The sequence below is a fragment of the Ctenopharyngodon idella genome, chromosome 19 (assembly GCF_019924925.1).
Source record: "Ctenopharyngodon idella isolate HZGC_01 chromosome 19, HZGC01, whole genome shotgun sequence".
Taxonomy (NCBI): domain Eukaryota; kingdom Metazoa; phylum Chordata; class Actinopteri; order Cypriniformes; family Xenocyprididae; genus Ctenopharyngodon; species Ctenopharyngodon idella.
The window spans coordinates 17,762,904-17,907,082 of record NC_067238.1 but is presented as its reverse complement, the minus strand read 5'-3'; the positions used below and the strand labels follow the sequence as shown (position 1 = coordinate 17,907,082).

Here is a 144,179-nt window from a genome sequence, read left to right as displayed (position 1 = left end):
TAGCAAATCGAGGGAACGTAATAGTAAATCGCGCGCATGATTTAACAAATCGAAGGAACGTAATAGTAAATCGCGTGAATGATTTAGCAAATCAAGGCAACGTAATAAATCACACGCACGATTTAGCCAGTCGAGGGAACAAAATAGTCGCTGGAACGAAATAGTAAATTGTGCGCACGATTTAGCAAATCGCTGGAACGAAATAGTAAATTGTGCGCACGATTTAGCAAATCGATAGAATGAAATAGTAAATTGTGTGCGCAATTTAGCAAATCGATGGAACGATTTGCTAATTTGAGGGAACGAAATAGTAAATCGTGCGCACGATTAACTTTTTTTTCCCTGCATGTCATGTGCGGGGCTCCATACATATGGAAATACATACATGGAAAACCCTTTCTCGATTTGGCAAACTCTAATCTGATTGTCTGGCTTCTGTTCACCAGCCCACGTTAACAAGGTACTGGTTTGAACGCTTTTGAGGAAGAACTAATCCTTTTTTTTTTTGGATATTCAAAACTCAAGGCACAAAACTCAAACTTTGAGGCAAGTAAACTACATATCCATGAGCAGAACCGTATAATCACCTCTCGAGTTATGAGTATGGACAAATATTGAGCAGGCCAACTATTTACTTTTGGATGGGAAAAATTCTGATAATTTATTACATATTTATTCTGTGTGCCTTTTTTTATACAACAATTCATGGAGAGTGTTGGACCATATTTTTATGTTTAATTTATTTAAATTAAATTAATTTTTATTATTTAATGTCGGTGATATCACACTGGCATGAAATATGTAATAATAGTCTGGCATGAAATAATACATTTATTTATTAATAATAAATAATTGTATTATTAATAAATATAAATTAAAAATTATAAATATAAAATGTATTTTATGATACTGATATAATAACAGACCAGCATAAAAAAAAATACATTTATTAATTAATAATATATAATAAATATATAATAAATAAATATACATTAATAATAATAATATTTATTCATGCCAGTGATAATAATAACAGATGGCAAAACTATTTATTAACTATTTTATGTCTGTGATTTAATATGCTTCAAATAAACTGACCCTTAAACGGTTCATAAAAACAAAATGTACTGTGGTTCGTCACTTTGCATGTCAATTAGATGGTTCCCAATTAAGTGGGCAGTCTTGGTCCAAATAAGCTGCAAACTGAACCAGACTTTATGTTGTAATCAAACGCCCTGAATACACAAGACTAATCTTGAGCAGGACATAAAGCCTGGTCTATAGCTTTGCTGTCATGTTAGCAGTGTGCTAATCGCACGGCAGGGGCTCGATCGCTAAAACCAAGATCTTTAGTAGCGACTTAGTCCTCCTTGACCCCTGCAGAGCCTTTGATTCAGTCATCGTGCTTCAAGATGTCCGAAATCTCCAGCGTCCCTGTCGTTTTCAGCATCCTTGACGTAACAGCACTGCCTCCTCTGTGAGTTTTGCTATTTATGCAGCTTAATTATGATTCGGCTGCGCAGCGTGTCGGCACTGAGCCGGGTTTGAAGAGCAGTAATGAGTCGAATCAGGGCTTTTTTCTATCGGAGGTGTGCTTTGAATGTCGTCGTCTTCAATCAGCGGCATGTGTCTGGGCCTGTTCAGAGATGTCAAGACGAAGGATGTTTCATCTATTTTTACGGTTTGTTTTGTGTTCTCCTCATTGGGGAGGATCTTTGGCCTTCTGTCCCGCACGTCTCCGGATCTGGAGGTTTTAATAACAAACACAACGTCAGTTGAAAGGCATTCAAGATGCGTTTTAATGTGACAGTGTTTTTAGCGCGTCCAAATTTTACTCGCTGCGACGGTTAAACATTTCTGGTCGGTTCCTTTGTGTCAACTTGATTTAGCGATTGTCGGCTCAACTGTCTGTTGTTTGTCTTTAAAAGTCATCCTGCAGGGGTTCTTGTAAAGGTAACGCTGAAATTAGCATATGAAAGTCCTCGTCATTCAGATTTATACAAATATTTTCTTGTGCCTTTATTCCTCATCATCAAGTTGCTTTGGGACACAAAAAAGCTAAGCAGTGTACAATCCTGTTGATGTTATTTTACTTTCAAACACTTATTTAAACTATATATTTTTTACTTGTGTAATTGCTCCAAATGTTTTGAGTATCCCCACCCCACTTTACAATAAGGTTTAATTTATTAACATTAGCTAATGCATCATAATTTGGAAATATCCAGAATCAAAGCAGTTATCAAACACTAAAATATACAAAAATTTTATATACATACAATGTATACACATACATATACATTCATTCGTACCTTTTTAGTGCTCGCAAAGTACTTATTCAAAATAAGTACCTATTCAAGAGAGTACGCGATTTCGGATGCAGCCATAGACTCTCTCTTTGGTGTTACACTCTGTTGGCACTAGTGTAAAGCCACAAGGTTGAATTGTTTTGACCTTTGACCTTTAGAAATACAATCTGTGTTTCAGTACAAGTGTGTGTATGTGTGTGTGTTTGTCTATAGGTGAATTTCGATTAGTCCTTTCCACTGAGCGCCGGTGTAATTTCCTCTGATGTAACCTGCTGACGTATGCAGAAGAAATCAGGCCTCAAACCCCAGAGGGCCGCGGTGACCCACACACCTTTGCACACGTAAACACGTGCTGCGCAAGCACAAAACTACTCACATTTCACACACGCTGCAACTGCACAAAACTAATAATCAAACAAGAAAACTCACTCATGAGATCTCAGCGGTTTCTCCTCAAAGAGCAATCCTGAAGAGAATCCATCTCAGATGTTTCTCCTGAGAATATATACCCGTAATCTCAAATGTGTCTCCACTAGAGTTTCAGAAGAGATCTCAAACTGGCTCAAAAGGTGCAAGAAGTCTGCCAAAACAAGATTATTGTATCATTTTTGATGATTCTTATTTTAGTACATCAAGTTAAACTAAATGAAAATGAGAAATGTTGCTTTGGCAAATAGCTTAAAGGTTTGGTTGATTATGATTTCAACTTTAGTTAGTGTGTAATGTTGCTGTTTGAGCATAAACAACATCTGCAAAGTTACAACACTTAAAGTTCAATGCAAAGAGAGATATTTTCTTTTAAAGAATTCTCTTTTTAAGGACTACAACAAACGGCTGGTAGGGACTACAACAAGCTTCTTCCTGGGTTGGTGACATCACAAACCCTAAAATTTACATAAACCCGCCCCCGAGAACACACAACAAAGAGGGTGAGGCCATGTTGGGCTGCTTTAGAGAAGAGGAAGAGTTGTTGTAGTAGAGTGTTGTTGACATGCCGTCATTTTATGCTGGACTGCTTCACAAACGAGGGTCAATTCAACAAAAAAAAGATTAACATGACGGCACATGCTAGTCGATGAGTTGAATCAACTCCACAGCAACTACATAAATTTATCCACTAACCATTCAGAAATGTCTAAAAGTTGTAACTTCTTCCTGAGTCTCTCCATCAGTGTCGACTCCGGTTTGAACAATGTAAGGCTGAACACCGTTACTGACAATCCTCATTTTGGCTGCGTGAGATTCTCCAGCTTTGTTGTTGAACAACCGAAGCGCGAGCCGTTAAAGCTCCGCCCTCTTCTGGAAAGGGGGCTGGGAGCAGCAGCTCATTTGCATTTAAAGGGACACACACAAAAACGGCATGTTTTTGCTCACACCCAAATAGGGGCAAATTTGACAAGCTATAATAAATCATCTGTGGGGTATTTTGAGATGAAACTTCACAGACACATTCTGGGGACACCAGAGACTGATATTACATCTTGCGAAAGGGGCATTATAGGTCTCCTTTAAGTTTAAGTTTTCAGCTTTAATTAAACTTTTAATAGTTTTTGTTAACAATAACCACACTGGTAACCAGGTTCAAAATTATAACAGATCTAGGAGGATATAATGTGACGTAAACATGCAGGAAAAGAGCGTTTCGAAGGCGTTTGGCTGTTGTTGACGGCCCAGGGTTCAACTGTTGACAGCAGAGAGCAACTGAAGCCACACTCAGACATTTTCTACCTAGAGTGCTTACATCTCATCTGATCTAACAGAGAGTTTATTCATATCAGCACTGACTGGATGGGCTGCATGACATTTGGATATTTAAGGGGAGTCATCTTATCATTCCCGGGATCGAGAAAACGAGCAACACGCAGCGGCAAACGCTAAAGCACATAAAAGACGTGCAGCCCAAAGTGTCGCCGTTGTGTTTCTGAAAGCTTCAGCTGACTTAAAAAGCAAACGCTCATGCTTTTCCTGAATAAGCAGGTGGTAAAATTTATATATATATATATATATATATAGGCTGCATACCTAAAAAGCAAATGCTCATGTTTTTCTCTGAATAAGCTGATGGTAAAATGAGAGCAAGTGAAGAAATAAACAAGGGATTCATTAAAAGGTTTGCGAAAGGATAGTATGTGATGAATGTGGCACTTTTTGAGAGCCGCTGCCTCTGTAATGATCCTCTAAGGTCTGCGGCGGTCACGCTGTTTGCCCCCTGAAAAACACACAGCCGATCCTGACCTCTCAAACTCAATTTCTACCCACACATGACTTATCCCAGTCCAGAGATTTATAATAACGCACAATGGGATCCATTTCTCTGCTGCCGGGTGTCACAATGTTATTTACATTATAGTTAATGAACAGAGATCAGCTCATAAATAAATGTATAAATTCAAGCAGGCAAAGAGGATAGAGTCAGTTCTGGATGGAAACGCCGGTAATGGGAAACGGCTACACTTATAATACAAACACACAAAGGAAATGTACGCACTGAAAACATTAAAGTATGCTGCTGGGTGTTTGAGGGGCAGTGGATGTCAGTCACTTGTGGAATTGAGGTCGTTTCTGTCAGCAATAAGGTTAATAAGAGTTACTGTCAGGATCGGAAACAACCGCACGTATTCATCAGGGTCAGAGGAGCAGGAGAGACAGAGAGATGAAGCAAAACTTCACAGAGAAACAACATCCATTCATCACAATACCTGGAGAAAGCATCTGTCGCACGACCCGGATGTACATGAGCCACACGCTGCCAGCTTTAGCTGGTCGAGCCGCAGGAAAATGATGTCATGTCGACGTTCTTGGCAGCACATCACTGACTATCCTGAGGTGTGACGTCAGAGACAGCAGAAAGAGAACATTTCATTTCACACTTTTAGGGCCCTATTTTAATGATCTAAGCACATGGTCTGTAGTGCATGGCTCAGGCACTTAGCGTGTGTCCAAATCCACTTTTGCTAGTTTGAAGGGACAGTTCACCCAAAAATGAAAATTCGGTCATCATTTACTCACCCTCTGGTTGTTCCAAACCTGTATACATTCCTTTGTTCTGTTGAACACAAAAGGAAGATATTTTGAAGAATGTGGGACAGTTCTGGGGCACCATTGACTTTTTCCTACTATGGAAGTTAATGGTGCCCCAAAGTGGCCTGGTTACAAACTGGATACAAAATGTCTTCCTTTATGTTCAGCAGAACAAAGAAATTTATACAGGTTTGAAACAACTTGAGGGTGAGCGTCCGGTGAGTATCAAACTAAGTTCTCTTTCACGTCTTATTGTGCTTAAACTGTCAAATACACACAAGGTTATGTCAGAAACACACGAAGTTCACATAAACACAGTCGGTTATGCCTGTGAACGTAAACAGCAGGGAAAGAAATTGCGTGCATATTAGATCTGTGTATTAAAGTGACAGTACTACTGCTGTATCTGCTGTTAATATGAACCAAATAACAAAAACCAACTGCTCTTGACTGAATAACTTTAGTAGCTTTAATAAGAATACACTGTAAACCCGAATAAGTTGGGCTAACTCAAAAAATTTGAGGTAATCAGTTACATCAAATTTTTTGAGTTATGATGTTCCCAATTTTAAGTAAGTAAAACTATCAAGTTTTACGTTTGTAGTACTCATGCATGATAATTGGTCCTAACTTGAAGTACTGAGTTAGCTAACTCATACACTTTGATAGCAATTAACATAAAATATTTAGTTAATTAGCTTTTTTATTTTGAGGTCTTCCAAATCAAATGAGTTATTTACTTCACTGTAAACTCTATTAAGAAAATTTAAAAAAAAATGCCAACTTGCTAATTTGCTAACATGTTAACAAATAGCATGATATAACACTTACTGAACAAGTACAGCAACTTAAAACATTGCTCCCACACCAAGCCGCATGCGCCACTTGTCACCATGATGGTATCTCTCTAAAAACCCACATTAACAGAAACTCTTCTAAATTAGCATAACAAAACATTAATCACTACTAAATCTCCCTCATCCATTAATTTTGCACAAAAAAAACATTATATAACACTTAATTTTAGCATTTACTCTCCCTTTCGAGTGCCATGGGCAAAGCATGCTGGGAAATAGAAATCCCAGCCCAGTTTCAGGTAAACTTAAGTTAGTCTAAATTAAAAGAAATGAGTTCATACAGCTCAAAACAATAAAGCAGTTCAATTTACTTAAAATGTATCAGTTCTGTGAACTCAAAAGAAAAAGAAAGTTCTAAATACTCATAACAGTTAATTTAACTGAACTAATTTGTTACATTTAAGTTTGTCCTACTCAAAACAATTAAGTATTTTGAGCATTAGGGTTTACAGTGTATATTTCTTACTTGAATGCTGCTGTTAAATGCTCTGGTGAGGAGATAAACATGGCTGACTGTGTACAGCTCACTGAGGGCGGGGTCTATGCCAATAGGGCGGAGTCCGTCAGCAGTCGTGGGCGGGGCCTAAGCATGTCACGTCACCAAGCGGCAACCTTCCGTTCTCTCTCTTGAATCCAACACGGAAGTGACTTAAACTGCAATTCATCAACTGGCCGCTAGAGACAGGCTCGAAAAGGGCGTCAATCCCATAGTCCCCTATGTTAAAATGCTTTAAAGCATGTTAAAACTTTACAGCAGAAGAATTTATGTTTACAGCCTGGTACAAAAAGTGGTTTTGGTCTATAAAGCTAATTTTGCCCTTCATGACAACCGTGAGAGGGGGTGAATTTTTTTATAACTCATCCGTTTAAATTATATTAAGCCTTAAAATTCTGCATAATTAAGGGCGTGGCCTCTTGAGTGACAGGTGGATTACTGCTGCTGTCACTATCTCAGCTAATTCCACCCACGTCCCGCCTCTTTGCGCATTTTCGGTTATCTGGGAGTGAGGCGCTGCCATTGTGGTGATGGCCGGCTCCGCCCACTTTGGGCTTTAAAAATGCTCTTCAGAAACCTACGGGTGATGTCACGTACACCATGTCCATTGTTTTATACAGTCTATGGACGTCACAAAAGCTACAATCTGCAAACGGCTTTTTCTGAGACACTGCTTACGATTTTTGGGTATAGAAAAAGTGGAGTAGGTGGATTTTTACCATTATAGGGTGGTTGCGTACACACACTGCTTACACATTTATGTTCAAACACCATGTAAAAGTGAATATTGCATAAGAGTTCCCCTTTAAAATCAATCACCACTACCTGAATTCTTCCATAATGAATCATGAAGAGAAGTAACGTGATGTGACGTGTCCAGCACTGCAACAAAATGAAGAAAAAGAGTTTACCTTCATGCAAATATGGTATGCAGTGCTTAAAATCATTAGCGAATATCTGTTCAGTTTGGCTCTATTCACACTAGACAGATTATATATTGTAAATCCAGCTAAATTTTGTGGTTTTCACTCCTGTAGAAACCAAACTCTGTGCTCAAAACAGGTTTAAACACTCAAAATAGGAGTGACAACTGTATTTATCTGCAGTGTGAACATGGCTAACCTCTGCACTTGATTAGTTTTATTCTTGATGTACAAAGCGCCGAGAGCTCATGAAATGTCCTGCAGGATATTCACGCAGAAAGGGCTGTTCATTCCTCTTCACAGCGAGTGTAACTGGCCGTGATCTTATTAGGGAGTAAGTCTGTCTGGGCGGCCCTTGGGCCAAAACGAACCGACAGAAACAAGATAATTACTTCCACTTAAAATGTTTAGCGTCGCATCCAGGCAGTCTGAGCAATCTTCAAGAAGCTGATCTCCAGTGAGTCTGAGGATTTACAGACAGCAGTCGACGCCGCTGTTTACTGTTTCAGGTGTTGTTTTGTCTGGGTCTGTTACTTCTCGTTGATGTTCTGCTTTGAGACGCAGATGAGATGCGAATGAATCATGCTTGTGATCTCACTGCAGTGTGGCATTTATATTTTCCTCTTCTCTGTCTCTGTGTTTGAGGCTACATCTGCCACTGCGATCCTGTAAGAAGAGGTTAAAGAATTAGGAAACATGGCAGCTCAATAACTTCATGCAACTTCTTGCTTCATAAGCCAATGTGAAGCATCTGAGACTCTCTGTTGTTGGCTGGAGTAACTAAAAATAGCAACACTACTAACTTAAGGCTCACATATATACTGTATATATAGCTATATAATCTGATATTCAAATTAAACAATTATATAGAAAATTAATTAAGTATATAAAAATACTTAAATTTTAAACACTAAATCATAATTAACTAAAAAAACAAAACAAATTTTTTACATATTACATAAAGTTTGATGCCAGTTGAGAATGAATTAGTGAATTACTAAGATTTTTTCAAAGAATTGCATTCAGAATATATTTATTTAATATTAGAATTTAATAAATATAATATTACTATAGCTATATTAGCTATTATTTTTATATATTATGTCTAAGTGTCAAAAACAATAGTATAATAAATTAATTAAATAATTAATAAATAAATAAAATTTAAACAGCAAATCATAATAAAATATAAACAATACATTTAATATATAAAGTCTTGATGCCAATTAAGAATGAATTAGTAAATTACTAAGATTTTTCAAAGAATTGCATTATATTTGTTTCATATTAGAGTATAATAAATATAATATCAGACTATAATTGTACAATCTGATCAGTTAAATTAAATAATAATATGTTAAATTAATATAATTAATTTAAATATATTTAATTATAAATAAATAATAATAATTACAAAAATAAAACAATATATTTTAGATAAATTATAAAGTTTTACAATAATAAAGTTTGAAACCAATTGAGTTACTAAGATCTTCAAACAATTACATAATGAAATAGATTTTTTGAATATAACAAAATATAATATCAGAATATAATTACATAATATAACAGTTAAATTACAAAATATATTAAATTATAATTGAATGTAATATACATATTATATATACATACATATATGTATATATAATTTAATAAAACATTTAACTATCCCTTATTGTACTCAAGTAGAAAGTATTTAATACTATTAATAATAATAAAAATAAAATATTTTTTAATAATAATTTTGTAATGTAATAAAAAAATAAAACAACACTTAGCCTTTAAATGGCTTCAATGTATTTGAGTTTTTGTTAGTATCTTGCAGAGCAGTACACTATATTTAGAAGATGCAGTTTCAATTATTTAAATTATGTATTTGTATTATGAGTCCCGTGGAAACTTCCCAGGCTTCCCCAGCGCAACACCTTGTACCTGTCCTGAAATCCTCCTCCTCCTCCTCCTCCTCCTCCTCCTCCTCCTCAGGTGATCCAGCGGTCACTAGGACAAAAGTAACGGATAACCTGTGTCTGAATCCTGTAAGACAAAAAGAAAACTCCTATCTGCAGGTTCACCGGATTAGAGTCAATGCTAATGAAAGCACGCTGATGAACAATCTCTCCACCGAATGCCAGGATATATTCATTACATTCCATGAATTGAGCCCACACACACACACACACACACACACACGCAGACGAACAAACAGTGTCTCATGAAGGTGTGAGACGGACACCTGCGGTCCAGCGTAAACAATCGATATGTACAGGACCACAGCTTCATCTTCCCTGCTTTCCTTAGGCTTCCTCTGCTGAGATTAAAGTCAACATGAACTGCTGTTTGTGAATCATTTTACATAATAACTGGATATTAAGCAAGAAATAGTATGACAGGCCTTCATTTTATCCATTGAAACTGATTGGATTGTGAAAAGTGGGTGTTTGATACCAAAATGAAGCCAGAGCAGTTGAGATTTTGCCCAATTACTGTTCGCATTGATTAACATTACATTTTGATTAAGGGTTCTCTGGAATAATGTGCATCAAACAAGCATTAGAAACTTTAATATGGTTTGGTTCACACTACATATATTTTATGCAAATGAGCAGTTATGCAATGCTTAAATCAACTTTTAAACATTGCAGTGCTGATAATATAATTTGCAATGACATTGTTCATACTAAATATAAAAATGACTGTAAAATGTAAATATTTTCACTAATGTACTTACAGGCATTAAACAGGCATGAGATCATTAGATGAAAAAAATCCATTAAATATGACTATATACCAATAATAATAATAATAATCCTCATAATCAGCAAAATATTTTTATTTTATTAAATTATAACAAATTAAACAAATCAAATATTGCTATGTATTATAATAATATTATAATACTGTAATTATAAACAAGTAACAAGTATTTAATAATATTAATAATTATATTAATAATAATAATAATAAAACCCTCATCTTCATTATCATCATCAAAATATCTTTATTTTATTATTTAATTTAAAAAACACAATTATATTACCATCTATTATTTTACTGTAAAATAAAAACAAGTATTTAATAATAATATCACTAATAATAATTACCCTCATCAAAAATTATTATCCAAAATATATTTTATTGTATAAAATAATATTTAATACTTTAACAATAAACAAGTAACAAGAATTTAATAATATTAATACTAACAATATTATAAAATAGAATCCCATTGTTAATATATTTTTTATTTTATTATTTAAATAAAAAATAAACATCAATTGTATTACTGTCTATTATTGTATTGTAAAATAAAAAAGTATTTAATAATAATATCACTAATAATAATAACCCTCATCAAAAATTATTATCAAAAAATATGTGTTGTTTAAATTATAAAAATAATACTGTAATAATAAACAAGTAACAAGTATTTATTAATACTAATAATATTATTAATAATAAAATCCCCATTACTATTATTGTACTGTAAAATAAAAGCATTTAATAATATTATTGTTATTAATAACAACATCACTAATAATAATAATAATAATAATAATCCTCATCATCAAATATTTTTATTATCAAAAAATATTTTATTTAAATTATAAACATTAAATAAATCAATAAATATTACTTAAATTTATTATTGTACTGTAAAATAAAAACAAGTATTTGATAATAATAATAATAGTCCTTATTCAAAATGTTATTATATGTATTATATAAATATATAATTATTATATAATTAATACAAATTAAATCAATAAATATATTAGTATTTATCATACCGTAAAACAAAAAAAAAACAAGTATTATTATTATTATTATTACTAATTTTATTATTAAAAATGGTTTGTTAAGCCCACTAATAAAGTGCATCCAGCAGTATAAATGCCCATGATGGTCTCACTGACACCTCTGCATGAGTGAATGGTGCTTCACGTCTCTCTCTCTCTGACCCATTGTCCAGATGTTTGTGAGTGTCCGTCCTGAGCGCTCCGTCTCTCTCCATATGACACACAGAGCGACACAACACACTCAACCTCTGCTCTCGCACCAGATGCCAACACATGTCAGGTTTTACCATTTGGCCTTCGGCCGCATCCACTGCTACCTCCACCTGTTTGTGACCCCACCGCAGATTCGTCTGGAATAGCGATACATCTCTACAAAGAGAGCAGATCGTGGCGTAGCACAACAGAGACACTCGAGCGCTGGGAGGAATAATGATAAAAACTGATTATAAGTCTATTACGGCCACTCTGCAGGGCTGCAAGCCGAGCAGGGGAAGAGGAATCCCATTATCTAAGATGTCTGGATAATGGATTTTGCGTGAGGGGCTTTTTCTGGCACTGGGTATTGAGTGTTAGGAATATTATCTTCATGAAGCCTATAATGATACCTGTGGGCTGGGCGATATGGGAGGAAGAAACTCATCACCGAGACGCCATCTACTCTCTCCTCGTCTTCTGCACCGCTCAGCGTCTTCTCAGATCTCTGTCTCTCCTCACCTGCTGTTATAAAAAGAGCCAGCGTTATTGTCAACATTACTTCGGTGTTGCTTAGCCAACAGTTTTAGTTCTTGCAAATGAATGTGATTGCAAATTACAAACAGACACGGGTACAAAACAGGTGAGAGTGTGACACGAGGGGCTCAGGTGTCTTCTGAGACGGTTTGGTCTCAAACACATAAGCTTTAAATGTTCATTCGGCAGCATCTGAACCAAACTTGTACCTCATAAAAAACTGATTTGAATTGAGCACGTGCCACACGGAAAGTGCTATATTGTATTAAGCATAAAAGCACACTGAAACACAGAGGAAATTAAGTATACTTATACTTGACATTTCTCTTGTTGGACATCTTGGATGCATTTGCAACAATGCACTGTTGGATTCTGCATGAAAAATTCATGCAATGCTGCATGAGAATTTGGACAAAAGTAGGTCATCCTTAAAGTTGTTAACTTTTACATTACATTACATTTATGCATTTTGCACACGCTTTTAACTGAAGTGACTTACAGTGCATTAAAAATACAATTCTCTTGTTGAAATCAAACTAATGATAATGACGTTGCTTTCATAACTCATTTTCAATGATTTAACAATCAAGCAGTTGAGATGTGCTATATAATATATATTTTGCATGCGGATCAAGTTGGATATACTTATAAATTACAAGTATATTAGGGCATGCATTGATAGGTGCACTTTTTACAATCAACAAAACGAGGTATTACATAGTATGCAGTATAGTCATGCTGCCAATTTCACACCACAAGTGATGATTTAAAGGGGACCTGTTATGCAAAATTCACTTTTGAACATAAATGTGTGTTGGCAGTATGTGTAAACAACCACCATATAATGGTAAAAATCCACCTACTCCTTTTTTAATCCCCATAAATCATAATCAGTGTCTCTGAACAAGCCGTTTACAGTTTCTATGCAATGTGATGTCACACTGCACAGGCCCCGCCCATGACTTCTGACAGACTCTGGCCTATTAGCTTAGCTCCTCCCCTCAGTGAGCTGTACACAGTCCGCCATGTTTATCTCCTCGCCAGAGAATTTAACAGCAGCATTCAAGTAAGAAATGTATTCTTATTAAATCTACTAAAGTTATTCAGTCAAGAGCAGTGAGTAATTTTATGTTTTTTGATTCATATTAACAGCATATACAGCTGTAGGTACTGTATATTACGCTGCTGTCACTTTAAAGAGGACCTATAATGCCCCTTTCACAAAATGTAATATAAGTCTCTGGTGTCCCCAGAATGTGTCTGTGAAGTTTCAGCTCAAAATACCCCACAGATCATTTATTATAGCTTGTCAAATTTGCCCTTACTTGGGTGTGAGCAAAAACACGCCGTTTTTGTGTGTGTCCCTTTAAATGCAAATGAGCTGCTGCTCCCGGCCCCCTTTCCAGAAGAGGGCGGAGCTTTAACAGCTCACGCTTCGTTTGCTCAACAACAACAAAGCTGGAGAATCTCACGCAGCCAAAATGAGGATTGTCAGTAACGGTGTTCAGCCTTACATTGTTCAAACCGGAGTCGACACTGATGGAGAGACTCAGGAAGAAGTTACAACTTTTAGAATGAAACTGGGCGTTTCTGAATGGTTAGTGGATAAATTTATGTAGTTGCTGTGGAGTTGATTCAACTCATCGACTAGCATGTGCCGTCATCTTTTTTCGTTGAATTGACAACAACACTCTACTACAACAACTCTTCCTCTTCTCTAAAGCAGCCCAAGATGGCCTCACCCCCTATGTTGTGTGTTCTCGGGGGCGGGGTTTATGTAAATTTTAGGGTTAGTGATGTCACCAACCCGGGAAGAAGCTTGTTGTAGTCCCTACCAGCCGTTTGTTTTGGTCTTTAAACAGAGAATTCTTTAAAAGAAAATATCTCTCCTTGCATTGAACTTTGAGCGTCGTAACTTTGCAGATGTTGTTTATGCTCAAACAGCAACATTACACACTAACTAAAAGTTTAAGTAAAATCATAATCAACCACCCCTTTAAATACCCAGATCTAATATACATATGCGATTTCTTTCCCTGCTGTTTGCGTTCACAGAAATAACTGACTGCGCTTATGTGAACTTTGTGTGTTTTTGACAGTTTAAGTGCAATAAGACGTGAAAGAGAACTTAGTTTGATACTCACATGACGCACCATCTGACAGCCAGCTTTCTGTGCGCGTGCTTCAGATGTGTGCGCTCAGAAAACCACATGTCAGAAGTTTAAACTGATATGGCTTTAAAATGCATGCAAAAAATAAACTTTCATGATGATGAAGAACTGCAATGTCACGTGTGCGTGACCGTGAAAGAGAGGCTCCACCCTCTTCTGGAAAGGGGGCGGGGAGCAGTAGCTCATTTGCATTTAAAGACACATGCACGAAAAACGGCATGTTTTTCCTTCCACTCAAAAATGGGCATTTACAACATGGTATAATAAATGATCTGTGGGGTATTTTGAGCTGAAACTTCACAGACACATTCTGGGACACCAGAGACTTATATTACATCTTGTAAAAAGGGGCATATTAGGTCCCCTTTAAAGTGTCTCTGAGAAGTGTTGGCTGCGCTCACATCTCCTTGTGTCACTCTCAGAGTAACTAACACCGCAACTTGACTGCGCAAGTCATTACCTGCAGTCTTTGGTCTCTGGCCAATACATTAAATCTAAATTACACGTCTGCAGACCGAAGGATTCCCGTGGAGAACTGCCAGTAAACAAACAAAGAGCCCTCGTGCGTCTCGCTGTTTACTCTGTTGCTGGCGTTTACACACACGGCTAAAAACACACAGTTTGACCCGTAATTGACAAGCGCTTCAATCAGCGCAGTGCTGAACCTGAGGCTGCTCCAGCTGTAGTATGAGTCGTGTGTGCTTTGTTTTAATGTCTCCCTCTGTCACGGAGGCCACAGACATTGTCTTCTCGCTCTCACTGAACACATTGTAAAGCGCACTACATGCATGCCGTTCTGTGTCACTGGGTCCGTACAGTGGTTTATGGCTTGCGCTCATACATAAATGCATGCAGTAAGAAATGGGACACGTTTAAAACATTTGCCTGTGGTCTCGCGCTCCTTACAGGGGACCCGAACGCCCTGACGGGACACAAGCTGCGTGAGCATCATTGCTTTCATTACAGGCAGTTTGCATCATGCTCGAAGGCCACGTGGCATCTCGTAATGCCCTGCGTTGGCGTCTCAATTCAGTCAAATGATTTTTAAGGTGTGGAATGCTGGCCGGGATGCTTGTAGAGAGCGAACGTGATATTCAAAAGCACACTGTAGGGGTTTTATTGAAATCTAAGTGTCAGATCCACAGCCCTGGGTAACCTCATCCGTTTAGAAAGTTCAGCTGAGAGGAAAAAACAGATTGAATCTTTAGATCTTGCTCCAAAACCTAGTGACTGTGCTACATAGACGGTACTTTATTTTACATTGTATGCATTTGGCAGACACTTTTATTAAAAGCGACTTACATTCAAGGCATGCATTTTTTATCAGTTCATGCATTCCCTAGGAATCAAGCCCATGACTTTGGAGTTACTAACATCATGCATCTTTTTGCTTTAAGATATTACCCAACACTAAGCTTTATGCTGCCTTCCAAGAAGCCAAATTTGAAGGCATCATCACATGAATCTTTTGCATATAAGGCAATCCAAGAATGCAATAAAACAAACATTTCATTCACACTGCAAAAATCCTAAACCCAAGTATTTTTGTTACCCAAGTAACTTTCCAGTTAAAATATCTAAAAATTCTTTAAACTAGTGCCATTTACTGAAGCAGTTTATTGCATAAGATATATTGACATTCAGAACTGAACCGAGAAAGCCTTCTAAATTTTAATTAAGGTAGCAAGCTTGGATTTGAATGCAAGGAAGCAAAATTAAAATTGAAAGAAATTCATGTAACTATTATTTTTAACTAAAGAAAGCAAAATTTATTGGCTTTGCAAAGCCTTGTTTGAAAGTTAAAAAGGACTTAATGTAATTTTCGCCACTAGAGGTCGCTTATTCAAAACAAAGGCGTAGCTTGATGACGCCTTGATTTCGCGGAATCATGGGAGATGTTGTCTTCACGTCTACAGCCGGTGGAAAATAATCATGGATCATGGATGATCTAATGTATTAAAGATTTATTAACATTACTGTAGTATGAAGCAGGGTGTGGAGCGGAACGAGGCCGCTGGAGCGATTGCTAATGAGAGACGAACGCAAAACACGGTTCGAGAGCAGCAAGCTTTTATTATGCCGCAGACAAGCACTTTTGCATCTTCTGGTCAAGTGTATGTAGGGAAACGCAGCGCTGTTTATCATATTAGATACATTTGTGTGTTGAAAGTTGTTATAATGCTACTCTCTGCGTTCACTCGGCGGCTGCTATGAGACGCTTGTTGCACACTGCAGTAAGCTAGATCGATATTAGCCATGGTAAAACATGGTACTTGCGGTAAACCAAGAAAACGAGATTTAAACAACAACAAGACTGTCGATGAATGTATCCAAACAGTTGCTTACCTGTCTAATAAAACACATAATATGTTAAAGCGTCTTAGGTGTTTCCATGGTTTCTACAAAATAAAATCGAGGGTAACGCAGGTGTGATGTTAAAATTGTTTATTTCTCAATGCAAGTACACAAGTCAACAAAATATATAACACTGTTCTGTGGTTTTTGGATATTTTAATCCAAAAATCTTACATATTGTGCCTTTTAAAGCTTAAAAGGACTTAAAGTTTCAAGGACTAGAGGCACAATTTATTAAAACACATTGTAGAATTATAGGCTGTGTTGTTGAACACATTTATCTTGTCTTGGAAAAAGCTTCTTTTAAAAAAATAAGAAGTGATTTCATGGTGACTTTAAAATGATTAACAAATAAAAGTTCAACTGATTGATTTTAACCACATATTTTGGTGTAGAATTTACTTTAAAAACACTTTATTGGAATATCAGATATTATAATTTGTGTGTAGCTGACATGATGTCTATGTAGATCATTACAAATCATTTACTTATTTTGGAATATTGATTCAGACAGCAAGGCAGCTCACAAAATGGTCTAATTTTCCAGTTTAAATGTATAAAAAAATAAAACTCCTTTAAACCAGAAACATTTACTTGAAGCAATTACGATATGACATTCAGAACTGAACTGAGAAAGTCTTTTAAATTTCACTTCAGTTCCTGAATTTTAACTGAGGTAGAAAACTTGAATTTGAATGCAAGGAAGCAGAATTAAAAATTACTTAATAATGTGACTATAAATTTGAACTAGAAAAACAAAATTTAGCTCACTAGGTTTTTAAACAGAGCTGCTGAGTGAATAAGAGGCAGAAATGCATGCTGGGAGGAGAGCTGGCCGTTGAATGGCGTGCTCAGAAAGCTCATTACAGATCTGGAGGAGCTCAGGGGCCTAATTAACAGCAGCTCATTTCCTACCTGTGCAGAAAAACACTCGGCTGTCGTTTTTCATTATTAATTCTCTATCAGCAGTTGACCGTCAGTCAGGAAAGAATCACAGATCTCCAGGCTTCATCAGTTAACCGGGTCACGGGCATGAATATTAATCCTCACCTTTGTCATCTGGGTACTCGATGTGACCCCCTTCAGACAGGGCAAGTTTCTCCAGAGGCTCCGCAAAGCTCTCGTCGCAAATGACCTTTAACCCCCGTACGCTTTCGTGGGTCCCCGAGCGAACTGCCGCAAAACCTTGCGAGATGGCTGGCTCACGTAACGCATCCATCCGGGCCGGTTTCACTCAGATCGCTTTTGAATCACTTCATGCATTCTCTAGGAATCAAACACATGACCTTGGAGTGGCTAATGTTGCACTTATTTGCTTTTTTAAGACATTATCAGCATTTACCCAATAACCAGCATTGTGCTGCCTTGTAAGAAGCCAAATTTTAAGGCAACATCACACAAATATTTTGCATATAAGGCAATCCCAGAATGCACCGCGATAAACATTGCATTCATACTGCAAAAACTAGTATTTTTGTCTAGTTTTCTAGTTAAAATATCTAAAAACCCTTCAAACCAGATCAATTTACTTGAGAAGCAGTTACTGCACAAGATATTTTGACATTCAGAATTGAATTGAGAAAGAAATTTCTAAATTTTAATTGAGGTAGCAAACTCGAATTTGAATGTGAGGAAGCAGAATTAATTAATTGAAATTCAACTATACATTTTAAGCAGAAAAACAAAATATTTTACATGAAAAACTTTTTAAAAAGCCTTTACAAAGCCTTGTTTGAAAGTTAAAAGAAAGCTTAAAAGGCCTTAAAGTTTGAAGATTTATAGGTTTCAAACTTTTAAAATGATTTTTCATAGATTTTATCCAATACAAGTGCATGTCTTGTTTGTAAGTATAAACAAGTGAAAAATCTGCAGGGGCAGTAAGACAAAATACATACATAAAAAAAAAAAAAAAACAATTAAAGGGGTGGTTGATTATGATTTCACTTTTTTAACTTCTGCTGTTTGATCATAAACAACATCTGCAAAGTTCAATGCAAAAAGTGATATTTTCTTTTACAGAAATCATTTTTTAAGGACTACAACAAATGGCTGGTAGTGAGTACAACAAGCTTCTTCCTGGGTTGGTGACATTATTAAACCTAAAATTTACATAAACCCCGCCCCGAGAACACGCAACAAAGGGGAGCTCATTTGCATTTAAAGGGACACACACAAAAATGGCGTGGGGCAAATTTGACAAGCTATAATAAATGATCTGTGGGGTATTTTGAGCTGAAACTTCACAGACACATTCTGGGGACACCAGAGACTTATATTACATCTTGTGAAAGGGGCATTATAGGTCCCCTTTAATGAAAATACATTGCAGTATCATATCAGTTTAATGCATAAGATATTAATAAAAAAAATATATGTTTCTGCATTACAAAGCCTTGTCTGAAAGTTAAAAAAAATGCTAAAACTAATTGAAATGTACAGAAATTAAATGCATCTATAAATTTTAGCTGGAAAAGCAAAATTTGTTGGCTTTACAAGTCCTTGTTTGAATGTTAAAAAATGAAGTATGAAGGTTTATAGGCTTAAAAATTTCACAATGATGTTTTATAAATTGTGCCTTAATAATATGCAAAGCGATGCTTTCATGAACACAGCCTGGTTTTGAATAAAAAAACCATGTAGCCAGATTCACAGGCTCATTAGTTCTTCACCATCTCACGTCCTTTTAAAGTTCCCCTGCAAACACAAAAATGCAAACCAAAGTTTTGTTTCCAACTCAAAACACTAGCAGGATTTCCACTCACATCAGGGGTTTCACTTCCGAGAGTTTTCCTGGTGAAAGACAGGAGAAGCCTCGCTGTCGGCCTGCTTAAACCTGCCGGTATGCATTAAACATGGAATTGGCAGAGGGAACGGTGAGATACTTCATTGCATGGGTCTTTCATTACCTGAGCTGTGAGAAATCTAATGGCCAGGCCCTCCATCTCGACGGGCGCCCATCTATTCACCGCCCCGCTGCTCCGGATGAATGCAACCGTTCTCTCTTCCATTCTCAGCTGCATTCGCTCGGTTTCCTTCTCTCCTGGCCTTTGGCGGGTCCATTGAGCTCCCAGTTGCCCTTTAGTGAAGTTCTCACTGTCTTTGTCTCCTGCACATCTATCGCTGCTCTTGCTGTGACCCTGCTATACAGTGAAGACACACACATGCTCCTGGACGCCGACTCTGGACTGCAGCCGCTGCCGTAATGAACATGACTAAAAGCCTAGTCTGCTTAAAAAAAACAAAATAACCACCTCACAGTAAATGCAGTCGCAGACACTATGAAATCGTTTCAGACTTGTTTGATAATTATGAAAATAAAGGTTCCAAAAGGGGGCGTTCACAGTGATGTCATAGTAGAAGCATTTTTGGTTCCCCAAAGAACCTTTCAGTGAATGTTCTAAAAAAGAACCATTTTTTTTTCTATATGTGAAGGATGTTTTAAGAATCTAAAGAACCTTTTTCAACTATAAAGAAACTTGAAAGGTTCCATGGATGTTAAAGGTTCTTCATGGAACCGTTATTTTTAAGAGAGTATCAAATGCAACTGAAATCAGCATGCGCTTGGCCTAACATACAGGTGTTTGGGGTGCATTTTGAGTTGACATCAAAATGATATCTAACTGATATTTCGCAAAGGTTTTATTTGTGATTGTGCACTTTTGATGAGCAGAAAAAGAAAATAATCCATAGTGTTAATAAAATATACATGTGACTTGCTTGTGGACTGTCTGCACACCTGCAAATAACACATTATTTATATCCACACAAATTAAATCACACCTTGGGTTTTTGTGATAATTATGCACTGTACGCTACCGCTCAAAAGTTTAGGGCTGGTAAGATTTTTTCTTTTTTTTAAAGCAGATTCTTAAGGCTCGTTCATACCAAGGATGATAACTATAACAATAATGATAAAGATATCATTGGAATCATATTCAGAATGATTTTTTTTTTTCCAGGTGGTGATTGATAAAAACATCTACAGCCAATCAGAATCCATCCTGCTTTAACGAGCTCGAGCATTTAAAGCGACCGACGACAAAACTGCAGCGTGCTTTTAATAAACAGAACAGTATCTTCCACTGTGGACGCTAATATAGTTATCGTTATAGGCTAGTTATCTTTATAGTTATCGTTCTTGGTGTGAACGGGCCTTTATGCTCACTGAAGAAGCATTTATTTGATCAAAAATACAGTGAAAAATCTTAAATATTATTAGAGTTTAAAATAGCTGTTTTCTATGTGAATATATAGTCAAATGTCATTTTATTCCTAATCAAAGCTGAATTTTCAGCATCATTACTCCAGTCTTCAGTGTCACATGATCCTTCAGAAATCATTCTAATATGATGATTTGCTGCTCAAGAAACATTTATGATTATTATCAATGTTGAAAACAGTTTCATATTTTTGTGGAAACTGTGATACATTTTATTTTTCAGGATTCTTTGATGAATAGAAAGTTCAAAAGAACAGCATTTATTTGAAATAGAATCATTTGTAACATTATAAATGTCTTTACTGTCACTTTGATCAATTTAAAGCATCCTTGATGAATAAAAGTTTTAAAGATCTTGACATATAAAGTTACATTTGAATTTATCCCTCACATTGTCGCTGAACTGTGTAACAAGTTTTAAACAGTTGAAGCTTTTCTTCAGAAGTAGATGTCCACACAGATCACAATCTGTTCCAATCGAACCGCATGCGCTCAGGTGCCAACTAGACCTTGTTTAAACTTGGCCGGAGAGCTAAATCACAATCCTGTCAAGTCTGTTTCTCACACTAAAAGCTGCTGGATCATCTGCCAACAATGTTCAAAGAAGCCAGCAGCCTACTGGACCTCAAACATACAACACTGTACGTCTTTAAAAATGAAGACAAAAGATCTGATCCAAAACCTTGTGAGCTGCCTCGCTACCTCGCTGTCAACCAGCTACACAACACAAATTATTAAAAACAGTTGTTGAAAATCATTCAAAAGTTTGAGTTCAGTAAGATTTTTTAAAGAAATTAATACTTTTATTCAGCAAGGATGCATTAAATGAATCAAAAGTGACTGTAAAGACATTTATAATGTTACAAAAGATTAAATAAATGCTGTTTTTTTTTATATTCATCAAAGAATCCTGAAAAAATAAAATGTATCATGGTATCCTCAGAAATATGAAACTGTTTTCAACATTGATAATAATCAGAAATGTTTCTTGAGCAGCAAATCATCATATCAGAATGATTTCTGAAGGATCATGTGACTGAAGACTGGAGTAATGATGCTGAAAATTCAGCTTTGATCACAGGAATAAATTACACTTTACTATATATTCACATAGAAAACAGTTATTTTAAATTGCAATAATATTTTACAATTTTACTGTTTTTACTGTATTTTTGATCAAATAAATGCAGCCTTGGTGAGCAGAAGAGACTTCTTTCAAAGTCCAAATGCATAAGGTGAGCATTTCTAGTCAAATCAATTCAACTAGACGTAATCTGTATTTATGATACTTCAGATTTAGTTTTCAATAAGCAGTCAATTCCCTTCAAAACATCTTAATACGTTCTTTGTCTAAAAAAAACACAAACCTGACAAATTGCACTTTGGTTTAAATTAAATTCCCATTAACGAAGCTGGTTTGGCAAATTTTGCCTCCGATACACCTAACTTCGAAAATACAAGAGTTCATGAGCCACTCAAAACCACTCAGAGAACGTCTGAATCACATTAAAAACACATTAAAGTTGCTGGGATGAAGACTTACTTCTCACAAACACATTATTTCCTCCTTTTTTGGCAGTGGTGATTTTGGGCTGAGGGCACCGTCTGGTAGCAGCCGCTCATCAACACCCAAGGCACAAATAGAGGCAGCCAGCTGTGGAAGCTCTCACATCACTTCCTGGAGTCGGGCTCAGATCGACTCTTCCCCGCCTGTCTGTAAACGCAAGACTGTCATCTGCATGCACTGCTCTTTTTAGAAGGCTGTGAGAGTACGAACTGACTTTTTATCAAAGTACAGAGCTGAAGCTCAAGAGGTTAAAGTGTGAATATAATGCTACTAATAAACCTTAGTCACATTAGACACCATATGTATTTTAGTGTGAACAAAACAAGGCATGTTTTATGGAATTTTTATTGGACTATACTCCAATTTTTATTGATGTCATATTAAATAGAAATCAATCCTCAGCCGTACAACATTCTGGGAGGATCTGTCCCGCAATTAAGCCTCAAAAAGAAGCAAAAAGACTGTAGGATTTTTTAAAAGCAAGTTCGATTTACATGCACTATAAAAATGATTTTTCAAAGTTGCAAATAAAACATTATTTATGGAAGCTTGTTTCTGCCATCAAATAAAAATAAAAAATGTAACTTTTTGTCTCACAATTCTGACTTTTTTCCTCAGAATTGCGAGATATAAAGTCAGAATTGTGAGATAAAAAGTCAGAATTGTGAGACTGTCCAATTGTGAGGGGAAAAAGATTGACATTTTTTCTCAGAATTGCGAGTTTATATATCACAATTCTGACTTTATAACTCACATCCTATGAGGTCAGAATTGTGAGATATAAAGTCAGAATTGCGTGATATAAAGTCAGAATTGCGAGATATAAAGTCAGAATTGCGAGATAAAAAGTCAGAATTGCGAGATATAAAGTCAGAATTGCGAGATATAAAGTCAGAATTGCGAGATATAAAGTCAGAATTGCGAGATATAAAGTCAGAATTGTGAGTTATAAAGTCAGAATTGTGAGACTGTCCAATTGTGAGGGGAAAAAGATTGACATTTTTCCTCAGAATTGCGAGTTTATATATCACAATTCTGACTTTATAACTCACATCCTATGAGGTCAGATTTGTGAGACAAAAAGTCGCAATTACTTTATTTTTTTATTTAGTGGCGGAAACAAGAATTGTGATATAAAGTCAGAATTGTGAGATATAAAGTCAGAATTGCGAGTTATAAAGTCAGAATTGCGAGATATAAAGTCAGAATTGCGAGATATAAAGTCAGAATTGTGAGATAAAAAGTCAGAATTGCGAGATAAAAAGTCAGAATTGTGAGATATAAAGTCAGAATTGCGAGATAAAAAGTCAGAATTGTGAGATAAAAAGTCAGAATTGCGAGATAAAAAGTCAGAATTGTGAGACTGTCCAATTGTGAGGGGAAAAAAGATTGACATTTTTCCTCAGAATTGCGAGTTTATATATCACAATTCTGACTTTATAACTCGCATGCTATGAGGTCAGATTTGTGAGACAAAAAGTCGCAATTACTTTATTTTTTTATTTAGTGGCGGAAACAAGCTTCCATAATTATTGGAGTACGTTTTACAAAAAATACTATTTCAGCACTTCAAAATTGTTTAATTCAATGCATTACTTGCCATTTCTTTGTAATGATTTGTGAAATTTCTAGCAATTTCTGAGTGAAAACTGTTTCAAGGTAAATCCTGCACCAATTGCAAATGAATAAAGGTGTGTATTTTGACCTGGTGGAAAACAGGTACATATTGAACATATTGTGTTTTGCTTTGGAACTTTCTGTTAAAATCAGTATGGGATGGTACGTTGACAACACTGTCCTCATCTGCACTTGATCATAATTTATCTAATTACAAAATCCTGGGTCTTTAAGACCTCTGATGTTTGGTTAACTATGCTAAGTCTAAGTATGCTGTTTCCTGGCTGTGTCTCAGTCCACTCCCTACTTCAGTAAGCACACTTATAAACATTTTAGTGCACTGAAACATTTGCCTAAAAATGCACCATAAAAGCAGTGAGCACCAGCTGTGTACTATAATAATCTCTGACACCAGAAGGATAAAGCTCATGGAGCTACATAACCATGTTTTACTCATTTTTGGTCCATACACATGAATTAAATGGACGTCTCTGGCCGTTTTGTTGCGTTTCACTGCTTCTCAGAGAGCTTCACCATAAACGGCATGATGTCACAGGCACAGAATGATGTCACAGGCACAGAATGATGTCACAGGCACAGAATGATGTCACAGGCACGGCGGCACTTGACCTCGAAAGTAGAAAAATCAGGAACATTTCTATCAAATTTGATTTCAGTTTTACTTTCAGGAATTTTAGTACTTCAACTTAGCGAAATTAGAAATTTTAATTTGAAAGTTTTCGTAATTTTATTGTGTTTTAGTAATTTTATTAAGTTTTTTTTTTTTTTAATATGTCTAGATTACTGGAATATTTACTGGAGTATTATTGGAGTTATCAATTTTATTAAAGATTATTGTAGTATTAATTGGATCATTATTGAAGTATTATTGTAGTTTTCATTTTTATTAAAGATCATTGGAGAATTAACTGGAGCATTACTGAAGTATTATTGTAGTTTTAATTTTTATTAAAGATTATTGGAGTATTATTGTAGTTTTAATTTTTATTAAAGATTATTGGAGAATTAATTGGAGCATTATTGGGGTATTATTGGATTTAGATTTTTATTAACAAAGATTATTGGAGTATTAATTGGAGCATTATTGGAGTATTATTGTAGTTTTCATTTTTATTAAAGATAATTGGAGTATAAATTGGAGTAATATTGGAGTTTTAATTTTTATAAAAGATTATTGGAGTATTACTGGAATTTTAGTTTGTATTAAAGATTATTAGAGTATTAATTGGAGCATTATTGAAGTATTATTGTAGTTTTTATTTTTAATGAAGATTATTGGAGTATTATTGGATTTTAATTTGTATTACCAAAGATTACTGGAGCAAGTTTTACAAGAAATTTTCAGATTTTGTACTTCAAACATTCATGTTTAATTCAATATATTACTTGCCATTTCTTTGTGATTATTTTGGTTTCTAAAGTAAATTCTACACCACTTTTTTTTTCAGTGTAGTGAGTGGAATGAGACACATCCACTGTGGTTGATTTCAGAGGACATCTAACACCTGAACCTGAAAGCATGTGTGTCAGGTTAGTAAGCGCTCTCGCTCTGGAATAAACTAGTTGTAAAGTGCTGCGTTCACCAGCGAGTCTCTGTGGTCTTTCAGCCTTCACCCGTTTTCTCTAATGAGCTTCACTCACTACTGACGGCGTTCAGCAGCAAAAAACCTTTTAATAATTTGTGCTCTTGCTGCTGTTCTGAATGCCCTAGCAGAGCACTTTCTCTGACATTCTGCTGATGGAACGACATCCAGAAATGCTTATGATTACAAAAACCTCGTTTGACTCCTCCCACTTCCCCAATATTAGCTCGGCTAAAATCTATAAATAAGGAAAAAGGAAGGGGGTTCGGAAATAAATAAGCCACAGCTTCATTTTCTCTGGGTGTTTTGCACCACTTAACACATATCTGCAAATGCAGTACACTCAATTTGGCACACGAGAATGAGGCGCTTTGTGTCAGAAGAGCTGGGAGAGAAAGTCAGGTGCCCAGTCCATGGCCGTCTGGGCCACAGCCAGCGCCGCCGCCCCTAACGTGGCGGACAGACCCCACACTGCCATTTTGATGAGTTGGTTAGTGTTCACTGGCTGGGCGCTCATGGGAAGGGCTGGCTGGGTTTCATGGTGCTCCTGAAGCTGTTGGCGAAGGACGGAGTCTGGACGCTGCCTCAGTGTGGACGACTGGAAGTCCGTAAAGGTGCTGATGGCGATTCTGAGAAGAGAAACAGACAGAGGGTTGTTTTAGTATCATTACTATACTATCTTAATATTTATTCATATTTTGCACTACCACTTTAGTTAAAGCTTTAGTCATTTTGTTGTGTGTTTAAGTCAGTGTTATTTTAGTATCATTGATATACTATTTATTTTTAGAATTGCGAGAATTGATATACTATATATTTTTATATTTTCTGTTTTCATTAGTTATTTTTAGTCTTTTTTATTATTATTTGTTAAATATTTATTAACTTTATTTCAGTTTTAGTTTGTCATTTTTATTTCAATTCATGAAAATTACAAATTTTAGTAGCTTTAAAAAAGCTTTAGTAATTTTGTGTTTTGTTGCATTTTTATTAGTTTTTTTTTAATATTTCTATTTTTTACTTCAGTTTCAGCTTGTCATTTTAATACTTTAATACTTAACAACTTTAAAATGAAAATTGTTTTAGTCATTTTTATTAAGTTTTTTTAAAATGTCAATTTCTAGTACTTCAAATTCAACTAAAATTTTTAATTTTGCCTTCGCAAATAAGGTTTTTTATATTTTATTTTTGTTCATGTTTACTTTATATCAATTAATAAATGCTTATTTTAGTATTTTTCATTCATGTTTTAGTTCACAATAACATTGGTTTAAAGTAATCAGTAATCGTAACTAGCAATTAGCAATACTGCAAACACAACAATACTATAAAACATTAATGCTGTATGATTTAGTCTGAATGTTTTCATCAAGTATAACGTCTAGTGTTAATTAACCATATCTTTAACACTGTATCCTAACCAGGAGCGACTCGAGTTAAATGTCACACAACTTTTTGTCTTCACTAAAAGAGAAATGCTGCATAAAGACACAAAATTCACATCTAATTAAACAGATTTGATGTTTAAAATCAAGATGAAAAGGCATTCACAACTTCAAATGAACAGAAAAGAAAACAAACACTGTTTTCCTTCAGAATAAAAAAAAATCATGCATAATAAAACCTGGAAAATTATGTCGAGCCAAACTGTGGACCAATGAGAATTAACAACAGAAATAGAAACCAAGTGACCGACAAAATGGAAATATTAATCGCCTGGTTAGAGAACAACAGCAAGAAAAGAATAACTGGGTGAATCAGAAGAACAGAAGAAAGAGGGAATTCGAATGAGGCCTCTAGTCTTGATCGGAGACACGGATAGATCCTCATTTCTGGAGTTTTCCCAAGTCCTGCGGAGCCCATGCTGAGGGCTACACGAGGCAGACTTTCTCTCGACAGTTTAGAGGGAAAACATCATTAAAAAATCATAAAATATTCAATTCCATTTCATTACGGTCTCTATGGAAGAATAGTAAACATGGAATGCAAATGCCTTTCACTCAAGATAATAAAACCAGCAGAAATACATTCAACATTTAATGAAAAAGTGCAAGAAATACCATCGAGGCACTGACGGGCTCAACGTCTTTAAGTCTTCATTCGTTTTTATGCTTTTTTTCCCCCTCTCCTGCCTCTGATTCTCGGTTTTCCCCAGTTCTCATTAGTATCTACAGCTAATGCGCCAGCGCTGAAAATAGCTGACAGGTAACAGCAGAGCAATTAACTTTTAAACTTTCCCTTTACCAGCGGAAGGCCCGGGAGAGGCAGCGGTTTGCGCTGACGAAACCCCAGTATAATGTGGTGACACAGACCCGGCAGAGCGCTGTCACTCAAACCGCCCTTAACCTCTTGTGAAAGGATTTTGGGAAGGATCTTTATGCAGCTCTTTTCCATTCAGCAACAGTTCATCAAAACCACATCGGTCAGGTTACTAAAAGCACCGAAGAACTCGTGCACCGTATCCCAGGTCTTCTGAAATCAAATATTAGCTTTGCATTAAGTGCAAAGCAGAGTTATTATTGTTAAATAAAACTAAAGGTCATTGCACTATAAAAAAAATAGTCCAAAACACAAGATCTTTTATTCAAATCAAGCTGCCAAAATGTCTCATTTCAGATTTTGTCTCAGTATGACATCATGGTGTGAAGAAAGACCGCCTCTGAAGAAGATCGACGCCTACATCATTGCCTCTTTAGCCCCGCCCACAACTTCGCACATGCCATGTAGTAGTAAATATGGTAACACTTTACACTCTAAAAAAAAACGCTGGGTTGTTTTTTCTACCCAAACGCTGGGTTTTGTTGAGTTATTTTTTCCATAGTTGGGTAGTTTTTGTGTAACCCAGCCGTTGGGTTAGAGGCTGGTCAATCTCACTGACAGCTGAAATGATACACTCCTCCCCACCCGCCCTTCGACGCAACAACCCAGCGCTGGGTTAGTTTACTACAGCAACCCAGCTGTTGGGTTACACAGAGCACAGGCTTTTTGCATCATAGTCAGGAGAGCAAATCTCAACGCCGCCAAATTGGTGCTTAACTACGGTTAAAATCAAGGTTTGTAAACATTTTATTTCATCTATAATGTCTTTACAGTGCTGTAAATCATTCTATTTAATGCAATGCAAAATACAGAGATGAAATGTCAGTCAGCATCGGTCGTCTCGCATGAGGGAAATGTCTTTTTCCTTGAATAAACTGATTTTGAAAATGCTTCATCTATGTAACAAGATAAAAACCTTTCGTCTTCCTATCCTAAACCTATCGATTTCTTGATTTTAATCGATTCTCATTTTTACGAACAGATATTGACTCTTAAATTCCAAGAATCGATTAGTCTAGTCTGTTTTCAGTTGATGAATGAACAGAACATTGTAGCGCTCTTCCCATCTAATAAATGGCAATAAGCTTTGTTACTTTTGATATGAAACAAAGTCTCAGATTTCAAATTCTGTCCATTTTATTACGAAATTCAAAAAATAACCGTTTTGCCACTGTTTGATGTGGCGTGACAGATGGCTGTAGCCTCAGATCAAGAGAGGCGGCAACGCGAAAGTGCGCGTGAACTGATCATCTCCTTTGCTTTAACACCAGTTACAGCGTGAAATAAACATGAATGAACACCCAAAGGTATGTTCAAAGATACAGTACAACTTACTGAAATCCGTATCCTGTCTCATGAAATAGCTCAATTATTTCAAACACGAAATAATCGATAATGAATTGAATTTAATCGAAATCGAATTGCAAGCTTGTGAATCGAAATCGAATTTTGAAATTTGTGTCAATACCCAGCCCTAATAATTACTAGAGACAACAATAATAATCAAAAGGTGAACATTTATTAATAAGCAATTTAATAAATATTTATTGTTTAATTATTATTCATTAAACTTATTATTAAATTTTCATTTATTAAACATATTAATAATTGTTAATTTCCAACATACTTTAGGCTCATTTTAAGCAAGCAATACAGTAATTTTTAAACAATAGTTGGGTTAAATAAAACTACCCAGCATGTTGGGCAAACATTTAACCAAACCTCTTGGTTAAAACAACCCATTCGCTGGGTTTGTCCATTTTCAACCCAACTTGGGTTGTTTTTAACCCAGCATTTTTTAGTGTAAAATAACACTAGTGCAAAGACCTAAAGTGACTACTATGTACAATATTTACTGAAATCTTATTTGCAAAAATGGTGCCTGGTTGCACTGCACAAGGTTTTGACGTCATCGGTGCCAAAATCAACTGATTCTCATGAATATGGGAACGAAGAATAACTTTCTTTGATTGTTTTCTCACACAAAGCTTCAGAAGTCTTGCGTATGGACCATTTTTTGGTGTTTTTGTCCTTTTTGGAGCTTGTCAGACGTGAAACTATGAACTGGGCAGGAACTGGGTGAAAATTCTACAAAGATTCTATTCAAACTACATACAGGGTTCGAAGGGCACGAGGGTGAGCAAATAATGACAGAATTCTCATTTTTTGGGTGAACTGTCCCTTTAACTCTTAACACAATCAGCTCTGCAGGGAATCTCTCTTCCCGCATCTTCAGAGATGAGTTCTCGTCTTTGGTTTCCTCTAACTGCTCTCTTCAAGGTGGCACGTCTGACGGTCTTTGATCGCTTTTTCTTCCCTCCCTCTTGTCTCTAAAACAGTTTCTAATTTTACCGTTTCCTCTCTCAGAAGCAGCAGATTGTGTGACCTCTGTCACATCATTCTTCTGTTTTTCCCTTCACTCTCTTCCTCTGCTCAATCTGTTCTTGCTGTGGTGAAGGAGATACAGCAGATGATGGATGTGTTTACACTGGAAGAACATTTCCACGGCTGCACTCAGTCAAACCATCACAACTCCACAGTCTTCACGGAAATCCTATCCTCATCTTCCTCCCCTTTGAGGGCCTCGTTCACTAAATCACATGCACACAAATTAGTGCATAGATGTTTTTATATACAGTATATTAGAGACTTCTTCTGTCAAAAACACAAAAAAAAAAATCTTACCGACCCCAAACCTTTGAACCTTTGTCATTTATTATTGTAAATAATAAAATTGCGGCCTCTGCAGGTGTCCAAAACTAAGCGCTAAATATGCACTGACTCTAAAACTGCTTCTCCTGCAAGTGTAACATGCCTGTTCACCATTGCAGCCTTGGGAGCCTGTTATTGGCTTTTAGAGCATATACTTAAACCCTTCTCTCTCTCGCTGTCATAACGTTATGGGTTAACACAGTTCAGTGGGATGCTCTAATTCAATGCGTCCTTCCATCTAACACACATGATGGCCCTATTATTAGACACTTGCTGCTGAGATGGTATGCCCAATTACCCATCAGTCTGCACTCGGCTTGTGTGAGAGAGTGTGTGTGTGTCCTGCAGGCCTTTGTGAATCAGCCCTGTTGTCCTGATGACCCGTAAGTGCTGGCTCTTTGCCACTTCACCGTGAGCTGCTCGTTCAAGTGTGTTGTGATGCACCAAAGGCCTTTGCTTACTGGACGCTCTTAAAACACATGAAAGTTACAGGTGGAGGTTAAATATTCCTGTATGATGAAGATATGAATACCAACAATTTCAAAGAGTCTTTATGCATTCACTCACAGCGATTCTTTCTTCCTCAGAACAGCTCGTAGTCTGGGAATGGCTGATATTGCCACTTTTGGACACAATATGCATTAAAACAATGATCACATGTTTTTCTAAACCATCGCTGCACATCTTGCTTATTTAACATACCTGATTCGACTGATTAGCTCATTAACTCATCAAGCACGCCATGACCTGGATAAGAAGTGTCAAATAAGCCAAAATGTGCAGTGTTATGGGGTTCTGCAGAAAAATAATATATATTTCTATAAAATAAAAAAAAATAGCAAAAAAGCCCCCAAAAATCATATGCAATAAAACAGACATGATTCACTGCGAAAGGTTTATATACGTGCTCAAGGGTTCAGACCGGTTCTTGGTGGATGTGTAAACTGACGCTGCATCCGAAATCGAATACTTCCCCACTATATAGTATGCAAAAAAAAGTACACCAAAAGAGTAGTATGTCCAAATATATAGTATTCAAAAAACAGTAGGCGAAAAACACCTGGATGATCTACTACTTCCGGTGAGATTCTGAAGTGTGCATTCAATGGACACTTAACTATCCCATAAGGATGCGGGAAATGATTTATGAATGGCAGTGAAGCGACACAACTGATGATGGTAGGTCACATGACAAGAAGGTAGATGTAGTAAGTTTGATTTTTATTCATATGACCCATTTACATAATATATAGGACATACCATTTTAACTGTCGCAAAGTAAACTCAAATGAGTGTTATTTAACATGTTAGTCATTTTGCTGAAATCTTTTAATTTAGTGTGGCAGATTTTGCACAAACCGTGGTTCTTTATCAGGGTATGGATAGTTGATGTATAACGTCGACTATTCAGATGAATTTTTTTACATGAATGTGAGTTTGCAGTCAAATATGGAAGTATTTCAGTTAAATACGTAATCGAAAAGCCTGTGTGGTCTAGGTGACATCATGTGGAAAGGAAAGTCGCTTCAGAAGCGAAGCAAGTTGAGTTGATGAAAGATTCCCATTACACAATATACAATTTTTTTTCTTTAAAGTTACATGCAAGATTGAATCGTTTAAAATAAGACTTAGAACACGAGTTAAAGGGTTAGTTCACCCAAAAATGAAAATTCTGTCATTAATTACTCACCCTCCTGTCGTTACACACCCGTAAGACCTTCGTTCATCTTCAGAACACAAATTAAGATATTTTTGATAAAATCCGAGAGGTTTATGACTCATCCAATGGCCGCTTTTCTACTGAAATTACCCGGAACAATTTGTCCCAGTAACTTTTTTCCCCCAGACCTGTTGCTGTCTGCGTTTCCATCGTGATCTAAAGTACCATGAAGATTAAGTCTGGTAACGTAGGACTGCGCGCGACTTTCCAGTTCCCGCTGGATTTTGTCACGTGCATATAAGCTTAATAAAGCCTAAACCTCGTCGTCAGTCCATGGGTCGTATTTTTTAAATTCCACTGTTATTTCGAATAGCAAACAACTCTTATTGCACGCATCACAACAGACTTAAAAATGGTGGTTGAAATAAAATGCTGCGTGGAGTCAACCAATCAGCATGTTCAGCGCCCAAGTCCAACCTCCGAAAGTTCTGTAACTTTGAAAAAGTACTACCTCGTGAGCAGGGACTTTCTGAGGGGGAAATTTTTACCCAGAACTTCATTTAGAACCTAGTTCCTGCAGTCGAAACACACCAAGTACCACCCCAAAGTCCCTAGTTCCTGGAGAAAGTTCCTGCGGTGGAAACGCGGCTATAGACAGCAATATAATCAACACTATCAAGGTCCAGAAAGGTACTAAAGACATTGTTAAAACAGTCGACGTGACTGCAGTGGTTCAACCCTAATGTTATGAAGCGACGAGAATACTTTTTGTGCACAAAAACAATATATTTATTCAAATCTCTTCCCTGTCATTATCCTTACGCAAGTGATGCAGTAAGCACAGTGAAGGCTTCCGTATTTACGTCTGAATGCCGGCTCAGTATTGGCCGAAGCTGATCACGTGAGCAGCACGATGCACGCGTGTGATGCTTGATGCAGGAGCCGGCCAATAATGAGTCAGCGTTCTGACATAGAACCTGGAAGAGCTGAACGTAAACAACGTATGAGAATGACACAGAAGAGATTGTTGAATAAAGTCGTCATTTTTGTTTTCTTTTTGCGCACAAAAAGTATTCTCGTCACTTCATAACATTAAGGTTGAACCACTGCAGTCACGCTGACTTGAAAGTGGTGATTATATTGCTGTCTATGGACGAGTCATATATCTCTCGGATTTCATCAAAAATATCTTAATTTGTGTTCTGAAGATGAACGAAGGTCTTACGGGTGTGGAACGACATGAGGGTGAGTAATTAATGACAATTTTAATTTTGGGTGAACTAACCCTTTAAAAAGGTAATTTTTGATAACAAGTTGACTTGAACCTGCACACATACCCACCCACCAATCAAAAAACTACAAAAACAAAGTCACATTATGAGATATAGTCAAAATTGTGAGATCACAGTAATAAAAAATAGACGCAATTGAGATGTAAAGTCAGAGTTTTGAGATGTAAAGTTGCAATTCTGAAAAAGACAATTAGGAGATAAAAAGTCAGATCTGTGGAAAAAAAAAAAACTGGAAGATATAAAACCAGAATTGTGAGATATAAAGTCACAACTCTGAAAGATAGACACAAATGGAGATATATAAAGTTGCAATTATTAAAAATAGACACAATTGTGAGATACAAGGTCAAAACTACAGGAAACAACCTGCACACAAACACCCTCAAAACAAAAACTCTCAGAATCCATCACGCTATAACAGGCAGACACACAAACACATTACGGATGCTTGTAAATTCTCCTCTAGTTTTTTCTTTCCTGAACATGCGCGATCTAATCAAACCCGCAACAGGCAGTGCTAACTAACACCGAGAGATGAGATCAGAGCATCAGTCCCGGTGATAATATAATTTTACTGCGTTTATGAAGTGGGATGCGAGCAGAGGGCAGGGTGTTAGCCTGAGGGTGTGTGCAGGGGGTATTAATGAAGAACATTTGGGGGTCAAAGCCATTAGGGAGGACGTGCCACTCCTCATTACAGCACTCCACAGGGTCAAACAGAACAATAGAGATCAAGGTCACAGGTCACGGCCTCCAGAGAGGCTGCTCATTTCACTGACACACACACGTATGTTCTTTGCTTTTCAGTGAGGCCACAGATGCTGGTGGGGGAGGGGTTATGCAAATCAGGGTAGAGCCTTAATAACCCAGAGAGGCGGAGCTTACTTATTGCAGGACTGATTTGCATAAGACAGGCAGACAGGAAAAAATACATCTTTTTTGCCATTCTTCTTGCATTTTCAGTCTTTCTCATGTTAGTGTTAATATCTCTCTCTCTCACTGCCCCTCTCTATCTCTCTTTCTCATTTCTGTCACTTCCTTTTTCTCACTTCTGTCTCTCTCTCTGTTAATCTTCATAGGCGACAGCAGACGCGGGGAGATCTTAAACAAGACAGATCTCTCCTCTGATGGCTTTTTCAGCACTGAGGGACTTGAATTCAGTTCCCGCTGAATGCCGGAGGAATCGTTTCCTGCTGCCGTAAGAGATAAATCATTAAAGTAGCTTCACCTGCATCTGCAAATGCAATCTGCAGACTGACAGCGAGTGTTTAGACACACAGGGCCGAGACGCAGACAGCTCCGGCGGAGCGTCCTTCACGTCACAACAGGGGCGCAACAGTCTCACCGTGTGCAGAGGGGAAATGATAGCATTCTCAATAGCTCCACCTGATGGATACAGGTGGAAACCAACACCCTTCAGGGCCAAAGATGACAGTTTAAACATATATATGTGTGTGTGTGTACGTGTGTGTGTACGTCAAGTCACCTTTATTTATATAGTGCTTTTTACAATGCAGATTGTGTCAAAGCAGCTTTACAGTGATAAATGGTATATAATTTTGGCTGCACAGCAGCTCTTAAACAAAATGCTGTCAATGTAGGCAGATGCAAAGCACTGTTGAATATCAAATGTCAAATGTCAAGTGTCCCCAACTAAGCAAGCCAAAGTACGTGTGTGTGTACGTGTGTGTGTTTGTTTGTCTGCACACTGAATTCTACAGTATAACAGCACTAGAACTGGTGTTATTTGTATACTAGGTAGAACTGAAGTATTTGGGGATAAAAAAAAAATCTGATAAAAATTGAATTGTGATTTAAAATGTGATAAAAAAAAAATACTGTGCTCATTTGTAAGGCTGCAGAATTCGGCAAAAACAAAATCATAGTGTGATTATATGACTACACAATAATAATAATAATAATAATAGTAATAAAATAATAATATTCTTAAATAAAACATTACAATATAAAAATACACTATATTTACACTATATATACACACTATATAAATATATTTTTATTTTACTGTTTAACTGTAAAAAAGACAATACTAATAGTCCAGAAATTAATAAAAAACAAATTTTTTAGTAATTAATTTTTTAATTATTACAAAATTGAGTATTTAATAAAAATAATACTTTTATTCTACTGTATAACTGTAAAAAAAAAAAAAAAAAAAAAAACATTAAAATACTAATACTCCAGAAACGAAAACTAAAAAATTCAGTATTTAATGAAAATATATTTTTATTTTACTGTTTAACTGTAAAAGACAATAATAATAGTCCAGAAATTAATAAAAAAATAAAAACAATTTAGTAATTAATTTATTAATTACTAAAAATTGAATATTTAATAATACTCCAGAAATGCTAAAAGTTGAGTATTTAATGAAAAATATATTTTATTTTACTGTATAACTGTAAAAAAAGACAATATTAACAGCCCAGAAATTAATAAAAAAAATAATAATATTTTTAGTAATTAATTTTTTAATCCCTAAAAAAACTTTACTGTACAACTGTAAAAGTACAATACTAATATTTTTAGAAATTAATAGTTTTATTTCTTTATTTTCAAACATTAAACCATTTTAGCAGAAAAATGCAGCCAGGGAGATTTAAAGCTCCTCTGTTGTCAACAGGTTTATAAACCTTTCTTATTTCAAATCTGAAAACACCAGATCTTCAGCTGATCACACGTAAAAGGACACAGTGCAGCGTTTCACTCTGAAACACGCAGCGCTTATTAAATTACAGCATTTGTGATATGATAATCACACTAATCCATGTTGAGATTTTCATTAATCATTCTGCCCTAACACTAGTATTAAATTAAGTATAAAAGTATTTAAATTATAATTATTTGTTGATAGTTCCCCATAGTTAACTGAAGAGGTAAAAAAGCCTTTGTAAAAGTGTGTGTGTAAATGTAAGTGTGTGTTTGAGCGTCTCACATGTTGCGTGACTGCAGCGCTGCAGACTGGGTCAGCAGAGAGGGCGGGCAGCTGATGAAGAGGCTCTGAGCTCGACCAATCAGCTCCTCGTATGGCAGATCCTGAGGCATCTGAGACAGCAGGTGATGAACGCTGGCCATATCACACTCACTGCTCTTCACTTCCTTCTGTCTGTACAACACAATCTGACGAGAGAGAGAGAGAGACAGTGGTGAGCGGAGCGTTACAGTCTCAGTGTCAGACGTACCGCCCACAGTTCCTTCACTGACGCGTGCTGCACGCAAAAATATGACAATTCAATCCGATCGACCGGTTTTTACACAACCAAGTCATGTTTACGATGTTAAAACAACACTTCTGAGGAAGAGAAAGTCACTCAAGTAGTCAAAGTTTGTGAGGTTCATAACTTAAAAAATATGAAAAATATAAAATATAAAAATGTATAATAAAAAAAAATAAACTAGTATCATGTAAACATGTACCCATAAGCAGAAATAATCAGGTCTGATTAAGTTAGAACAGGAATAAAACGTTGAAAACCATAAAGCACTGAAGGAATTACCCAAAACTGTGTGTCGCACCCAAATTCTGCCGTATATATTTGGTTCTTACGGTTTTCAAATCGTTTTTTTTTTCTTACTTTAAGCATAAAAGTCAGTAGATTTTGTTTGATTTATACTTAAGTATGGTTTTTTTTTTAAAATTATTCAAAATAAAAAAAATAAATAAAATAAATAATAATAATAATAGTAGTAATAATAATAATAATAATAATAATAATATAAATTATATATAATTAATACAAAAATTGATGATGAATTAAGTTTAAGAATACATTTTTTTTTAATTAATTAAAAGATATATTCTCTGAAAACCAGTCAGTCACATTTTGTTTCACATAAATATATTATGTTTTAAGGCAGTTTAGATAATGCAAAAATGTAAACATTTTAATATAAATTATATATAATTAATAAAAAATTTATGAATATTTTTTTTAAACTTAATTCAAGATATATTCCCTGAAAATAAGTGTTAATATATTCTACAAATTTGTTTCACATAAATATATTATGTTTTAAGGCTGTTTAGATACTTTAAAAATATTTAAAAAAAATTAATATAAATTATATATAATTAATAAAAAAAATTGTTGAATAAAAAAATAATAATTTTTTAACCTAATTCAAGATATATTCTCTGAAAACAAGTCTTAATATATTCAAAAATTTTGTTTCAAATAAATATTATGTTTTAAGACTGTTTAGATACTTTAAAAATGTAAAAAGTTTAATGTAAATTACATAAAATTAAAAAAAAAATGATGAATGAATTAAAAAAAAAACTTAATTCTTAAACTTAACTCAAGATATATAAAAACAAATAAAAACATAAAACAAATACTGTCTTCTTTGCTTTCAAGTAAATTTATCTTGTTTTAAGGATGTTCATATATGTTTATTTAAATTGTGACTAATTGTAAGTGATTAATAATATATCAAAAAATATATACTAATTGTACATGATTTTTGCAGTGTAAACATCACAGATAATAACTGTTGGTCATGTAACATGTTGCTCAGACGGTCTTTTCCAGTCTAAATGGGTGATTATTGGTCAGAATAAGATGCAATGTGGACCAGAGTTTATGTCAGAAAACTGGGTGTGCTGGCTATCAAATAAAACTATTAAATCAAACCGTTTCCTTCACTTATGAGCAAACAGCAATGAAATAAACCTCAGCTCACAGATGTTCACTACAGCCTCCTCACGCCCGATCAGATGCACTCCAGCATCCATCCGAGCAGAGGTCAAGTAAGAGCGCTGCCGTTTCTGCCGTTCAGAGCCGAGCCGGGTCAAATCCAGCGGTGCGCGAGCGCATTGAACCTCAGCACATCCACTACCTAAGATGCAGGATGAACTACATTTCCTGCCGGCTTTCTTATCCTGACTTCAAACGGCCCCCGGCCCCCTTTGCTTTCCCCGTTGTCTCTAGCAGGGGAGCGGCTCGTGGAGACAGAAGAAAGAGGCGCGTTTAAAGGATTCTAGCACAAACACGCAGCCTTCCACGCAAACCTCTGGTGAATTCATTAGAGTTGTTTAATTAACTGATCCCGCTACAACAAAGTGCCCTCGATTCTCACATTAGATGAGGAAGGAGTGGAAAAATAAAGAAAATTCTTTGCCTCTCTTTGGAAAGACGTTTGTTGTTGTTGTGCTGATGAATTAGCTATCGCCTAAATACGTGAATTAACAAATACGCAGGCAGAACATGGTAAACAACATCCCCTTTTTGGATTACAAAAGCTTGTGTAGTCTGAGGGGTAACAGCACATCACTGCCTGTGTTTTCAAACTAATCATGGCAAGAGTAGAAACTATTGTTCTTAGCAAAAGAGCGCTATTCTTGGGGATAGAGACTGCTTTTTAATGTTGGACATCAGCCTTTTCCAGAAAATTACCCATAATCATATTCAAATTCATCATTTTATAAATGATCGGTTTAGAAATCATGTGTAAACAGAACTTTTTAAAAAAATAATAATAATAATAATAATCTTCAATGATCATTTTCAGTAATTGAAATAAAGCTGAAATAAAATAAAATATAAATATTAGATGATAAACTTAAATGACAATTAGAAATGTTGCCTTAGCTAACTGTAATAAGTTTAAGTACTACAATTACTAAAACTGATTATATATAGGAGAGAGAGAGAGACAGAGAGAGATAAATAGTTAATTAATAAAGAATAAATATTATGTATTATTATTAATACTAAAAAACTTACATTAACTGAAATAAATAAGTTGAAGTACTACAATTACTAAAACTGAAACAAAAATGAATGAAAGCTATATAAAAATTATAAATTAATTAATAATAAATATTATTATATTAATATTCATTATCATCATTATTAATATTATTACTTAATACTAAAAACTTAAATGAAAATTACCTAAAATAAATTGAAGTTGAAGTAGTAAAATTACTAAAACTGAAATAAAAATCAACGAAAGCTATCTAAAAATTACAAATTAATTAATAATAAATATTATATTATTATTATAATTATTAATATTATTATTATTGAATACTAAAAACTTAAATGATAAATAAATTGAGGCTGAAGTAGTAAAATTACTCAACCTGAAATAAAAATAAATGAAAGCTAAATAAAAATATTAAACAAATAAATAAATAAATTAATTAATTAATTATTATATTAATATTTATTATTATCATTTAATATTTAAAAACTGAAATTAAATTAACTAAAATAAGTTTGTTGAAGTACTAAAATTACTAAAACTAACCTTAATAGAAATATTAAAAATAAAAATAATAAATATTATTATATTAATATTTAATTTTAAATAACACACAATAAATAATAATAGTTAGATGAAAAACTTAAATGAAAATTAGAAATGTTGCCTTGTCAACTAACTGTATAAATTGAAGTGAAGAGAAGTACTAAAATCAGGAAAAATCAAATAAAAATAACCAGTATGAGCACATACAAGGTCTGAATGCCCTGACGCAAGATGTCTGCTTTGGGCCGATCACAAAGTCGTCACTGAGACGGCACAATTACTCTGCGATGTTTACAGTGATGTTTTTTTGTGTCCCACTGCACTGCTTTTTAACTGTTTTTCTATGTAAACATGAACTAGACGGGCGTCTTTAACTGTTGAGTCACGTCTCGTCACTTTTTCAGCGCCGTGGTCCTCCCCTTGAACCTGTCACTCGGAAGTCAAAAATGCTGTCAAATTGGATAGATGAAACTAAAAAGCTTCTGATGCTGATGTGTGAATGGTATCTTACCAGTAAAAATTGTGTATTTACCCTAAAAGTCAAACTGACAATTTTACGGTCATTTGTGACCGTAAAAGTGTGAAAACAGCTTTTTCAGCATCTTGTGGCATGAGCATTGCATTTTCAGGATGCCCAGTCAAGTTAAAAATAGTTTTATAAGACACTTTAGTCCTTCTCTCTCTCACGAACACTGAAAAGGTCAGAACGCAGCACTGCCTCGATGTCCTTGAAAGGCGGGAGATGGACTGACTAAAGTACAGACTGCGGAGAGAGACTTCTCCTTACCACAGCGGCGAAGTAGATGGCCATGAGTGGGTGAGAAGCCAGGAAGAAATCATAGAGCCGCAGAACATGCCGGAAATCTGACAGGACGTAGCCGTACCATGTGATCAGCCAGCTCAGGGCGAAGATAGTGCCCACCTCTGACCTGCAACACGAAGACAGTCAATTATCAGCATATTATCAACACCATATGCATTACATTATCGGGTCAAACTGAACAATTACACATATTATTAAGTACAAATGAACCAATTATCTTTCGCATAATATTTTCCATGCTGAAACAGCAAGTAAGCAATGAAATGATGTGGTGTTAGAATGTTAAGACTATGCTTAGCAACAGACAACCAATCATGTGCCTCATATTCGCGTGCTTTGGACAATCACGGAAACACAGCGTGTTGTATAAACAGTTGTTTCAGCATTTGGGGAAAAAAAAAAAAAAAAGTCAAATGGTGTCCGAAATGTGACATTTTATAAGAATAAAGAGCCTTTATGCAAACAGGTCACGTGCTGTGTTCATCCAATCCAACTGATACCGCAAATATGCAAATAAGGAAGTTAACTAGAGCTCTATAATTTTCACGGAAAACATGCATGGAATCGCATAAACACACAGAAACTCAAAAGGTCTTCACTGCAACCTGTCAAAATAAACGTTCGGTTTAACTTGAATAAATTGTGACAGAAATATATTACTATTGTACAGTAGAATGTAGCTACATCTCCATGTAATAATACTAACAATAATAAATTATTATTAAAACTTTATTTTTTAAGGAATAAATCACAATTTTTCTTCCATGTTTTAATTTGCATTAAAAGCTCAGTTGTGCAGCTCTTTGTTTGACAAAAAAAGTTTGTTTAATTTCATATGATTAAAACATAAATTAAACTAATGTTCTAAAAAAAAGTATTACATTTTGTTGTTTTCATGAATTCAATTAATTAGACATGCTTTTTGTTTATTAAAATGTAATTATTTAACCATTTTAACCATTAAAATGCAATCCAGAAAACTTAAAACAGAAAAAAAAAGAGAATTTCGTAAAAATAAAACTGAATTTGAGAAAAAAAAAAAAAAAAAATGTATTTCATAGGGTCCTAAAAATGTAATTTATACTTTTACTACTTTTACTTTTACTAATACTTTTTATAAATTGTTGTTAAATTGTATACGTTTCATGATTTCAATTAATTAGACATGATTTTTTATTATTAATTTATTTTAACCATTAAAATGGTGCCCAAAAATATTAAAACAGAAAAAAAAAAAAAAAAAAAAAAAAAAAAACGGAATTTGGAAAAAAAATAAAACGAAATTTGGGGGGAAAAAAAACGGATTTCATAAAGGCCCTAAAAATGTAATTTTTGCTATACTTTTTATAAATTGTTGTTAAATTGTACAAGTTTCATGATTTCAATTAATTAGACATGCTTTTTAATTACTAAAATTTAATTTAAATGTTAAAATGGAGTCCAAAAAAAAAAAAAAAAAAAAGGAAAAAAATGGAATTTGGAAAAAAAAATAAGACGGAATTTGGGAAAAAATAAAATGGATTTCATAGGTCCCTAAAAATTTCATTTTTGTTCAACTTTTTATAAATTGTTAAATTGTACAAGTTTCATGATTTCAATTAATTAGACGTGCTTTTTAATTACTAAAATTTAATTTAACCATTAAAATGGAGTCCAAAAAATTTCAACGGAAAAAAAAAAACAAAAAAAAAAAAACTGAATTTGTGGACAAATAAAACAGATTTCATAAGGCCCTAGTTAACCCAGGGTTTAGGAATGTACAGTGTGATTCTATCAAGCAACTTGAATAATCTGCACAGATATTTGAAGGAAATTCATCAATAGGGCTGAGTATTGACAGATCTCATGATTCGATTTGAGTCTGATTCACAAGCTTTTGATTGGATTGGATTCCAATCTGTTATTGATTCTATCCATTTGGATATATATTTGGTATAGTACGTCAATAACCACCTAATACCGCGGTCTATGACCACCAGAAAAACTTGCATTCAGCATGTACAGCAGGACCGTACACTTGTGTGCGTCATGTACAGTACGTACCTGGCATAAGTAAACACACTCAATGGCAACATGACCTTTTGAAAGAGTCTTTGAAAGAGCCTCTAATCTGTGAAATCGACATTCAAACATGACAGGACACAGCAGAGCTCCCACCAATCCTTCCGAAACTCCTCGAAAAACCCGCCGAAGCATTTAGAATGTGCAAAACACAAGAACGCATGTTTGACACATTCATTAATCACAGTCACTGATACTCCATGTGAGCAATTTAACGGCGCTGTAGGCCTTTTCTCCATCTTGTAAACGTGCGGCAAGGTCACGAGTACATGCTAGACGAGAATAAAACCAATAACAAAGAAACTGTAACGATTCGCAATGGGTGAAGCTCTTTTTGTGAACAGTAAGACAGCAGCAAGAGCTCAGTAAATGCTTCTCTGTACGGACAAAACTGATGCACGAACAGGAACAGAAAAGCTTCATTTCTTTTTTTAGGGCTTTTTAAAAGTTCTGAAGTTTTATTAACTTGTTTGGAAAGATTCATAAAAGCAAAAGCAACAGCACCTGAGTGAGCAACACCATTAAACCTGTGGACCAGCGCTGCGGCGAGACGCGCCCATGCAATATTTATGAAGAACCTCTTATTCTCTACATTTTAGATGAGTCGCCATTAAAAATAACCTGCTTTTTCAAACGAGAGACGGAAAAGCCTCACGCAACACAGAGCTACAGGTTTATGTGAACACTCGCGCACACACACACGTCATAAATGAATCACATATCAACGATTCTGTTGGCTTGTCAAACCAAATGGTTCTCACATAAACAAGATGGTCGTGCAGCAAGAAAGCACGTAACCTTAGGCATCAGGTTGCAAAGGACAAATACACAACACATGGCTGTCAAAAGCTAAAGCGCAAGATGATATTGAGAGCGTGTGGGGAATACGCAACACTTTTATCTGTCTGACACAGAGCTCGATGATGGAGATGTCAGTGTGTGAGAGTCTCAGTCTCAGTCCAGTGTTTAGTGTTTAGATTCCTACTGCTGAACGTGCATGCATTTTTATGCAAACTTAAATATTTTTAATTTCTGTGAGGTTTAACTACTTCTGCTGATGCAAATATGCATGTTATCTAGCTAGAAGACATTATATAAGGATTTATCAATATTGCAAGAATGATTTAACAGTCTTAGAAGCAGAAGCTACTGTAAAACAGGCTGAATTTAGTAAACAACCCAGTCATGTTTTGCACTGTACGACTTCATCTCCGGATATTTTAAAGTGAACCCCTGGTGTTAAGACTTGTATGGCTTAACATAACACAAATGATGTGTCTTACTGAAATATGTAGTAGAAAAGCCATGAAAGATTTACGTTATTTAAAAAATCCATGACATATTTGGACCGATTTAGACAATGGGCGGCACCATTTTGTTTAGGTGCACAGTGCGTTCAATGTCGATGACGTCAAATGGTTGCACTGGTGAGCTACTTGCATTACCCTGCTGCTATTTTTACCGCAACACAACTCGGAATATAATATACGATGCCACATTGTGCAGCTTTTGGTTGTAATTTTCAGTCGATGAGCCACAAGAGAAGCGATGTCTTCATTGCTTTACTAGCGATAAGAGGAGAAAAGAATGGGAAGTGTGAAGAACGTGGACAAATAAAACTTCCTAAAGATCTGCGTCTTTGTTCTCTTCACTTCAGGCCTGATGGCTTTGAGGCTTTTAGTAGACCACAGCTGAAAGAGCTTACATTTGCCGATGGATATAAGTGTGTGCTTTAACCAAATGCCGTGCCTGACGAAGGTAAGCCTATAACACATCTCGATTGAGACAGACTGCCTCAAAGCTTGTGTGTGCCGTGATGCACGAGATATCTGTGATCGCATAAAACAGTAGCATCTTCTCAGCATGTTTAACTGTGTGTAACGCATTCAGGTGATCAGACCATTTTAACACGTCAATCATAGAACAGTAGTTCAAAATTAGGGCTGCACGATTATGACAAAAATCATAATTGTCAATTATTCCCTTGCGATTATTAATTACGATTATCACAATTTACATTGAAATATATATTGAATAGCTTTATACCATTGTTTGAAGCAACTGCATGCCATATTTTTGTATAAAAATAAAAAGACACAATTATTTTATTTTATTTTAACTATCTATTGGTTTGGTTTCTTCTCTAAATAATAATAATAATAATAAAAAGTCAACATATGCATGGTATAATAATAGGGGCTTTTGCCACCAGTGTGGGTCCCTGAGAACTAATGTTCCCCTAGGGCCTGAAGTGACGTAAACTGCGCTTGTTGTTGTGGCTTTTATTTTGACGGCGCAGAGAAAAGTTCAGACAGATCCTGAGCACACAGTGCTCACATTCTCCGTCTTCATTAGTTTACGATCTGTTTAACAGTCCTGTCTAATATGTTATTAGATAGAACTGTTATACAAAGAAAGTACACAGTATATGAAAAAGTTTTAGCTTTTGCCACGTGGTTGATGCTCAATGTCGCTAGCTTAGCACAAATACATAATCATGTTTCGCTTGCTCTGCTTACAGTCACGCTGGAATTTTCTCCTTAGCGTACGGTTGAGAGGTCCAGCTATCACTGTTTTCCATGTTTGTAAATGTAAATATATAGGCTGTGTAGGCAGCTTTTTAAAAATGTCGGGTGCTGGTGTTTCGCGTGCGTTCGACATAGCGTACACCTACATCACTGGTAGCTCCGTTTATGCTGGGTTAGACCTTTTACATTCTGAAGTAGTCGTGATTCGCCTCTCACAACGTGACATGCTCATAACACACCTGTTAAACACGCAGAATAATGTAAGTGGATATTTTTCCTTGTTATCGCACCTTTGAACGATTACAAAATCGTGGCATTCGTAATCGTAACCACGATTAGAAATTTGATTAATTGTGCAGCCCTAGTTCGAATAGCCACAGAGACATTGCGCGTCTTCGATGTTTTCATCCTCACTAATTCTGCGCTCTGGCTCAAATCGAAAAGGCTGATCGGGTTTTAAAGGGAACCCCGTGAATATTAAGACATGTATGCGTTACTAGATTCGCGTTGCACCAAAACATACAGATAAAAAGCCTCAAAGCCATCAGGCCTGAAGTGAAGAGAACAAAGACGCAGATCTTTAGGAAGTTTTATTCGTCCACATTCTGCACAACTTCCCATTCTTTTCTCCTCTTATCGCTAGTAAAGCAGTAGACTTACATCGCTTCTCTCGTGGCTCATCGACTGAAAATTACAACCAAAAGCTGCACAATGTGGCATCGTATATTATATTCCGAGTTATGTTTCGGTAAAAACAGCAGCAGGGTAATGCAAGTAGCTCACCAGTGCAACCATTTGACGTCATCGCCACCCATTGTCCAAATCGGTCCAAATATGTCATGGATTTTTTAAATAACGTAAATCTTTCATGGGTTTTCTACTACATATTTCAGTAAGAGACATCATTTACGTTATATTAAGCCATACAAGTCTTAACACCAGGGGTTCCCATTAATGCAAATTATGAACATAATTTTTTTACTACAAATTATTTATATATATATATATATATATATATATATATATATATATACATACTTATATACTTATATGTACACTTATATACTTATATATACACTTATATATTATATACTTACATACGTGTATACTACATATACACTTTTACTTATAAAAATGTAGATAAAAATAAAAAAAATTGAGAATTAAAATGACCAGGAAAGTAAAAATCTGGCCCAAAACCAGAACAAATCTTGACTGTTGAGCCCTGTGACAGTGACTTTGATGAAGGGTCAAACACAAAACAGTCTCCCGAGAGAATATTTCATAAAGCGTGTGTTTGTGTCCTTGCAGGAAAATCAGTTTTGTAACTGACAGAAATGAAGCGAACCATACATCACTGTGCATCTGTACACACTTCCCCTTCTCTCACCTGATTCAACGTACAAAGCTACTGGCAACAAACATACAGACATTCAAGATCCATGTCACAGACTTCAGCAGCTTTTATAGTCTCAGACAGTGTATAATAGTCGGAGATAAACCTGTTAGCAGGCGTCACTCTCTCATGACTCTGTCTAGACATTTAAAGACACCCTCTGCTGCCCTCTTCAGGACAGAGAACCGCATTCAAAACAGAATATTCCCTTTGACAGGATCCAAACAAGCTATCAGTTGTGATGTTGATTTATTACCACGAAAAATTACTTTGACTTGTCCCTCAGTTTATACACACTTTCATTTAATCATTCATTCATTCATTCATTCATTCACAAGCTTTTCAGAAGGTAAGCAAAAAACGTAAAGCTCCTATTTTGCTTACATTAATTCTTCCATACAAAATGTGTGTTATTTAAACTGTAAAGTTGTGCAAATTGCCCTGGTGGGACTTTTTTGATTGGAGGGTGAACTTCTGGTTATGAGAGTTATGATATAATTTCTGAGGGATAAGACATTTTTTGTGGTAATCAACAGAATGAGTTTTACTTGTATTTAACCCGGCACATTCCTTTAAGATAACTTAGGGTTTGCTAAAGCTTTACATCACATCTACTTCAAACCTACCGATAGATAAGTTCATCTAGTAGGATGGCCTTGAGCGGCTTACCGCTTTTATAAAGTTTAATACAAGACATCAATGTTCAATTATAATTAGTCAAACTGAAGACTGTTTACAGCTGACTGAAGAAGTGGTTACTAGCAATGGCTTCAAACGTGCCTCAACTAATCTGAATTTAGAGCCAGAACTATCTTAGTGCTTAACCTGTGTAAAAACGGTTGTAGTGCAGAATGTGCACAATCAATCACAGATAATCATTAGTCAACATAACACAATCAAGCCTACCTTATCATGAAGTCGTGTAACTCTTGGTCCACTCGCTCCAGAATGGGCATCAGGTAGTTCAGGATGTGTTTTGTGTTGTCCATGGTGGGGTCCATGAAATCCCTGCAGTTCCCAACAGAAAAAACAAAACAAAAACAAAACAAAAAAGTCTGAGGATACTTATCACTATCAGAGTAAAATGAAAAGCATTATTCCTGGAGCTCAAAGAGTAGAAAATAGTGCTACATTGTTAAAAATTTAATTTTGATTCAATTTCAGTTCAATAACAGTGTCGATGCTGCAAAACTTATCAATTATGAAACAAATTCGATTCAGCTATTAAGCAGCTCTACAGAAGACGACAGTGTCATCTGAAATGTGGGTCACTTTAGATAAAAGTTACTGCCAAATGCATGAAATTAAATGTACAATTTTATGTTGCAGAAACGATCATACACTATCAGTCAAGTTTTTGATTTACAATCCAAAAATATCCATTTGTGGAAAATGGTCATACTAAAAAGGATAGAGCTGCACGATTCTGGATAAACTGAGAATCATGATTTTTTTGTTTGAAATATAGATTCTCCCACAATTCTGAATAGACAACTAAACAAAATAACATGCAATTTACTAGAGGTTCTGACAAAATGTTAATTGCTGCAGTCTATTTAAAAAATATATTTAATTAATCTAAATATTTAATTAATTTGATTATAATTTTTTTTTTTTAATTGGTTTGATTGAATGATTCAATGACTCACTCAACAAGACTTGTTTCATTACTGGATGAATCAGCATTTTTGAACGAATCTCTTGAATAAATGATTCAATGACAAATGCATTTTTATAACAGCCGCTTGTCTAATGATGTGACGATGTAATTGATATGTCAAGTTACTTTAAAAAGATGATTTACTCTATTTTGATCCTTACCATAGACATCAGTGTTTATATCCTAACTATAAACTCTTATCCCAGTACTTCTGTGATAATATGAGTTACAATAAGAGAAATAATGATTCTGTGTGGCTGAAGTTTGTGAAGCTGTTTCATACCTATATATGACAACAGCTCTCTCTGGCTCAGAAGACAGATCTGAATGTTCGCTGTGATTGTACTTGTCAAAGGTTTAATAGACAGCTTTAGGAATAAGATCACGTGGATGTTTGAATCAAGATTGCGATCTTGTAACGATTAATGGTGCAGCTCTATGTCAGGTTAATTCACCTGAGATGATGATTGGACAGTTTCTCCATTATCGCGATGGTCATCCTCTCCCCCACAACCAGCAGGAAGGTCACCACCATGTCATGATAACCCTGGTAATAGTGCAGTTGAGGATTTCTCCTCAGAACATCCAGAATGATGTCTATCAGCTGCTCCTGGAGAACCTCTCGCTCGTCCACACGCATGCCTGAGAACCATTACATCAACAACAAAACGTATCAGTCATGAAAAGCAGGACAGATGTGAAAATGTGAATTATTCCATAATCACAGGATCAAACACACCCTAAAGACATGATGATGATGATGTGTAAAAGTCTCCCTTATTCTTGTGACTTAAAACCTTGTACAAATATCACATGTATTTGTGTTCAGATAGATAACACACAATCAATGCACTGTTCCAAACGCACAGCGAGGGAATAACACTGATTATATAAGCAATCATTTATATCAAGAAAAATACTGAGATATTCTCAAAAAAATGTGAGACCACATTGAAAATTTGGGATTATCTAAATCTAATTTAAACCTGGAAATACAGAACATTTTAATAAAATAAAAAAAACTATAAATATCTTGTTTCTTATCCTGTTCTAGTCTGTACTTTTCTATAAAAACATTTGAAACTTTGTATTGTTAGCACTTTTCATTTGTCGCCTTAATCTCTGATGTATTTCTCATTTTTAAGTAATTTTTGATAAAAGCACCTGCTAAATGAATGTAAATGTATGCAGTAAATATTAAATCTTTAATCTCTAATCAGTCAATTAAACAAATTGTTATACTGATAATATAATCTGCAATGGGAAATCTTTGTGTTACTCATTTAAAAAAAATAAAATAATGGAAGCATCTATTGACTTAAAATTGTTTGGCTTAATTTTTACAATGAAAAATAAAATTTTTTGTCAAATCTAATTTTTCTTCTTTGGCTTACAGGATACCAAAATTGACACAAAATATATATTAATCACTGATTTGCACTCAAATTGTTATATTATACTGATACTACAATCTGCAATGAAAATGTTTGTTATTCAAGTTAAAATAATGGAAGATAATTTTTTTTTTTTTTTTTTTAAATGGAAGAAACTACTGAATTAAAATAGTTTGGCTTATTTTTTATTTTAAAACGTCATGCAATTTACAACTAAAAATATAGCTGTTGTCAAATCAAAATTTTCACGCTTTAGATGTCAATTTCTATGGCACACAAGACACAAATTTATACAGGCAGACAAACTTTTATCATCTCAACCAGTTTATCACTCACTCCTGATTGGATGTACCTCCAGAGTGAGTGTGTCAAATCATGTGATGGTGTGTCATGTTCTTTGACTGATATATCAGATACTGACCTTTCGGGAAACGCCGCATTGATCTCCTGACATCGAGCACCACCTGTCTGTAGTCTTTGTGGTCTTCTCGGACATCTTTGGCTTTGAAAGAGGGAAATAAGAAAAAGTAAACATTGTTGGAGTTTTTGTGGTACGTTCCAGACACTCAAACACACACTTACAGGGTTTGGCAGGCAGACTGTACACGTTGATACTGAGGAGTTTAGGCCAAACTTTTCTCCTGATGTCATCCTGTCAGCAAACCGCCTTCGCTCACAGCCGCCCGCCGAAGGGTCTCGATCTCCACAGGGTCACTGTTCAGAGCCTGATGGATATCCAGAAGCTTCTGTTTCTTCCAGGGCAATTGTTCTGCAGATGAAGTACAAAACATCTGAGAGGCAGGATGCAAAATTAACACTCAACATGCACCATATAGGAGTAAACAGTTAATTTCCTTGGAAACTGAAATTTGCATGGCTTAAATCAGCGTATGAATGAACGTTTTATCTTGTCTGACGCAGTCTATATAAGCAAATCAAATCAGACAAGTCTTCAAAATTCTTCAAATAACTTTTACCTCAGTGGAAAGTAAACAGGCTGAAGTAAGAAAAAAGTTTAATTTGCATTCATTGTAGCCAAAACTTCATGTACTGATACAACTATGCAGATAACCACCAAAACTAAACAGAAGGAACAAAATTATGACTGAAGTCTTGATGGTTTTGTGACAGGTGGCGTTTCACAGAGAGAATTGAACACAATGAAATTAACATTTTTTTTTTAATGTAGTAAATAGAGATAATTTCTACCAATTATAAACCACATATAGGCCTACAATTTGCAGTGACATCATAATTGATCTCTTACTCATTCAATGAAACAGAAACACATTTCTCACATCTTGGACCTGTCAATCATTCAGTGACAACATAATGGATCTTCTTACACATTCAGTGACACAACAAATCTCTTACACACGTTCACTGATTTCTAATGTATCGCCAACATCATAAAGGACCTTTAACACAGTCAGGGACATCATAATTGATTACCCACATACATTCAGTAAGTTTATAACGAACCGAAACCGGTTACCTTCATGTCTCCTGTTAGACGCTTGCGATCCGCTCGCCTGGCAGTCGCTTTCTCGCTTTTCTCATCTCTTATTACGACTCACAGTCATGAGGATATCGAATACATGTTCTTGTGATGACAATAATATAAGTTTAATTCAAAACTGGCAGTGAAAACGAAAGGAAAGTTGCATTTACGATTCCCCTCAGATCCGCGTCGTTCCGTGGAGGAGTGCACGTCAGCCGAGCTTTACTTTACTCTCACTGGCTGAAAACGCCGGTGAGTCACTCAACCATGACTGCTGTCGACGTCGCACCTGATTGGTTTAAAGACGTCAAGAGGCTCAACGCCATTGGCTCGTTTCAAACATGATTCTCCACCTGCTCATAATGACAGGCACGCGGCGTGTTGTTTGTATTTACATGAGTTATGTAGCGTGACTTTAAGTTGTGTTAAACGTGTAATTTAGATACCTAGAAGAAATATATATAAACATTTTGAGATCATGCACTACAGACAAGTTTCTTTTCAGGTAAAGTGGGCCATAATTATCATAATTAGAATTTTTAAAAACACTTTGTTTATTAACACATATTATAGCCTACATTTACATTAAAAACAATTCAATTAAAATCAACAAAATTATATTTAAAAACCCCAAAAACTGTTTAAAATTTCACTCAATTCATGCGTAAAATTCAAAACATGTTGTGTTGACATTAAATTTGATGAAATTTTTATATCATAATATTCATAAATTAAAATATTAATCAAACTGACTTACTGATGCAGCTGCTGAACCACAATTTCAAGTTTCTGTTAATATATTTTATTATATTAAAGTTATTTTATTTTGGTAATCTTAAATAAATCATAATAATAATATTCAGAATCTGAATGAGATTTACTGCCAGGTCATGCACAAGGAATTCGTCTTTGTGAGGCTTCCAGTACACATAAATAAAAATAAGTTAATAAAAATTATAGTATATATTATGTATATTATAATATATAGGCCTACTTAAGAACCATTTAATAAGTAATATAATTTAAAATTATTGTAATAATTCTAATAAAAAGAATGAATAAAATATAAAAATGTTATATTTTTAATATAATAATAATATACCGCTGCCATTTCAAAAAGTAGTATCATCATCATTGCCATGATTTGGAAAATAAGATGTAACCTTGGGCCAAAAACAGATTAAATACAACTGTAATCTCGACCTGCTGCCTTGATTTACAGCATTTGAGAGATAAAACAGAATAACAGCAGAACGCTGTTGCAAACAATCAGAATATCTCATAAAATCTGTCTCCCATCAGAGATAAACAAACATTCTTAAGGTAACCTTAACTTAAGAAAAGTGGACAGATATATAGAAACTTTCCAGATCCATCCAAATATTTGCTTTGGATAGCGGTAAATAAACAATAAATGCAAAGAATTTACCATTTTCTCATTTGTGGGTTCTTTGAATACATCTATAATTATAATTCCAATCTTGTTTATTTTTAAGATTTTTATTTCATATATACAGAGTCTAATACAAAGTCTCTCACAGCAAATGTGTTTTATGACATTTGGCATATCCTGTAGATAACAGTAAAAACAGTGTAATCAGTGGCTGCTTTATGGTTGAGTAAATTATGCCATGGTGCATCTGGGTGTCGCCGCGCTCATTGCGCAACGTTTGCGCAGCGCGGATGGCTTGATGCGCCGCGTCCTATTCTCTTCATCGCGCTGATATCAAACGGGAAGAACATGAGAGAAACAATGCGTCTGCTTGTCTCATTATAATCGCGAACATGGGCGACAGAAGCGAGAGGGGTTCGGTGAAGCACAAACGGAGAACCACGATCTCCGGAGAGGCGGCGGTGGCTCAAGCGAAGCGCAGCGGCGCAGCAGAGACGCTCAGCGGGCAGGTGAAGGAGAAAGAGTCGAGACACGAGACATCCGCGAGTAAACAGAAGAACCACAGCGTTGCTGGAGATGACACGTTCAGGTATTTAAGTATGTTTTGACTTGATATGTGCAGCATCTGTCTATCTAGATGGCGAGAGAGATGCTTATACACTGTATCATATATATATAGGCCTATTCATACAGTATAGGATTCAATTTTCAAATCTTCATTTGATATAAAGATCTACAGAGGCCCCAAAAAGAATTTAGACACTCCACTTACACACATTTCTGGATGTCATTGCGTTTTGAATGATAAAATAATGGATTTCACTTTTGTTAAACATTTCCTGTATTTATTTATATTTATATATTCAATTAATTACTAATGAATTTGTCATTTAGCAGTCAGTATGCTAATTGGATTAAGGCTTTGTGCCTTCATATGCACAGTGAAGAATTTAAGGAGTTTAGGGAGGTCAAGATTGAGAAATTGTGCAAACAGTCACATTATTTATAGACGTTTCCCTTCAGTTCATGGGTGTCTGGGATCTACTTAACCATCAAGGAAATACAAATCTCCTAAACAAAGAATGGAAGTGAAAGATCCTGCGCTGGTTCTTCTTTCCATGCAACATAATACTAGCAAACTGCTTCCTGCACACTGTGCAATATAATGCATACTATTGTTAAAATAGTGATGTACATAATATAATGCTTTTTGGTAGTCTGTTGTCCTGGTGTTTCTATGAATCTTTAAATTTGCATAGTATACACAGCATACATACAGTGCATCCGGAAAGTATTCACAGCACTTCACTTTTTCCACATTTTGTTATGTTACAGCCTAATTCCAAAAGGGATTAAATAAGTTATTTTCCTCAAAATTATACAAGCAATACCTCATAATGACAACGTGAAAGAAGTTTGTTTGTAATCTTTGCAAAATTTAAAATAAAAAAAAAATAAAAAAAATCACATGTACATAAGTATTTACAGCCTTTGCTCAATACTTTGTTGAAGCACCTTTGGCACCAATTACAGCCTCAAGTCATTTTGAGTATGATGCTACAAGCTTGGCACACCTATTTTTGGGCAGTTTCTCCCATTCTTATTTGCAGGACCTCTCAAGCTTCATCAGGTTGGATGGGGAGCGTCGATGCACAGCCATTTTCAGATCTCTCCAGAGATGTTCAATCGGGTTCAAGTCTTGGCTCTGGCTGGGACACTCAAGAACATTCACAGAGTTGTCCCGTAGCCATTCCTATGTTATCTTGGCTGTGTGCTTAGTGTCATTGTCCTGTTGGAAGATGAACCTTTGCCCCAGTCTGAGGTCCAGAGCGCTCTGGAGCAGGTTTTCATCAAGGATGAAAGGGGATGGTATTGGCCAGGTGATGAGCGGTGCCTGGTTTGTGGAGTGCTTCAGAGATGGTTGTTCTTCTGGAAGGTTCATCTCTCTCCACAGAGAAATGCTGGAGCTCTGTCAGAGTGACCATCAGGTTCTTGGTCACCTCCCTGACTAAGGCCCTTCTCCCCCGATCGCTCAGTTTGGGAAGAGGAAGAGTCCTGGTGGTTCCAAACTAATTCCATTTACGGATGATGGAGGCCACTGTGCTCATTGGGACCTTCAATGCTGCAGAAAGTTTTCTGTACCCTTTCCCAGATCTGTGCCTCGATACAATCCTGTCTCGGAGGTCTACAGACAATTCCTTGGACTTCATGGCTTGGTTTGTGCTCTGACATGCACTGTTAACTGTGGGACCTGTATAGACAGGTGTGTGCCTTTCCAAATCATGTCCAATCAACTGAATTTACCACAGGTGGACTCCAATCAAGTTGTAGAAACATCTCAAGGATGATCGGTGGAAACAAGATGCACTTGAGTTACATTTTGAGTGTCATGGCAAATGCTGTGAATACTTATGTACATATGATTTTCTTCGTTTTTTATTTTTAATACATTTGCAAAGATTTCAAACAAACTTCTTTCACGTTGTCATTATGGGCTGTTGTTTGTAGAATTTTGAGGAAAATAATGAATTGAATCCCTTTTGGAATAAGGCTGTGACATAACAAAATGTGGAAAAAGTGAAGCGCTGTGAATACTTTCCGGATGCACTGTACAGTATACTGCAAATGTAGCATGAGTAGTATGGTAGTTCTGGAAAAAAAGCTATGTAATTAACTATATCTAGAATAGTTTAACCCTAACTCTTCAGGTGAAGGTGTGAAGGTCGAGACACTGAAATCATTAATAAAACTGATAAGATGAACATGACCTCAGTCTTTAATAACTTTAGCAACCAACCCTTTCTAACTCACACACATTAAGAGCTCTTTTCCTGTACAAGTACGATTACTCAAACTCTATGGTGTTTCGTCACTGATTTCAACATCATATAAACTCCGTGTCAGGGATGCTATTAAGTCACCCTTGTATCTGAATATCATTGCATTAGATTGCATTTCAAATCAAGTGTAAACGCACTCAAATGCTGCAGGATCTTTTCTCAGAGCTGCTTTCTTTAAAGGGGTCCTATTGTGCTTTTTCATATCTTTCTTAGGTGTGTAATGTTGCTGTTTGAGCATGAAAAAGCTCCGCAAAGTCCCTCCAGCGGTAGTTATTCTCTATATCAGTGTCACTGTTTCTGAACTCCCTGAAACGCCTCCATTGTAGTCTTGAGTTTTCTTCAGGGAACGAACATGTGACAGTATTCCTCATTTAAATAATTCCCACCCAACGCATATGCAGAATAAAGGGGCGGGGCTTGGTTGAGTTAGTTAGTAGTGTGTTGAAACCATAGACTGTAAAAAAACAGCCAGTGTGCCAATATGGCGCTGACATCTTGAGTCTTTAGTGAGCGCAAAATGAAGCCGCGATATCAAGATCCTGCCCACACTCCTGCAGAATCAGTTAATACATTTTACTGCAGAACAACACATTATGTCGGTGTGAAATAAACAGTTCTGGAAATGTAGAAATTAAAGTTAAAGCTCCAATCTCCTCCCAAAAATCCAGAAAAAAGTCTTCAGTGACTACTTCGCTCAGAGAAGCTGTCAATCTCAACTGTCAATCATAACTTCAAAACCCGTGTTTTTATAGCATAAAATAACTAACTAAAACCAAACTTATTTAAAGAACGAACACGTGAACTTACATCAGCGTGCTAAAAACTGCCTAAAATGACAGAAACCATCTGTGGAAAAAAATATTTGATGTGTAATTTGATTGTTTAGTTTGTCTCACATTCCATTGTATAACATGGAGAGGGCGGGGCTTATGACCTATACTGCATCCAGCCACCTGGGGGCGATCGAGATGCTTTGGCTTCACTTTTCAGGACTTGAAACTAGCGGTTATGGTAAGGGGCGGGGCATTTCCCAAACACGCTCGAAGCGTTTGACCAATCACAACACACTGGTCCAGCCGGCCAATCAGAGCACATTGTGCTTTTCAGAAGGAGGGGCTTCATAGAGACGGGAACTAAACAGAGCGTTACTGACAGACTGGGAAGAGAGGAGCTGCAACAATGGAGAATATGAGGAAGATAATGAACATTCAAGCATGAAAACCTGTTCTAGTAGAGCTCAAAAACAACATCAACACTTTGTAAAAGGGCATAATTAAAATAAATGACACTTGACTGATATGTTGTCCACTGCAGTGACATTTTTAAGTGTGACATCTGAATACTTTTTCGGGCTGTAGTTTGAGGCCTTTAATAACTGTTATGTCAGACCAGAGATGCATATGAAAGTGAAAGTGACATGTGAAGGCCAAGTATGGTAACCCATACTCTGAATTTGTCCACTGCATTTAAGTTTGTGCACATAAATTAGGAGTAGTGAGTAACATTAAAATGACATTAAAGGATTAGTTCACTTTCTAATGAAAATTAGCCCAAGCTTTACTCACCCTCAAGCCATCCTAGGTGTATATGACTTTCTTTTTTCTGATGAACACAATCGGAGATATATTAATAAATATCCTGACGCATCCGAGCTTTATAATGGCAGTGAACGGAAAGCACCTGTTTGAAACTTAAAAAAAAATACATCCATCCATCATAAATGTAAGTTAATAAAGGCCTTCTGAAGCAAAGCGATGCGTTTGTGTAAAAAAAAAATCCATATTTAACAAGTTATGAAGTAAAATATCTAGCTTCCAACAGACCACCTTCCATATTCAAGTTACAAAGAAAGTGTAACGCCTTTTGCAGTTCAAAAAGCTTACTCTACGTCCTACACCTTCCCTATTCAACTTACGGAAAAAGCTTAACTGACGTGACGCCAGTTTACACTTTCTTCGTAACTTGAATACAGAAGGCGGTCTGGTGGAAGCTAGATATTTGACTTCATAACTTTTTAAATATGGAAAATTTTTTAAATATATGCATCGCTTCGCTTCAGAAGGACTTTATTGGATGCATTATATGTGGATGGAGACACTTTCTTCAGCTCATACTCGTTGGTATTGCTCAATGCCATTATAAAGCTCGGATATTTATTAATATATCCCCGATTGTGTTCGTCAGAAAGAAGAAAGTCATATACACTTAGGATGGCTTGAGGGTGAGTAAAGCTTGGGCTAATTTTCATTTGAAAGTGAACTAATCCTTTAATATGCACATGTCATGACTCATTTTGTCTGTCTCTTCAGCTGCCACAAGCTGCAGGAGTCTCTGCTCAGCTCTGATAGCGGATACAGCAACTACAGAGGGATCCTCAACTGGTGTGTGGTCATGCTGGTGAGTTTCTACAGACACTGTCTGAGAGCACTTGGCGCTATGTTTAGGCCCTCGCTGTTACCTGAACATAAATAATGACACACTGTTGGCCTTCAACCTGTGATCGCACCGGTTATTTCCGTCCTCTTCTGCTGGAGTCCTTCCACCTGTTTGCCCTCAGATGATCTAGATAGAACCACTAAATAAAATCGAGAAGGAAACATAGTGATTCTCTATGCATTTGCCAGAATGGTCAGAAAAGACTGTGTTTGCCCTTCATCACGGTCACACGCGTCAACTTCATTCTGGGCTACTGTGAACTCAATAGGACTGAATTGAGTAAGAATTTGACCTTTATCCTCGGCTCCGGTCTCGTATAATCATATGACTTGCAACACAATGCCAGGCGTATTAGTTTGCTCAAGCAGATACAGAATACGATTTCTGCAGTAAAAACAGAGAGAAGTGAGTGAAGTTTAACTCAAGATGTTGTGACAGCCTCGATTCACATGGGTTACCACATTAAACCGTACACTTCAACCCAGAGGGTGTTTATTCCTCCGCTCAATCTCTGTTTGTTTTACCCTCAAGAGAAGCAGCATGCTGTCATTTTCCAGTCTCTGTTTGAGGTTTAATGCATTCGTCTCATGTTGACAAAGTGTCAGAGAGTTCAGATTTGTTTGCTGAGCAAGACTAACAAAAATTACCATGCATGTTTTATTGGCAGTGTTATATATATTTTTTTAATATTTTGAATTAGCTTTTATTGTTATATTTTCATATTTCATTTTAATTGTAGTTTTAGTTTGAGTAGTTTTGTTATATGTGCTTTTGTCATTTTTAAAAATGTTTATTTAGCTTTAGTTTTAGTAATTTCAGTCATTTAACTTATTTATTTCAGTTAGTTGTCAATGCAACATTTTTTTGTTTTTTTTTAAGTGATTTTTTTCATCTACTATTTGTTTTATTTCATTATATTATAGAATATTTGTATATTATTGTATATTATTATATTAATTTATTTTTATTTCAGTTTTAGTACTTTTTTCAGTACTTTAACTTAAACTTATATATTTAAGTTTGTTGTCAGTGCAAAATTTTTTATATTTTTGAGTGATTTTTTTTAATGTACTATTTATGTTTTATTTCAGTGTATTGTATAATATTTGTATATTATTATATTAATTTATTTTTATTTCAGTTTTAGTAATTTTAGTACTTAATCTGAAGCTTATTTATTGAAGGTTTTTTTAGGTTTAAGTTTTTTTAATATTTATATTTTATTTTAATTATCGAAAACAATTTTTAATAGTTTTAATTTTAGTAATCTTAGTAGTTCAACTTACTAAAACTTACTTACTAAAATTACTAAAAATAGTTTTCGGTAATTGAAATAAAGCTAAAAAAAATTATATATGAAAACTTAAACTTAAAAAAAAAAAAAAACTTTTTTTTTTATAAAAAGGTTACATTTTCCATATAACATTATATTTTATTCTTTTTTTAACAATAACAACACTGTTCATTGAACATATAACCTAGTAATATCATAATAATACCATAATTGCAGCTGCATATAATAAACCTCAGTGGAGTTTGGGAACTGTACTGCTGAACTCTTATCAGAGATCTTTGCCTGTCCTCGAGTGACCTTTGACCCACTAACAGAGCCTGCCAGCCTATAAATACAGTGTCAATGACTCTGGCATTTAATATGCTGAGGATGTATACACTAATGCAACAGAGACGCACATCAGTCAGTCTTATGATGATCTGTCAATCAAAAGACAAGCTGTCCTTCAAGTCCATTTCAGTCTGTCAGAGCGATCGGCAAAGTCTTAAAGTTTCTCTTCTCTGTAGTAATGAAAAGTCAAACACTTGTGGGGATTACTTTAATGAACGCTCAGAAATGTCACACGTCCTCTAAAAATAAACATCTATTTCACCCTGAACCGCGGAGAAAATGGAGCAGCGTCTTCAAAGCCACTGGAAGCAAATCACAGTTCTGAAACCAATATTAATCCTCGCTTTGAAACACGATCGCATTGACGTTCTCTGTGGGATTTAGATTTTACCTCATTTTTTACCATATTCCCATGGAATATCCTAAAATGCTTTGAATCCATGAATGGATAATTATGAAAGTCAAGTAGAAAGACGGCTGCTTTTGAGAGATTTCAACTGGAGGATATAGGGATATGTGTGTGGATGTATGTGTGTGCGTATGTGTGCGTGTGTGTAAGGGTATATGTGTGTGTGCTTGCATGTGTGTAAGTGTGTGTGTGTATATGTGAATGTGTGTGTGCGTATGTGTGTTAGTGTATATGTGTTTGTGTGTTTGCATGTGTATATGTGTGTGCATGTGTGTGCTTGCGTGTATGTGTGTGAGTGTATGTGTGTGTTTCATGAAATAAGTTACATAGCCTTTAAGCAATTAGCATAGCATGGATCTATGTTCAAAATCAATTAGCACTACACTTTTAATGAGGTCAGGGTTGATTCTGGCAGCTTTCCCAACGTAAATCTAATCAAATGGCCTTTGGAATGAGAGTCTTCCAGCAAATCTTCTTCTTCTGTCGTAAATCATCGCTTACAAGTGGTTCAAAGTCTTCAGGCCTTTAGTTTTGATTAGAAATTACAGCCTTCGGGTGGTTTGTTTTGCTTTAATAAATGAAATGACCAAACACAGCAAATTTAGTGTAAATAAAGCTGATTTTACATTCAAAACAATTTAATTTTCAATAGTGAGTCTGTGTCGGTCCATTTACTGTACAAGAACACCTGCTAATTATGCAGAAACCCACAGCATGAAGGGTCAGAGGTCAGATGTGTTTACAGCTGCGTTTATCAGACTGGACTGGGTTATCTGAGGTTGTTTATATTGTTGTGCTGTAGACTTTGATCTCTGCTAGTGACAGTATTCAAAAACAGTTTTATGGTAGATACAACACATAATCGTCATATTGTGTACAAACATATGATAAACATCTTAAACAGAGCAGATTCACATGCAGAATAACTTTGTTGTAATATCCAACCAGAAATGTTTTAGCGATGTATTCCAGATGAGAAAACTATGGAAGCTTGTTTCTGCCACGGAATAAAAAAATACTTTTATCTCACAAATCTGACTTTTCTCTCACAATTCGGACTTTATTTATCACAATTGCATGTTAATAACTCACAATTTTCAGAAAAAAAGTCAGAATTGCGAGATATAAACTTGAGATATAAGCAGATATCAAGATACAAACAATTCTGTTGTTGAATTGAGAGTTTATATCTCTCAATTCTGACTTTCTTTTTGCATTTTGGGTTTATTTCTCGCAATTCCGAGTTTATAACTTTCAAATTCTGACATTTTTCTCTCAATTCTGAGTTTATGGCAATTCCGAGTTTATAACTCGCAGTTCTGACTTTTCTCTCACAATTTCGAGTTCATTTCTCGCAATTCTGAGTTTACAACTCGCAAATCCGAGTTCACAACTCGCAATTCTGACATTTTTTTCTTGCAATTCCGAGTTTATAACTCACAATTCCCAGTTTACAACTTGCAATTCTGACATTTTCCTCTTAATTCCGAGTTTATTGCAATTCCGAGTTTATAACTCGCAATTCTGACTTTTTTCTCAGAAGAGTGAGATATAAAGGTATGAATTGCAAGATAACTTACAATTGCAAAAAAAAAGTTGCAATTGCCTTTTTGTATTTTTTTTTATTCTGTGGTAGAAACAAGGTTTCATAGCAAACACTTAAAATGGCATCTATATAAAAATGAATACACAAAATAGTCATGGATGTGGCAAAAACCATTTGAATAACCTTTTTTTCAGTGTTAAACATCAGTTTTCGTCCAGCTCATTTAAAAGATGGAGTGTGACTCTTGTTTTGCCTGCAGGGGTGGATACAAATTAACCACGAATGCATTAAATTGGTTTATTTGTTTGTTTGCAGGTTCTGTCCAATGCACGGCTGGTCCTGGAGAACCTTATAAAGTAAGTATATCATTAACATCATTTGTTGTTTAATTCACAAATAAGCCGGCCATGGTAATTTGATTTCTCATGCTCAGTGACTCACTAATTTCTGGCTAATGATCCAGCTGAAACATCTGAATAAGACAGATAATGACTATGCCCGGCGGGAACTAAATGCATGTCTTTTGTTACTTGTCATTAAGCAAACACTTTCATCCAAAGCAGCATATAGTAGACTAATCGCAGGGCCCGTCCTCTGGAGAAATGGAAGAAGCTCTCCAGTTTGTTGGTCGCTTCCACCAGGTGTTGAATACATGAGCTTTGGCTTCTGGGATTTTTCAGGCCAGTCTTACTATAGAAAGATATGCAAAAACCACTAACCTGCAAAAGTAATAGTCAGCAAACATCAGCAGCAATACATTCACATTTGTTTTGCTATCAATAAATTAAAAGCCCTTACATTTTTAGAACTTTTAAGATTTTATGATAATGAATAATTATTTATATTATATGTGATATTATATTTTATATATTTATGTAATGTTTATATTAATGATCGACCAATTGTGATTTGTGATGGCCGGTATCTTAGAGAGCAGGGTGGCCTATGGCTGATATAAAGCCGATATATATAAATTGTATATATGACATCACACTATTTAATTTAAATATAGTAAAACACATGCATAACAATTGCTGAAATTAAATTTATTTTACATAATAAATTGTTATTATTACTTTGGTTGTTATTGGTGTGTGTATATATATATATATATATATATATATATATATATATGTTTTTTTTTTTAAGATAAAATTGTTAAATTATTGTAAAAAATGTAAAAGTGATATTGTAATCATAATTATTTTTTAAAATTGAAATACTGTTAATTGACATGAATATAGCCATTGTTGCTAATATGGCGTTAAATCATAATTAAATACATTTTACATAATATTTACTAGATTAGAAATAAATAATTTGAAATTGAATATGAAAAAAAAAAACTTGAATCTGTAAAATAAACAGATTTATACTTATATAAATCTATAATATATAATCTAAACTATAATTATAATCTATACTAGATTGCAATTTCTTGATTATGTAATCCTATTGTAGTATTTTTCACAAATGAAAAAAATTGGTAAAAATATGAATAAATGCCGATAATTAAAAAAATATTATTTTAATTAATGTTGGTCGACCACTTTCTATATATATATATATATATATATATATATACAATTTATATAAAAAATAATATAGAATAAAATTATATATTTATATATATAATTTTATTATATAAATTGTATTATATATTATAGTATAATATAATTTATTATAATAAAATTATAATCATTATAATAAAAATATATATTTAAATTATTATAATTTATGTAATTTAATTTATGCTGATTTGAATCAATTTATAACTTCATTGTGTCTTGACAGGAAACAATAGACACAATGGAAACATTTATTCAGATCAGATTATTCAGATTATTCAGGTTTTTTTTTTTTTTTCCCTAACAAACACCAATAGCAATACAATCAAGTTCTTTTTTATGACAGCACTGTATGAATTACATTAGTTTGCTTGATTGATGCTTACTTCAATTTAACACATACATAATGCAGCATACACATCTGACAAACATGATACAGTATGATGAAAAATTGACATTCAACACATTAAAAAGTGAGGCATCTAAATGACATTTTCCCTCTTGTCTTCAGATATGGCATTCTGGTGGATCCCATCCAGTTTATCTCTCTCTTCTTGAAGGACCCCTACAGCTGGCCGGCTCTGTGCCTGATCATTGGTATGATGACTGTGTGCTTTGTGTTTTGTTGCTTAGGGACCGTCAGCAGAGACATGCCGAGCAGCTCATGCTGAAGACATCATTTCACACCACATTTATGCTTTCTGTCATGCATAATGTTATATCATAAAAATTCACATCAATATTTTATGCATGTTCTGTTCAATATGCCGTGTCTAATCTGTTTGCTTTTTCAGTTTCCAACGTGTTTATAATGGCAGCTTTGTACACAGAGAGAAAGCTATCTGTGGTGAGTTGCATGCTGGGAATGAACTGTGTGATTACAGACGTTACAAATATAACCAATTACACTGAAAGGGAGAATCTCACAAACCTGACAACATGTCCAGGTCACATTTCATCTCAAAATTAACAAAATAGTTGTATAAATAAAATGTTCAGACCTTTAAGATTTTTTTGCAGTGTGGCATTATTTTCATGACAATTTAGCTGATTTTCCTCCAATTCTTATTATTACATTGTGAAAAAAAAAAAAAATTCCATTCTCATTATAATATACAAATTACGCAGATTTAAATGTATAATTCATAAAATCATTGTGTCTGGACAGGAAAGAAATGCAAAAAATCCTACTGGTACTTATTAAATTTATATTTTGTAACATAAATTATCTATATATAATGGAAGCTTGTTTCCACCACTGAATAAAAAATAAAAAAGGTAATTGCAACTTTTTAATCACACAATGCTGAATTTTTTTCTAAGAATTGTGTGGTATAAGTGTGATATAAACACGCAATTCTGACTTTATATCTCACAATTCTGACTTTTTCCTCGCAATTACAAATTTATATCTCGCAATTCTGACTTTATTTCTTGCAATTCTGGCTTTTTTCCTCACAATTGTGAGTTTATATCTCGCAATTCTGACTTTTTTCTTGCAATTGCGAGTTTTTCCTCACTTGCAATTCTGACTTTATTTCTCACAATTGCGAGTATATATCTCACAATTCTGACTTTTTTTCTTGCAATATCAAATTTATATCTCGCAATTCTGACTTTTTCTCGCAATTATGACTTTTCTCTTGCAATTGCGAGTTTTTCTCACAATTCTGACTTTATTTCTTGCAATTCTGACTTTATTTCTTGCAATTCTGACTTTATATCTCACAATTCTGACTTTTTTCCTCACAATTGCGAGTTTTTCTCACTTGCAATTCTGACTTTATTTCTCGCAATTCTGACTTTATTTCGTGCAATCGCACATTTATATCTCGCAATTCTGACTTTTTTCCTCGCAATTTCGAATTTATATCTCGCAATTCTGACTTTTTTCTTGCAATTCGGACTTTTTCTCACTTGCAATTCTGACTTTATATCTCACAATTCTGACTATTTCTCGCAATTGTGACTTTATTTCTCGCAATTCTGACTTTATATCTCACAATTCTGACTTTCTCTCGCAATTGCGAGTTTATTTCTCACAATTCTGACTTTATTTCTTGCAATTCTGACTTTATATCTCACAATTCTGACTTTATTTCGTGCAATTGCACATTTATCTCGCAATTCTGACTTTATTTCTCGTAATAATGACTTTTTCTTGCAATTCTGACTTTTTTCCTCGCAATTGCGAGTTTTTCTCACTTGCAATTCTGACTTTATATCTCACAATTCTGACTTTATTTCTCGCAATTGCAAGTTTATATCTCACAATTCTGACTTTATATCTCACAATTCTGACTATCTCGCAATTCTGACTTTTTTTTGCAATTGTGAGTTTATTTTTCACAATTCTGACTTTATTTCTTGCAATTCTGACTTTATATCTCATAATTCTGACTTTTTTCCTTGCAATTGCGAGTTTATGTCTCGCAATTCGGACTTTATTTCTCGCCAATTCTGACTTTTGTCTCATAATTCTGAGAAAAAAAGTGCGAATTGCAAGATGTAAACTCACGATTGTGAGATAAATAGTCACAATTATCTTTTAATTGTTTTATTCAGTGGCGGAATGTGTCTATGAGTTAAATGTCTTATGGCACAAATGTTTTTCTTACCTGATTCATTTTAATAAAGTCATCTAATGTAATTTCCAGGGCACCATCTCAGAGAGTACCGGAACATTCCTTCACTGCATCAATCTTGCAGCACTTTTGTTTTTCCCAGCCGTCACCGTTCTCAGCGTGACCTCTATGACCCCAGGTATCACAAACTCCTTCCATGTTCATACTAACGCCTTTAACCTGCAGTCTTATAAGCACACATCACTGTAGTGTTGCTTTCTCGTGCACTTTTTTACGTTCACCATGTGATTTGGTTGTTTTTTAATTAGAAAACTATGCTTTTTAATGCAAGTAATTTGTTTCCTTCAAATGATCTTTGTTTTTTATTTTGACTAATCAGTTCTTAACAATCGACTGATTAGTCAGCATGGTTGAAATATATCAGTCTGTCAGTAATCATCTTGTGGCATTACGAATCACAATCTATCACTATATTTAGCAACTATTTACTGTTCTTTATATAATGTCTTGTTTGTGGTGTTATTGTGTTTTGCAGTGGGTGGTATTGTGTCGTTGGGCGTCTTCACCGTTCTCTTCCTGAAGCTGTTCTCTTACAAAGACGTCAACAAATGGTGCAGAGAAATCAGACACGCCAAAGCCCGCACCCTGTCTCGCGCTCACTCCTGTGAGTCAAACAACTGTTCACATCACACACAAAGACATCTTCATCAGGCCCTGCAAACACACCTGACAGCAAGCACATCCCCATCTGCACACGCTTTCTGAAACACACTCTACACATGAATGCAAACACACCGCTAGATGCGCAACTGCTGTCTCCTGAAATGTCACTGCATGAATCCTAATGCAATGCAAGTATAGCATGCATTAGTTATTGGCTTTAGCAATGAATTTATCACTGTTCATTTAAATGCATTGTTTGCCAGGGCCTAAATCACAAGTATTCGATTTATTTAGAGTACCTATAGTATTTATATAACCTTCAAACTTGTTGTCAAGCCAACATTCAAAAAAGTCTTGGTGAAGCTGAAGTTACAGCATGATCAGTGAGTCCTGTCATTGTGTTTTTGTTGTTCCTGGTCTCTTGGCAGAGAATATCTGAACGCATTCTGTGTGTGTTAATGTTTAACTTTCTCCCGTAGGCCCGTCTGTGCACAAAGCCAACGGCACAGCCGGATACAAACATGTGACCTATCCAGGAAACCTCACACACAGAGGTCAGTCTCTTCAGTCATTACTTAACCTGAACCTGATGGAGAGTTTAATAACTCTCAGTTATGGAGGAATTTCTATGGAAGCTTGTTTCCGCTACAGAATAAAAAAAAGGGAATTGTGGGGTTATATTGTATCTCACAATTTGGAGAAGCATTCTGAATTGTGAGATATGAACATGGCATGCAGGAAAAAATATGTATATCATGGCCACGAATTAACAATTTGTTCCCACGATTTACTTATACATCAGCACGTTTTACTAATTTGTAGCCACGTTGTAATAATTAATTCCCTTGTTTTAGTTAAATCAAAAGTATAACAGGGCCAAGATTTAGTAAAACGAGGGAATGAATTATTACAGCATGCACACGATTTACTTATAATTTGGGAACAAATTAGTAAAACATGGCCACTAGGGGTGCAACGGTTCAGATTACTCACGGTTCGGTTTGTATCACGGTTTTAGGCTCACGGTTTCGGTACGGTTCGGTATGTGCTATGTTCGGGTAAAAAATTACTACTGTCAAAAATAAAGAAAATAAGAACAAATAATCAAACGGCACAAATAAATACAGTAAAGCAAAGATACAAATAAATAAAGCTTTTCAGGTTTTTCATTTATCTAGTTTTCAGGTACAGAAATTGAATAAAGTAGCTAGTAAAATGTAAAACAACATTGCATGTAATCTTTACTGTATAAATTAAATAAAGATCAATCATTATTAATTATTAAGTTACTATTCAGTCATAAGCAATGAGTGATTTCTTTGTCTTTTGTTGTTTAACATTAAAAACACATTCAGACAGCAGGAATGCAAGGGCTGCTGTCTCTTTAAGACACAATACACGGATCAGAACACTGACACTGAACACATGCGTTCTTTCTCGAGTGTATAAGTTCACTTAAGACATAACCGACTATGCTTGCTAGGATTCTCGCCAAGACGGGCATGTTGACATAATTTTGTGTGAATTTGTCCGTTCAAGAACAAGACTTGAAGAGACCTCAATATTTGCGCGCTGTACATGTGCTTCCACGTGCATACTTCGGATGAGTGCACAAATCTTCTCACAGAGCTCATGCAAGTTCTCTTTCGCACCTTGCACTCAAATGTTTAAATTGGCAAGGCTTAAATGAGTTTAGTTTAAACGCAGATAGCAACGTGTGCTGTTCAGGTCTCACCTGCGCCCGTTTTGTAAAATGAGGGAACGAATTATTATGTCATACGCACAATTTACTTAAAATGTGGTAATGAATTAGTAAAACATGGCCACCATTTTGTGAAACGAGGGAACAAATCATTATATCATGCGCATGGTTTACTTAATATGTGGGAAGGAATTAGAAACACATGGCCACTATTTTGTAAAATATGGGGTACGAAATAGTAAAACGTGGCCACCATTTAGTAAAACGAGGGAACAAATTATTATATTGAGCGCATGATTTACTTAAAACAAGGGAAGGAATTAGTAAACATGGCCACCATTTTGTAAAACGAGGGAACGAGTTATTATATCATGCACACGATTTACTTAATACGTGGGAACGAATTAATAAAACATGGCCACCATTTTGTAAAACGAGGGAACGAATTATTTTATCATGTGCACAATTTACTTAAAACGTTTGGAACGAATTATTATATTGAGCGCACGATTTACTATCTATCATATATATATAATATATATAATGTATATTTGTCCACGTCATGTGCAAGGCTCTGTATTAACTTGAAATTGCGAAAGAAAAAAGTCACGATCATGAGATAAAACACAAAATTAGCTTTTTTTATTTTTTTATTCCAAGGCAGAAACAAGCATCCATAAATTATCTCATTTGTGATTAAAATTAGCATAATTAATTTATTTAATTATTTTTTACAGATATTTATTACTTCGTTTTTGTTCCAACTCTGTGTTACGAGCTGAATTTCCCGCGGTCTCCACGGATACGGAAACGTTTCTTACTACGCCGACTGCTGGAGATGGTGAGAGACAGTATGAGAGCAGAAGCAAACCTGAGAATCTGTTGAGTTTCATGCTTGTTTCTTTCTTTCTCTTGCAGCTGTTTTTAATGCAGTTAATTGTTGCATTAATACAGCAGGTATGAAAAGAATTCATTAGAAAATAAAGCTTATTCGTATATATATATCGTGATGTTTTTAATGACTGTCTTTTGCCTTTTGATAGTGGATGGTTCCCACGATTCAGAACTCAATGAAACCCTTTCAGGTAGAATCTGAATTTAATGTTTTAACCCTATAAAGCAAAATGTAAGATGAAATTATGATTTTAATACTTCTTTAGCATGTAGTTTTAATCACATGAGTCTCTGTCTCTTTTAACAGGACATGGATTTCACTAGAATAGTTGAACGTCTGCTGAAACTTGCTGTAAGTGTCGCGAGAAACACAGACAGATGCTGTTGATGCCATGGATGCTGTTGCTATGACTTCTGTTGCTAGTGCTTTTGCAGGTGCTGTTGCTATGGCTACTGTTGTTACAGCTTTCACTGTGGCACCTGCTGTTGCTATGGTGCGAAATTCAGGCCCTTGTCAAATTTTTAATATCTTTTCAAAAATGATTTCCCTGCTGAGTGTGTATTATTCTGTACAGTCAACGACCATTATCATAAAAATATGAGTGTAAATTATTATTATTATTATTATTATACACATTTATACAGTTTGGCATCATTATACAAAAGTATTTGACACCATGATTGACCAATCAGAATCAAGAATTCCAAGCGGCTTGAATTTTGCATGACAACGGCTGCTGTCGCTATGGTTGAGGTCATGTTTGTGGCCCCGCCTCCTCAGAGTGTCTAATGGCACAAGCCCCGCCCCTTCTCCCTGTCCCTCTGCAGGTGCCCAATCATTTTATCTGGCTCATCTTTTTCTATTGGTATTTCCACTCCTCTATGAACTTCATAGCTGAGCTCATGCAGTTTGGAGACCGCGAGTTTTACCGAGACTGGTGGTGAGTGGCTTCCTCCATTTAGAGCTGATTTATGCTTATCAAAACATGTGATATGTTGAATTATGTTTTACATTTACATCAAAAACTCATTTAAGTTAAGGCCTGTTCACACCAAAGTTGATAACGATAACTACATTGTTTAATAATCATTCTAATTCTTTGAGATTGAATAGATCGTTGGAATCACTTTCAGAACGATTTTTTTTCTAGCTGATGAACGATTAAAAAAAAATTTGACAGCCAATCAGAATCCATCCTGCTTTAAAGAGCTCGAGTATTTAAAGCGGCAGATGACAAAACTGCAGCACGCTTATAATAAACAGAACAATATTGTCCGCAGGTGTAGATGCTAATGTAGTTATCGTTATAGTTATCTTTATAATACTTGCATTACTTTTGGAGTCGCTGTGGTATTATCATTGAGCAAATCACATTACAGAAGAAAAGAGCTTGCAGATGCCATTTCATGAGGACTTTCAATGAAAGCTTGTAATTTTGAGTGAATGATGAGCTTTGTTTTCACAGGAACTCTGAAACGATTCCGTACTTTTGGTCAAATTGGAACATTCCTGTTCACAAGTGGTGCCTACGGTGAGACGGGATTATCAATTAATATGATTGGATTTTTCTGTTATGTGCGCCAGAGGCGGTTTTATTGTAGCTGCAGATATTTGAGTTTATATTATGACAAAAATCAGTTCTGAGGAAAGTTTATGGTATCTGTTTGTCACATTGATTTCTCATTCTCTGTTTCCCTTCAGACACTTTTATAAGCCCATGTTGATGAAAGGCGTAAACAGGTTACCAGCTCAGATCGCCGTGTTCTTCCTGTCGGCATTTTTCCATGAGGTTTCACTACACACTTATATTGCTACATTACAGTTTACAGTCTTGTTTTTGTCCTGTTCATTAATAGTCTTGACAGTATTTTGTGTAATTTTACCAGTATTTAGTGAGCATTCCTCTAAAGATGTTTCGGCTCTGGGCGTTCCTGGGTATGATGTTGCAGGTCAGTCTTAAATACCTCATAATTTTTGTTAAACGATCTTTTACTTAATCATCTTGAAACTGTTTTTGGTATTTCTGGCACCGTTTTAGATCTGTTTAGATCTTATTTGACCGGACACAGACAGTTTGTTGTTTTAGGGGAATACAGGTCTGATATTGGACCAGAATCCACTGGCATCCCTCAGGGCTCGATTTTAGGACCTTTTTAGTCTTTACTTATTCCTGCTTGGCCAGCTTTTACCAACTCTAGGTATTAAATATAATTTTTATTCATTGTAAACATGCTCAGCTGTCCCATTGCTCACTCAATGTATTTCTGAGATAAAATCATGGATGGCTAGTAATTGTCTTACGTAAACTGAGGTTACGTTTATTAGTTCTCCTCATCAGCTCCATAAGGCTGGCCAAACATCTCCGTGGTTCTGTACTTGAGTTTCAGAAAAAAATGGAGGAATCTAGGAGTGATCTTTTCTTCATTGACATTTGACCCCCCATGTATAAAATGTTGTAAAGACTTTACAAAAGATATTACAAAGTTGATAGTTTTATTATAAACATCAAATAAAATGGAACCGTTCCTCATTTCATATTCTACTTCCTGTTTCAGATCCCACTCGCCTATTTCGTGGGCCGATTCTTGAGAGGAAACTATGGCAACGCAGCCGTCTGGATGTCGCTGATCATCGGCCAGCCGACCGCCGTTCTGATGTACGTCCACGACTATTACGTGCTGCATTATGGGAGCGTGTCAGAGGGCGTCTCTGCATGACGCAACAATTTCTGCAATAACCGAGATGTTGAATGTAAAAACAATGCATATATTTTTCGAAGGGAAATTTTTAACAGACTTCAGCCCAAATCAAATGTGATTATTAGTCAGAAGGTACTTGGAAGGTGAGCAAACGTGTTTTATCACGTGCAATCTAATGTAAACACTGCCGAGCCAAAGCAGCACGTCATTGCAATGCCTTCTCACTAATGTTTCATACTTGACATTTTCGTACTGATCAATTCAGAGACAAAATCAACAGTGCCAAAAATGTGTTGTTTTTATTTTTCCCAATGCATTTTAGATGGGTACTCATTTGTGTATGCGATATAAATGTAATGTTTTTTACTCTTTGTGCTGTTGCTTTGGTGTGTGATTGACTGAATCTGTGAGCCTTTGCACTTTATTAAAAATGCATGATGTTTGTGAACCTTTTAAAGGTTAATTTAAAGATTGTAACTGCTTTTATGTTGATTTAAATACTTGCTGTCAATCTTAGTTTCCAAAATGAGACATTATACAATATGTTATATCAGCATTGTACATGAATGTGTGAAGCCAAAATTATATTTTTGTGCCATTTTAATTGTCTGCAGTATTATTTAAATGGGATTGAAGGTAAATCTGCTTTGTTCATTAGGGGCCAAGCACCAATGGGGCCGAGACAACGAGATTTTAACTTCCATTCGCCATGATTTTCATGATAACTTTGGAAATACTTGGACCTTAAAGCTGCAGTCGGTAACTTTTTTGGTTAAAAATTATCCAAAATCAATTTAATTTTTGATCAATTTTTCTCCTTACCTTAGCCCGATTCACAACGGTAAGCTTGTAATAATTTTTTAATTCGAGTGGTACTAGTGGGTTTCCACGGGAAATTCAAGCATGTCGCCGTTCGTCTTTGTGTCATTACATCACGTCTGTTTACATAGAAAAGGAGTCCCAGCTAGTAGGCTATATCACATGTGAGGATGCTGCAGGTGACGGATCATTTATAGCCTTTTCTCACAGCAGCTGGAATTAAACTTATTATTTTGATGGCAGATTGTATGGTATGACAAATTAACGTTAGAGATTAGACTGCACAGAAATTTAAATCTACAGGTGTGTGCTTTACACACTAAATAGACATAGTCTTGCAATTCTGATGTTAATTTGTGAACAACGTATAACAATAATAATTTGCACAGTTTGATGTGTTATGAGCTAAGCGATTGTTAGATTTAATCACCTTTGGAAGCGTGATTTATTGGTAGTGTGATTTCTTTTTTTCTCCGTTGGTCAGAACAAAAGTGGTAGATTTATTATTTGTTCAGATGACATTTTCCGGTGAAAATTTTTATTTTGGAATACTTCCAAGACTACAATCTGTGATTCTTGAGTACAGTATCCACACCAGTGCGGTGATTGACAGCCACACATTCTCCACAAAACATTACATTCGTTACATGCACAACCAACGTAAAGATAATTCCACAAATAACTGCAATCGCAGGTTTCGAACAGAGATGGCGACAAAGACAAAACTTATGTACTGCACCTTTAAATCATGATTCTGCTCTCTTTAGACTAGAGTCCTTAAAGGTACACTAACCTTGGCTCTCTAGTGGTTCAAAAACAAAACTACATGGATTTTGCGGAAGAACGTTGTTTTTAGTTGTGCCTCGGCTCTGTGCGGATGAATATGAGCACGTTTTGAAAGCATTGATGGTATTAATATTTAGTCATTATTTAAATGTTAATTTTGAACCAAAAATAGTTAATCTTTAAAACAATATTACCAAACCAACTGCAAGTGTCAACGAACACCAAATAAGAAGTGAAGTGGTATTTTACTAATTCTTTCTTAAAACTTAAACTTAGGTTGTGCTCTGTTGGTCAAATTTTGTACAAAATGATTTATATACTCGTATCTTTTTAACAGATTACCCAGAAATCATTAAACATGTCCGCTGCTGCGGTGCTTGGTCCCATTATTAGTTTTTAATTGAGGATTGCAGGTATGTTTTTTTTTTCCCTGGGTGTAAAATCTCATTTTTTGATAAGACACTTTTTATCTATAATATTGTCTTTTTATCTCACAGACAGTGTTTTATTGATACACTTGTAGGTTGACTCATAATTCACCGTGGTTATGATAATACTGAGATGTGAATTCACTTTATTCTATTAAAAATGCTGCAATAAGATGTGAGAACAGATTTGTTTGGAGAGCAGTCTTTGGATTAAGTTTAAAGCATCTTTCTACAAAACATTTGCGAGATCCACAGATTTTTCCTGTGAAAGCAAAAGTTTGTAACTGAAGACACGTTATGTTTTTCCTTGTGCACTTTTGGCAGATCATGTTCCAGTTGAATAAATCTTTTAAATCACCAGCATATTTAGTTGTGTATGAAATATGGAGAAGAAAATCAAACAATGTCCAAGTTCACTTTGTGCATATAAAATATTTATTTAGCAGATGGAAACCAATCACACAGATCCAAAACAACACTTGAAAAACAACAAAAAGATCAGGCCGCAAGAAATCCGTCCAGTATGAACATGTGGAGATAAAACAGAGGGAGGAAAGGAAGGAATCCCGTCTGCTGCGTCACTGCTGTGGAGAAGATACACAAGATTAATACACAACTGGATAGAAACATTGAGTTTGCACTTGAGCAGCTCACCTTTGCTTTGTTTTGTACTGGTAAATAGAGTTTAAATTCAGCGGGGAGCTCGTCCTCGGAGTACAGCCGGTCAGAGAAGTAAACCCTCCTGATGCGACAGTTTGCGTGAATCTGAAAGTCACGAGGAACCCGTTAATCATCTAAACCACAGTCTGGCAGCTTCTAATCCCAGCATTTACAATATAGTTACCCTTGACCACAGGACACACAATGTCACATGCAATATGTTTGTCTGTGTACATCTTGCTCAAATATCAAACTTAATACAGTAAAAACTTTCATCGCTAACTTGCCGATGTCTCTTCTTCAGTAATAACCTTTGGTTGAATCTAGAGACACACATATATCGATATTGGCTTAAGACTGACATTAGAAGCAGATCTAATTTTTTAAAGATATTTTTTGCTGATGATTTGGCAGATTTTAAAAGCACTGAACAGTTAATCATTCTTTCAATATGAATACTGAAAATCAGAAATATCAGAATATCAGAAACAAGAACATGTCATATTGCACCCCAAAATTACAGAGGAAAATAAAAACAAACATTTGTGTATATATATATAAATGATACAGTGTGTATTACTGAAATTGTAAAGATTTTTATGTCATGGTAATACTGTTATATAATACTGTAATAATGTTAAACTGTTTAATTTAGGCCAATTATTATATAATGTTGCATTACAATACTTTTTGCTGTCACTGTCATAAACACTAAATCAACCGTTAAGTCTAGCAATTGAGCACATTTAGGTTTAATTTTCATGAAAATGTCACGGTTCAAAAAATCGTATTAGTCCTAAAATAGATGCAATTTCTTATTTTGTTCCTCTTGATTTTGGGCTGAAATGTGACCTGCATGTGTCTTCATGAGCCCACCTGCACTCTGAGAGTCTCGATGTAATTGGTGCCGTACGCTCGGCGCGTGAAGTCTGACAGGTTGAACTGGATCTGGTTCCAGCCGTCGTCCAGCCTCATGGGCATCGTACAGATGAAGGGCTTCACGCGCGTCGTGCTCTGATAGTTACTCGCCCTGAACCTCCGCCGCACATTCTTATCATCCAGCACCTGAAATCACAGTTGTGTGATATACATCTGGCATATACTTCTGGCTCATTTTTAATGGCATGAATTGAAATATCATCAAGACCCTACCTGAACTTCAAATGTGAAATACTTCTTGAGATTCTTGATGATCATGACGAGGAAGGGCAGTTTGATGCCGAGGGTTTTCTTGGGGTCTGCGGGACACGTGATGTAGGTGGTGCTGTGGAGAGTAAACACAAGGATCAGGCTGGATCATGATGATCATGTGATCAGGATCAGACAGACGGACAGTCACACACTCACCTGACATTCGTTCCCTCCACCTCCAGCACCAGAGACTGGATGTCATTGTCTGTGATGCGCTTGATGTGTCCGTTTCTGACCTGCGAGAACATGTTTGTTTATTGAGTTATCTACAGAAACATCTCTATCCTTATTCAAACAGAATATATATAACCTATACATACACACACATACATATAATATTAAACATTATTAAACATTTCTCATTTCATTTAGTTTAATGATGAACTAAAATAAAAAATAACTAAAACTTTCATTTTAAAATGAAAACAGAAATTATTAAAATAACTAATTCAAGCTATTAATACAATCAATGTGTGTGTGAGAGTAAGTGTGTGTGTGTGTGTGTGTGAGAGAGAGAGAGTGTGTAAGTGTGTATGTATGTGTATGTGTGACAGTGAGTGTGAGTGTGTGTGAGAGTGAGAGTGTGTGAGGGAAAGAGTGTGTGAGTGAGTTTGTGTGAGAGTAAGTGTGTAAGTGTGTGAGAGAGAAGAGTGTGTATGTGTGTGCATGTGTATGTGTGACAGTGAGTGTGTGCGTGTGTGAGAGTGAGTGAGGGAAAGAGTGTGAGTGAGTTTGTGTGAGAGTAAGTGTGTGTGAGAGTGAGAGAGTGTGTGCGTGTGTGAGAGAGAAGAGTGTGTATGTGTGTGCATGTGTATGTGTGACAGTGAGTGTGAGTGTGTGCGTGTGTGAGAGTGAGTGAGGGAAAGAGTGTGTGAGTGAGTTTGTATGAGTGTAAGCGTGTGAGTGTGTGTGTGAGAGAGAGTGTGTAAGTGTGTGTGAGTGTGAGTGTGTGTGTGAGAGAGAGTGTGTAAGTGTGTGAGAGAGAATAGTGTTATGTGTGTGCATGTGTATGTGTGACAGTGAGTGTGTGTGCGTGTGTGAGAGTGTGTGAGGGAAAGAGTGTGTGAGTGAGTTTGTGTGAGAGTAAGTGTGTGAGTGTGTGTGAGAGAAAGAGTGTGTAAGTGTGTTTGAGGGAGAAGAGTGTGTAAGTGTGTGCATGTGTATGTGTGACAGTGAGTGTGTGTGTGTGTGTGAGAGAGAGTGTGTAAGTGTGTGTGAGAGAGAAGAGTGTGTAAGTGTGTATGTGTGACAGTGAGTGTGTGAGAGAGTGAGAGTGTGTGTGAGGGAAAGAGTGTGTGAGTGAGTTTGTGTGAGTGTGCTGTGTATGTGAGAGAGAGTGTGTGAATGTGTGTACAGAAAAAGCAGATGAAAATGCCAGGGCACTAAGTGATTATCATATTCATATCCTACGGTATTTATAAATTACTCTATGGTACTTCAAAAATGCCATAAAAGCATCTTTATGGTCACGTTCAAAACCCATAGTGTTACCATGGTAATACCATAGTACGTTTAGCGAGAACGCGTATTATGTTATTCAGGTCCAAATTTTCATATCTACTTTAGATTAAATGTAAATGATAACGTCAATTATAACTTAAATGTCATTTCTGTAAGTTAGCTATCTATTAGCAACATCTGAGCTAGCTGAGCCAATCTCACATGATTTCCACCGTCTGCTCACCTTTTTGTCCCATATCTGCAGGGGTTTGCTGCCGATGCTGTAGAGGATGGACAGAAATCCGCTCTGGAATGTGTTTTTGAACATAATCCTGCAGCTTTAATTTAAATAAAATCACACCATACACTGTTTATTCTGCTTTGAATGCGTCCGGCTGGATCGCTGCGCTCCAGATCTCGGGTTCCGCCTGACAAACACTAAACAAACTTATACATCAGTTATGAGAATTAAAGTACTTTATAACGCGTTAAATGTCGCTTCTGAACCGATTAATCCCTAGCAGCGACACCGACGAGGTTTTTCGGAGTTTATTTGGGAGTTGCTAGGCGACGTGACGTGATCTGGTTGTCACGTCGGACCCTTTAATGTTGACACGGCTGTTGCTATAGTAACGGGGTGTCCCAGTCCCACGACTGCTGGTGTGACAAAGCTTTATAATAAAGCAGTTAACTGATATGCAGTGAATAAAACATCTGTTTCTTTATTAATAAAATGATTAATTCCATTATAAATTAATAAAAATGATATGACTGTATTCGGATTAGCATACAATACTTTCTGCACACTATGCAAAATTACTGTACATAATATCAGGATGACATATTACATTTGTCAAAATATGTAGTTTACCACACAAATCTTCAATTTACCATGAATTTTCCATGAAGCAATGTTTTGTTCTGAAATTATATATATATATATATATATAAGGGCTGTCAAATCGATTAATCGCATCTAACAAAAGTTTGTGTTTACATAATATGTGTATATATGTATTATTATATTTATGTATATATTATATGTCTGTGTATATACATATACACACACAAACAGACATATATATAATATATATATATAAATGTAATAATATATATATACAAATATTAGGTAAACAAACTTTTTGTTAGATGTGATTAATCGCAATTAATCGCATCTAACAAGTTTGTTTACCTAATATTTGTATATATATTATTATATGTATATATTATACATGTTATATTTATACATATACACACAGACATATATGTGATATAAATCTAATATATACACACATATATTATGTAATCAAACTTTTGTTATATGTGATTAATCGCAATTAATCGATTTGACAGCCCATATATATATATATATATATATATACACATATACATATATATATATATATATACATATACATATATATGTGTATATATAATGTTGTTTAAAAATAGTCTACATTTTTAATAAAGCCATTAAATTAAATATATATTAAATAGTGCTGTCAAATCGATTAATTGCGATTAATCACATATAACATAAAAGTTTGTAAATATATATGTGTGTATATATATATATATATACACACTCACACACATATTTACAAACTTTTGTTATGTCATTAATCGCGATTAATTGATTTGACAGCACTAAAAAAATTACATTTAAAAAAATGTAAAAATATTTTCTTACTGACAATATGATTTCAAACAAAGAATAACCATGAAAGATTCAAAATATGAAGGTTTATTTACTCAGCTTTATGCATTAAATGTGGTCATGCACTTATTGTCATCCTTAGTTAACTAATTTACTAAATTAAATTCACACAAAGTTCTTAACCACACTTATTTAACTAAATTAAATGCATTTAATTAAACAAGCAACTCGATGAAGTCATGTGACAACAAATTAACTCTATTGTTTGTTTATTTATTATTGTATGTATACAGCATAGTATTAAAATAGTATGCAGTGTACAGTAAGCAGAATGGATCAGTGATGGATCAGTGGAAACTCTTACTGATTCACATACAGGTCAGTGTTACACTGATATACCAGTGGATCTGATCAAGAGAAATCTGTGATCACACGCTTGCGAGACACAGAGAAGCGTTTGTTCCACCGAAGCCGAATGAGTTTGTGAGAGCGACTCTGCGGCCGCTGGCGCTCCAGGGCTGCGCTGTGCAGGGCACATAGTTCAGGTCGAACTCTGGCTCGGTCCGGTCCAGATTGAGGGTGGGAGGCAGGGTGGCTTGATGACACGCGAGGGCAGTGAACGCCGCCTCCAGCGCACCGGCGCCTCCCAGCAGATGACCTGTGGCACCTTTAGTGGAGGACACGGCCAGCGAGTACGCATGCTTCTGAAACAGCCTTTTAATGGCTGCGTTCTCTGCAGCGTCTCCTAGTGGTGTGGAGGTGGCGTGAGCGTTGACATACGTCACGTCTGAAGCGCTTACACCAGCGTCACGCAGAGCAGCAGACATGCACCTGAAATATATATTATTATTATTTTATTACTACCCAGATTGATCAACATGCACAGTATTTTTCTATGCTATGCTATTTATGTTATGCTGTTATGTTATGCTATGTAATGCTATGTATGTTATGCTATGTTATGTATGTTATGTTCTGCTGTTATGCTATGCAAGCTGTGCTATGTTATGTTGTGCTATGCTGTTATGCTATGTTATGCTGTTATGCTATGCTGTGCTATGCTGTTATGCTATGTTACGCTATGTTATGCTGTTATGCTATGCTGTGCTATGCTGTTATGCTATGTTACGCTATGTTATGCTGTTATGCTATGCTGTTATGCTATGTTCTACTATGCTGTGCTATGCTGTTATGCTATGTTCTACTATGCTGTGCTATGCTGTTATGCTATGTTACGCTGTTATGCTATGTTATGCTGTGCTATGCTGTTATGCTATACTGTTAAGCTATGCTGTGTTATGCTATGCTATGCAAGCTGTGCTATGCTGTTATGCTATGTTATGCTATGCTGTGCTATGCTGTTATGCTATGCTATGCAAGCTGTGCTATGCTGTTATGTTATGCTATGTTGTACTATGCTGTTATGCTGTGCTATGCTGTTATGTTATGCTATGCTGTACTATGCTGAGCTATGCTGTTATGCTATGCTATGCAAGCTGTGCTATGCTGTTATGCTATGTTATGCTATGCTGATATGATATGCTATGCAAGCTGTGCTATGCTGTTATGCTATGTTATGCTATGCTATGTTGTGCTATGTTGTTATGCTGTGCTATGTTATGCTATGCTGTTATCTGTGTTGTGTTATGTTATGCTGTGCTGTGCTATGCTATGCTGTTATGCTATGTTATGTTATGCTGTGCTATGCTATGTTGTGCAATGTTATGTTATGTTATACTGTGCTGTTATGTTATGTTATACTGTGCTGTTATGTTATGTTGCGCTATGTTATGCTATGCTGTTATGCTGTGCTATGCTGTGCTATGTTATGCTGTGCTGTGCTATGTTATGTTGTGCTGTGCTATGCTGTGCTATGCTATGTTATGCTATGCTGTGCTATGTTGTGCTATGTTATGCTCTGTTATGCTGTGCTATGTTATGTTGTGTTATGCTATGTTGTGCTATGCTGTGCTGTGTTATGTTATGTTATGTTATGTTATGTTATGTTATGTTATGTTATGTTATGTTATGTTATGTTATGTTATGCAATGTTATGTAAAAATTCTAGATTACAGATAAAAGTTTATTTGCATGCTAAAAGGTGAAGGTATTACCGAAAGGCTCCGTCTCCATCTGCGGATGGTGCAGTGATGTGATTGGCGTCTCCAGAGAGGCCGTAACCCATGACCTCGGCGTAGACCCGCGCTCCTCTCTGCTGGGCGTGTCCGTACTCCTCTAAAACGAGCACGGCCGCCCCTTCCCCCATCACAAACCCCTCTCTGTCTGGATGAAATGGGCGTGAGGCGAGTCTGGGCTCCTGGTTCCAGTTGGTGCTGAGGGCCCGAGCCCGAGCGAAGCCGGCTATGGACAGCGGGCTGACGCAGGCCTCCGTCCCACCGGCGAGCATCACTGCGGCATCACCGTGAGCGATGAAACGGGCCGCGTCCCCGATAGCGTGAGCGCCCGTGGTGCATGCGGTGGAAACGGCGTGATTCGGACCCTTTAGTTTGTGTTTGATGCTTATATGCCCTGCGGCCATGTTGACCAGGATGCGGGGCACGAAAAACGGGCTGACCTTGCTGTAGCCACGCGTATGAAAGGCCGAGGCCGTCCGAGCGATCTCCTCCAGAGACACCATGCCCATGCCAACAGCCACACCGGTGTCCAGCTGCTCCTCAGGGCTTCTGGGAAACCACCCGCAATCCTCCAGAGCCAGTTGGGCAGCACCGACGGCCATAACCGTGGCTGGAGACATGCTGTTTATCTCTCCTTTGGATACAAACATCTCTTCATTGAAATCTCCAGGTTTATCTCCTCTCGGCACGCGAGCCGCCACCTTACACGGCACTGTTTTATACTCCTCTGAGTCCAGAGCAACCAAACCGCTTTCTCCACCAATCAGACGCTGCCAAGGCAGAGCACTTCCTGTTCCAAGGGGAGAGATGAGTCCGATGCCGGTGATCACCACCCTCCTGTGTCTCTGAGCGGCTCTGCTGGAGTGTCTTTTGGCAGAGCTCAAACACATGCAGCTCTTCACACTGGACAGAGACGCACCGTAAAGTCTCAGTAACATCTTCTGACTGCATCTCAGGGACATTGTGATCAACCTGTCCTGGGAAAATCGAGGCTACATCACATCTTCACTGTAAAAAAACAAAAAGAGAAGAAGTTTATTACCATTACTGCTGCCTAATTTCATGCCTCATATCATAGTAAATCATCAGGATAAAACACCATGAAAATTTTTCTATTTTGCATTTTTTCTAATTTAATACATTTGTTTCAGCACAACAAGAAGTAGACTGAAAAGTGAAAACTTAATACATACACATATACTGAGTATGTATACACATTAACAACTTATAATTTCTTATTATGTGTGTGTGCGTGTTTATACTACGTATATTCGACTAAAATCAAATCTAAAATGTATATCTCTAAAACTTCTATCTCTAATATGTCAAAATGTTGTGCAGCAATGCCTTAACATTATATATTTTTAAGCACATCACAAAAAGTTATAACTTTATATTAAAACAGGTTAAGATGAAGTATAGCATGTTATATTGTTTTATTGTTATATTGTTTTTCAAACATGTTTGAAATGTTAAAAAATGTAAAATATTCTATTTCTGACAGGAACAGAATAACCTTGGAAGATCGTATCACACTACCTCCATTTACTCAGCTCTATGGATTTAATATGGTCATGCACTAACGTAATTGTCATCCATCGACTTGATTAAACTTAATTAAATGTCACGCAGATTTACTAACTAAATGTAATTAAATTCAAATACGTACTCTCTTTCACGTGGATTCAGCAGGAGCTAATGTAAACAGACCAGAGAGTGGCGGACTTCCGGTTCATGGTGAGTTCTATAATAAAAGTCTCCAGACTTGGTGCTAAAAGTCCTTGTTTAATACCCCCTAATCAGAAGTCACGATTTACACATTCTTCTCCAAATTATATGACTTAAATAGGAATATTATTATAATTTGTAATTGTACTAATATATTTTATTAGATTATCTATATTATGAAATAATAAAAATGAGCAGTCCTGTTATTGATAACACGTTGAGGAGATGTAAGTAAGGTTAATCTAAATTCAGTACTTTGAGGACATCTGCTGGTTGAAGCCTTGTAAATGCACCGAGAACAGCAAAAATTACATGCAATTCAATTAAAGATAAATTACCATATAATTTTCAGCCTTTTGTTAATTTATAGCACTTATTTTGTGCACCAACATTTTGTGACACTTTTACAGAGACAAGAATACTAACAACAAATTATAAAACTGACTCGAGGTAAGTTACAACACAATCATACATTTAATAGGTTCATGAGTTTGCATTGATTTTTGCAATTTAAATTTGCGAAGCAGTTCCCGCGCTAACGAACAATGGTATTGGTCGATAACGTCCTGAATCTAACAACGGAATAAAATGGGATATAATGTGATTGGTTTCGTTTAAAAATGTGGAGTTTTAAAAACGCCTTTTAAAAATTACCTTTGGTTGCATTTTAATAAAGTAATCTCTGATTGCCACATGTCACGTGATGCCGCTCGCGGCGTCTGTTCCATTGAAAACAAATCAGGTAAAATATTATGGAAAAAGAAAAATATATTGGTTTCAAAGCAAATACTCGATTATTATATATAAAAATACATAAACAAAATGTGCACTGTAGCACAACCAAATAAAATAGCCTATAATAGACTAAAATCTAATCTAAAACGGCCATATATCTAAAAATGTTTTAAAATCTTTTATTTCTGACAAGAAAAAAAAATAGTCTTGATATTGATAAGTCAATATCCATTTACTCGTCTTAATTGACTAAAATAAATTAAATTAAATTAATAAAGTAATTCGATTGGTCAATGACACGTCACGTGGTGTCGATCGCGGCGTCTGTTCCGTTGAATCGTATAGCTAACGGTAACCGTTTATTGCGTAAAATACGTTTTTTGACACATTTACAATGCTTCACCAAACAAACTTGCTATGTGGTCAAATAAAAGCACTTTTCCGCGCAAATGCACCTGATTTCACCCTAAAATAGAGATTAACTAATCATATTTTATCATTATCCAAGTGGATGTTGATTTTGAGGTAAACGACAACAGCAGCAGTAAAATTAGGACTTGTGCCGTTTTATTTGGAAAGAAGTCCAGCTGAGTCACTGTATTCAGCGGCTTGAGCTCTTATTATTCGGGCTCTTGTGCTGTAGGCTTGTTTCAATGGTCTTTTCTGTTGAATCCAGGGTAACAGGAGGAACTGAAGGCGGAGCTTGCAAACTTTAACCCACCGCAGACAGTCAGAGGAATGTTCGCTTTATACCTCCTACCAAGAGGGAGGAACCGTTAGATTCGCACCTGCACGCGCACTACACATCTGTCTTCATTGGATCCTTTAAATGGACGTGCTTTTCTTATGCTGTTTACAGAGCCGTCCGGTTTAACTCCTCCGAAGTGACTGAGTGCTCTTATATGATGTCAGACAGCTCCTGTGTGTCCGGGGCCCCTCAGCGCCTGATGCCTCTGGCCCTCAGAGGAGAATGGATGGCACTGGAACAGAAACTCAAGACTTTAGAAAAGGGAGATCCAGACATCTTCCAGTTCGACGAGGTGAGATGCACAGCAGATGCTTTTTATTGCATGCTTTAAAAAGAGTCATTATTATTATTTCTCATAATTTATTATGACTGCATTATAGAGTACAGTGTGATGAAGAACATTTATAAATATAATAGTATTTTAGAATATTCTAGTTTTGCATATAGCTCTTCAAATCTGTACATATATAATGTTATAATGGTAATGCATTTAACTCATGCTTCATGTTGCAACTTTTAGAGATATTAGATAAGTTTTAGATTAGATTTTAGTCTTTTAGATTTTATTTACAGTGTGCATTTTGTTAATATTTTCATATATATTCTGGTATTTGCTATTTTGTGAGTACAGTACAGTTCTGTTCTTATGCATTGTTCAAAATGCTTACATTTCAATGAACTTCAGCATATTTTTTGCATCTGCATGTTCAGCATTTGTATTGCACACAGTTCAGCTCTGAATATAAGCTCAGTACTGAACCAGTGAAATATTGCCTGTGCTTCCTGATGATATATGTCCATGTTCTCCCTCAGGAGTCTGGCTTGAGCCTGCTGATGGTCGCGGTACGAGAGAGCCGTCTGTCTGTCCTTGACAGGCTGCTGGAACTGGGGGTCAATCCAAGTGACAAAACAAAGGTAGGAGTTTCCCACCGTCTGGAATCGTGTCTTAAATAACTCCACTCCGCTGTGAGAACACCAGCACCCGCCACTCAACGCAGATGTTGTTCGTTAGTAGCACAATTAAACTTTTAATGGAAACGGTTCAATGGTTTAGAAGCTTATTAAAGAACAAGCGTTGCTAATATTCTGGTCTGTAGATATGGCTCGGGTACCTCCTTCAATAAATTATTAGAAAAAGTATCAGCAAATCTCTCCAACTTTAGTACTTGTTTTGGGGTTTGCTCAAATCACTTTTTATTATCTTATTTATTTTATGCAGGAAACATAAAGCATGTATTAGCCGCTCTACAGTATGTAGGTGTCAGTATCTGCTGTGAGTTTTATAGCTCGGTGAACGCCTCAGTGAATAATTGTCACTCTGTGGGTGTTTAAAAGTGCAGCACAGATCAACTGTGACCAATAACTTGGATCTGACAGGAAAAGTTGACGGAACTGCCTGGAATATGACATTTGTGTGAGAATGAATGGGAGAGAGAGTTTAACAGCAAATCTCCTACATGTGCCACTCTTACAAAAACATCAGCATTTTCTATGTATAAAAGAAGTGTTTTTTCGTCCCTATTATGGCTTCAAGGGCAGACTCCTAACCATAAGTATCTAAAAGTTTAAAAAATAAATTACAAATAGTTGGTGTCAGTGTAAAGAATTCACTACTTTTATTCAGCAAGGATGCATTAAATTGATCAGTAGACATTTATAATGTTACAAAAGATTCTGTTTCAAATAAATGCTGTTCTTTTGATCATTCTATTCATCAAAGAATCCTGAAAAATAAAATGTATCCTGGTTTCCACAGAAATATGAAACTGTTTTCAACATTGATAATAATAATATTTCTTGAGCAGCAAATCAGCATACGAGAATAATTTCTGGAGGATCATGTGACACTGAAGACTGGAGTAATGATGCTGAAAATTCAGCTTTGATCACAGGAATAAATTACATTGTACTATATATTCACATAGAAAACAGGCATTTTACATTGTAATAATATTTCACTGTTTTTACTGTATTTTTGATCAAATAAATGCAGCCTTGGTGAGCAGAAAATACTTATTTCAAAAACATTAAAAAATATTACCGACCCCAAACATTTGAACAATTAAAAGACCATGTAAAATCACAGAGCAGGGTCAGCGCATGCTGAGGCACACAGTGAGCAGAAGTCGCCAACTTTCTGCAGAGTCAATAGCTACAGACCTCCAAACTTCGTGTGGCCTTCAGATTAGCTCAAGAACAGTGCGTAGAGAGCTTCATGGAATGTGTTTCCATAGCCGAGCAGCTGCATCCAAGCCTTACATCACCAAGTGCAATGGAAAGCGTTGGATGCAGTGGTGTAAAGCACGCCGCCACTGGACTCTAGAGCAGTGGAGACGTGTTCTCTGGAGTGACGAATCACGCTTCTCTGTCTGGCAATCCGATGGACGAGTCTGGGTTTGGCGGTTGCCAGGAGAACGGTACTTGCCTGACTGCATTGTGCCAAGTGTAAAGTTTGGTGGAGGGGGGATTATGGTGTGGGGTTGTTTTTCAGGGGTTGGGCTTGACCCCTTAGTTCCAGTGAAAGGAACTCTTAATGCTTCAGCATACCAAGACATTTTGGACAATTTCATGCTCCCAACTTTGTGGGAACAGTTTGGGGATGGCCCCTTCCTGTTCCAACATGACTGCGCACCAGTGCACAAAGCAAGGTCCATAAAGACATGGATGAGTGAGTTTGGTGAGTCCTGACCTCAACCCGATAGAACACCTCTGGGATGAATTAGAGCGGAGACTGTGAGCCAGGCCTTCTCGCCAACATCACTGCCTGACCTCACAAATGTGCTTCTAGAAGAATGGTCAAAAATTCCCATTAACATACTCCTAAACCTTGTGGAAAGCCTTCCCAGAAGAGTTGAGGCTGTTATAGCTGCAAAGGCTGAGCCAACTCCATATTAAACCCTACAGATTAAGAATGGGATGTCTTTAAAGTTCATGTGCACGTAAAGGCAGGCGTCCCAAAACTTTTGGCAATATAGTGTGTATATATATATATATATGTGTGTGTGTGTATATATATATATATCTTGGCAAGTTTGAACAGTTTGAGACATTTTAGATATTTTCTGAAACTCTAGAAAAGACGTGAAATTACTTTGGTACTTTTTTATCAGGAGAAACATCTTAGAACTCTCTTGAATTTCATTGCTGTCTAGGAGGAACAGTTGATGAACAGTTTAGGATCTCATTTCGTATGGGTAGATAAGAAGGTTTCAGCTTGGAAAAATCTCTTTTGTAAGTCATCTGCTAAATGCATAAATGCAAATGTAAAAATCTGACACAGAATCTGTGGGATATTACTGAACAGTTTTGCTTTACAAGTGTAAAACTGAAGTGCTGCTGATGAAGTGGAGTTTTTCAAAACTTCAAACCAATGTGGAAATGGATGTTGTGAACGTGAAACATTTTCTCAGTTTTCTCTGATAGATAGCAAGGTTAGTTTAATTCTTGTCAGATGTTTTTACTTGTTGTGGTGACTTTTCCCAGCTAATTTATTTCTGCAGTTCAAAAGGCATCATGGGACAGTGATAACCAGATTATTCCTTAAAGACTAGTATGTTGTGGATGTTTAGCAGGTGTCCTGACTGATGGCTGCAGTGTTGTTTCCACTCGACATGATTTTTAGATTAGTTTTTTGGCTCTTCATTGAGCTGCATTTTATTTTTATGTTGTTTTCCTTCGTAAAGCTCATTTGGTACGTTTCACCGTCCATTACTTCTGTTTCATTGGACGGCATGGAAGTCTCCAAAGTGAGTTTGTCTGTACTTGAGTTTCTCCAAAACCCATGAGGTCTGGATTCAGACCAGTGTCTGTTTCCCATCATATGTATTGAATTACCCTACAGTTTTGAGATACTTCTTTTGGACATTGTGGTGTGAGCAACGCGTGAATCAGTCATTCGTGGGATGGGGGTCAAACCGGTTGGTTAAAAATGTTTAGTTTAGGAATGGAAACCTCGCTGGGACTAGTCCGAAGTGATTCACTAAAATATTCCGCTGCGTAATATCTTCCATCCATCTTTGAAAGTGCCTGGAATGCTCTTCACTGAGTGTTCACGGCGTTTAGGGGTTTCTTCAGGTGATCCGGTGTCTTTGACGCGCTGTGGTTCAGACTGAAGTAGATCAGAGAACACAGGAGATTCCTTGACTGTCTGCATTTGAATGTCAAGGAAAGTATGAGATGCATACTTTAACACTTTTGTCCATTTTCTTGTCCTAGTTTCTATAATTTTGGCATCAACTATTGAAGCTAGTTGCTCAGATACAGAGGTCAGTCACAGGCTGTGTTCTGAAATCTAGTGAGCTCCCTTGCTATCTATTGCCTAAATAGGCAGCTTCCTTCTAAGTCATCATCATAACTGAATGGTAATCTCAGAACTGATTTGGAACGCGCTGCATAGGCAGCAAATCTAAGACTCGAATTGATTTCTGTAGAATTTGGCATTATCGTGTGTGTATATATATATATATATATATATATATATATATATATATATATATATATAATATGTATGTATATGTATATGCATATAATCGCACCCCCCATTCACTACCATTATAAAATCTGTGTCTGTCTTTCAGTGTTTTTAAGCCCAAACTGCTCCTGCCACAGTTCGGTTGGCATGGAAACCCTGTTGGAATTTTAGTGGTGGTTACATCCAGATTCCAATTCATTATTTGATACAATGTTTTCGACTAATGACGGTCATATAGAAAAGTGCTAACAGGGTTGAGTTTCAATTGATTTCTTTGTGGTTTGCCACACTATAAAGTTACAGCAGCATTAGCATGTTCCCTACTGTAAACAGCTGAAATTGCAGTCCTGCTTTACATGCAGTTCTCTTTAGGGTAGCATAGACGTTTCCAATACCAAAAATGACATACAATAAATCTAAATTCACCAGCCGTCTGCTTTAGAGAAACACATTAATCTTCAACTGTGGTAATGTGGGTGCAAACTATGTGTCCAGTTTGCTTTGAGTTGTAGACTGGTATTTATATAAAGGGACGATAGCTAGCATCCTTTTCTTCATTTGCTCGAAAGCTTACGAGATGATTGGTCATTCAGTAACTCTTGGCAATCTTGCTGGAATGTCTGTCCAGCTGTGCGTGTGTGTGTGTGTGTGTGTGTGTGTGTGTGTGTGTGTGTGTAAAGGCGATTCAGTGAACTGTTGGAGTGAATGTGTGTCAGTGACTCAAAGTTGTCCTTGGATGACCTCTACCAGCATTATAACCTTCTTCAAAGACTTCAAAATCTCCTAGTGAAAGAGAAAAAGACAATGAGGTCAAGATAAACACTGGACCCAGCTAACAGGGAATGTTCTCAGAACATTCTGGCAAGGTTATGACCAAACATTATTCCAGTAACTTTAAAAGAACGTTCATTCAGAGTTTGTCTAACATTTTTTAAATGTTACTGCTTGTTTCAGAATGTTCAGGGAACATTCAAAAGTAACGTTCCAAGAATGTTTAAAAAAAATTATAAAATGAAATGTTTCAGAAGTTTTTAAAACATTGAAAAAAACGGGAACATTCCGAGAACATTCAGAAATAAAATTTTCATAACTAAATGGGAATGTTAGAAAAACATTTTTAGATCATATTTTTGTTAGCTGGGGAGGTTTACGGCAATTTTACAATGTTTCAGAGATGATCACTAGAATGTTCCTCACACAAATGAACAAGTTTCTCCTTATTTTATCAGTGTTATGACAGTACATTATAACTTACGAACCCAAACACTACTTTAGGCCATAGTTCAACATTTCAGAAAATTAAATATATATTATTCATAAGAAAAACAGAGGTATATGTCTCTGTGTCCTGACAGACACAGAATACCACTAGTGACACAATCACAATCATGTGTTTAATAGCAGTTGTTGTAGTAATTAGCCAGTTTGTGTGTTGTTTTTGTTTATAAGGACGGCAGATCAGCGTTACATGTCGCTGCAGCTCACTCCAAAGACGAGATCGTCAAACTACTGGCAAGAAAAACTGATCCCAATTTACCAGCAGGGGTAAGATGTTTAATTTACCCATCTTTACGTGATCGCGTTGAACCAACACTGACATATCTGTGTTCTGTGTGCGGAAAAACAAACAAATTCGTACAAATGTTAGTAATAGTTTAGTCTTTGCATGCATTAGTTATTTAAATGCATTAATCAATCAAAAAATTTATTTTTTCCAGCACAAATATCTAAACATCTTAAAGGAGACCTGTTTTGCAAAATTCACTTTTACATGGTGTTTGAACATAAATGTGTCGGCAGTGTGTGTACATAACCACCCTATAATGATAAAAATCCACCCACGCCTTTTTTAATCCACATAATTAAACTGAACTATACCTGTTCTATCTCAATGTAGCATATATTCTCTGGCTCTGTAGGCATCATTGTCTGACTGCGGTTTGAACTGAACACTGTTACTGACAGTTTCTGACATTTTAAGTGCGTGAGATTGTCCTGTTTTGTTGTTGCCAGCATTCCGGAGCATGCGTTCTTGAAGCTCCTCTCTCTTTTTGAAAGGGGGCGGGAGCAGCAGCTCATTTGCATTTAAAGGGACACACACAAACTCTCTGAAAATTGTGAAAAATGTGTGTTTATGCTCAAAACAAGAAAAAATATCTGCTAGTGGGGTCAGAAAATCAACTTAATTCAAAGGGAAAATAAGATGTTTTTTTTTGTTTTAAGCACAAACTCACTTAATTTTGATACAGTTTTTCAGAAAACAAGTCATTTTCCTTCTAAAGTAAATGTTATCTTTATTTATGAATTGTTAGGTATTTATACTAGAAAACAAGACAAAAATAGCAAGCATGAAAATAATTTTATGCAGTAAACTTTTAAACATCTGTATAGAGTTATACGTGGCCATTGCTTACACATTTCTTGCTGTTGCACTTTTTAATAAAGTAAATGGCATTGTATTGTGGTAATACAGTCTTTTAATGTGATTATTTACTGACCTCTGAATGCATGACCGTGACCAACAACACGAAACACATCTCAGAAAATGTTTCCTGTTTGTGCAGGAAATGGGCACGACTCCTCAAAACTGCTTCTGATTATGTTTACAGTCTCCACTTGAGTGTTTATCTTAAAGTGTGGCAGTTTTTTAAGGGTTCTGTAATACTTTACAAAGAGGCTTCATTTTTTTTAACATTAATTTCAACATTTACTAATAAATTATTAAAATTAAAAGTTGTATCTGTTAACATTATTTCATAGACTTGAGCTAACATGAACAATGAATAGTTATCAAACAATAAGTACTGTAACAAATATATGGCTCATTTTAGTTAATATTAACCAATTTGACCTTATTATAAGGTGTTAGGGGATCTTTAGAAGTTTTCCATTGATTTGTGAAATTTAACCTTTTATAAAAGTTCAATTTTTTTTGCAAGAAACATCACAATGATCTATCAAGTTGTTTCCATTTTATTTTCAAACCCTCTAGAGATAAAAACAACAGTTAAAACATTTTGTGTATGAATCTCTTAAAGTTTACATGCTACATTGTGTACTTAAAAGAATACCATAGTATTAACGTGTCTAAAATACACAGTACACAATATTTTCATAGTATTTTATTCTCACACTGATCTCATTTAACTCTTGTACACGTTCAGCCCAGTCATCAGTTGCCCCTGCATTACGCAGCGTCTCGAGCGACCGGAGGACTTGGAGTCGTGCAAACGCTGCTCAAGTTCAGCAGCAAAGATGCTCGTCTGACACCAGACAAGGTACAAATGCTCCTGTTTTCTTTTGTTGGCTCCTCCCCCTAGTGGGCGGTGCCGTGTTTCATATTACAAAATTTACTGCATGGTTTTAGAATCAAATCTTTTACTAAGCTTGACAAAACACGTATTGTTGGAAAGGTCTGAGACTGTTTTCCTGTCCATCCAGGATGGCTGCATTCCGCTACTGCTGGCTGTCGAAGCCGGGAATGTTGGGATTGTGCGGGAACTCCTCTCCGGCCAATCAGAGCCTCAGCTCAGAGCTGTGAAGACAGTAAGCACCATATGACTTTCCAAACCTGAGAATTACATTCATATGATCATTATTTGAATGGTTTAATAAATGAAGTGGAGTTAAGTAACTGTAATGTAAAACGTCTATTATTATATTTCTAAACTCCATTTGTGGAGCTGACATGCATGTTTTCAATTATGGTTTAATATAATTTAGTTTTCTTCAGATGAAAAGCTCTTAAAGGGAAACTCTTTACACTTAATGCTCATATTCCCCCCCCCCCCCCGCCCCCCCCCCCCCCCCCCCCCCCCCCCAGATCTATTAAGCTTAAGTTAAATACATTAAAATGCAGTTCATACAGACAGTGAGAGCAGCTCAAAATGTAAAAAAGTCTCATTGAAAAAGGCAGAAATTCTCAATAAAGCTTTCATTATTATTTCTTTTATTAGTGTGGGAATTTAGCACAAAAAAACTCTCTAAACTCTCAATGCTCATAGTTTTTCCCCAAGAGATCTATTAAAGCTATTTAAAATACATTAAAATGCAATTAATTGAGAAAATGACAGCAGGGAAAAAAAATGTCTCAAAGAATGTAAAAAAGAAATTTACAAAAAAAGCAGTGAACTAGTGTTGGTCTACAATATTATGAATATTTGATAAACCTTTTTTCCGCCAAAAATGAATGACAATTTTGGTACAGCCAATATGTCTCAATAGTCTCGCGTAGCCAGACCTTCAGATTGACTGCAGAAGCTCTGGACTCCATCACAGCTTTCATTGGTCAAGGACGTCTGACCGACATGTAAAGCAGCCAGTCTCAGTTCGTTTTGTTCCGCGTCATGTTTTGGGGAGTGAAAATGTAAAGTCGATGTCCCTACAATAACAGATTGGCATGCATCTAATAAATTATTCATTCAAGAACATCATGCAAGTTTACTTCTACAGTGGAGCTGTGAAGTTCACATACTTTTGAAAATCCAGCGTTTAGTTGATCCTGATAAGCACTCATTGTCACAGTTGTAAACACGACAGCTTTCTTCGCATAAGGGGGTTTGGAGTCACGGCATTTGTTTCCAGGCGGACCATTAAAGAACGCAACACGTGTCTCCTGGAAATCCTGGACAATTCAACCAATCAGATGACGCCTTCGAAACTCCTGATGTGTTTCCCATTTTGTGTCCCATATCCATCAGACGTTCAGCCAACCTGTATTCCAGGTTTCTGTAAGGCAGTGCATGTAATCATCTGCATTTTCCAAAACATTTGTACAGCCAGGAACAGATTAGAAGAACAGATTTGAAAGACACAAGACAATGACAGAAATGTGGATTGAGGTAATGGATAGAAGTGAGATAATGGATTTTGAAGGCATTTTGAGTAAGGAAAAGGCAGATTTTGTACCCAAGGGCCTTGTTGACATTATTGCCCCTTTCGATTGCTCACCAATTATGTCTCCATGTTAATGATGCTTCCTTCCCCCATCTGGAGCGGAAGACCATTAACAGTCTCAAAAACATCTGTGACAATTAGTGGTCAAACGGATCGTTGTTGATCCGTGATCCTTACGGTCCAAGTCCCACGGTTCGGGACGCATGTGATTCGCGGATCAGTTGCAAGTTTAACCGCAATAGAGTGAAAGGTTATCATTTGCACGTGTTTTGTCTTGCTAGTTTACACATTAAATAGATACAAACCATTCCAGCGCTAGAAGAGGCAAAAGAGGATTTAATTCGGTATCGCACGCCACGCTGTTATCGGTGCACACAAATCTTGTTTTCTTGATTTACCGCGAGTACCATGTTTTACCATGGCTAATATTGATCTAGCTTACACGGATATGATTTCTGCACGAGTCCCGTCGGATTCTTCTCCACCGGCTGTAGACGTGAAGACAACATCTGATCACTGATGGAGAGACTCAGGAAGAAGTTACAACTTTTAGAATGAAACTGGACGTTTCTGAATGGTTAGTGAATAAATTTATGTAGTTGCTGTGGAGTTGATTCAACTCATCGACTAGCATGTGCCGTCATGTTAATCTTTTTTTATTGAATTGACCCTCGTTTGTGAAGCAGTCCGGCGTAAAATGACGGCATGACAACAACACTCTACTACAACAACTCTTCCTCTTCTCTAAAGCAGCCCAACATGGCCTCACCCCCTTTGTTGTGTGTTCTCGGGGGCGGGGGTTTATGTAAATTTTGGGGTTTGTGATGTCACTAACCCTGGAAGAAGCTTGTTGTAGTCCCTACCAGCTGTTTGTTGTAGTCCTTAAACAGCGATTTCTATAAAATAAAATATCTCCCTTTTCACTGAACTTTGAGCGTCGTAACTTTGCAGATGTTGTTTATGATCAAACAGCAACATTACACACTAACTAAAGTTAAAGATTGCACTTCCAAAAAATGTTGCATGTGCATTTTTAAACTAGATTTTTAAAGATGTTACACATCCTCATTTGTCATTGACACGTAACATCAAACCCAGAATCAAACGAGCTTGTTTTGAAACAAGATGACCCAATTTTGCATCTCAGCATGAATTGTACAAATGCATCTGGTTTGTATTGTGATGGTTGAATTGTGTTTCCAGGCGAACGGAGACACTGCGCTTCACATCTGCTGCAGACGGAAAGACGTTGAGATGGCCAAAGTCCTGGTGGAGTTTGGTGCGAATCCGGACTCTCAGAATGTAAGGAGGCCACCAAAACTTACAAACACAAAGAACAAGCAAAATGCATGCAAAAGGCTTTTCTTGTGTTGATTTGTCCTGTTCTTTGAGTCGTTGTCTTGTTGCATCAACCAACTGCTGTGTGGCTTTGATTGGTGTTTAGATTACTTTATCAAACCAGATTAACATCAGGGAAAAACAGGAATCGTGATTAAACCCTAATGTGATTATTAAACTTCAAAATAAACTAGATAAAAAAATTTGTCAAGACAAACTTTGATGTTGGCTTGAGATAGCCTAGTCTAATTCCAGTTAACTTTTGGAGAAGTCATTAGCCTGGGGATTCACATACTTTTGAATGGAAATGTATCATAATTTGTGTTTAAGCAGATTTGTTTGTCTATTGATGTGACTTGAATCCAGGTAAATCCAATTTTCCTGCAGCTGTATTCCAGGTTTCTGTAAGGCAGTGCATGTAATCATCTGCATTTTCCAAAACATTTGTACAGCCAGGAACAGATTAGAAGAACAGATTTGAAAGACACAAGACAATGACAGAAATGTGGATTGAGGTAATGGATAGAAGTGAGATAATGGATTTTGAAGGCATTTTGAGTAAGGAAAAGGCAGATTTTGTACCCAAGGGCCTTGTTGACATTATTGCCCCTTTCGATTGCTCACCAATTATGTCTCCATGTTAATGATGCTTCCTTCCCCCATCTGGAGCGGAAGACCATTAACAGTCTCAAAAACATCCGTGACAATTAGTGGTCAAACGGATCGTTGTTGACAACATCTCCCATGATTCCACGAAATCAAGGCGTCATCAAGCTTTTGAATAAGTGACCTCTAGTGGTGAAAATTACATATTGTGCCTTTAATTCACCTCTAATACTCTTATGGAATATTGAAGACAAAAGAAAACACTCCATGTAAAATCAACTATGATACAATTTATATATTAGTAATTTTATTGAAAATTAAAATGCATTAATAAATTAAAAATAATAATTAAAATTAATTATTAAAAAGTTTTAATTTTATTATAGCTGACTCTATTCCTGTGGGTTACAGTCATTTTATTAATTACCCATAATTCCTGTAATAGCCATGAATTGAGTGTATGTGAGGATGAAAACCTCTTACTGCTGCTTTGAAAGGCCCAGGAAACCTTAAAGTCATGAATATAAAAGGACCTGTCGACATACACATTCATATTTCTCTAGTTTTGGAGACATTATGCTAACATTAGACGGCTGAGGTATGAAGATCAGCACTGAGCTGGTTATTTCACTTCAGACAATGTGAAAAAGGGTTACACACAAAAATCCTACTTTGAAATGTCAGGAAAGACACCAGCCTTCACTGTCACTGAGCGTTAGCTTTAAAATCTGCCGGGACAGCTGGGATTGTTTCTGGAACGATCTGGAGTTTTCTGTGAGGTTTGGAAAGGTGTAAAGGTTGAGTTTGAAGGGTGTTTAGGGTCGAAGGGTGGATGGATGGAGGAAGATGTTTGTCCTGTTAAAGGTCAGTGATGGATGAACAGACAGCAAATGTGAACTTGTAGAAGATTATGTGCATCATACAGTAATATTCCTAAACTGAAGAAGCACTCTGATGGATTGTGCTTCATGTTTAAGTGCTTTCTGATCAGTTATTCATCGTTCATTAGACGACTATATTCATTAGAGAGCATCTGAGTGCTTCATCTTTGTTTGAAGCGCACACACTCACGTTATTTACAGCACTGAAACCAATAAAGGGAACTGGGGTTTGCTAATACACAGAACATATGAGTCAATGTGCTGCTGTTTGAAATGCAAGCATTGTGTGAGCTGAACTGCACATTTCCATTTCTGTGAGATTTCTCCAACTGGAATTGACAGCATGGTGTTGAGCTAATTACCCAGCATGCCTTGTTTGTTTACAGAATGAGTGGCAGACTCCTCTGCACATCGCCGCCCTGGAAGGAGACGAGAACATGCTGAAGTTTTTATACCTCTGCAAGGCCAATCCCAACATCTTAGACAAGGTGAGACAAAGAGAGGAAATATACAAGAGAAAAGATTATAATTGAACAATCAGTCTCAATGTGAATCACTAAAAGTAAACAGGAGCTCTCAAATACTGTACACTGTAACAAAAAGTTTTTTGAAATTGTAAATAAAACAAAGATTATTTGAGTATGTTTTACAAGAAAATACTATTTTCAGTCTTTCTAATTCACAATTTGATGTTTAAATTCAATTAGTTTCTTGCCGTTCCATCCAATCCATCAGTCCGTTCATCCATCCATTTCATCCAATCCAATCCATCCATTCCATCCATCCATTTATCTATCTATATGTCCATCCATCCAATCAATCTGTCCATCCGTCTGTTCATCCATCCATCCCATCCATCCATCCATCCATCCATTAATTTCTTCTGCCCATCCATCCAATCCATCCATCCATCCATTAATTTCTTCTTCTGCACATCCTTCCATTCCATCCATCTATCTCTCCATCCATCCCATCAAATCCATCAGTCCGTCCATCCCATCCATCCATACATCCATTTATTTATTCTTCTGCCCATCCCATCTGTCCATCCATCCATCCATGATAGAGGTGTATTTCTGTCATGTGGCTGTGGTAGGTTTGTTCACTCCTTTCTTTTCTTTTGTCTCAGATGGACAGATCTCCTCTACACATCGCTGCAGAGCAGGGACACACCAATGTCGTCGAGATCCTCACTGAGAAATTCAGGTCATGTGTGTTAGCAAGAACAAAGGTGACCCACTTTCAAACCATGTGTTATTGCATACACGTGCTAAATGCATAAAAAAATTAAAGTTGAGAAATAAAAACAGACACAAATGAGTCGATAGTTGTCCAACAGTAAGAGTATGAATGATTGGGATCCGTTTCTGAGGAGAAACTTCTGAGAAGCATTAGATTTCAGCAAAAGTTTCTATTTGTTTTCAAATATTATTATATAATTAATGTAATTGCTGTCTAGAAAACAACAACTGAGAAATGAAGAGATCTCATTATGTGACTGTTTCTCTCCTATGGTCTTGAGCACTCTAAATGTGATATTTCCATTTGTTGTAATTCGTAAACATGTTTCTAATGAATCTCTCCCGGATGATCCCATTCAGGACGGAAACACACTTTTGCATATCGCGTCCCAATGTGGTCACCCTGCGACTGCTCTCGTGCTCCTGAGGAAAGGTGTCCCGTTGTACATGCCAAACAAGGTACTGAACACATCAGAGAAATTAGTTTAGATTAGTAGATTAATTATCACAAGTGTGAACTCCTGTTTAGATCCTGTTTTCTGAATTGTTTGTGACTAAACACATATATAAAATCTATAATTGTGCATAGTTGTATGTTGTGTAATTTTGGGCAGTCAGGGGCAGTTTGTCTTCACGCCGCGGCTAAGAGAGGCCACACAGCTGTAGTGAAGGCTCTGCTCCAGAAGGGGGCGCATGTGGACGCCACCGCTAAAGATGGACAGACGGCTCTTCACATCGCCGTGGAGAACTGCAAGCCACAGGTGGTGCAGATGTTACTGGGATTCGGGGCACATGTGCAGCTCAAAGGAGGAAAGGTAACAAAAACACCTGCACGGATCTGTTAAGATGATTTGTCATGACAAAATCTCCATCAGAGTTCAGTGAGATGATATTATTTAAAAGGATCTTCTCAGCTAATTTTAAAGAAATAGAGGTAAGAAAAAGAGTTAGAGTTAATGCATTAACTAACAATGAGCAATACATTTGTTACAGTATTTATTTAAACAAAACAATGGTTTTGCCTGTAGTGTCTTGCCTTAAAAAATAGTTGGTGTGTACGGTGGATTTACAGCGAATGAAAGCAAACCCTTGGTTCATGTGTGTGTCCTCCTTCACCCCTCTATACAGGCGCAGGAAACCCCTCTGCACATCGCAGCGAGAGTGAAGGACGGTGTAAGGGCGGCTGAGATGCTTCTGAAGAGCGGCGCTGATGTGAACGCAGAGCAGGAGGTTGGTCAGAAGGGGGCGTCACTGGGTCACACAGTTATACTCGACAGTGGATGTACTGAAACATGGCACTGAAACAGTGTTTTTCTGTCTTATCAGAACGGAGAGACAGCTATGCATGTAGCCGCACGTCACGGCGCTCTGCAGATGATACAAGCGCTGATCCTGGAGGGCGGGGACGTCACCTGGAAATCAAAGGTACGCCAAACATCCTTCCTGGAGAGATACTGCATCTTAAGTTAGCAAAAATTAAACAATAAAATATTTTATATATATAAAAAAATTGTTCAGCATTAGTTAATGATGGCTAATGTTAATACATACAACCTCATTAGTAATATATAAAAAAAATATATATATATATATTAATAGCATTTTTCTTTGGTAACATTTTATAATGAGGTTGTATATATTAACATCGACAAACTGTCAAATAATAAACATTATTTGAGTAATTTTGAGTAAATATATAATAAAAAATTGTAGTTAAAAATTATATCAATTTAATATAATTTAATTTGTCTGTCTGTCGTTAAAAAGTGTGTGTGGGGGGGGTTGAATTTAATTTCTAAAACACAAAATGGATATTAAAGGTGTATATATACATAGATTCAGTGCTTACCTTTTAATATCTTATATTAATATTTTTTTATAAAATATATTTTAATATATTTTATATAAGATAAAGCCATACTTTTTATTTTTTTATTAATTAATTTATTTCAGTTTCACCCGTTTTGTCTTCTTCCCTTGTAGGAGTTTTGAATTTATTTGCAGTCATTATTTGTATCTATCTATCTATCTATCTATCTATCTCTGTCTCTCTATCTCTAACTCTCTGTCTGTCTCTCTATGTACTGTTTTATATCTATTTTCTTTTTATTCAGATTGGTGAAAACTCTCTCCATGTTGCGGTGCGTCACTGTCACGCTCACGTGGTGGAGGAGATTTTAAACTCTCTGACCAATGAGAGAAGCCGTGAGGAGGCGGAGCTCTGCGTCCGTGAAGGGAACCAGGTCAGACTCAAAGATAAATGAATGGTAATCAAACACAAATGCACCTGAGACAAATGAAACCCAGCATGCTTTGCTTGTGTATGGTGGTGGTTTGGCGCCCCCTGCAGAACGGCGAGACGCCACTGCACCTGGCAGCTGAGCTCAGGAGGGACGCAGTGCATCAGACGGACGAGGACATCTGCATCATCAAGATCCTAATGGAGCATCATGCTGACATCACTGCCGTCACCCGACAGGTGTGTGTCGTCCAGTCACATGATGCATGTTTGAGAACACACACACCTGATCAGTATGCAGTAAGCTAGTATTCTGAACTTTACTCAGAGTGGAGAGACACCTCTTCATTACAGCGCCAGGGTGGGAAATACTGCCGTTCTTCAGGAGATGCTCAGTAACGTCCCCACCAACCAGCTCCAGACTGCCATCAACAAACACGCCAAGGTACGAATCAACATACAACATGAGGTCTGCTTCACTTCTCAGAAAGATCTTTATTAAAGGGATAGTTCACCCAAAAATGAAAATTCTGTCGTCATTTACTCACCCTCAAGTTGTTCCAAACCTGTATGAATTTCTTTTATCTGCTGAACACAAAAGAAGATGGGAATATGGGTAACCAAACAGTTGATGGGCCCCACTGACTTCCATAGTATGGACAAAAAAAATTACTATGTAAGTCAATAGTCAACTGTTCTTGTACTTTACCCATTTTTAAACATGCAAACATGCAAATTATCATCTTATTAAACATGCAAAAAAGAGTGATATTTTTAGTTTCAGTGGAGTTGGTAACATTATTTTTACTTTAGTTTTTAGAGGAAAAAATTCCCCAAAACACTAATAAAAAGGTTTTGCAAACATTATTTTAGTATTTTTATATACTTTTATAATATTTAATTCAATTTTAATTTTTAGTAATTATTTAAGTGCTTTTTTTACTTTTAAATATTACTTTTTAGGTTTAATTTAATTAATTTATATATTTTAATTTAATTTATTTGTAAAAAATTATTTAAATTTATTTTATTTGTATAATTTAATATGATTTTTGTTTTAGTTTTAATTCAGTTTTATTTATTTCCAGTTAGTAATTCAAGTGCTTCAACTTATTTCAGTTAGTTGGCAGGGCAACTTATCTAATTTTCATTTAGTTCAAGTTTTTCGGCTAATAATTATATTTTATTTTGTATCATTTTAGCTTTATTTTAATTAACAAAAATGGTTTTAATAATAGTTTTAGTTAACAATAATAACCCTGGATGCAAACAGTTATTTTCTGTCAGTTTGGTACAGTAGCTCAACAGTTTGGTGTCAGTGAAGTTTGTGTATTGATTTGTTTGTGAATATGTTGACATGTATCATTCAGAACGGCTGGTCGCCGCTGCTGTTGGCCGCAGAGCAGGGTCACACAGAGGTCGTGAGGGTCCTGCTGCAGAACAATGCCAGAGTGGACGTGTTCGATGAGGTCAGAGAGACGATAATCACTCATCATTATTATTGCCTCATCAGGATCAGTGTTACTTTAGTACTGTTCATAAACTATTATAGTATGTATTAAGATTTTAGTTCGTTTCAGACACTGTGAGAAAAGAGCTGATGCTGCAATGTATGTTATGAGAAAATTAAAGTGTTTTTTAAACTTGGATAATCTATTGTAGGAGATTCCAAAACAAAATTAGGAGCCTTAGCATAATAGGGGCACTTTAAATAATTTAGTTACGAGCATTTTATTTTGAGACTTTCAGTTTTTTATGGTTCTGAATGTCCTGAAGAACTTTAGCTTGAATTGTGATTTATGTGAAATATCAACAGGAGGGGAAGGCCGCCATCCATCTGGCTGCAGAACAAGGTCATCAAGACATCATGGATATCCTGCTGTCCCATAAAGCCTTTGTGAACACCAAGACTAAACTGGGCCTGACGCCTCTGCACCTCAGCGCTCAGAGCGGGTCGGCGCGGCTCGTCCGGTTACTGGTGGAGACCCATCAGGCCAGTGTTGATGCGCTCTCTCTGGTAAGAGCCGAGCTCTGTGCAGATATAATATGATCTTAAAGCCAGAGAAATTCAGCTGATGTCTCTTTTCACAGAGAAAGCAGACGCCTCTTCATTTAGCGGCCATCAGCGGGCAGCTGGACGTCTGCAGCAGCCTGTTAAACCTGAAAGCTGACATCACTGCCGCAGATATCGTGAGTGTCACGACATAACTCTGTCGGCTGTAAATATGAAAGGAAACATTGACACTTGCAATAAATTAAATGTTTAGTTAATCTTGATTTGTGATTTCAGATAACATCACGCACAGTATCCACCCTCAAATACACCAATATTATGATTTGACCCTTTTTTAATGTGTTTAACTTCAAAAATTGACTTGACAGTAAAGTGAAATCAAGCTTAGATTGCTGTGTCAACGTAGTATAAGATATTTGATATGCAGTATAAAATAAGTCTTTATATGTTATGGTAATTTGGCTTCTTGTATTCCTCCAGTTCACAACTCTTTATAGCTGACAGATGATTGATCGTTTAGTGCTGTTTTAGGAAACTAACAGCGGTTTGGTTGTGTTTCAGCGCGGACAGACTCCTCTTCATCTGGCGGCGGAGAATGATCACTCTGAGGTGGTGAAGCTGTTTTTGAGGCACAGACCTGAATTAGCCACACTAGCCAACATGGAGGGCGCGACCTGCGCACACATCGCTGCGGCTAAAGGCAGTGCGGCTGTCATCAGAGAACTGCTCACGTTTAATCAAGGAGGACCGCTCGCACTCAACAACAAGGTCAGAAGGTCAAGGGTTAAAGGGGACCACCGGTCAGGAAATGACATAATTTTATGTTTTATTATTTTAGTATCATTGAGATAATTTACCATTAATAAAAAAAGGTTTGAAGTAGTTTTTATTTTTGTATTTTCCATTTTCCAAATTATTTTGTTGTGTTTTTTTGTCTTTCTTTTTTTTTTATCTATATAGTGTTTAAATATTTTTTATTTCAAATTTTTATTTTAGTACATCAAGTTAAACTAAATGAAAATGGAAAAAAGTCAGCAACTAGCTAAAATAAAATCAGTTTAAAAGTATAAAAGGTTGTTTATATTTTATTTTAGTTAACATTTTATTTCAAGTAACGAAAAGGTTTTTATGGTTTTATTTATTTATTTTTAAATATGTCTATGTAGTGTTTATTTTTATTTCAGTTTTAGTTATTTTATTACATCATATTAAACTAAATGAAAATAAGAAGTGTTTTCTTGGCAGCTAGCTGAAATAAAATATGTTTAAGTTTATAAGTTTATATATAAGTTTGTATTTTATTTTATTCAGTTCACTTTTATTTTAAGTAACAAATATTTTTTTATGGTTTTATTTTATCATTATTATGTTTTTTAAATATGTCTAAATAGTGTTAATTTTTTTTTATTTCAGTTTTAGTTTATTTTAGTACATTAAATTAAACTAATTGAAAATGAAAAATGTTGCTTTAGCAACATTTTGAAATAAAACAAGTTTAATTTTTTTTATATATTTTTTCAGTTACCATTTATTTTATTTCAAATAATAAATATTTTTCATGGGTTCAAATATTTAAAAAAAAAAGTGTATATAGTGTTTATTTTTATTTCAGTTTTACACTTAAATAAGTTAAACTAAATAAAAAAGAATGTTACCTTGGCAAATAAAATTTCAGCACATTTTCAATTTTATTTTATTTCAGTTAATGATGATTTTATTTCATGTAACTAAAATAGATTTTTATGGTTTTAGTTTTAGTTAACTGTAGTTACCCTGTATGCTCTTTCTGACTAAAGCGATCTCTCTCCAGGCTAACGGCTTGTGTCCGCTGCATCTGGCTGCCGCTGGCGGACACACGGAGGTGGTGAAAGTGCTTCTGGAGGCTGGAGCTTCAGTGACGGAGGAGGATGTGGTGAGATCCACAAACAGATATAGCCTCGTATGAGAAGTTTAATAAAGAACATTGATAATTCCACTGACCTTTGACCCTTTCAGGAGGGCATGACGGCCATTCATTTGGCAGCCAAGAACGGACACACTCATATTCTGGAGGTGCTGAAAGGAAGCGTTTCACTAAAGAGCCAAAGCTCCAAGGTGATTCATATGAACACATGACCTCTGCTTATAAACGTTAAGCAGATAAAACTGTTCTAATGTGAGTGTGTGTGTGTGTGTGTGTGTGTGTGTGTGTGTGTGTGTGTGTGTGTAGACAGGGTTAACTGCTCTGCACGTGGCAGCTTGTTTCGGACAGGTGGACTTTATGAGAGAAATCCTGACTGAAGTTCCAGCCACGATACGCAGCGAATTCCCAAACAGCAGCAGCAACAGCAGCGGCAAAGACGACATGAAGAGACAACAACCATTAGCTGAGGTGACACGACGCCACAGTTTCACTCAATTCAGTTAAATATGTTCATTTATATAGCGCTTTTCACAATACATAATGTTTCACAGAAAATGCTCACACAGAGAGACACTGCAGAAAATGGCTATTAGAAAATAAAAAATAATTAATGTAGTGACATTTAGGCTTTAAAAAGTGAGAAAAATTGGCAAGAAATATATATATATATTTTTTTACTTTTATATACTATACTTTTTATAGAAGTTATCCCTCAAGTGTTTTACACATAATATATATTTATATAACATAAATTATTTTTTGCAGATATTTATCTAAATAAATACATATTTACATAGTCAAGTTTATTCTGATTAGGCTCTGAATTCAGAAAACAGTAAAATATTAAAAATAAATATTATTATACAAATTTAAACATTTATATTTACTTACATATTATATTATTATATTCATTCATCTTTTAATTCATAATATAAACATTTATAATTTTTAAAATGTTAATTTAATTTTTTTTTTCGGCAATTGTAAATGTATTTATTACATTAAATAGTCTGTAAATACACATTTTCATGGTTTGAGCTACTTCAGCTGCTTTTGCTGTTTAAAGGAAATATAAAATATTCAATAAATATTCTCTCAAAACAAAACCCAATATCTTATGGTAATTTTCCTTGTCAAGCGTAGTTATCCTGTTTTAAGGACATTTTACTGTTTACTAACATTTGAAGTTATTAATGTACAGTATTTTGTGTGTGTGTGTGTGTTCAGTCAGGTTACACTCCCCTGCACCTGGCGGCTCAGTCTGGTCATGAGAACGTGGTTCGGTTGCTGCTGAATTCTCCTGGCGTTCAGGCTGATGCAGAAACAAACATTCAGGCAAGAGATCAGAAGCATGTCTGCGGTCTGAAGCATGATGTAAGAGTGCAGTAGTGACCGACCGACCCTCATGTGTTTCAGGGCTCCAGTCCTCTCCATCTGGCAGCTCAGAGCGGACACACGGCCGTGGTCGGACTGCTGCTCAGCCGCTCTGCATCTCTGCTGCACCTGACCGACAAACGGGGACGCACCTGTCTGCATCTGGCCGCCGCACACGGACACGTGGCCATGGTGAGAGTCCTGCTGGGACAGGGAGCGGAAATCAATCACACCGACACGGTGAGAAGAAAACTTCAATCGAGAACTCTTTAATATCTCAGTTGTATCTCATAGACCGAGTAAGTAGCGAGTGAATGGATGCTTACTTACCCTAGACGTCTCACATATTAACTGTCACTTTTGATCGATTTAATGCATCCTTTTTGACTGTTAGAGTAATACTGATGTAACACTGAATCAGCTCTGGTCTGTCTTCAGAGTGGCTGGACGGCGCTGCATTACGCAGCTCAGGCCGGCTGTCTGGAGGTTTTGACTTTGCTGGTGGAGAGCGGAGCATCAGCGTGTGCCGAGTGTGGTGCCGGACGGACTCCTCTGCAGTTGGCCGCTCAGGAGAACCATGAGGCTGTCGTCATCTTCCTGCTCAGAAGAGAGAAGAACACGCTCCGTCTGCTGGACGACAAGAAGGTGAGACTCATTCTGTGTCTGTGACTCATATGAACATTAGATGAGCATCACTGAGTGAAGTCAGGACAGTGTGAGTGGGTCATAAAAGATCATTAAAGGGGCGGTTGATATTGATTTCACATTTTTAACTTTAGTCAGTGTGTAATGTTGCTGTTTGAGCAGAAACAACATCTGCAAAGTTACGACGCTCAAAGTTCAATGCAAAGGGAGATATTTTCTTTTAAAGAATTCTCTTTTTAAGGACTACAACAAACGGCTGGTAGGGACTACAACAAGCTTCTTCCTGGATTAGTGACATCACTAACCCTAAAATTTACATAAACCCCGCCCCCGAGAACACACAACAAAGGGGGTGAGGCCATGTTGGGCTGCTTTAGAGAAGAGGAAGAGTTGATGTAGTAGAGTGTTGTTGCCGGACTGCTTCACAAACGTGGGTCAATTCAACGCTGGATTTGCACAAAAGATTAACATGACGGCACATGTTAGTCGATGAGTTGAATCAACTCCACAGCAACTACATAAATTTATCCACTAACCATTCAGAAACGTCCAGTTTCATTCTAAAAGTTGTAACTTCTTCCTGAGTCTCTCCATCAGTGTCAACTCCGGTTTGAACAATGTAAGGCTGAACACCGTTACTGACAATCCTCATTTTGGCTGCGTGAGATTCTCCAGCTTTGTTGTTGTTGAGCAACCGAAGCGCGAGCTGTTAAAGCTCCGCCCTCTTCTGGAAAGGGGGCCGGGAGCAGCAGCTCATTTGCATTTAAAGGGACACACATAAAAACGGCGTGTTTTTGCTCACACCCAAATAGGGGCAAATTTGACAAGCTATAATAAATGATCTGTGGGGTATTTTGAGATGAAACTTCACATTTTGGGACACCAGAGACTTATATTACAACTTGTGAAAAGGGGCATAATAGGTGCCCTTTAATGAACATGAGCAGATGAGGCTCAGAGGAAGATTTCCAGTTATAAAAACTTGTTGCAAATAAACCAATTCAAGTTGCATCCTTTAGCTTTTTTTTTTTCATGATATCAGAAGTGGCACATTTTGTTTTGTGTTTTGTCTGTAGTTTGTGTTCAATCTGATGGTGTGCGGCCGGATGAATGATAACCTGGCTCTGGAGGAATTGGTCCTGCATTCTCCCGCTCCTCTGGATACGTCCGTCCGTCTCTCACGAGCTCTGACTCTGGCTGCACTCAGAGAGAAGGAGCGCTCGGTGGACCTGCACGCTGCCGCGCGTCACTGTGAGGTCATGGCCTCTGACCTCCTGACCTTAGCCTCCTCAGCCGGGGGTCACGGTGCGGGTCCAATCCTCAGGGCTGTGGATCATCGGGGCACCAGCGTGCTGGACTGCCTGATCGAGTGCCGGCAGAAAGCCGTGGTGTCCCATCCGGCGGTGCAGACGTACCTGACGGACGTGTGGTACGGAAGGCTGCAGTGGGACTCCTGGAAGATCCTGCTGCTGTTCTTCTGTTTGCAGGTCTGCCCTCCGCTGTGGCTGGTGCTCTCACTGCCGCTCAGACACAGGTACAGCCTTCCTGAGGAAACTCTGCATTTACATTCACTTCACAGCTAATCAGTGTTGTTATTGATAACTAAGTCTTATGGGTTTGGAACAACATGAGAGTGAATAATTGATGACAGAATTTTTATTTTTGAGTGAACTGTCTCTTTAATTGAAATAAAATAAACATTAATTGGAAATAAAATGTATTTAAAAAATTTAAATTTTCATTTAGTTTTAATTTGAAGTACTAAATTTACTAAAACTAAAACATAAAAATAAATAAAAACTAAATAGACATTTTAAAAAAAGCTAATAATGATGTTTAAGGGTAGGGGCCATAGAAAATATTATTAATCTGATATAAAATCAATAGAGGTCTATGAGATGTCCTCACTAATATAGTGAAACAAACATGTGTATGTTTATGTGTATCCTGATTGAGAAATGTGTGTAATCATTTTCCACACAGCTTCAACACCATCCCAATCATGAAGTTCATGAGCCACCTGGTGTCACACGTCTTTCTGTTGGCCCTGTTCATCCTGACTATCGTGTACCCGCCCGTCAATCCTCTATCCCAGGGCCGTCTGGTGCCCGGCTGGTCCGAGTGTCTGTTGCTGATCTGGCTTTGTGGAATGCTGGTTTCTGAGCTGACTTTCCCAGGTGAGCGCACTGGATTAGCCTGGATCCGTCTTCTCCTCCTGGGTTTTTCCGCTGCGGCTCTACTGTGCCACCTGCTGGCGGTCCTCAGCCAGCGCTGGCCACCGGCTCACCTGCACTGCCTGTTTGCGCGGAACGTCTTGCTGGCTGTCGGCATGACACTCGGCTTCATCCAGCTGCTGGAGTTCCTGACTTTCCATCACTTATTCGGCCCATGGGCCATAATCATCCGAGACTTGATAAAGGATCTGTGTCGGTTCGCCGTGATCCTCATGTTGTTCCACACTGCCTTCACGCTGAGTCTCACAGCACTGTGCCAGCCGCTGTATCCACCAGGGGACAACAGCACCGTTAATGCCACGGAAGCGAGAGTGCCGGGTCCGTTAAACATGTCTGTGCTGCTTTTCTTCGCTTTGTTCGGTTTGACCGAACCGGATAAAATTCCAGACGTGGAGCGCTCGCCTCCCGCGACGGCCATTTTGGCTAAAATGGTATTCGGCGTGTATCTGGTCGTGACGTTCATCGTGTTGGTCAACCTCCTCATTGCCATGATGAGCGACACGTACCAGCGCATCCAGGCTCAATCCGACACGGAGTGGAAGTTCGGCCGTGCCGTTCTGATCCGCGATATGAGCCGCAAATCTGGAATTCCGTCCCCGTTCAACCTGTTCACCAACCTGTTCTACTCCATCAAGTTTCTCTGCAAGTGTGCAGGTATGATTCGCTTTTCATTTGTGATCGTTTGCATGTTTGTTTCCGCCATGGAATAAAAACCATCTGTATCCTCTTCTCTGTTCAGGGAAGATCTGTTCTGTGGAGAGACGTAATGTGATGAACGAGGATGAAGACGCTGAAGTTTTGTCTGACTCTCGTTCTCTAGATCATCTGGCTCAAGCGTCTGTCAGCTGGGTCAGAGGAAACAAGAGGACGCAGATCCTTCCCGAGGGCAAGTACATCTCATTTCCCAGGCACAATTCACTTCTCTTCTGCTTTGGTAGGAGATTCATTTATGTGGTCAATTTTAAACTAACCCCGTCCACTAGATTATATTATTTAAGCAATGGTGTTATTCAGAAATTACATCGGACCTGTTTAAAATGCTTCTCTTCAAAAGAATTTAGATTTTTTGTTAAATATCAAACAGAAAGAGCCTTTAATTGCTATATTTTTATATTGTTGTAAGAAAAATATTGTTAAATTATTATATTTTATTTACTTGAAGTTTTTTTGTTATTGTTACTCTTAGTTTGCCATGAAAATAGCCTTTGCTGGCCCTAAAAGTTAAAGATAGATGCGATTAATCACATCTAACCCAAAATATAGAAACGATTAATCACGATTAATTGATTTGACAGCACTTATTTATGTAATTAGCACTGTCAAATCAATTAATCGCAATTAATCGCATCTATCTTTTAGGTTAGATGTGATTAATCACAATTAATTGATTTGACAGCAAAAATTTATTTATGTAATTAGTGTTGTCAAATCATTTAATCGTGATTAATCACATCTAATTTTTAGGTTAGATGCGATTAATCGTGATTAATTGATTTGGCAGTCATTTATTTGTAATTAGTGCTGTCAAATCAATCAATCGTGATTAATCGCATCTATATTTTGGGTCAGATGTGATTAATCGCATCTATCTTTTTTAGGTTAGATGCGATTAATCGCGATTGATTTGACAGCAATAATTTATGCTGTAAATACAATAAATGTATGTAGTGCTGTCAAATCAATTAATTGTGATTGAGCGCATCTCATTTTTAGGTTAGATGCGGTGTCAAATCAATTAATCGTGGATAATCGCAATCTGACTTTTAGGTTAGATGCGATTAATTGTGATTATTCGATTTGGCAGCAATAATTTATGTAATTAGCGCTGTAAAATCAATTAATTGCGATTAATTAACTTTTAGGTTGGATGTGATTAACCATGATTAATTTTTGACAGCACTATATATATAAAAACAAACGTTTATGGTAGATGCGATTAATCGCGATTAATTGATTTGACAGCACTAAACTAAATACATGAATTATTGAATATTATATTATGTTATATTATTTAAACTTTTTATTTTTTATTGTTTAAATAAAGAACATATAGTTGAAGATGCTTTTCTGCAATTGTTTAGTTCTAAACTGTTAGGAAAGGAATAGTAGGAAATAGTACAACCCCTAAAAATGCTTTGGAACTGCATCCACATTTGAGTAAGTGAAAAATATTTATGCATTTAATATGCACTGTATAACCCACGTGATTGCACATGACTTACTTTTTTATATTTATATGCCAAGTTGCATGCATTAAATAAATAAATGCATAAATAAATAAATATTATGTTATATTACATTTTGAGCAAAAACTAAGATTTGTTAGGCAGGCATTGTCAGGTGTCAGTCTCAACCAGTCGTGTGCTGTTCCTTTGCAGGTGGTCAGATCACGATGTCCAGGTCTGGAGGACAGGTGCACGTGGAGAACGTTGTTGATTGGCCGTCGGTGGTCCAGCAGTTTTTAGCCCAGCGTAAACAAAGGGACAGATCACTGACGGAGAGAGATGAATGACTGACAGCTGCACCATGACAGATGAGATTGCACTGCCTATATGAGCACCAGTCCAACCACATCACTTCCTGTTTAATGCTGTCAGCTTCGGCGTATCACAGCCTGTGCCTTTATCTGATGTTGACTCCTCACTAGTCACTTTAATGTAAGATGTCATTTACTGCACACTACTGGTCAAAAGTTAGGGGTCGGTAAGATTTTTTAATGCTTTTGAAAGAAGTCTCTTCTGCTCACCAAGGCTGCATTTATTTGATCAAAGATACAGTAAATCTGAAATATTATTACAGTTTAATATAGCTGTTTTCTATGTGAATATATAGTAAAATGTAGTTTATTCCTGTGATCAAAGCTGAGTTTTCAGCATCTTTACTCCAGTCTTCAGTGTCACATGATCCTTCAGAAATCATTCTGATATGATGATTTGCTGCTCTAGAAACATTTATGATTATTAACGATGCTGAAAACAGTTCATATTTTTGTGGAAACTGATACATTTTATTTCTCAGGGTTCTTTGATGAACAAAAAGTTCAAAAGAACAGCATTTATTTGAAAGTAGCATTATAAATGTCTGTACTGTCACTTTGGACTCATTTAATGCATCCTTGCTAAATGAAGTATTAATTTCTTCAACAACAACAAAAAAGATCTTCCTGACCGCAAACTTTTGGCCTGTACATGCTCATGATTAGAGTGGGTTGTGATGTGCGTTCCTACTCGATATCTCTGACTTCTGATCATAAATGCGTTTTATTAGCCGATGCTAGAAAGATGACATGAAACCAGTTGCAATGATCGCATTTGTTTTACAAGCTGTTCACTTGTCAACAGTGTTTCTCCAAGTAGGAAGTTAGGAGACTAAAACTAAAGCACTGCCAGGAGAATGTTTTACAGTATTACATTTTGTGTTTGTTAGTTTTATTATTAGTGCCTCAGAAATATCAGTGTTAATGACATGGAAAAATATCTTTATATTTTATCCTTTTTTTTTTTCTACTACATTTTATTATACACTTTTATTACTACACATATGAATGACACATGTTAAATAATGTTACATGCTGCATATAAAGATACACCGTGTCAGCAGCACCTTTATACAAATGAAAGGAAAGTGTTTTCAGGGCTCACGGCACAACTGTTTTTTTAACACTGTTTTCGCGTTGTGTCAGAATTACCAAACTGTTATGGTATATGCGATTAATTGCGATTAATTGATTTGACTGCAATGATTTTTTGTAATTAGTGCTTTAAAATCAAATAAATCACGATTAATCGCATCTAACTTTTAGGTAAGATGTGATGTCAAATCAAATCAATTAATCGCATCTAACCTAATATAACCTAATATAACTTTATATATATATATATAATGTTCATTGCTTTAAACTCAGAAAGTATTTTTTAATGGCCATGCTTATTAAACAGATCGATGTGCAGCAAAATACAGCAAAAATCACTGATTTCATTGCAAAATTTTGAAGAACAAAAAAAAGATGCACCTGATGCAGGAGTCATACTGTTGTTATTTGAAGTAGTACTACTATATTGCCACAACTTGTCAACAAGCTTAATTCATGTTAGTTCTGAACTTTGACTGTTCTGAAAACAAAAAATAAAAAATGTGGACCAACATTATTGAGGAAGGTTTATTAGTTCTCTCAATCTGTAAATCATCATTGTATTGCATTTCATTATATGTTTAAAAACTACAGAGCTTTGATCATAAAACTAAGCATTTAAATATCATATTATTGGCAGATATAGAGCGATGACTGATATTTATATGCATTTTATGTATCTGCTATAGTGCTATAAAGGTCTCATTGATTAACATTACAAATATCATAATTTCATCTTACTTTTTGTCCATATAAATATCAGCATCTGCACCAAATTGCATATTTTTGCTCAGTTTGGGCCTCTGAATCAAACAGCTGTTTTTTCCTCCATATTCTCACTATATCAGACTATATGAGCCATAAAAGTCTGATGTATTAAATAATTATTTTGTATAAAGTGTTATTTATGTGTCAGGCTTTACAGTAACACATTATTTACTGGAAGGCTGATTATTTGCATGCTAACAGGTTAACTAGTTAATTATTACGTGTTTGACGTGAGACTGTTGAAGTCCACTTTTTCCACTCGGAGACGAAATGAAACAGGCTCGTCGTGGTCATTCGTACAGTCAGATCACAGGAAGTGCCTCTCACTAACCTGCTTTACTCCTGCTTTTAACTGGGGATTGATGGGTTATATGCTTAAAACATGTCCTGTCAGGTTTAACTCTGGACAGAGTGACGAGTGAAGAATAAACATTTGTAACGAGGGCCAGTTTTTCACTTTTATGGATGTTCATTTTTGGCCATGTGTTTATGCTGAGACAGTAATTCATCCGTCCTGCATTAGGAGGGAAAGCGCAACACTGATTTTCTGAAAATCAGAGGATGTTTTCTAGAAACGTTTTAAAATTAACCACGTTTGAGTAAAATAACAGCTAATTCACTCTTCTGTGTGATGGATTCGCTCGCATTTATCAGACATTCAGACCAAACACTACGTTTATGTTTCCTGTTTTAAGCTTCTCGTGTTGCTAATTTTATATCCATAAGAGCTCTTCAATTTACTCTATTCATCTTGCTGTTTAAAGTTTTTCTATCAAAGCACAAGAATCCAAAAACACTACAAATCATCCAAAACAGGTTACTCTTATAGGGTACTATCAGGTGCACACTTCTTGTCCTCGTTTGACAATTTATTTTCACTTTTTCTTAAGACTCATAAATGGAAGCCCATTTGCGCCACATAAAAAAACCCATCATGCTCTTTATTAAATCAAATTATGACATAATAAAGTCAAAATTATGACACTGAATTGAGAAGTCATAAAAATGAGTATGTCATAATAATCACATACGAATTATACTACTAATTATAAGGTAAAAGTCTAAATTATGCCATACTAAATCATAACTGAGATTTAAGTCAAAATTACGACTTTTTAAGTCAGAATTTGACTTTTAATTTCATAATTGTGACTTTTAATGTCTTAATTATGACTTTTTAAGTCATAATTCAGGTTTAGTATGTCAATTTTTAATCTCATAATTATGATATAAAAGGTAAAAATTATGAGATAGTCTAAATTATAACACACCAAGTCATATTTACAACATACCAAGTCATAAATATGAGAAAAAGTTGAAATTATGACATACTAAATTATAATTGACTTAAGTCAATTCAAAATTCAAAATGACTTTCTGCATCATAATTATGGCTTTTTATTTTGAGTCATAATTGTCATAATTATGATTTTTTTAAGCCATCATTTTGACTTAGTATGTCAATTTCAACTGTCATATTATTATGACTTAAGTCATTTAGATTTTTCATCTTATAATTGACTTAATATGTCATAAATTTAACTTTTTGTCATAATTATGATTTACAAAAGTATTTTTTTTCTTATGTGGCATAAATGGGCCTCTGTGTTTGTGTGTGTGTGTGTGTGTGTGTGTATATATATATATATATATATATATAATGTGTGTGACAAAAATATCTTAACATTTCTATATTTTCTATTAAGTAACAGATATATATTCACCTTATTTTGAATATTTTTGAATGTGCATGACTTCTGATTAATCAGCTGCTATTGATAAATATGCGATAATAACCTAAAATGACATAACAAATACCAGTCTGGAATATCATGCAGCATAACAGACTGTTTTTGTACAGCTAAAATAAGATCAGCAAACCACCTTAGGCTGGTTAAAGCTAGTCTTTTCAGTGTGTTTCTTAGGAAAATGTAATGGAAATGATCCATGCTATTCTTTAAAGTACTGTCAAGTACATATTCATTCAGCATCAGTGTACATCTTAAAATACCCTGATTTCACCATCATTGTATTGTTTGTAAGTGCTGGGATCTTTAACAGGTAAACCACCCATTAACTTTACATTCTGAATGTGATGTTGGTAATCTGACACACCTGCCGCTGTCCTTCATATATACAGAACTGCTCTCAGTACAGTTTTATTAGTTGTTGAAGGCCAGAAGTGATTTACTGTCTCTGGGTTTTATCAAGGTGACGGATGTTTAGACAGTGACGCTGAAGAGACTCCATCTGCTCTGCTGTTAAAGACTCAAGACTGGACAGAGGGACGCATTCAGTACAAAACAAAACACATTAGCATTCAGTTTGTTTCCTCACAAACCACTGTCATGTTAATTTGCCTTTATCTGCTGTTTAATGTTTTTCACCTTGTAAAATTAGCTATGAAACCTTCAGCAGTGCCGCCACATAATTACACACTGCCTTCTAGAAATGTCAATTAGACTGTAACTATACTCAATTCAATCAAACCTGAGAAGATGATTTAATTAAAAATTAACTTTAATACCCAACATTTATGATTTTATGTTACAGCAGGATCACACTGGGTGAATCCCAGTCTGGGTCAAATTTAATAAAAATCACATTTCTGGCTCCCAATCATAAAAATATTTAACATTCTTTATGATATATATCATAATATATATAAAACCGCCAGTAGATGGCGGCAAATCATTGTCTTAACGAGTTAGTCATTGAATCATTCAGTCAAACGATTCGTTCACAACGGCTGATTCATTCAGGGAAGAATCAGAAGTGTTGAGTCATTCATTAGAATGATTCCTTAAAAAATGGGGAGACGCACAATCGCTCTACTGTTTGGAACTATTTTCGTTGGCAAAATAGAGTAAAAACTGACAATGTTGACAATGTTGTGTCTAAAATGTAAGTAACCTAATAGCCTATTAACTTATTGTTTATTGTATTGTTGTATAAAATCAATATCACATTTGCAAATGTGCTGATATTTCGGAAAACTGCACTTTTGCTCATGTGATATTGCTTAGAAATATTAATAACAAGAACCTACACAGAGACTTTTTTTTCTTTTTGCACCATATCTTGGTTTTTGGAAGCATTTTTATTAATTTTGGAAGTATTTTTTATTAATTTTGGTGGCATTTTTGCCTCAAGACCTATTAATTTCCGACCCTGGCGTGTGTGCTGCATGTGCCCTACTGTTGCGGGGCTGTTTCAAGTGAAACAGGTAAAACATAGCAAAGGCCGCTACTGGTTATCGTTATAGACTAGTTATCTTTATAGTTATCGTTGTTGGTGTGAACAGTACTTCTATAAATAGCCCAATCTCCCATCATCCCGTGAAGCACACTTGTAAAGAGTCTGTTCTGAGAGAGATCAGGGTAAATCATACCGTGTCCAGATACGGATGTACTGACTTGACTGAGAATTAAAGATTTGATGGAGAATGACAGTACAATAAAGCAGTTTAAGTTGAGTTCAGTTCAGTTTCCAAACTGATTCAGAGCCACTGCTCGGTTAAAAATGGTCAAACAAGTGTTTTACCTAAGCTTGTTAATGAGTGTTTTTCTGCTAAAATGCATCCCGCTTCGCCAATCTGTAGTTCATATTTTGTCGCTGTTTCATCATTGTTGCTGTTATGTAATTTCTCATTTATTCTGCGTGTTCTTTGTATCAGATCTGTGTCTTTTCAGGCGTTTGTTTCAGAGTGTTTATGCAAAGAAATAACAAATCTCGATCTCAGAATATTGCAGGATTTACTGTTACATGGATGGATATCTGTTATGGTTTGTGCGTTTCAGTCTTGACAAGAATGAGGTGCCGGACTTCACTAATGCAGTGTTTCTCTTATGAGCTCCAGCTGTTGAGCCGATGGGCTTTGAGGGCCCGTGTTTCTTCATGTGTGTCTGTGAGGTGAGGTAACGCGCCGGGGGTCCAGGACGGTTCACCTCAGGCTGTCTCACGGGTGGTCCACCATTACTCACTGTGTTTTCAATGGAGGAACCTCTTTAAAGGCCCACCGAAGTGCCTTGAAACGCGCAGCATTATTCAATGTGTTGATGTAATTTCAACTGAAACAGGAAGACAGGGCGGGACATATCGAACAGCAGATCCTCCCCTTTTTAAAAATAGCCAATAGCATTTAGTTTATATTACAGCTCGGCCAGAGCTGTTGAACTCGGTAAAGCCTCATTTCCCCCCAATCTCTAACTGTTTCTCCTCCAAATCTCCTCCATATCACTTTAAAATACAGCATTCTGTGCAGAATTCAAATGGGTCCAATACGTTTTATGGTCAGCTTCAGCGTCTATTTATAATGTAGGGGGCGGGACACTTTAAATTCTAGAAAGCATTTGATTGGACAGATGTCATCAAAACCGCTGATCCATATTGGCGTGAAAGACTTAAGTTTTGAAAGCTTATATCTTCTAAATGCGAATTTTGTCATTGTAAGGCTAACATACTCATACTAAAAGCCAAAAAACTTCAATTTTTTCAAAGACATTTGCAGGTATGCTTCATCAATCTCTCATCTAAAAATGTGCTTAATTGTCAAAATAATTATGCAACAATGTAAATATATTATTATTAATTGTATTATTATGTTTTATAATATTATTAATATTATAATAATTAATAATATAATACATAATCTTTGTTTCAAGCAAAAAATGCATTCTGATGCATATATGCAAAAATGTATGTGTATATATATATATATATATATAGTCATGAAAATAATGTCAATGCAAATATAACATTTAAACAAATAACATTTTCTTTATGCTAAATTAAATATTTAAATCTCTGTAAATATATGTATACAGTGTATATATATATATATATATATATATATATATATATATATATATATATATATTTTTTAAAATCAATTTCTCATCTAAAACGTGATTATCATGGAAATAATAATGCCACAACATAAATATATTATTATTTATTGTTTGTTTTATAATATTATTTATATAATAATAATATAAATTTTCTTCATGCAAAAAATGCATTCTAATATATATATATATAATATCATGATATATATATATATATGATGACATATGAGATATATATATATATATATATATATATATATATATCAAATGTCATGAAAATATTGGCAAAATGCAATCTGTAAATGTGTACAGTACATATTTTTATTTTTTAATTGTCATGAAATATGACAACATTTGTATATAAATAACTTTTTCTTCATGCAAAATGTAATATTTAAATATTTAAAATAAATTTCTTCAATTTTTTTTTTTTCTTTGAAAATCTGTAGTAAAAACAGTTGTGGTCATTTTTATCAAAATAGTCATGTATTTGTGCACAAACTCTCAGAAGAAAGATCTAAATATGGAGTATGGCTGTGAGTTTTGCCATGGCTGACTGACGTCCTATAGGCCTGTTTACTGGGTGAGGTTTACAGCTCTAATCCCACAAGACTGATGGTGCTGCAAAGTGACTTTTGAGGGCTTCTGCCCAGAGTTTAGAGGGGTTGTTGAGAAGATGAGAAAGAGAGCGAGGGAAGGGGAGGGTGATGGACAGACCGAGAATGAGGAGGCCTAAAAGTCTGTCATTCTTCAGTGAGACTCAGTTCATGAAAGAGCAACTTCTGGAAAGAGAGCGCTCACTTATCCTTGAGAGGCAAAGAGACAGTTTAGACTGAAGACAAATCAGAACATCATCCAAATGGACACTGCTGCACTGAGATGTGTAGTTTTATCCGTCTGCATTACTACTAATGGAGATTTTTGAGATTTCAGTGAAGCTTTATTTGATTTAAGAACTACAGAAAGGAACCGACATCCACCTGGACCAGAAAGAGCAGCTTCCAACCCCACTGGTGAGAATCTCCTCTTTATTTGCTTATGAAAATATGTCTGCTTTGAGATGTATTTATAGTAGAATCAGTTGAACCTCAAACCATTGGATGTTAATAATATATATTTTCCATGAGAAACTACAGTGAGATCCCCCCGCTGACTGAACCGTGGGGAAATTACAGAACAACATGATGTTCCACGAGACAGAATCTAAATGGAACTTAAACTCCTAATATGGAACGTTCATGTAAAGATCAGACAGAGTTAAACAGCTGATAAGAGAGAATCTGAGATTTTTTTACATATTTCATTAAAGTTCTTAAACTCCGACTGACATTCAGAACGAGTCTCAGAGAGACGTCAGCGAACAGGAGCACAAACTCTCTCACAAAATAAAATGCCAAAGAATGTTCCATTTTTAGAAAGCTATGGAAAGATTCATGCAGAGCCCGGATTGGTGGTGGTACATTAAGGGCTGTGCGAAAGTTTTTTTTTTTCAAGTTTAGATATTTGTTTTTAATGACCGTACAAGTTCAATTAAACCACCAAAATATGAGAAAAATATTTTATATTTTTTATATACTTTAAATATGAGGAAAGAACAAAACACTAAACTTGGTTAAGGTATTTATCTGACAAAAACATTTTGGCAAATAGAAAACAAAAAATAAATAAATAAAAAGCTCAAGGAAAAAGCATATACATTGACTACAATTGAATCAGTTATTAATATTTCGTTGGTTCTCTCTTGTTTTTGCATGTGTTTGTATGAAAGCCTGACCAAGAATTTGACATGTTTCATTGTGTTATTATCATAAATAAAACAATCGACTCCAAGCACAACTACACAATATGCGTACAAAATCTTTAACAAAATTTCAAAATTTAATAATACTTAAATAAAGGGTGAAGATGAAAATTTTCCTAGACCAGACATTACTTTTGGCCACTATTTTTATATATATATATATATATATGTGTGTGTGTGTGTGTGTATGTGTATATATATATATATATATATATATATATATATATATATATATAAAACGAACAAGTAGAACAAATAAAAAAACATTTCGATACTGTACTATTATACATTAATCAAAATATTTAACAGTTACAGTTATTAAAATGTAAAAAGACTTTTACATTTTAGAAATCTTTCTTATATGCAAATGTGTTGCTCAAAAACATTTCTCATTAACAAGCTGAAAACAAATGTGCTCCTCTTGTGGAAACATCTTTAAAAAATATATTTTTTAAAAATGACCAATCCCAAATTTTGAATTTTAGTTCATATTTTACACTGTACCATAGGTTAACATCATAATTTGCATAAATATTTAATGAAATATTTAAAGTGTTGTGTAGTTTATAACTGGTTGCTCTTAGAATATATATATATATATATATATATATATATATATATATACACACATACATATACATATATATCATTTATATATTTAATAACATCCTATTATACACCAATCAAAATATTTATGTATTTATATAAATATATAATTATAATTCATTTATGTAATTTATTTATACTTTGTGTGTGTATATAATTATATTTATATTATTATATATATTTTATATTTGTAATATAAAAATTATTTATAGATTATTTGTTTTTAACTTTCTTTTATTTTCTGTGTTCTAGCCATGGAGATCTTCCTCGAAGCACATTCTAACATCACATCTGAGTCTCCCGTCAATACCAGCGTCCACCTCCTGGGGGTGCCGAACCTGAAGAAACTCGCCCACCTGGATGAGTCTCTGTACCAGGAGTTCTACGTCCTGTGGATCACGCTGATGGTGGTGAACACGCTCATGTTTGTGATCGGCGTGGTCCTGAACAGCCTGGCGCTGTACGTGTTCTGCCAGCGGAGCCGCTCTCGGACGACCCCGGCCATTTACACCATAAACCTGGCGGTGGCCGACCTGCTGGTGGCGCTGTCGCTCCCGGCCCGCATTGCGCTTTATCACAGCGGAGGCGACTGTGTGGCGTGTTTCTACATGCACACCTTCAGCTACTTTGTGAACATGTACTGCAGTATTTTGTTTCTCACTAGCATCTGCGTGGACCGCTATATGGCGGTGGTGCGGTCGGCGGGAAGCCGCAGACGAAGCCCAGCGGCTGCCAAATGCGTTAGCGTGTGCGTGTGGCTGTTCGCCGTGGTGGTCACGTACTCGCTGCAAACCTCAGCCCTGGACTTTCACGGAGCTTCATGCTGTCACGTCGCCGTGCTCTTCGCCCTCACCGTGCTGGAGTTCGTCTTGCCGCTCTTGGTAATCGCGGCGTTTACGATCCGCGTCGCCTGCGCGCTTGCGGACAGCAGGCTCATGCCGCAGAGCTGGGGTCGGCGTGCGCGCGCCGTTAGGCTGCTGGTAGCCGTATTGGTGGTGTTCACCGTGTGCTTTACGCCTTATCACGTGCGTGAGGCCGTGGTGTACTTCCAGCTAGGGGGCAGCAGGGAGCAGCATGTGGTGGCGTATCACGTGACCATCACGCTCAGCAGTCTGAACAGCTGCCTGGATCCTGTGGTTTACTGCTTTGTGCCGGATAGTTTCCGCTCCACCCTGCGAAGAGAGCAGAAGAAGAGATTCGGAGAGCAGCCAGTGGCAATCAAGGGAAACAGGAGCACCAAAGCTGCAGGAACGCCGATGGCCATCGCATACAGCGTCACAACGCTCACACCCTGCATACTGCCGTCCAGAGACATTCCCACCTGAAATAAAACACTCCGACAGGAGTTTTACCAATGGGTCAATATGAGAAATATCAACGAAATGATCTATAAACATTTACATGCACGTTCTTTACTCAATTATGCTTAAGCCGACAATGTGTGGTCATGTAAATGCCTTAACTCATTTTTCAAACAGCTTAAGCATTAAACGACTGACACAGCTAGATTTTTGCCCATTACCTCGATTTCACTCGGCATGTAAACACCTTAAATTCAGCATCTTTTCCTTACCTGTTGCAATGTATATCCGAGTGAAACTGCTTCTTGAACAAGAACAAATGCAGGGCGGGGCTTGATTTTGTCCATGGGGAATTGATTGGATGGTTGTGGTTTGCTATTGGTGGATCTCATGTGAGTGACAGGTTGCCCCGCCCTCATCATCAGAGAAGAGAAGTCACTGCAAGGGAGAGGAGGAATATCCATATTACTATGAATGGGAGAAAGTGCAACGCACAAAATGGCAGAGTAAGTCTGCCTTTTAAATTAAACAGCCAATAGCCTGAAAAATGCTTTTTTTTTTTGGCATGATTTGAGTGTTTAAAAAACAAAACAGTTGTTGTCAGATTTCATTGGTTATTTCAAATATGTAATTTAATCACAAGCTTGGTGAACATCTTTGGAGAATTTGATGTTTCCCCATTCAAAGAGATAGGAGCTGCACTTGCATGACTGAAACAGCTACCTGAGAGGCGTTTCAAAGATGGCCGCTGAGTGAAATGACTTGCTTAAAGGTTCAGTAAGTGATTTTTGAGAAACGTTGTTGAAAGTGGATTGGACCGAGCACCAAAACACACTTGTAGCCAATCAGCAGTAGGGGGGCATGTCCACTCGTGATGGGGGAGGAGAGAGAGTGAGCCAATCAGCAGTAGGGGGCGTGTCCACCCATGATGGGGAGAAGAGAGAGTGAGCCAATCAGCAGTAGGGGGTGTGTCCACTCATGATGGGGAGGAGAGAGAATGAGCCAATCAGCAGTAGGGGGCCCGTCCACTCGTGATGGGGGAGAAGAGAGAGCCAATCAGCAGTAGGGGGTATGTCCACTCATGATGGGGGAGGAGAGAGAGTGAGCCAGTCAACAGTAGGGGGTGTGTCCACTCATGATGTGGGAGGAGGGAGAGTGAGCCAATCAGCAGTAGGGGGTGTGTCCACTCATGATGGGGGAGGAGAGAGAGTGAGCCAGTCAACAGTAGGGGGTGTGTCCACTCATGATGTGGGAGGAGGGAGAGTGAGCCAATCAACAGTAGGGGGTGTGTCCACTCATGATGTGGGAGGAGGGAGAGTGAGCCAATCAGCAGTTGGGGGCGTGTCCACTGGGGGAAGAGAGAGAGTGAGCCAATCAGCAGTAGGGGGTGTGTCCACTCATGATGAGGGAAAGAGAGTGAGTGAGTAAGAGGGAGATTTGAAGAAAGACTGTAGAAAGAGAGATGGCTGAGAGACATTACAAAAGAGAAAAATTCAGAGGAAAGTCACTGGAAAAAGAAGGGTGATGATCAGGCAAGAGCTTTAGGATCCGCTTTCCAGCGCTGGAAAGACCTAAGCGGGAGGCCTGAAAACAGACGCAGAGGTTGTGTTGTTTCTGCTCCATATGTGAGTAACATTGGTTTTGCTGTTTCACAGAACCAAGATATGGTGTTGTTGTAAAGTTAGCTGTGGTAATAGGACACTTTTGAGTGTCATTGTTTGTCTGGAGCTGCTGCCGACTAACAACCAACTCTTGCTTGTAGACATTCTTGCGTACTGCATGTTCATTTTTTGTTCTTTCTTGTCGTTCCTTCGTCATCTTCGCTTTATTTTATGCAACGCATTATTTTTCTTTGCTTCAGCTATGATAAAGAGACATCCACTCTTGCATTGTGTCTTTGTGCATTTTGGGGCGGAGCAATGTTGTTTGAGTTGATTTCAAATTTTAACAGTGTTTTTCAGAAATCACTTACTGCACCATTAAAGGGACTTTGCTCTAGACCAGTGGTTTTTATCCAGCGAGGTTAAGATTACTTAAAATAATTTAAAATAAGACACAACAAGCTTTAAAATCAACTAAAACAGCTAAAAATAAAGATTTAAGCTGACATCATATTTCTTATTTTAATATGTTCCCTCAACAATTTATTTAAAAACCAGCATTCGGTGTTGGAATTATGAGAGATATATGAGGGAATTACATCTCAATATGAACTCAAATATTTCTCATCACATTTGTCCAAATCCAAACTATGCTGTCCACATTATTTTTAATACTCTTCTGTTGTCACTTTCTCCCAAAGTAAAAGAGAAATATTAACTGAGAACCAGAAAGAGAAACCTTTGAGCATTAAAATGTTCCTCTGACATATTCTTCCCGCTCTTCAAGAACATCTGTCATCAGACAGACATTCATATACATTCCAGGTAAAGAGGGAAGTGACGTGGCCCGAGCCGCTGGTGTTTTAATGTCAGTTTTACGAGGTCACATGATGAACTCTCATACCCTACACGGAGCTGTTTATTTTGCTCCACACTTGATTTAATGGAGGTGTTGGCTCACGTGTTTATTTATGAAGACCACACTGAGACCAGAAACCTGCACAGCCTGAAACCACTTTTGCTCATAAACATCTTTACGACTCGAGATAAGTACTTTTTATGATCTGTTTAAAGTAGGCCTACTTGTGGATAGTAGAATATATTCAATACATAGTATATTCTACTGTAAAAAAAAAAAAAAAAAAATGTGGACATAAATGTTTTTTACAGGAGAATATTTTTTAAATGTTTTTAGTTTTTATTAAAGTATATATTTTTTATTTTTAAAAAATGATATTGTAGTTTTAATGAATATTTGTCTCCATCTGTTTGACTGTAACAGCAAAATGTACCACAAGAGGGCATCGTTTCCTTCAAAATGATTTATGGATAAAGGCAAACGAGGTGGATTTGTAAATATAAATAACATATCAAATAATGTACGAATATCACTAATAAACATGCTAGTTATCTGTCACCTTTTTAAATAATAGTTGTTTTTGTTTTGTTTTAAACGTGTTGTTTTTAAAGTCAACTCTGTATTTATTGTTTTTGAAGTTACAACATGTATATCAGGGTTGTTGTTGTTTTTTGTTGTTTTTTTGCAGTGTTTTAAGCTCATCATGACACTTGTGCTGGTGAGAGCATTGAGCATTAAATCAGTCATAGCCTCTGTTTTATGAGTCGGGATTCAACACAGCTGATATTTCTGTTCAGAAACCTTCACACGCTCATCTTCAGACAGACATTAGCTGATTCATAATGTGAGCCGCAGAAATCGTGAAACATTCCTAACACGGTTCAGTTTGGAGTTCAGAACAACAAGTCATGCTTTGGTACATCAAAATTATGATATAAAAATTCGAAGTTACAACATGCCAAGTCATATTTATGAAAAGTCGAAATTATTACATAAAAATTAGAAATGGCATTAAAAAAAAATCGAAATTATGACATAAAAATTCAAATTTGAGATGAAAAGTCGAAATTCTGACTTACTAAGTCATATTTATGAGATGGTCAAAATTATGACATAAAAAGTCAAACTTATGACAGATTTGAGATGAAAAGTCAAACTTCTGACCTAAAAGTCGATTGTAACATAAAAGTCAAAATTATGACAAAAATTCGAAATTATGACATACTAGATGAAATCAGTCTTATCTTAAAAAGTCTATTATGACATAAAAATGTTGAAATTATGACATAAGTCAAAATTATGACAGTCATAATTGAGATGAAAGTCAAAAATCTGACTTAAAAAGTCGAAATGCTGACTTAGTTATGGCAAAAAGTTAAAATTATGACAAAAATTCTAAATTATGACATACTAAGTCATATTTTTGCGATAAAGTCAAAAGTATGTCTTAAAAAGGCAATTATGACAAAAAGTCGAAATGATCACATTTAACTTTGAAAAGTCAAAATTCTGACTTAAAAAGTTGATTATGACGAAAAATTATTGAAATTATGAGTCATATTTGAGATGAAAAGTTAAAATTATGACTTAAAAAGTCAATTAGGACATAAAAATCAAAATGATGGTATAAAAAATCTAAATTATGACATACTAAGTCATAATTATGAGATGGAAAGTCAAAATTCTGACTTAAAAAGTCAATTATGACATAAGTTGAAACAAAATATGTCCTAATAAGTCATAATTATGATGAGAAGTTGAAATCAGGACTTAGAAAGTAGAAATTCTGACTTAAAATAGTCAATTATGACATAAAAAATGGAAATTGACATGCATCATAATTGCGATGAAGTTAAAATTATGACTTACTAAGTCATATTTATACTATGACATAAAAAGACACACTATATCATATTTGAGATGAAAAGTCAAAATTTTGACTGAAAGTTGATTATGACAAAAAGTTGAAATTATGACATAAAAAGTCAAAATTATGGCAAAAATTCGAAATTATGACATACTAAGCGATGAAGTCAAACTTATCTTAAAAAGCCAATTATGACAAAAAGTCAAAATTATGACATAAGTCAAACAAAATATGCCTAATAAGTCATAATTATGAGATGAGAAGTTGAAATTAAGACTTAGAAAGTAGAAATTCTGACTTAATTATGACAAAGTCAATTAGTCAGTTATGTCAATTATGACAATAAAGTCAATAAGTCAGTTATGACATAAAAAGCGATATTATGACATACTAAGTCATATTTATGAGAAAATTCGAAATTATAACTTAAAAATTTATTTAAAACAAAAAGTCGAAATTATGACATACTAAGTTGAAATTGACAGTCTAAATTATGACTTATGATAATGACTTGTCATAATTATGACAAATCAAAATTAATACTTAGTATCTCATTTCTACTTTTTATCTCATTATGTTGCATGTCATAATTTCAACTTTTATGTCATAACTATGATTTAGTGGGTCATAATTTTCACTTTTACTGTCATAATGATGGCTTAGTATGTCATAATGAAGATGTTTTTGTAATGTGGCAGAGCTGGGCTTCCAGACTCAGGAGAGCTCAGGACGGGACATGAAACTGCTTTGGCAGCTCTTTCTGGGTTCTGCTTCTTCCTTCAGCTCCACCTGACGCTCACCTCAGCATCTCCACACACACACACACATGAGGAAGTCACTCAGCGCTTTTGATCTCTGCACACCACGGGAACAGAAACAGCAGGTCTGAGCTCAACGCTTTAGTTACACATGTCAACAGTTTTAAGGGAACTTGAAAATGTTTGTGCTGACTACTGAGGGAGGAATCTACATCACTTCTGCTGTACTTCATCTCAAATCCCCCTCATTGTGGGAACTGAATCACAAGCCTGTGGATCCAAACAAGTTATTTGCCAAAGTCACATGAGCTCAGGGAAGACACACAAACAACCTTTAGGTTTTAGTATTCAAACATGGTTTACAACTTGGTATGTTGGTAACACTTTACAACGAAGTTGTTCCATAGCTAACACGAACAATGAAAAATACTTAGTTAATGATTGTTTCAACATTTATTAACACATTATTAAAATCAAAAGTTTATCTGTTAATGTTATTTAATAGACCTAAGCCAACATGAACTAATTATGAACAGTTTACATTACAGTCTAATGTTAACAAAGATTAATAAAACACATACATTGCTCATTGTTAGTTAATGCATTAACTAATGGGATGTTATTGTAAAGTGTTACCAAGAAGTTTAATATTTTAATGTATAAAGTCTGATGAATTGTCCTTGTTGAATGTTTTCAGACAGTGTTTTGTGTGTCACTGTGTCACAGGCGAGTCTGTGAATCTCTACTAGTATTGCTGATCTTTCTAGTTCTGGTTAAACTGGTTTCACGCTCTGCACAGGTGACCTCTAAAACAAATGTTTTCACTCACTAATATATTTGCTTTTGCACAGACCACACTTTCTCAGAACATTTGAATTTACGAAATGCTCTTCTGTCATTTTAAATATGAAATTTTCTTTTTTAAACGTAATAAATATGAGACACATTAGCCTTTTTCTGTTTCCAAGCCTCAGATCTACAGGCCCGACCGATGCGGATTTAGTATCTGGTAATTTTTTATGTTGGGTAAAACGTTTTTGCACATGCTGAATGCTTCATAAATCATATTCTCTGTTTACAGCAATTATGCAGATGGTCATATGTTCCATAATAGCTCATTTGTCACATTATAGCAGAAAAGAAAACCTTGGTGCAAATACAACCTCTGTTTCATCAATCACAGTTCATAAAATGCACAGCAGTGTTCAACACTAATAAAGTATACAAAAACTCATTTATTCCAAGAAGCATCAGTCAAAGTTAGAGGAAATGCTGGCGTGAAGAAATGTGAAATGATTTCGGTTTTTATGCAGCTGAATAATTTGTTGCTTTAAATTGATTGCTGCTGTATTTCCATTTAAATTTGTCATGAAACAGAAGTTGCGACATTCTTTTCTTCTCTATTGTGACATGTATCTGAGTGAAACCGCTTCTGGAACAAGAACAAATGTAGGGCCCCGCCCTCGTCATCAGAGAAGAGAAGAGATGCTGCAAGAGGGAGGAGAAGTTATTCTGATTCAAGATTACCAGGAACGTGAATTTAAAACAATAATGATGTGCAACGATAAATCATTTATAATAAATACTGCAATATTCCATAAAAAAATGACAATTTTGATTTCATGATGGGCCCACTGAAGATTGCCTGTGGTTGTTTTTTAGATTGAGGTTTGGTTCAGCGAACTCCCACAGAGGACGGGTGGAGAGGACGGGTATTTAGAGACAGAATCCTCTGTGACATTCACACAGCATCTTGAGGATTACCAGAGGAATAAGACATTCTGACACATCTAAAATAAACCTGCCGTCCCCTCTGATACAGGATCAGCCTCACCCACTCCAATACATTGTGATGGAAACAGGCCAAACTGGTCACGCTGGACACTGTGGAGCATAAACCACCACAGAAAAACCAAACTAACATTACTGCTACTGAGGCAGTCTGTGCAACATTGCTCAAAGTTCAATGCAAAGGGAGATATTTTCTTTTAAAGAGTTCTCTGCTTAAGGACTCGGCTGGTAGGGACTACAGCGAGCTTCCTCCTGGGTTGGTGACATCACTAACCAAAATTTACATAAATCCCGCCCCCGAGAACACACAACAAAGGGGGTGAGGCCATGTTGGGCTGCTTTAGAGAAGAGGAAGAGTTGTTGTAGTAGAGTGTTGTTGTCATGCCGTCATTTTACGGCGGACTGCTTCACAAATGAGGGTCAATTCAACAAAAAAAGATTAACATGACGGCACATGCTAGTCGATGAGTTGAATCAACTCCACAACAACTACATAAATTTATCCACTAACCGTTCAGAAATGTCCAGTTTCATTCTAAAAGTTGTAACTTCTTCCTGAGTCTCTCCATCAGTGTCGACTCCGGTTTGAACAATGTAAGGCTGAACACCGTTACTGACAATCCTCATTTTGGCTGCGTGAGATTCTCCAGCTTTGTTGTTGTCGAGCAACCGAAGCGCGAACTGTTAAAGCTCCGCCCTCTTCTGGAAAGGATGCAGCTCATTTGCATTTAAAGGGACACACACAAAAACGGCGTGTTTTTTCTCACACCCAAATAGGGTCAAATTTGACAAGCTATAATAAATGATCTGTGGGGTATTTTGAGCTGAAACTTCACAGACACATTCTGGGGACACCAGAGACTTATATTACATCTTGTGAAAGGGGCATTATAGGTCACCTTTGTGTGAGTGAAATTAAAAATATTTTCTTGTGCACACCTGGATAAAACTCTAGGTTTAGAAACAGCTGATCTGATCTACACTACTGGTTAAAAGTTTGGAACAATGAAGATATTTTTTAATGTTTTTGAAGGAAGTCCACAAAAATATGAAGTAGCACAAATGTTTTGAGACTTCTTTAAAAAATATCAAAAAATGTTAATCATTCCAAACTTCCTTCTCTTACTATTTCTGCCATATAAGAGTAGTATGCTAGTATTCTTTTCTGAATTCAGCCCTGTTTTCATGAGTAGACTACTGTTGTTTAAGCGTTACATAAACATTCAAGTAGGCTATTTAAAAATCACCCTCAAAAACCTGTTTGTTTATATATTTTATCTGAAGGGTTTTTTCTTTTATTTTGATTGTTTGTGTTGCGTTTTGTTCTCCTGATCTCATACTGAGCCTTTTTAATAAGGTTACAATAATGCCACAGATTTACTCTAAGTTTAGCAAAGACACGCTGAGGACAAAATGCTTTGTTTTTGTTTTGTCTTGGAAACAAATCAGAAGGAGCTCTTATCCCGCTTAAAGCAGACCATGTGAACAGAATTAACAAGAGTTTTGTCTTAACACAGTTTCAAGAGAACAATTAACAACTAATGAAAAAGGTAAAGTCAATCAGAGCTAATGTAGAGTAGACCTGGAAAAAAACAACTCTTTCATTGTGTCCAAAAAAAGTCCAGATGAGTATATCCATCATCTAACACTGCTTGTGCAGTTCGCTGTACAATAGCTTTTATGTGAGAAAACTCAATTTTAATCTTTATTCACAAAAAAAAAAAAAAAAAAATCTTCCCTTTTGCTGCTGCTCTTGAATCTCATTCACATGCATTTAAATATGGCAGATGTCAACAGAAGACAAACAGTCATACAGTACAGGTTTGGTCAGTTAGCTAGCTTATGTACTAGCATTGCATACATCTACCCGATTAGCCTGCTGGCTTAGCTTATAGGTATGTTTTTTGCTTCCAATATCTGTTTACAGTTTGTTTTATTATGCAAATATGGGCATTCATTTTATATTTCTAGCATGTGCACTTAATGTAATAAACATCATACAATAGTGAAATAGGTTAGAATTAGTCAAGACATCATGATAACAACTTTTGATCAGGCATTACTGCTCGATTTCTCATGACACTGGAAGCCTTGCACATTCAAGATACAAATAGTTGTGGTCTCTTTCGGTAAAGTCGGCATGAAACAGAAGTTGCGCTAGTCTTTTCTTCCCTATTGTGACATATATCTGAGTAAAACGGCTTCTCGAACAAGAACAAATGTAGGGTGGGCGTTGATTTTGGTTGGTTGGATGGTTGTGGTTTCCTATTGGTGGATCTCATGTGAGTGCGGTTGCCCCGCCCTAGTCATCAGAGAAGAGATGTCGCTGCAAGAGGGAGGGGTTATTTTGATTAAGAGGGCACATTAATTAAAAAGAATAATAATTATGTGCACGGATGAATCATTTATGATACATACTGCAGTATTCCAATATTAAAAATAAGGTGGATATGGAGATTCAGCAAGTGCCATGGCCCGCGGAAACAAATGTGCCGTGATTGGTCGAGCCCACCGTCCTCCTCGAGCCCCTTTAATGGTTCCGCCGGTTGTGAAAGTGAAGGAAGAGAAACGGAGACTCCAGATAATCACACACTTCACACGGACGAACAATAGAGGTCTGGAGCTCGGCCAGGACGCGAGCCCCCGCTCTCCCACCGCAGCAGATCTACTGCTCTCCGCCTCTCAGAGTTTATCAACACAATGTCTTCCTGTCGCGGCGGTGTGTAGTCTGCGCTGAGGCCGAGATCCCAGAGAGCGGAGCGGAACACGCGGGACTGTTTGTGTGCTGCTGCTGGATGACCCGTCTTCCTCCCAGACATTCATCAGCCCTCCAACGCTGAAAGAGTGATGCCTGCACGACATCTCCCTCGAGTCTTTATTAAAACAGCTTGATTTATTCTTCACACTCGGACAATAAAAACAACAAATGACCCTCGGGGCAAAACTGAGGCTCAGCTTCACATGTCATGACCTGAGAAAAAGTAATGGTCTGAACTTTTTGAAGTATTAATAAACACAGCTGGGTTTAACAGAGCAGGTGATTTAGGGTGAAATCGAGAAATAGCTAAACTTCTTATAAAGACTAAAGACCTTAATGTCACAATGATATGTTCCAGAAAGCAATGAACATAAATTAAAAACAAATATAAGCCCAATTTGATTTACTACGGAACAAGTAATAGATTAAAAAGACCAAAGATTGCCCGTTTTATGTACCCAAAATAAATTGTATCTCACGTTTAAGAGCCAGCGGCAAATCTCCGAAGCACTGGCCGAGATGAAGCTGTTCTCGGCGGGTACTCGAGCACTGAATGGCCGCTGATGGCCTGGAGCTCGCATCTCCGAAAACGTCTAAACAAATCATAGGCTCTATGATTAAATATGAGTCACATATTTCAGGTCTAAACAACTACATTATCGCCTAAAAATCTCTTAAAATTAGTTCGCAGTACAACAAGTGTAGTATTTGTAAAAAGTACGGTGGATTTGCTACGGTGGATCTGCCACTTCAAGCGGAGTGATACAAAAGGTAGGAGTGCTGTTATTACTAGAATATCGAGAACCAGAAAGATCTGTTGTATAAACATATATATATATATATAGACTCTAAAAAAATGCTATATATATATATATATATATATATATATATATATATATATATATTTAGCGTTTGGGTTAAATGTTTGACCAACCTGCTGGGTAGTTTTATTTAACCCAACTATTGTTTAAAAATTACTCTATTGTTCACTTAAAATGAACCCAAAATAGGTTGGAAATTAACATTTATTAATGTTTAATAAATGAACATGTATTAATAAGTTTTAAATTGCTTATTAATAAATGCTCACCTTTTGATTATTATTGTTGCCTCTAGTAATTATATGTCTTGTTTTTAATTTCCAACCTATTTTGGGTTCATTTTAAGCCAGCCATATAGTAATTTTTAATCAATAGTTGAGTTAAATAAAACTACCACAGCAGGTTAGGCAAACATTTAACCCAACCACTGGGTTCGTCCATATTTAACCCAACTTGGGTTGTTTTTAACCCAGAATTTTTAGAGTGTATATACGATAGCAATAAGGTACGATAGACTGTATTGTATCGTGAATGAGTCACGGCTGAAGGGCGTTGTTACCTGCAACCCCTTCAGCCGCGACTTATTCACGATACAGCACTAGTCTCGAGTATCTTATTGCTTTTATAAAACGGTTACCACACAATACAAATATTAAAGCCAAAAAATATATGTATTAATGCAACTTTCATGAAGTAAAATCACTAAAAGCCTTCCTTCCGCTGGAAAAAAATAGTCCCTGACCGTGAACAGCAACAGAAGTTACATTATTACGCCATTAGATGGTGGCAAAGACTGTCTTTATGAGTCAGTAGCGAAGACTTTTACATTGAAAAGACTGAATTGTTGTGAACACGGAACAAAACGCAACTGACAAATGCTTTGACTAGGGCTGTCAGTCACGGGAAAACCCCTTAACTGTTAAAAGGACAAGATAATACATCGACATTTAAACAGATTTTTTATTATGAACATAGGACTGACCTGAAGGAAAATGCTAACTCTGAATAAACTACTTTATTTAGTGTTCAAATAAGGCACCTCACACGCATGTGAGGCCCAACAGTACTGTGAATTTTAAATCATGTTAGTTTTATCAAATGTATAAATATTTTTTCCTCTGGGTTCAGCCTCTGTGGAGGTTTTCATCAGTTTCTTGTTGACTTGAGCGTGTGAAACGCACACAGTCATGATCAGAAGTAGTTTCCAGACCTTTAGGAGGCGGTGAATTTAAACAGGAGGTTTGTTTGCTGACTGATACATTCATGTATATGTTATCTCCTGTCAGAAGGTCATAACAGGCTTGAGAATGGGCTGCGAGAGGCAGTGACGTGCTGTTCTCAACGCTCAGACACAGAGGCCCGGAGATGGCGTGATTCAGCTAGCGATACGCTCAGACAGGAAGTGTTTTGTGAGATTTCCCACTGCTTGTTATTCTTATGGATGTATTATACCCAACACTGTCAGCACTGAGTCAGAGAGCACATGCCCGACCGCTGCGACCTTCAACCTCACGCTGATCCTGACTCCATGCGTTCTCATATCAATATCAGTTTAAAATCAAATTAATTTCCTCTAACATAACTATATATCAATACATTTTTGGTCAGCGTTAAGATTGTTGAATTCATGAATTTGTACTGTACATTTATTTAAAAAAATATTCAAATCCACCTGTAATAAAGCCATATTTCTTTCTTTCTTTCTTTCTTTCTTCCTTTCGTTCTATCGTTCTAACATTGTATCGCCCTATTGTTGTATTTATCTATCTATCTATCTACCTATCGTTGTATCTATTTATCTCTATCGTTCTAACATTGTATTGCTCTATCGCTCTGTCGCTCTATCTATCTATCGTTGTATCTATCTATCTATCTATTGTTCTATCACTCTATCGTTCTATCACTCTATCACTCTATCTTTTTTAATTATATAAAATATTAATATTTAGTTTATATTTCTAGTTGTCATTTTAATTTTTAGTCATTTTTCTGTGTTTTTATCATTGTTATATGATTAATTTTAAATGTTACTGTTTAGATTTAATTATTTTAGTTTTTAGTTTTAATTTATTTCCACCTAATACAGTTTTTTACAATCGTTAGGACACATTTCTCAATACTTAGGTCACTTTTTCAAAACTCTTCACACAGTTCTCCTAACCAACTTTCATCTTGGCACAGAGGTTAACTTCACATTCAAAATGCACCAAATCTACCAAAACACTTCATACATGTCTCAAATCAACTCATTCTTCCAGGTTTTCACTGAGCAAACACACTTTGTCACTCATAAAACATCAACCTAAAAACACTAACATCAGTTAGCATTATACAATGTTTTCTTTTTTATAAATTTCTTTACAAAACAAGAATGACACTCTCTACTGCTTATAATTCACTGCAGTTTATGTTACATGGTCCATGTTTACATTACAGAACTAAATTATTCCTAAGTTTCCCCTTTTGAATTGATGGTAATGAAATTGAAAGACTAATGCTTGTGTAGGTGTTCAGTTTCATCTAATTGTTTTGATAGTATTTGATTTTTTAGATTCAGAATATATTTCATAACTATATTACTGTAGAAATGTAGCAAATTTCTGTCTTATTCAGTTTTGTATTATGTTATTGTTTTGAACTTAAGTTTAACAGTTTTTAAAACAGTATGTAAGCATGTGCAAATTGGCCTGTACGTACAAAGAGTTTTGGCAGTTGTTGTGTCTGAGTGAGAAAAGAATTCATGAAATTTGAGAGATGTAGTCACTGAATGCATTTTGTGCCAAAGCAATGATAATTGATCCTCAGTTTAGCCCACATAGACTTCTGTTGTGCTCACTGTGTGAAGAGTTTTGCGAAAGTGACCTAAGTATGGAGAAATGTGTCCTAGCGTCTGTAAAAAAACTGTAATTTAGTGCTTCATCTTAAACTTATTTCAGTGAGTTGCCATTGCTACATTTTTTATATTTATATTTTATTTAATTTCAGCATTTTTAAAATTATTTATATCAAATATTAAAATTTTAATTTAGTTTTTTATATTTTCAGTTTTCATTTTAATTAAAATTTTTAATCATGTTGTAACTTATTATATTTCAATTGTAGTTTTTAATCATATATTATTTAATTTTTAAGTATTATTTTTAATTTCTGTTTCAGTTTTAATAATTTGTTTTTTTTTAGCTTTATTTCAATCCAAAAAAAATCTAATTTAATCTATCTATTCTCATAATGCAATATTTGCATATTCTGTATACATTTTTACTGTTTAGCCCTGTTGTATACTATATATATAGTGCACTATGTCTTTTGTACATACATTTAAATAAGTCCATACTACACCTTCATACTTGTCTATCTGTCTAGGGCACTTAGTGGCAAGCAGTCAGGTGGACGCTGATGTCGTTACCTTTAAAATCTAAACCCCACCCACATATGCAAAATAAGCTCCATATCCGTCGGCGGAAGCGGCTCGCGTCTGTCAGAGAGATTTCGCCTTTAAAGGCGCATTAAAACAGCGGCTGAAGTGCAGAACCTGAGAAGAGCAGCAGCAGCAACAGCACAACAACAACAACAACAGCTCTGACAGAGAGAAATAAACACATAAACACAATCACCAGCACGCGCTGACGTCAGGGTGAGTGTGTCTAACACGTTACAATGTTGCATTTGCGCTGCGTTGCGCTGCGGCGGCGCGTTTGATCTTATGGTTGATGTTCTGTGCGTTGTCATCCTTTACATCTGATTGTTCAAGCATCTGCAATTCTGTTTTATTATTGGATTGATATTAGCAGCTGACTGGTCACGTAATCGCTGCGATATTTTGATTCATGGCATGCTTCTTAGATGTTCTGGATGCATTAGTTTCCATCAGGAGCTATAGGATACACTGAAGGGTTTGAATACATGTCTGACATGGATATTGCTGGTGCACATGATGTTGACAGTTGCTGGTGCATGATCATAAGTTGCGTATATGTGGATGAGTGTAGTTTCATAGCTCCAGTTGTAAACCCTTATGTGGTTTCCTTACATCATGTTCAGTAGCTGATGTCTAAATGTGAACCTGCTGGCGGGCAGAGAGCTGAGCTGACGGATGACTGTTACACAACTGTGTTCTTCTGCTGTCCCGTTCACTTTCACTGGGCTTCTTGTGCACCAAATCTCATGATGACCTTCACAAACTCACTCTTTTGCTCTAAAATTCACTTGAGATGTAGATCACTAACAATTAATGCCAAAAACACCATGGTAATACCATGTTTTTTCAACACTGAATCAAAATCATCACAATCATATCATCACAAAAAAATAATAATTCACCCATGTGCTGTTCAAACCCTTTTATTAAAATCATATTAATTCCCTGAAAAACATGAGCTGCTCCTGTTTTCCATGCAACAAAATTAGATTTTTTTTTTGGCTTTTTCACGCTCTGAAAAGCACAATAAAAGTAAAATATGATGAAAAATGACCTCTTTCAAGGGGTTGTTGTTTTTGCATATGTTTATTTGAATATGCAAACACAATGTAAAAGCCAGTGTTCAAATCAAACTATAGGCTTTTTATTTGAGTTTTATGACAGCTCTGCATCCTCCTGTGACGCTTGCCAAGCAGTTTTCACTCCTCTCATTCAGAATGCATTGAAATTGCATGTAAATTGACCTTCGGATGCATAATATTCAAAGCAGCTCTCTCTCTCTCTCTCTCTCTCTCTCTCTCTCTCTCTCTCTCTCTCTCTCTCTCTCTCTCTCTCTCTCTCTCTCTCTCTCTCTCTCTCTCTCTCTCTCTCTCTCTCTCTCTCTCTCTCTCTCTCTCTCTCTCTCTCTCTCTCTCTCTCTCTCTCTCTCTCTCTCTCTCTCTCTCTCTCTGTGTCTTCAGTATGGTTTACTGCAGACTGGTTAGTCAGTGTGTTTTGTTAACCCTTGTTTGGACGGTCTCTGCAGGTTCTCAGCCAGCTGTGTGTCCGGACAGAAGACTCGACGCTGCTCTCATATGCAGTCGGACTGGATATTTATGAGGCTTTCAAAGCTTTTTGGTGAGTCACAGTTTCTGCGCTGGTGTCAGATTCTCTCTTCTTGATTGTTAATACTGATATCATGTTATCCAAAAGTAGTAGGTCAAAAAATGTTTCTACTTTTGCATCCTTAGAGTGAGTAGTGCTTCTTATAATTTTATTTATTTATAATTTTATTTTTTTAATAATTTATTTATTTTTTTATATAAAATTGTGGTCAGTTTTTATCTGGGATGGCTCCATCTGGTCATGATCGGCATGAAACTCGCAGTGCAGCAGTTTGTAGTTTGTCAAGCTACAGTTTCAAATTAGTTAAACTACAAGCTTCCCTTTTAAAAAAGGAGTTAGCTAAAATCAGAGCTGTATTTATCTGGCAAAGCTCAGTGAGGGTTTCATTGGGTGACGGAGTTATACTTGTTCAAAATTCAAATTAAAACATGTTTTGGGCTGTTTTGAGGTGCTATTGAAGCTTATTTCTACAACAAAATAAATATAAAAAGGTCATTGTGGCTCACAATTTTCACTTTTTTCCTCAGAATTGTGAGTTTATATCTCTCAATCACAAACAGAATTGCAACATATAAAGTCAGAATTCCAAGAAAAAAAGTCAGAATTTCAGAATTCTGAGATTTTTTTTTTTAGAATTCTGAGAGAAAAAACTTAGAATTCTAAGAAAAAAGTCAGAATTCTGAGAGAAAAAACTCAGAATTCTGAGAAAAAAAATCAGAATTCAAAGAATAAAGTCAACGTTGCTAGATATAAACTCACAATTGTGAGGAGAAAAATGTGAGATTAAAAAGTTGCAATTTGCTTTTTTATATTTTTATTCTGTGGTTGAAATGATCTTCCATAGAGGCGGTTGAAGCTGGCGTGTTTGTGAATGGTGCTGCTGATGTGTGTCAGATGCTCAGTGAGCCTCAGGCTGCATCTGCAGTGAACGCTCCACATCACAGTCTAGACCGCTGACCAGTCGTTCGGCCCTTTGCATCAATCCAGACCACTTCAACGCAGTTTGCTGCCCTGTTGTCAGACTGTTTTCTTTGCAAATTCCAGAAAAGAGGACTTGATGTACATTCTCAAAAAATAAAGATTCAAAAATGGTGTTTTTGCAGCAATGCCATAAAATAACCATTTTTTGATTCCCCAAAGAACCTTTACCTTTTAGTGAAATCATTTTTTCTTAATGTGAAGAACACTTTAAAAACCCTTTTCCACTATAAAGAACCTTTTGTGGAATGGAATGGCTGTTAAATGTTCTCTATGGAACCATCAATGACAATAATGTCTGGTGTTTCATTTGTTTTGTCCTCCCTGTTGTGCGTTTAACTCCGTTACTGCTCTCATTTTGTGAATTGCACAAAATGGTCAACACTTGCATAAACAGAATGCCATCATTTTTGGAAACGGCTTTCCGTAAACGACAGAAGGACATAAACATATGCTAATTTATCTTAACAAGTAGGTAATGACTGTAGACATGGACAAATGCATTGTACAAAGCAGCTGACCTGGAGCCTCATTCATTATGTCACAGATGGTTTACTTAAAGTTTAAGTGTGTAACCGGTAATGACCAGTTTCCCAAAAGCGTTTGCGCTGGTCATGCAAACAGACGGGCTGAGTTGATGTTGCTGTGTCAGGCTGGTTGAGGACAGAGTTGTGGCAGTTTCACAGTGTTCGTTTTTAGTGGAATCGGTTTAGAAAGGTTTGCTTATATATTGTTACATTTTGGATAAGCATTGAAACGGCAAACAAACTTGCACATCAGATTTAAGCGTTAAGGCATGGTAGGTTGTGTTACATCACAGACACTTTTTTTTTTTTTTAATTAAAATCTTATTTTATGAATGTCTTCTTGTGTGTTTTAGCACAACTAGAATCAATCAGCATTGAGCAGGCTATCTTTTTTTTTAAATGCAGCATTTTAAAAAAAATTTTTTAATGATGTTAAAAAAAAAAGAGAATTGTATTTCTCTAGACGTTCTAATGGATTTAGTGGAGCAAATGAATGCAATGTGTTATTCCTTTCTCAACAGCAAGGACGGTAGCGCAGTTGCATAAGATCTTTATTTAGTAAAAGCCTCTCAACACTGAGGACCGACTCTAAAGCTCTGCGGTTTCATCCTCACATGCTAGGATGATTTAAAGTGCTCCTCAATGAGGCATGATAAAGTAACACATGCCTGTTTATAATTATTTATTTAATAATTAATGTTTATTATTATATAAAAAAAGAGTTTTTCATGTACCATAGTGCTAGATGAATTTATTAAAGGGATAGTTCACCTAAAAATGAAAATTCTGTCATCATTTACTCACCCTTAAGTTGTTCCAAACCTGTATATATTTCTTTGTTCTGTTGTTCACAAAGGAAGATATTTGTTAGTAACCAAACAGATCTCGCCCCCCATTGACTGCCATAGCAGGAAAAAATCTGCTTGGGTACAAACATTCTTCCAAATAGCTTCTTTTGTGTTCAGAAGAACAAAGACATTTATACAGGTTTGGAACAACTTGAGGGTGAGTAAATGATGACAGAATTTTCATTTTTGGGTGAACTATCCCTTTAAGAGAGTACGATTTTTACTTTTACAGAATAAAATGCTGTGATCAGTTGGTTGGCATTGCATTGTTATGCAATATGTGGTTTATAGCAGTTTTTCTCAACTGGTGGGTCGCGGGCTGTGCAGTCAAAGAAACAAAAACAAATGTAAATCCAATGTTTTTATAATGCGAGACTTTTATTTTGAAAGACGTGCGTAAAAGCTGTTGAATCATCTGTCAGTTACAGAGTGCCTGAGAAAAACGCGTTGTGCTGATTTAGTATCTGCGATCAGGTGAGATGTTGTCAGGCTAGATCTCAGCGTCTCTCCCTGCGTTCCATTCTGAAGGGCTCATCGGCCCTGTCCCAAATGCAACCCTAAACCCTCACGGTCTTCCTCTGAGTCCGCACTTTCACAATGTAATGCCGCTTTGACTGCCGGGTAAAGTAGGGTGTCCCATTCGTGAGCGCTCCCTTTGCGGCTGCTATGCGCCCTCGATGCGCACTTTTGCTGAGCCCGCACTGGTGAGAGCTCCGCGGCAGACTTCTTCCCGACAGTCAAAGCGACGTTACGTCACGAAAGTAGGAAGGCTGTGAGTATTTAGGGTGCCATTTGGGACAGGGCCACAGTCTTGCGGGCTCAGCAGAAGTGCACATCGAGGGCGGTCTCGTGGACTTAATGGACACGCGCACGCAGCGGCCATTGTAAGTCCACAAGACCGAAAGTGCACATGAAGTGTGCCATTTGGGACAGGGCCATCCTTAAAGGGTTTACCCTCCGGAGTGAGAGCTTCGAAGGGATGAAGGGTGTAGGGGTCAAAAAAACGCACTTCTGCGTCATCTTAAGGAGACAATCAAGGAGGAGCCTTCGTCGCACATTTTGACCCTCCAAAAAGCACGCTCTAAACGATGATTGTTTAACGTTAGTTTTTTATTTATTTTTGGTTTATCTCACCATATTGTGTCTATTTATTTTAAACATTTGAATGGACTGATAAATGTAGCTGTAAAGTATTTTTTAATTACAATAATGTACCAAATCTAACTCGTATAAATATTACAGTAGTATAGAAAAATACTATACATATATTTATAGGTAAAATCGAACTCCGAGCCTCCTGTACCCATTCTGTGACGCCAAACAACTTCCCTGTGCAAAGGATCATGGGGGCCTGAAGTGTGCATTAGTTGTACCCTTCGAAATCCTTCATTCCGAAGGGCCCTTTAAAGTGGCCAGTTTTGAGCACTTCGGTTTGGAACGACCCTTCAATATGGTGGCCATGATTGTTTTCACTCCAAAGTGCTCTTCGGAGGGCGAAATATCCCTTTGGAAACGCACCAATTATTCTAACATTATTTTCCTGACTTGTTCCGAAATGAAGTCTCTACACCTCAGAAAAAGGAACTTTCCTGTCAGACGTTACTGCGCACTCTGTATTGAATAGCACGCGCAAATGCAGTGGCGCGCGCTGTATATCACGTCATTATACATTATAGCGGAAAAGAAATTACGAACATGCAACGTCGTCGTATATATATATATATATATATATATATATATATATATAATTACCAGTCAAAAGTTTGGAAACATTACTATTTTTAATGTTTTTGAACGAAGTCTCTTATGCTCATTAAGGCTGCATTTATTTCATAATAAATACAGAAAAAACAATGATATTGTGAAATATTATTACAATTTAAAATGATGGTTTTCTATTTTAATATACTTTAAAATATAATTTATTTCTGTGATGCAAAACTGAATTGTCAGCATCATTACTCCAGTCTTCAGTGTCATATGATCCTTCAGAAATCATTGTAATATGCTGATTTATTATCAATGTTGGAAACAGTTGTGCTGCTTAATATTATTTTATAAACAGTGATACTTTTTCAGGATTCTCTGATGAATAAAAAGTTTTTAAAAAATATCAGCATTTATTTAAAATAGAAATATTTTGTAACAATATACACTACTGTTCAAAAGTTTGGGGTCAGTAATTTTTTTTTCTTTTTTTTTTTAAAGAAATGAATACTTTTATTCAGCACGGATGTGTTAAATTGATAAAAAGTGATAGTAAAGATTTATATTGTTAGAAAAGATTTATATTTTGAATAAATGCTGTTCTTTTTAACCTTTTATTCATCAATGAATCCTGAAAAAAGTATCACAGGTTCCAAAACATATTAAGCAACACAACTGTTTTCAACATTGATAATAACTGAGTATCAAATCATCGTATTACAATGATTGCTGAAGGATCATGTGACACTGCACTGAAGACTGGAGTAATGATGCTGAAAATTCAGCTTTGATCACAGGAATAAATTATATTTTAAAGTATATTAAAATAGAAAACCATAATTTTAAATTGTAATAATATTTCACAATATTATTGTTTTTTCTGTATTTATTATGAAATAAATGCAGCCTTAATGAGCATAAGAGACTTCGTTTAAAAACATTAAAAATAGTAATGTTTCCAAACTTTTGACTGGTATAATATAATATAATATAATATAATATAATATATAAAGGTATGGCTCATGGCTCTCTCTCAGTGCAAGTCTGTGGGTTTTTTTAGGCCTTTCCCTATTATTATGTCTTTCTCTTTTTAAATTCCTATTCTATTTTTCGACTTGTGCTGGTCATAAGGTGTTAATAGAGAAGACGGTCACAGATGTTGAGCTAGTGCGATTCCCCAGAGACCACAGGAATGATTGTGCTTCAGCTCGAATGCGAAAGCAAACACCTTCATTCGTCCTTCACCCTCCTCCTCTTCAGCTCAGGCCAGTTTAAACGTCAAAGACACATACATCACACTAAAGGACTGGTCAGACTCACAGAGGGCATTTAGAAGTGCTTCATTAAATGTTTTCAAGTGTGTTGTATCATATTTTTTTTCACGTTACCTGCAGAACCTCTCAGATAAAGCAGTTTTTGATGTTACAGGACGCTCTGAAAGTATGCTTAATGCTGACTCACTCCCACTCTGTTCCTCCCATGATCTGGTTTGGTTGTAGAGCTCCTTGTTTTATTTGCAGTAAGGTTGTAATTGTCGGAACTTGTTGCCTGTCAACTTGGATAACAGGTTTCACGAGTTCAGTTAAAGTAATTCTAAATGGAAACGTCTTGTCATTTGTTTTCTGAAGGTTGTTGAGATGTTGTGACAGCCCTCTCAGGTGTCCGTCTTATCCTGCCTGGTTTTTGTATTAATCACATTGTTATGCGATGATGTGGTTTTTAGAATGTTGCCGTTGGTTGCTAGGATGTTGTGAGAGGTTCCATGGGTGTTCTGTGTTAGTGATCACACCTCTATTGTGTGGTATTTCAGCCCTTCCTGTTGTGTTTGTGTGGTTGAGTCTTTGTTTGGTAAGTGTCTGCAGGTGAGTTTCTGGAGAAGGTTGGCTTTCGCTCAAGAACAGCATTAACACGAGGCCCTCGGCCCCTGAGAGCCAGACAGATCCTCTCTGTGTTTGTTCGATAGTGTCCGTCCATCTGTCCAGATATTGTTGCTGCTGCTGCTCTAATAACAGATATCTATTTTGTTGTATATTGTGTCCGGAATTATTTTTGATTTTTGTAAGTTTGTTCAGGGTCGTTGCTTATTTACAACCTGGGACAATTCAGTCTGAAGAGAAAACACTTGATGCCCTCACTTCGTTCATTTGGTGATAGCTTTCACTAGCTTTCTGTGAAACCTAGTGAACTGCTCTGCCTTTTGCTGCCTACATAGACAGCTGCCTTCTGAGGCTGCATGCTAACTGAAATGGACACTCATAATTGATTTATTTGGAATGCACTATATAGGCAGCAACATAGTGTTGTTTTATTGTGTGTGTGTGTGTGTGTGTATATATAATATATATATATATATATAATATATATATATATATAATATTTTTTTATTTATGTATTATTGTATTATTTTTGTATTATATTTATATATATATATATATATAATATATATATATATACAGGTGCTGGTCATATAATTAGAATATCATCAAAAAGTTGATATATTTCACTAATTACATTCAAAAAGTGAAACTTGTATATTATATTCATTCATTACACACAGACTGATATATTTCAAATGTTTATTTCTTTTAATTTTGATGATTATAACTGACAACTAAGGAAAATCCCAAATTCAGTATCTCAGAAAATTAGAATATTGTGAAAAGGTTCAACTTTGAAGACACCTGGTGCCACACTCTAATCAGCTAATTAACTCAAAACACTTGCAAAGGCCTTTAAATGGTCTCTCAGTCTAGTTCTGTAGGCTACACAATCATGGGGAAGACTGCTGACTTGACAGTTGTCCAAAAGACGACCATTGACACCTTGCACAAGGAGGGCAAGACACAAAAGGTCATTTCAAAAGAAGCTGGCTGTTCACAGAGCTCTGTGTCCAAGCACATTAATAGAGAGGCGAAGGGAAGGAAAAGATGTGGTAGAAAAAAGTGTATAAGCAATAGGGATAACCGCACCCTGGAGAGGATTGTGAAACAAAACCCATTCAAAAATGTGGGGGAGATTCACAAAGAGTGGACTGCAGCTGGAGTCAGTGCTTCAAGAACCACTACGCACAGACATATGCAAGACATGGGTTTCAGCTGTCGCATTCCTTGTGTCAAGCCACTCTTGAACAACAGACAGCGTCAGAAGCGTCTCACCTGGGCTAAAGACAAAAAGGACTGGACTGCTGCTGAGTGGTCCAAAGTTATGTTCTCTGATGAAAGTAAATTTTGCATTTCCTTTGGAAATCAGGGTCCCAGAGTCTGGAGGAAGAGAGGAGAGGCACACAATCCACGTTGCTTGAGGTCCAGTGTAAAGTTTCCACAGTCAGTGATGGTTTGGGGTGCCATGTCATCTGCTGGTGTTGGTCCACTGTGTTTTCTGAGGTCCAAGGTCAACGCAGCTGTATACCAGGAAGTTTTAGAGCACTTCATGCTTCCTGCTGCTGACCAACTTTATGGAGATGCAGATTTCATTTTCCAACAGGACTTGGCACCTGCACACAGTGCCAAAGCTACCAGTACCTGGTTTAAGGACCATGGTATCCCTGTTTTTAATTGGCCAGCAAACTCGCCTGACCTTAACCCCATAGAAAATATGTGGGGTATTGTGAAGAGGAAGATGCGATATGCCAGACCCAACAATGCAGAAGAGCTGAAGGCCACTATCAGAGCAACCTGGGCTCTTATAACACCTGAGCAGTGCCACAGACTGATCGACTCCATGCCACGCAGCATTGCTGCAGTAATTCAGGCAAAAGGAGCCCCAACTAAGTATTGAGTGCTGTACATGCTCATACTTTTCATGTTCATACTTTTCAGTTGGCCAAGATTTCTAAAAATCCTATCTTTGTATTGGTCTTAAGTAATATTCT

The 144,179-nt window shown here is 36.2% G+C and overlaps 7 protein-coding genes and 2 long non-coding RNA genes across 16 annotated transcripts in view; 4 read left to right on the top strand and 5 right to left on the bottom strand.

Annotated features, from left to right (window-relative positions):
* The window catches only part of LOC127501383 (uncharacterized), a 15,492-nt gene extending 7,222 nt beyond the window's left edge, over positions 1 to 8,270 (bottom strand). Inside the window, exons 1-4 of the long non-coding RNA XR_007926591.1 lie at positions 7,806 to 8,270; positions 7,509 to 7,565; positions 5,009 to 5,130; positions 2,739 to 2,889 (exon numbers count right to left, since the gene is read on the bottom strand). This is a non-coding gene — a long non-coding RNA (uncharacterized LOC127501383). The remainder of the gene's footprint in view (positions 1 to 2,738; positions 2,890 to 5,008; positions 5,131 to 7,508; positions 7,566 to 7,805) is intronic.
* Positions 8,271 to 11,366: 3,096 nt separating this feature from the next.
* LOC127501382 (uncharacterized) lies at positions 11,367 to 18,192 on the bottom strand. The gene is made up of 3 exons (XR_007926590.1): positions 17,709 to 18,192; positions 12,009 to 12,120; positions 11,367 to 11,820 (listed from the first exon to the last, which is right to left on the bottom strand). It is a non-coding gene; the product is annotated as an uncharacterized LOC127501382 (long non-coding RNA).
* A 4,578-nt stretch (positions 18,193 to 22,770) lies between these two features.
* zgc:63863 (uncharacterized protein LOC393372 homolog) lies at positions 22,771 to 51,544 on the bottom strand. The gene is given in 10 exon segments (XM_051873339.1): positions 22,771 to 26,294; positions 36,605 to 36,789; positions 40,712 to 40,853; positions 47,639 to 47,740; positions 48,848 to 49,034; positions 50,208 to 50,288; positions 50,369 to 50,438; positions 50,440 to 50,555; positions 51,282 to 51,318; positions 51,320 to 51,544. Coding segments are annotated over 10 exon segments (1,200 nt in total). The 5' UTR covers positions 51,347 to 51,544; the 3' UTR covers positions 22,771 to 26,041.
* A 1,372-nt stretch (positions 51,545 to 52,916) lies between these two features.
* Positions 52,917 to 72,251, top strand: dgat1a (diacylglycerol O-acyltransferase 1a). 4 transcript variants are annotated; one of them, XR_007926592.1, is made up of 17 exons: positions 52,918 to 53,269; positions 57,830 to 57,917; positions 61,851 to 61,891; positions 63,615 to 63,700; positions 63,898 to 63,950; positions 65,761 to 65,866; positions 66,224 to 66,352; positions 66,831 to 66,905; positions 68,791 to 68,894; positions 68,972 to 69,010; positions 69,097 to 69,138; positions 69,255 to 69,299; positions 69,843 to 69,888; positions 70,414 to 70,479; positions 70,650 to 70,737; positions 70,835 to 70,897; positions 71,504 to 71,638. XR_007926592.1 is itself a non-coding variant. In XM_051873340.1 (17 exons), the coding sequence occupies exons 1-17, from the start codon at positions 53,073 to 53,075 to the stop codon at positions 71,663 to 71,665; spliced, it is 1,497 nt and encodes a 498-aa protein (XP_051729300.1). In that variant the 5' UTR covers positions 52,925 to 53,072; the 3' UTR covers positions 71,666 to 72,251. The 4 variants fall into 4 exon arrangements, 2 of the variants coding, with proteins under 2 accessions (XP_051729301.1, XP_051729300.1); XM_051873340.1 differs by having other exon boundaries at positions 52,925 to 53,269; positions 69,776 to 69,888; positions 71,504 to 72,251; XR_007926593.1 differs by lacking the exons at positions 70,835 to 70,897; positions 71,504 to 71,638 and adding an exon at positions 70,814 to 70,832 and having other exon boundaries at positions 52,917 to 53,269.
* A 1,841-nt stretch (positions 72,252 to 74,092) lies between these two features.
* On the bottom strand, positions 74,093 to 77,538 carry cfap20 (cilia and flagella associated protein 20). 2 transcript variants are annotated; one of them, XM_051873343.1, is made up of 6 exons: positions 77,216 to 77,538; positions 75,688 to 75,767; positions 75,493 to 75,604; positions 75,217 to 75,405; positions 74,335 to 74,445; positions 74,093 to 74,261 (listed from the first exon to the last, which is right to left on the bottom strand). In XM_051873343.1, the coding sequence occupies exons 1-6, from the start codon at positions 77,297 to 77,299 to the stop codon at positions 74,259 to 74,261; spliced, it is 579 nt and encodes a 192-aa protein (XP_051729303.1). In that variant the 5' UTR covers positions 77,300 to 77,538; the 3' UTR covers positions 74,093 to 74,258. The 2 variants fall into 2 exon arrangements, with proteins under 2 accessions (XP_051729303.1, XP_051729302.1); XM_051873342.1 differs by having other exon boundaries at positions 74,093 to 74,264; positions 77,216 to 77,537.
* Positions 77,539 to 78,699: 1,161 nt separating this feature from the next.
* On the bottom strand, positions 78,700 to 82,553 carry oxsm (3-oxoacyl-ACP synthase, mitochondrial). Its single transcript, XM_051873542.1, has 3 exons — positions 82,433 to 82,553; positions 80,743 to 81,771; positions 78,700 to 79,459 (listed from the first exon to the last, which is right to left on the bottom strand). Exons 2-3 carry the CDS (start codon positions 81,723 to 81,725, stop codon positions 79,057 to 79,059), a joined length of 1,386 nt encoding a protein of 461 aa, XP_051729502.1. The 5' UTR covers positions 81,726 to 81,771; positions 82,433 to 82,553; the 3' UTR covers positions 78,700 to 79,056.
* Positions 82,554 to 83,825: 1,272 nt separating this feature from the next.
* On the top strand, positions 83,826 to 111,961 carry trpn1 (transient receptor potential cation channel, subfamily N, member 1). Of its 3 annotated transcripts, none has more exons than XM_051873784.1 (30): positions 83,826 to 84,266; positions 84,788 to 84,889; positions 89,895 to 89,990; positions 91,610 to 91,723; positions 91,887 to 91,991; positions 94,545 to 94,643; positions 96,553 to 96,654; positions 97,296 to 97,397; positions 97,768 to 97,866; positions 98,022 to 98,222; positions 98,536 to 98,637; positions 98,734 to 98,832; positions 99,522 to 99,650; positions 99,758 to 99,886; positions 99,975 to 100,091; positions 100,248 to 100,322; positions 101,017 to 101,115; positions 101,463 to 101,663; positions 101,738 to 101,836; positions 102,222 to 102,428; positions 103,471 to 103,572; positions 103,656 to 103,754; positions 103,870 to 104,031; positions 104,791 to 104,898; positions 104,980 to 105,177; positions 105,376 to 105,582; positions 106,659 to 107,116; positions 107,566 to 108,470; positions 108,637 to 108,702; positions 110,195 to 111,961. In XM_051873784.1, exons 1-30 carry the CDS (start codon positions 84,129 to 84,131, stop codon positions 110,326 to 110,328), a joined length of 4,854 nt encoding a protein of 1,617 aa, XP_051729744.1. In that variant the 5' UTR covers positions 83,826 to 84,128; the 3' UTR covers positions 110,329 to 111,961. The 3 variants fall into 3 exon arrangements, with proteins under 3 accessions (XP_051729744.1, XP_051729742.1, XP_051729743.1); XM_051873782.1 differs by having other exon boundaries at positions 83,828 to 84,266; positions 108,556 to 108,702; XM_051873783.1 differs by lacking the exon at positions 100,248 to 100,322 and having other exon boundaries at positions 83,828 to 84,266; positions 108,556 to 108,702.
* A 5,800-nt stretch (positions 111,962 to 117,761) lies between these two features.
* On the top strand, positions 117,762 to 123,975 carry LOC127501135 (G-protein coupled receptor 20). Its single transcript, XM_051872918.1, has 2 exons — positions 117,762 to 118,075; positions 119,722 to 123,975. Exon 2 carries the CDS (start codon positions 119,724 to 119,726, stop codon positions 120,792 to 120,794), a length of 1,071 nt encoding a protein of 356 aa, XP_051728878.1. The 5' UTR covers positions 117,762 to 118,075; positions 119,722 to 119,723; the 3' UTR covers positions 120,795 to 123,975.
* Positions 123,976 to 134,689: 10,714 nt separating this feature from the next.
* LOC127501349 (solute carrier family 45 member 4) overlaps positions 134,690 to 144,179 on the top strand; it is a 52,849-nt gene continuing 43,359 nt past the window's right edge. Inside the window, exons 1-2 of one of the 2 annotated variants that reach the window (XM_051873293.1) lie at positions 134,690 to 134,859; positions 136,169 to 136,260. The gene's annotated coding sequence lies outside the window, so the exon portion shown is untranslated. The remainder of the gene's footprint in view (positions 134,860 to 136,168; positions 136,261 to 144,179) is intronic. The other variant, XM_051873294.1, reaches the window with a different exon arrangement.

Coding starts and splice junctions, on each gene's coding strand:
- dgat1a (XM_051873340.1), top strand. CDS start 53,073: ATGGGCGACAGAAGCGAGAGGGGTTCGGTGAAGCACAAACGGAGAACC. Junction 63,951..65,760: donor CAGAGAGAAAGCTATCTGTG/GTGAGTTGCATG, acceptor TGTAATTTCCAG/GGCACCATCTCAGAGAGTAC. Junction 66,353..66,830: donor CCTGTCTCGCGCTCACTCCT/GTGAGTCAAACA, acceptor TTTCTCCCGTAG/GCCCGTCTGTGCACAAAGCC.
- cfap20 (XM_051873342.1), bottom strand. CDS start 77,299: ATGTTCAAAAACACATTCCAGAGCGGATTTCTGTCCATCCTCTACAGC. Junction 75,768..77,215: donor TGCAGATATGGGACAAAAAG/GTGAGCAGACGG, acceptor ATGTTCTCGCAG/GTCAGAAACGGACACATCAA. Junction 75,605..75,687: donor GTGGAGGGAACGAATGTCAG/GTGAGTGTGTGA, acceptor TACTCTCCACAG/CACCACCTACATCACGTGTC.
- oxsm (XM_051873542.1), bottom strand. CDS start 81,725: ATGTCCCTGAGATGCAGTCAGAAGATGTTACTGAGACTTTACGGTGCG. Junction 79,460..80,742: donor GATGGAGACGGAGCCTTTCG/GTAATACCTTCA, acceptor TATATATTTCAG/GTGCATGTCTGCTGCTCTGC.
- trpn1 (XM_051873782.1), top strand. CDS start 84,129: ATGATGTCAGACAGCTCCTGTGTGTCCGGGGCCCCTCAGCGCCTGATG. Junction 84,267..84,787: donor ACATCTTCCAGTTCGACGAG/GTGAGATGCACA, acceptor GTTCTCCCTCAG/GAGTCTGGCTTGAGCCTGCT. Junction 84,890..89,894: donor ATCCAAGTGACAAAACAAAG/GTAGGAGTTTCC, acceptor TTTGTTTATAAG/GACGGCAGATCAGCGTTACA.
- LOC127501135 (XM_051872918.1), top strand. CDS start 119,724: ATGGAGATCTTCCTCGAAGCACATTCTAACATCACATCTGAGTCTCCC.